The sequence below is a fragment of the Anomalospiza imberbis genome, chromosome 5 (assembly GCF_031753505.1).
Source record: "Anomalospiza imberbis isolate Cuckoo-Finch-1a 21T00152 chromosome 5, ASM3175350v1, whole genome shotgun sequence".
Taxonomy (NCBI): domain Eukaryota; kingdom Metazoa; phylum Chordata; class Aves; order Passeriformes; family Viduidae; genus Anomalospiza; species Anomalospiza imberbis.
The window spans coordinates 69,277,498-69,421,676 of NC_089685.1; the positions used below are offsets into that span (position 1 = coordinate 69,277,498).

The following is a 144,179-nucleotide window of genomic DNA, read 5'->3' on the forward strand; positions in this document are numbered from 1 at the left end:
CCGAGAGCCGAGGGAACATTCGCCCTGCCACCTCGGGAACTTCAGTGCTGCTCCTCACCTCTGCCAGGAAAGAGCCAGGGAGGGGTTGTGCTTCTGCGCCACGGGGAACGACGCAGGGTGAGCGAGGCAGCTCCGTGGGCATGGAATGCCCCCTGTGGAAAGGGTCAGAGGCTTCTGAAGGCTACTTTCATCATCAAGGGAAAAGGAAAGCAGCAGCCGCCACCAGGCTGAGCTCCTGGGGTGGGGTTTACTTGTTGGGGGGTCTTTGGTGCAATTTCGCAGCTGATCTGTGCAGGAGCATTCTTCTTGGAGGGCCAGCGTAGGTTTTGCCCAAGCTAGCAACAGATAAAGCTATTCCTAGACCCGTTGTTCCATCCACAGTTTGTAAAACAGCAGAATGTCTTTGTTCCTAATTGGGATTGAGAACTCACAAATTTGCAGTGTTACTTAAAAAAGCCATGATGACGTGTTGGAAGACTACGGATGCGAGCCAACTCCTGTGTCCCAGAGTCCAGCAGTCACTTTCCAGACATTCATTTTTCTTCTGGCATCAAGTGAGAAATCCTCATAGACTGGCTTTTTGACAGCAGAAAGATCCCCCATCCCTGGGTAACCACAGCTTTCTCCCACTACTATTTTTATTCCCACTGCTGTGGGGGAGCGGAAGACCAGGAGAAAAGAACAGGAAGAACTGTAAGGTTTGAAAGGTACTCAGTGACCTGCTGCCCTCCTGAGCTGCACAAATGAGGCAGCGAGAGCTGTCATTCCTGCCACCTGCGGCACAGCCTGCTGGCCCAGCCTCCAGGCAAGGGGAAATCCGAGGCCTGTCATCCCTCCTGCTGCAGTAATAGGTTTCCTTTCATCACACCACCACAGGAACACCAGGGTTTATCCTTTTATTTTGAAAATGGTTGAGTGGGCAAGATTAAACACTTTGGGATTTCCCCGGCTGGGATTTCCCCCACCATCCTGTGCAAAACTTCTGCTTCTTAAAAAAAAAAAAAAAAAAAAAATTAAAAAAGTCAGCACAGAGGCATTAATATAATTCTCCCCATATTTTACTGAATGCTGCTACACCAGCATCAGATGTTCAGGCTAGTACTGCAGGCTGAGGAAGTGAGCTTCAGCTCAAAAATGAAATCCTAGTTTCTACAACCCAATTTATATCACCTTCATCCCTTCTTGGCTATTTATAGTAACTTCTCTTCACTCAGAATCTGAAGAAACAATGTAGAAGATGCACATGTACTGGGGGGTGTATTGTTGATTTCTTGGCATCAGGTAATTCAGAGTGGCTGAGTGAGTCAGCAAAAAATTGAAGCCAGGCACTTTAACATCCAGATTTATCTCTAGATCACCTCCTCTCAGCTCCTCCAGCAATCATCAACCAAGGAAGTGACATCAGAGGAAAGAAACCATAGCGCCACCAACAAAAAAGAAAAAATAATTAATGACTTTATTTTTTTTTTTTTTTTAGTTCAGTTGGCCATCTGAGGTGCTAAAATCTCAACACCAATGAAGCAAGTGTGCATAGAAACAAACGATAAACCACAACCAAATAGAAGAAAACAGGCTGGAACAGAGTTGGTTTTGTACAGGTAGGGTGTTCGCTTTTCTGTTAACGCTCCATACATGCCAACCGTAAAAGCCTTGAACAATCTGAATATCAGAGTTCACGTTCATACAAAGGGCAGACGCCAAAGCAGCTCCCTTGGCCTGGACTAGACTTGACACACACGCGCGCATGCACCCACAGGTACAGAGTATTTAAATTACTGCAGTGCCATCAGAACATGGCATCCTCCCCTTCGCACCTGATTTCAGTGACATCCTCATCTGCCTGCTAGCCTGCCTGGTTCCTGCCAAGCAGGCACATACAGGCAGGGTAGCAGGCTTGGACAATCCAAAAGCAGGAATTTTTGGAAAGCTTCCCATCTCTGTTACTTTGCAAAGGTCAACAGCCAGCGATCTCTTTCTCTGTGAACTACATACAGGCTGGTTTTTAGTATGCTTTAGAGCTCTCTTGCTTGCAGACAGTGACAACTGAAATTCCCATTGCAGCTTTTCAGTTTGCACACTGGAGATTTTACAATGCAACACCTCTCTCAATCCACTGGTGTGTGGTGTAAACACTTAATGGAAAACTCATTTTAGAAGAATGTTAACTCATTTTAGAAGAATGTAGCTGCTCACAAAAGGGAATTGCTGGCTGCTCTAGATCATGCTGTCTAGACCACTTAGAATACTTCATAACGTTCGGGATTAGGATGTATAAAAATATTAAAACCCACCAGAGTGCACACAAATGTGGTGACTAGCTCTATGCAAGCACCGTGTTCTAACAGAGGCCTAGGCATTGCACAAAACTCAGATTCGTGACCATGGGGGTAGCCCAAGGATCCACTGGTGCCTTTACATACAAACAAATATTTACAGAAAATGCAGAGACAGAGAGAGAAGGACAGACTTTTAAAACTTGCGGTCGCTCTAAAATATGTTCAGCAACGCAGTTTATAACATGCCCTAGTGAGACCAGGGGGTATTGGTTAACTGAAAGAAGGAATATGTCTGAAGGTTGGAGCTGAAATGTCTTGTCACCTCCCCACACATTAGTTCTCCGAAGCTCGGAATTTTACAGCCAGTTGTGACTTTCAATGAGAATATGGTTAAAAGGAACAGAACAGTTTAAAAGAAGAATGGTACTGTGAAAACAGCAGATCAGTTGTTCTGGCAGTCCTCACTCCCCCACCTCCATTTACCTCCTGGGCACTTCCTTCCAGGAGCTGGTGTTCCCCTCCCTTCCCCGCGGGGGCTGAAGGGCTTGCCCCATCCTCAGTGTGCCCATTCTGAAACCAGCACGGCTCAGGTTCCAAGCTCGGCTCTCTTCCCACCTGCTGCCGGGATGAAGCGGCCAGCCCCGGGTCAGGACCATGTCACCTGGGGACAGCCACCCTTGCGTGCCCACGTCTCGGGAGCTGAGGGGTCCCTTGGCTCTCCTCACACGTGATATGGACACACGTCACTGAATGCACATGGCTGAGCGTGCGCTGCGGGCAGCGCGAAGAGCTAGAACATCCTGCTCGGATTCGGATACAAATAAGGAATCTTGTGCTCACAAGAACCTTCTTCAGCTTTAAAAATACAAAATTTGAATTAAAAATATTCAGAGAGTAAAAAAACCCACTATCTGATATGCAAGTCATATTCTTAAAGTGCAACTGAACAGCAAATAACAAGTTGTGCCTTTTAGAACCATTTTGATATAAAAAGGCCTTTTAACGTTCCCTTTTGGGTATTTTTAATCAATTTGTGTGTGCGATGTTAGCTCTTTGTTTTCATTCTTGCTGCTGGAGGCCTTCAGCACAACCCAAAGAGTTTAGGGTTAGAATACGTGGGTTTTCTGTGCAATAAAGTATTACACCCTGAAGTGATCTCACTCTTCAGCATTGCAAAGATCTGGCCAATGTCCCTCAGCATGAAAGGGAAAAGAAACCATCTGGTGTTTCTTCTTCAGGACTTTGTTCTACAGCTCACATTCAATGACCTTTTGTTACAAGTTAGATGTGGTCCATATACTCAGTGCACTATAAAATGGACCGAGGCCAATTCTCCGCACAAGACAATTTACAGTAAACTTTCTATCTTTCTTCCCTCTTCCTGCACTCCGGCTTCCAGTGGCCCCTCAAATGCAGACTGTGTAAACTACCATTGCCAGTTTGACTCAGGCAGCAGGCCCTGCACCAGCAAACGGGAGGGAATTCTGTTCATCAGACATCCTGCTGGTAAAGCCAACACTCTGGGATGCTGGAATGGCAGGTGCCACTTGCTGAACACGCAGAGTTATGAAGTAGCACTGCAGCTGCCTGTCTGCCTGGTTTCACGAGTATCTGGATTTAATTTGTAATGCCTTAGCATAAAACACTAGGTGGATTAAAGGGAGAACACTTTGGGTGGAAAACACGGGTTAACCAGCACTGCTCGGAGTCCCTGTGGACACTCCTACCCATTCTCCCTCAGCCTGGGGCATTCTCCCAAGTCAGAGGTGAATTCAAATCATAGACCCTGGCTTACAGGAGACCCCTCTGAAGGAGGTAGAGAGCCAACAGCAAGAAACCGCACAAACTTCTGTGCCGGGGCAAAAGACTGAAGGATGTTCAGCCCTGTTGGGGTGCCTCGCACCGGCAGTGTCAATTCCAGCTGGAGGAGTCAGTAGGCTGTACAAATGTGCTTGGGAATGGGACACGTTCTCAAAGACATCAGAAAGCAGCCTTGGTACTTCTGTAACAGGAAAAGAACACAGTCAGCATCCCAAGGAGGGAAACCCTCTGGACACATCATGTGAAGGATGGGACACATCCCCAGTGCACGGTGCTGTTTCAGCTCTGCAGGATAGGTTAAGGACACGGTTTGCCCAGGGAGTCTGTCCCACAGGGAGCGGGGCTGAGCTGCTCAGTGCACATCCTGCTCACTGGTTATCGTGTGGCCACGGTCAGGACCCTCCTGGCTGAAAAGCAGCAGATGCACTCACTGAGCCAAAAGGAGCTTCTTCCAACAGATGCAGCAGGAAATGTGCTATTTTTGTTTCCGTGGAAATCCCTTGAACTGTATCAGGACTGTGAGGATCTCCTCTTTCAGTGAGGAAGAGACATATGGGATATTTCTACCTCACAGTTTTGGCTTTCTTGTTATAAAAATGTAAAATTTAAATAAATACAGGTTTGTTAGTCCAAAAGAGTGAATGTGGGATGTGGAAGAAAAGGATGCTAAGAACACAAATAGATTCTTAAACTCCATGAGTGCACAGGATTTTTTCATACAGGAAAACTCCTGGGGCAGGATGCATCCATGGGTACATAAAGGCTGCCCTTGCTGTGAAGCAGGGACCAATCCGCAGTAGTGTCTTTCTCTATCAGAGTTAAAACACTCCCTCCACAATCAAATATGTGTAACAATCAAATTATTATTAAGAACTCTAATAAATAGCCACAGGTAACAACGTCCAGTAATTTTGAAGTGGAAGTTGTAGGATGCAGCAGGCACACACACCCATCACTCGTCCATTTTTTTCCTAAAAGATACAAAAATGAATCTTCTTTCAAGTATTAAAAAAATAAGTTAATTGACATAAAAGGGTCAAAGTGACTGAGGGCCCAGGCAGGTCTTAAGCTTTGTTTCCAATGTGCAAAAACAAAATACAGAGGAAGAAAAAATAAAAACACTGAAAAGTCTTAATGGTGGTTCGGTCACTTAAGGGCTTTTCCCTTTTAGGGGGCCTAATAACCAGGGAATGCTGCCTGGGAACACCCCTGCCCCAGCACACACTTACCACTGTCCCACAGCAGTATTTTCCAGTGTCAAAACAGTCACAATAACAACAGAACAAGGAAGCCCACCAGCCTCTGAGCTGTGGCCATGAAGACTAAGGCCAGCAGTAGCTGCCTCTCCAGTGTGTAGCAAAGCAGACAGGCATCTTTCCTCTCTCTTCTCCTCCCTTTGTTCCTCACAAGAAGATTTAGGAGGCTAAGGTAGTGAAAGGGTCCACTGATGCCCACTTCTCTCCAAAAACCAAGAGGCAGAGAGTTCCATCACGCATAGCAGTATCTTCTCTGTCTTGTATTTCTTCATATCCATGCATAAGGATCAACTGCAGGTTTCTTTGGTGGGGAGGAAGACTAAAGCAAAGAAGGTGTTGCCCTGGGCTTCTGGAGCTCTCCCGGACAGCTGACTCCACTGCTACAGGCTGCTGTGGTTTTTCAGGAAAGGTTGCCATTTCCCTCCCTTTTATTAGAACTGGTGTAGTAAAAATGGGACAGGAATGGACTGCCTTAAATCCAGTGTAGTTAAGGGTACTTCTTCCCTCAACCTCCTTCCCCACACATGGATTATTCCCCCCCTCCCTCCTACCACACACAAAATATGGTCCATCATACAGGACCTCAAGGAGACTCCACAGTCTCAACTCATTTCTTCAACTTGGCTTGCAGACATGTAAAACTTAAGCTTCTGGAACCAACACACTTATCAAAAGGCTTCTGAGTGCTTCAAACCAAATCCCTGCATGCTGTTGGACCCTTCAGAGGTTTCCCCTTCAACATCTTCCTATCCATGTAATTCTGGCAAACTCAGGGTAGGCCAACTGGACAACACAGACCAGCAGAGGTAAATGTGTTAAGCTCAGGACCAGTTCAAGCTAAAACCTTTGGAAAGCATGACTGCCTCCAGGTCCTTGTCTTCTTCTTTTTCTCGAAGCCGTTGCTCCTCAAGGAGAGCCACAAGGGAATCTCTCTGCTCCACTACTTCAAGCATTTCGTTCAGGATCCTCTTCTCCTCCGAGAGCTCCTCATCTGTCTTCAGATGATCTACACAGATAGCAAGAACTATCAGCATACACAAGGCTAGAAATACACACACACACAATCCATGAAATATTCCCTTTTGCTCTCACCTTCTACTGCCATCCTCTCACGGAGTTCCTGCTGCAGTCGACTCTGCCTGTCTTCCAGTTCTAGCTCCCGAGCACTAAAAGGAAAAGAGCAGAAATCCAAGTTCCAGGCGTAATAAAATACTGCATACATTGCTTCATATTCATTCGCAGTTTCTGCTCCCTCTCTAGATATCTGCTGTGCATTTTACCAATCTCGTTTGGAGCAACTCTTCAATAACTTAAGATAAATAACCGTATTTCTAAAAGATTTAATTGCACTTTTAGCATTTCACCTTCTTTGCCTTCAGCTAGGAAGTGCAATGCCGAAAGTGGAGCAAACTAAATATAGAGCAGAGTCAAAGAGCAAATAAATCTGCAATGCCTCTACATATCCCCTGCTACTTCCCACTCTAAAACCCAAGTTACTTATTAACAAATTACTTATTACTTAAGGACATTGTCAGGCTATTGCAAACACCACCTTGGGACTTTTCTGCCACTAAGGCCATCAGCTTCCACATTGCTGAGGTGAGCTGACACACTTCAAAATGAATTTTGGTGAATTTACACAATGGCAACAGAAAAAAACCCCGTTTCATCAACAGGAAAACACCTTTAACATCTGAGCCCACATGAGAGGCACTGAGGTCCCACTATAGGCAGAAAGGAGGGCCACACGGCAAAGTGGCTGAATTAAATGCTTTTGTCTGTGCTTAGAAGACAACCTTACCAAAACCAAAAGGAGTCCCACGTTATTTCTGCATAGCTCAAAAACACTTGCACAAACAGGATGTGTTTTATACAAGAACAGCACAAGAAGTGCTCACAAAATTGTACTTCTTCATGTGCACAAATAATTGGAACTTTCATCCCTTACCACTAGTATTCTTTCTTCTACCACTCCTCTAAATTGTACTTGGGATTCCTATCTCAGCCTAAGAGGCTGCTGACGTCCTGGCCTTACAGGGAAGACAATACTGACAGATCTTCCACTGCTATTCATGACAAAATCCCCATTTTTTCCACATTCACTCACAATATCATCAGTTCAGACTCGTAGCGAACCAAGGCATTCTTCTCCTGCACCAGCTTGAACCACTCCTGCATCAGCTTGGGGTCATCCTTCTTACCCATGCCTGCGAAGAAAGAAACCTGGTAAATGTTCAGGTAACACCCTGCAATCCTTATAAGCCCAAACTGCAAAAACAACAATGGGGCAAAATGTGCAAAGAAAGCCGAGCAAGATGCTGCCAGAGCACTCCCAAGCCGGGTCCGTTCAGTTTGCCTACAGCACTCAGTTGAGTGGAAGTCACCTCCAAAAGGGTTCTCTTCTCTTTGGAGCCTACTTTTTTTTTGTTTCCTGATATTCTTGTGATTACTTGTTTCTTCCTCACTCTTACTGCAGAAAGCCCCAATTTCTATGAGTATTTAACTTTTCCTTTCATTAGAAGAGTTTTATAGATGCTCATGCCAGCTACTTAAACATATGCTCATCAGAAAAGGATTCAATTGCCACTCCATGTGTTTTACCTTTGTTTTCTTCAATTGCATGTCCTCAAGTTTTTCTTTTACTAGCCAAAAGTAACATCTTGTCTCTTCTTTTTTTCAACAGTTAAGTAAATCTTTTCTGACTGCTCCTCCTAGCCACACATATCTATTCATCCTGAAGATCCCCCTGCACAGTGAACACAGAAACTAAGTCTACTGTACTGCATACCAGCACTAGAAAGAAAAGGAACCCCCAGACACATTTGCTAATATGAAAGAAGAATAAAGAAAACTTGGGCCTTGACCACCTAGTACAGAATCTTTATTGTCTTTTTATTTTAGAACAAACTCCTAAACTAACTCAATAGTCCACTGATGAGTCTTGTGTCTGTCAGGAGTCATGTGGAATAAATGCAGAATGCCTTTATTTATGCAAAAGCCTTCTGCTGATATTTAGCAAACACAAGAACTCACCAAGGAGGCTCCTCCTGGCAAGCTCTTGGTCTGGGCCACTTATTCCACACTGAACCACCTGCATCTGAATGCTGTGATTTACATCAGACCCCAGTGGCTATATTCCTGCCCGTGTGGGAGTAGAAGCAGGAGCAAGGCCTCAAGTCAAGCTCACCAGCACTTTTGGATTGCTGCATCCCATCAGCTTGCACTGCAGTGACCTGGGCATCCCAAGGAAACTAACATCCCTGTCTCTGCTCGTTGTTATGGATATGTACTCTCTACATCAAGAACAAAAACTCTCAAGCAGTCCATCTAATGCTAAAATAATCAAGCAGGAAGCTTACTATTCAAACTCTACGACACAGACACATCACAAATACCACATTAATGGCTACTTAATTCAGACCCGTGCCCTGCCTCATCCTCGTCATGTCAGAGAAGCGCTGCCCTTCAGTTACACAAGGGAGAGCCTACAACTCCTAGTAAGCTGCAGCTTGGGCTGCCTTTCACCTGCCTTTGGAAACGTGTCATACCAGCCCCTCGGGGAATACCAGGCTGGGCTGTACCACCCCAAGAGCCCCTGGCTTCGTGGACTTTATACCAGTGTGTTGCTCAGTTCCAAGCATGCCTTTCTGAGCATCTCTGCACAATATGCCCACGTGGCGACAGGAGAGGGAGACTGTACATGCAGATGTCCAGTGCTGCGGCGCCATGAAAACACTGGGAAGTCTCCCCTTCCTTTCCGATGCCAGGATGTATAGAAAACAAATGCCTCTAAGAAAAAGCCAAAAACACAGTGCTACTGACCTATGAAATACGTAAGTATTTTTAAACAGCCAATGAGTAGAGGAAAAATGGGAGGACTGGAAAGGGAGCACTGACAACTGATGTGAGGGAGCACTATGGAAAGCAGGTAAGTGGTTAGCAAAATTACACCATGAACACACATGAAACAACCCCTTCCCCATGCCTTGGCAATGGAAACTCTACAGCAAACTCCATTTGGGATAGTTAAAGAATGCACTCGGCAAGACAGATGAGGGAAAACTAGTCTAACTTAGGGTCTGTTGGTTTTTAAAGTTCACGGATGTTTTTCAAATCAGTCCTTATAAAGACACAGTATTCCTTTAATCCCTATATGCTAATTAAAAGGCTGTATTTAAGGAAACAGATTGTCATCCCCTACCCCACCTTCCAAACACCTTTCAGGACGAATAGAGTAATTGAAGCCACCAAATGAAAATAGAAACTTTTGAGTGTGACACTTCTTGTCCCACAGCTGCTGCCCATTGTCCCTCCCAGTCACTGCACCTTCTCAAAAGGGATACTGTACCTTTAACAGTTTGCCAGAGGCTCAGAGAAGCTGGTTACCAGGTAGCTACGCACAAGGCTGGTTTGGGGACACAGCAAGAAAAGGGCTGGGGGCCTGGTGGTCACTAGCTGACTAGTGCTGCTATGACAACCCAGCTGTGGGCAGGGAGGACACGGGGTGTGTGAGGTTACGTTACCTTCATGGGCACAGCAAGGGCAGAAGGAGAGAGGTCTACGACGTGGTGTCCCGGCATTGGGCTCAACTTCAATAGGACCAAACGAGGAAGAGGAAGAGGCAGGAGAGGAAGAGGAAGTTGGAAGTGGAACGGAAAAGGAGGAAAGGGGTGAAATAAAAGACAAGCAAAGGACAAAAAGCATAAGAGTGAGAAAGAAAGGAAACACAAGAAGAAAAAGAAAAGAAAAAATACAAGAAATGGAGAAGCAGAAACAAGGGATACAGTCTACAGATGAATAATGTCCCTAATAAGCACAGATAACAGGCAAGAGGTAGACTGAGGTACTGGTGAACTCTTACTGAGCTGTACAAATATCAGGCAGGAGGTTATCGTTACTGCACTTTTCCTAATGTACAGTTTTCAGGTGCAAGGTCTTTAACCAAAAGGTTTGTGACCCAGATGTCAGGACGAGTAGAGACATATATTTAACTTCTGCTGATAAATGTCAGATTTCAAGCAGGGTTACAGTGAGACTCGCCTGCATGCATAAGACACCAGCTGTAAGCAGCCACCCTACCTTAAGCTCTATCAGGACCATGCTCTTATCACCGTGGCAGCATCCACTGATGGTAAAAGTGTCCTTTGCAATGGAATAGAATGTCTTCAGGCAGGGAACACCACAGGGAGAATCTGATTACCACGGAACCAGCCTGCCAGTATCTGCTGTGTCAAGCACGGTGAGTACACGTGTACCCCACCGGACTGTTGTGCTTCGGGGGGAAAAGGCTTTTACGTGGATGAAGTGATTCACATCAGGGGCTGTGGGGGCAGTCACCAACTGAGGATTCTGCAGAGTTAAACCGGTAAATTTAAAGCTCTCCCCTGGCGTTCTCATTCCACAAAGCATTTTAAAGCTTGGAAGTCCTGTTAGTATCAGTGACTTACTGAATCTTTATCATCTTTTCCATCAGCCAGTGAAGGACAAGCATTTCTCATCTCTCAAAAAGGTTCAGCTTCTTTAACACCAAGAATTTGCTTTTCAGTGGTACTTAACATTACAGAGATAAAGAGCAGGCAGTAACCAGTATCACTAATAGTTACAGGAGAACATGCACCAGGGAGATGATGAACTCTGAAACGTCAGAGCTACCAGAATGGAACACTTACTGGGCTCAGGGCACAGCTGCATTTATAAAGAGGAGGCATTTCTGTGTTGGGAAGAGGCATAAACTCCACAACAACAGCATGGTAAGAACAACAGTAATTTTGGAGAAGTCAGCAGAGTTTGATGTTTGTGGTTCACAGAAAGCTCTACAAAATTAGAGTACCAGTGAACTGGGAAGGCTTTAGAAGGGACCATCACAGAACTAGACCAGCACATGAATGACACACTGGAGCAAGAGGGAGAGCACACCAGCTTCAAAGCCCGTGACTGAGCAGCACGGCTTTCTCAGAAGAAGAAACCTCCGTACTGGAAGCAGGAAGGGGCAACATCAGGAGAGCTGCCACAGCTGGCCATAGGACAGTTACACATAAAGCGTCGTACCAACAACAGTTGAGAAAGTACCAGAACATTAATTACAGCTGTTCTGAATTTTCCAACTTCTTCATTTAAAATACAAAAATACTAAGGTCTTTTTTCCTACAACTGCCATTTCACAGATCAGGTTACAAAAGCAAAAACAAACAAGAAAAACCCCAAACCACAAAGGTATGGTGTAAAATATGCTTCCACACAAAGCAGAGCATTTAGTGCATGATACTGGTTAAATATTTGTTATTTCCCATCCTATCTTATTCAAAATTACATCTTTAAGCTAAAAGCTTTAATCCTCTAACTTGGTCTAACCACTATTTTGAGGGGGGTCAGGGAAATGGAGATTTAACTGTATGGAAAAATCTACTTCTTTCAGGGCTTCAGATTTCATTCAGAACTGGGTGCTGGGGGGGATTTGATACATTTCAAGCCATGGACACAGAGCCTTGGTGAGGAACTTTCAGTTTTCCATATTTGAGCTGAAAAGAAATACCTAGTACATGAAAATGTCATTCATCTCATTGTGAAATGGCCACACACTGCTAGCTTTCATCGTCAGTAAGCAGGTGGTCTGATACTAGGAGAGGATCCCATCTTTGGTCTCCAGTAAAGAGCCCCAGGGATCACACAGCACCTGATTAATACAGAGCTCACTCCCCACAACTGTACTTTCCTCCCCTGCTCTTGGTTATCTTCCCACTCTTGTCTAAAGAAAATTTGTCCTTGAATCAAGTTACAAAGTCCATGGTATCTACACTAGTCCTGCTACAAGAAAAGTCAACATGTTTTTTCAGTAAGGTAATAAACATAACCTTTGCAATTAAGATCCTTTCCAGCTACTCTAGATGTAAATTACAGTTAATTACGTTGGTGAATACAGGTTATGATCATTGCAATTACTTTGGAAACAATTTCTGTCCAAAGAAGGATGATTAGCAAGGCTTTAGAAAGTCTTCCTTATGTATTGGAGGTTTTTAACAACAAGAACAAAGTGCAACCTGAAAACTTACTTCCCATGGTTCTCTAAAGCTTATTTTGTGGCTTCTTGCTCCAAAAGCCATTAATAATCCTACAGTAAATAGTATTATTATAATAATTATTATTAATACTATTGCATTGTTTAGTGAAGAGAAATCACCACCTCCCAGCCTCATTAAATTATAAATAGGATCATCACCGCAAGACAATTTTTCTGGATGTGGAGCCAGGGCCAGATGGGGAAAACCCCATTTGTTGTGCAAATTAAAAAAAAAAAAGAAAAAACTCCTCAACAAACTTAACCTCCTTTTCTGTTTAAGTCTCCTTCACCACCAAAAATATACTGACACAGGTATTCACCCACAACATGGAAAGAGTTCTGGCAGCAGCAACACCCGCTGAAGCAGTTTGTTTGGAAGGAGCTGAAGGGCAAGACAAGAACCATTTCTGTGACCATTCCCTTCTTAGGTTCCTCCTGTGCTGCCAGCAAGTAAGCTGTGGCTATAGCCTCTGGACAGAAAGCTACCATTTTTTTCACCAGAATGATAAAGCTGCCAACAGGCTATGTTAGTCACGAGTTGCTCCCTTTCAGTGCCACAAGCCAACTCTTCTTTTGTGTAAAGCCTGGTAAAGCAGTCCCAGCTGCTGCAAGCCAGAGCATGGTTTGGAGGCAGGAGCTGCAGTTTATTAGGAAATGGAGTTCCTGAGCACACTGAACAATCTCGAGAGGCAGAAGCTCTGCCTTGCACACCAGACACATCCCATCAATAAAGTGATTGGAATTACTTTGCTTCTGTGTAAAAAAGCCACAAGAATGACCTTGTTTGCCACAGTACTCTTGAGAGATTGCAGACGTAGCTACAGTGGTGGAAACCAAGAGCCAGGTCAAGAATAAATACCATAGCTTCAATGTCTCTTCAAAATAAGGACCAGAAATTGCATAGCCACTATGCTCATTTTCACTGCACATTGTTCTTTGTTACAGAAGCTACATTGGACTCTTGCATTCTTTTCTATTATTTATTTACCTGTTGATTAAAGAGCAATTCTTCAGACTGGTTTTGTCCTTTTCCTCTCTAGCTCAAGAACACTTCTTCACAATCAGAAGCCCAGTGGTCAAAATTATCAATCAGGATGAAGAAAGCACCACACAGAGTTTGGGGTGGCAGACCCCATTATCCCCAAGCTACAGCTCACACTGATCCCCTTCACTATTTGCTCCTGTTTTTTGATGTGAGAGTGTGATGATTTCTGAGAAGTGGTGAGTCATTGCAAGTTAAATTTCCTTGAACAGATATACCACAGACCAAGTGGGATCACATCCTTTGCAAGCTTTGCATCCAAAGACTTTGATTTCTATACTGTTGACTAATGACAGTGGTTTGAAAAACAACACTGGACAGGAAATCCAGCTCTGAGGCCAATCTCAGTTCTGTGGCACTTGCCCTCACAAGTTAAAAGCATGACACTTTGGGAACTTATTCTGCTAACAAACTTCATCCCTTTATTTATCAGGAATACTGAAAGCTCTGATTTTAAATCAGTGCTTAAAATATGGATCAGTCCAAAGGAGATCAGTAAGTCAAATGGCACTGATCATAGTAAATGCCTTCTTTTCCACTCTTAAAAAAATCAGGTTATGATCAGAAACCCAAATACTGAAAAAAAACCCAAAAAACAACATTCTAACTTTACTATTTGGTGAAGTTGTTCAACAGCAGCGTTGTTAAAAACCAGGGATACAGAAAGCCAACTCTTGGAGAACAGCATCCACAGAACTGCAGGTTGAGAGCAAGGATTTTGACAGTTGTCCCACAAGCACGTCACAGTTGATTAAATGTGGGTCAAACTCAATATCCTCTACAGTACAATCACTAGAAGAAACCTGGGGAAAACTCACAGAGAACCAGATTGTCATGCAAACTGAACCACTTTTATTTGTCCAGTAGAAGGGGGTGGGGGAAAGGCAGGGAAGGGAAGGAAAAAAAATGGGGAAAGCAGTGGTTGGAGCAGAACACACACAAATGACTCCAGAGAAGTCTTCTGCTTCTGCTAGACCTGGAGGCACTTCAGAATGCACTCAGAATGAATACAGTCCTGCACTTACCCTGTCTCCCAAGACTGTTGAAAGAATCAGGTAAATGGCAATTGCCTAGCAAGTACTGGTACTTAACAAGTTCTGCTTATCAAGTGCTCTTTCCTGCTCAAAACTTACAGCAAAGAAAACAAGTTACCAATTCACTTCAGCTTCAAAAACGGCTGCAGACTGCAAAAACAATGTTTATCTTACAGCTCCATCCCCCTTTCAGAAGAGCTGTGTTCGCCAATCATAAGAAATAGACTGATCCCACTTGAATATATCAGACTCCAGCCTAGCAGAGTCACAGTAAGCTCAAACGTTTTAAGTAAGTTTTAAAAAAGGTGACGCTGTTTTCGAGTGTGCTTTAAATAGAGTACAAAGATTTAAAAAAAACCCCAAACAATTGTACTTCCCTGACCTGTTTACCTGATGTTCATAAGGCTCTTGTCAGGAAGGGAGAACATGTGTCTGAAATCAACAGTATCAAATGTACCAGCTCTCTTCCCTACATCTTTCTTGCCTCTCTTGGCATACTCCAGCCAAGAAAAAAAGCAGGATGGCAGTGTCTGGCTGTTCATTTAATAATTCCCTGCTGGGTGCAAGGAAAAGGAAGCTGCTCACTTGAAGACAGAAGAAACCATGGAGGTACTTTCCAGAGGCAGGCAAGGAGCTACTGGGTTAGGAGGAATTAAGGCTGGGACTAAGGAAGCAAGGTGACTCACAAAGAACAGACAAAAGAGAGGGGGAAAAAGGGTAAGGGATTAAAGGATAAGGCAGGACCTAAGGAGAAGAAGGCAGGACCTAAAATTTACAGACAAATAATGCTGGGCAGAAGAGGGAGAAGAGCCCAAAAATTTTGGAAGAAGTCCAAAGGCTGGGATTCAGACTGTGGAGACTGTGTCAGTGGGAAGACGAGACCAGGAGTAGCTAGTGGAGAGAAATAGGACGGCTGAAGGGTAGAATGCTAGGATTTCTTTGTCACAAAGGCAGGATTAAAATTAAATGCCTGAGAATAAAAATGGGTAAGGAGCTCTGGATGAAATAAGACAGGATCAGGACAAGGACTGTCTCAAAAGAGGGAACAAAAGGACAAAGAGTATACATCCACCAGACCAATGCATCCTTCCACTGTCTGGCTCAGAATCCATATTTTCAAGTCCCACTATTCCACAGCTGTCAACCAACATCTATAAAATCCACTGATTGTGTCCCATTTCCTCTCCATAAGGACCTACCCAGAAGATGACAACCTAGAGTTGCTACCAATTATTCCATAAGGACATGAGACAGCTCTCTGTGGTGAATCTGAAGGTTATAAATCTGTTGATATTATCAGTACAATATAAAGTCTTCATTTCAGTTGACTTTGCAACCTTTGTAATGCTCTTTTAACCACACCGCGCATACAATATACACACAGGAATAATTACTCAGAATTGAAATGCGACCATCTGTAGCGTGAAATGAAACATCTGCGTTACAGCAACGGTACAAAACATTTCAGAACAGGAAGAGAGGATTATGACATCTGAGCAGAGCAACAGAACTAGTTAAGATAGCAATCTGTAATCCTACACACTGGAAGTTGACCAGGATGTCAGAAGTTACCACTCCCCTTGCAGAAGTTGTTGTGCAATCTGTAACAACTAAATATTACCAGTTTACAGATAACTTTCCAAAGGGCTTTGCAATTTTTGTTAATATTCTACAATTTTGTTAATATTCTATTGAATAGAGCCATGCCCATGCCTCAGAAACATGGGTTATCAATAGAATAATTAACTGTGCAGCATCCAAGCTGTCTGCAGAGCTCAGCAGGACCCCAAGAGATTTTAATGGCTCCATACCCAGATGCAGCATCCTGCACAGACATGTTAATCTTGAAGCTGAGCTCTGTATCTGCCACTTCCTGACAAGTATCACCAGAGCAAAGTATCCCTTCTGGCAAAAGTGTTCTGGCAGCCCCAAAAACTAATATAAAGCAAATTACATGGAGGCAACTAAATAATACTACAAAGCCACATACTCCAGGCTATACTGGCTCGTTGCATTTAAAGGGATACTGCCCAATATAGTTTCTTTAAAATTTGTTTTGAAAACTGTGTTTTGGAGATGAGCAGAAATTTGACAGAGTTTTAAGATGTATCAACCGTTTTTAAAATAACCATGAATATTGCCTCTGACTGTTGGAAGCCCAAGTGACTGAGTCACCATATAAATAAAAGCAGCCTGTTCAAAAATGACCACTCTGAGATGACTGGGCTCAGAGAAACGGAAAAGCAAACACGCAAAGAGATAAACAGTAAATCCATTTCCAATTAAGATTTTCTGCAGCATAATGAATTGTTTTAAGTGACAGTGTCCCTTTAAGTGAAGATTATTTTGCTTTTCTTAAAGCCACTATTAGTGATTTTGATGGGATCGCTGTCTCTAAAGAGGCATTAGGAGCAGAGGCAGGAGGAGGGAGAGGTGTAGTGGAGATAGCATTAAAGAGGGATATGGGTCTGTTAAGTGTGATTCAGCATCAACCCTTTTACAGCTCCTACTCTACGCACGTTATGAGTACGGGCCAGCCCTGGTGGATAAAACCAGGAAGAGGATTTCAGAGTCTCTCTGCAGGAGATAGCCCAGGAAAGAACGCCAGAGAGACTGAACAGTGAATGAAGCACAGGGCTAGCAGAGGACTGTCACATCAAAATTAGCACAGGGGAACTGGGCAACAAGTTAGATCTAAGGAGGAAAGTCTTCCATTCTGACACTTGCACTTGGGTGGATATTCTGGACTCAGGTGGATGCTCTTCAAAAAAAGTCTTTTGTGCCACGAGTGATTCACAACAGACAGGTACAGGTAGATACTATGTGGGACAGTCTCTCTGGAGCAGGAGAAAAAATGCCTGTTAAAAACCTGGGCAAGATTATATTTGAAGGATCAAATACAATGAAATCAGGGAAGACCTCCAGGGATGTGTCTTGGATCAGGCCTAGAGTGTGTGGACCTTTCCCACTGCAGAGCTGGTCTGCAATGCAGCTCCTGAAAAAAACACAGCTTAGATCAAGCAACTTTCTACTCTGAAAGATAAACTAAATGAGACCCTCAGATAACAAGGCAACTGAGCAGAGTTTGCTTTCTATTGGATCTGTTGACAGACAGATGTGTTCGTAAGAACAGATTTTGGGCGGTTAAACTAGCAAAGGAAATTTTAATTTTCAAGATAGGCAAAGGCTAATCAAATATCATTTGCAACCCAAAAGTTAATCACCTATTAAGCGACTCAGGAAGTAACATTAATTAAAGCAAGGGCAGAACCATGGTATAGAGTGATGACCAGATTCTTAAGTGAAAATGAGAACTAAACACTGTAACGTGTGTTTAGCACTAAACGGGGTAATAAAGCAATAGCATAGCAAGAAGCTTAATAGCTCTGTAATGATGCAAACTGGGTTCCAGAAAAAATGACTGGAACAGCAGATTCTTTCCTAACCTTACAGTAAGACAAAACGAGAAAGAAGACATATGTGCCATCTGCAAGTGTTTTCAAAGTCCCTTGAGGGAGCATTTTCGTTTTGTTACATCAACAACACACTCTGGCTTTTTGGGAAGGAAAAAACAAGCCTCAGAAGGGCAAGACGGAGGCAACAGCATGACTAATCCTTGACAGTGCTGTTTGCTCTGCTGTCCTAAAGTCTTAAAATATTTTCCTAAAGAAAACTTCAGTGATAGAGCTGGACTTTTCAAAGGAGAAGCAAAAAACCAGAATGACCTTCCACTGCAAGCAGAGAAGGTGGCTGGAGTGAAAACAGTAAGCAAATTTATAAAAAATCAGGACTGGGAAAAAGAGAAGAGGGAGCCTTACACAAGTTTTGTGGAACATGCCAGGATCTCCTGTTCCTGAGCTGGAAAAGGGGTTCTGCTATCATCAGTCATGTGCAAGGGCTGTTTCTTCTTGTTTGTGAGCCAAGGATGGGAGAAGTAGGTGAAGGGAGGGAGGGGAGAGGTGTCAGCAGGGTTAGTGCCAGCAGGAGGTTCAGCCATACATACCACCCAGATGCAAGTCGATGAGGTCACTGTAATAAGACTCTCCCCAATAGTCTACAACAAGGAATTGGTGAAGACAGAGTTATTGAGTCAGATACCCACCCTAGCCCCATACAATCAAAGCAATATATGAGAAAGACATAGAAACAAAAAAAGGGAAAACAAGAGACAGGCAGCTACACATGTGGGCACACGCACATATATAAATACAAACACTATATGTCTCTCTGTATATATACATATATCTACACACACACACAAATAGATCACAAACATATATATTGGGAAGAGCAAGAGAAAATTTCCAGCAGGCAGGCGAGGACTTCCAAGGGGAAAAAATCAAGAAGTTTACAAGAGACACTTCACCTATTTGTGTTTGCAGCAGTACCTGTCACTGATGTCTCTCCTGTTCTTGCTGAGAAAAGCAGAATTAATCCTGCTGCTTTGGAGCTGAGCAATGTGTCAGAAGGAAACAGTGTAATTTCTTAGGACAGCTGCAGGAAAGGTGTAAGGGTTGATTTCTTGGAGGTGAGTGAGTGGAGGATGGTGTATGGCACACAGGTGGGAGGCACTGAGTGCCAACACGAATGGCAAACACTCAGGCGTGGGAAGATGGGATTGTGTGCTCCTGCTCATGCAGTCTCTGTGCCAGGGAAGAACTGCACAGCAGTTTTCAGGACAGAGACGTGCATTTCCACAGCTGCTAGAGACAGGTGCACCACGAGTCTAGCACTGTGGAACATGTCATTGGAAGGAGACAGATAGAAGTACTGAGAGCAATATTTCTCACTGCATATGATTCATTTGATGTAAAGAGGTGGCTCTTAAACTTGTCAGTATTGATCTGACAGTAGATGTTTTCCAAGCTCTTAAAAATGACTATCAAGGTTTACGCTAGAGGGAATAAAAGAAAGGTTCCGGAAATTTCTGATTTTTAAGTTAATGATTGACAAAAAAAAATTCGTAGAGGAAATCCAAGTCATTAGCATGTCCAAACAGGCGAATGCACTATAATGCGAAGTACTGTTGCATGAGTAATATTGTATTATGTTAATTAACTCAGTCAAGGTGTCCCTTGGGACACCGGAGAAAACTCTCCATTGAGGTCCTGTTTACCACTGTAGTGAAACACCATGATGCAATCAATAGGAAGGGGGCAGGGAGGGAAGGAAAACAAGGGATGAGAGCTCAGACTACCTGTGTGTGACAAACCTCCCCCTGAAACAGAGCTTACACTGCCACTTGAAATAGAGCTTACCCTCCTAATCATTCATTCTCGCTATGAATGCAGCTGTCAAAGGCTGAGATTTTCAAAGGTAATCAGAGAGAAGACTTTAAGGCAATTACGTAATCACAGGTTGTGAAGTTTTCTGGATCAGAAACTAAATGTTAGATTGAGCACTCAGCTTCTGAAAGAATAAAAGACCAACTGTGGCATGCCTGAGGCTGAGCTAATTGAAAAAAAAAAGAAAAGACAAGGAGGTAGCCAAGAAGGCACAATTATTTTGTCAGAATTGAAACTGATGGTGACCTCCAAAATGTTTCTGAGTTTGATTAGTTGAAGAGCAAGTATCACCCTATAAATATTCCACCTCAACAAATAGCAGATAATGTGAGAAATTCCTGGAAAGAATATTGAGCTGCCTATATCTATTGCTAAGATCAAAAGCTGTAATCTCTCAGGAAAACAGCAGGCCATCACTGTGAAAAACTGATTAACAATCTTCTCAGTATAAGTTACTTGCCAATAACATATTAAGGATGATGCAAAATGGATAGAAAGTAGAAACATTTTTCTAAGTAAATAAATTTTTATCTATAGAACTGGTTTTTCTTCTTACCAGTTGAACTGAAAAATATTGTTTTCTAAAAATGGAAAGTGGTCCAGACATGAGAGATTTGAGGAATTAAAGTTAGTGGAAGACCTCTACAAAAGAAAAAATTGCAATTCTTTACAGATAGAAAAGATTGCTAAGAAGCAATATATTAGAAGATGATAAACTACATAGAGAAGTAGTTCAGATGGACTTGTCTTCTTCGATAATAGAAGAAGAAAAGAATCATTGCAAGTTACAGAATTCTGTTTCTTCTGTCTGGATTTTTAAGCAGTAAGAAACTACTATTAACATTACCCAAAACTTCATATTTAAGTGCTGATCAATAAGTGTTTTTTTCTTTCCCTGCATGGAAGGAACCTAAAAATCCCACTCATTACAGAGCCTAATACATTGTCCTAGAACAGTTAATACTGGCTGCTGCCTATGGAAGAGCCATTATTTTGGTGATCTACTGCAATCCTCCTCTATTTATGTGGACAAAGTAAGTGCACAGCAGACACACCTCCCAAGCTTCCCCATTTTTTCTCCTTGTACAACCTTATAAAGAGATTTTTTTTTTTTTAGATGGCAACACCACTTTACACACTGCCTTTCCCTTTTTGAACTTTTGTTTTCATGGTTTCCTTAGGGGAGGGACTGATCAGAGACAAGAGCATGACTCCACACCTTTACACAGCAGTCCTTGCTGAATGTGGTGGTCACTGTTAGGTCACAATGCAGACGACAGAAAAATGATACTTCCCTTTTGAATAATTAGTGGATATTGCAGGCAAAAAATAACTCTATGGAATGTGATACCACAGATCACAAAAAGAAGGAATTCAGTTATTTTTATTGCAAACATGTAAAATGCCTGGAAAAGAAGCAGCTGAGGGGAAACCTTACTGCTCTCTACAACTTCCTGAAAGGAGGTTGTAGCCAGGTGGGGGTGGTCTCTTCTCCCAAGTAACACAACAAGAGGAAATGGCCTCAGGTTGTGCCAGGGGAGGTTTAGATTGGATGTTAGGAAACATTTCTCCATGGAAAGGTTTGTCAAGCCCTGGAACAGGCTGCCCAGGGCAGTGGTGGAGACCCCACCCTGGAGGTATTTAAAGGATGTGCGGATGTGGCGTCTTAGGGACGTGGTTTAATGGTGGGCTTGGCAGTGCTGGGTTAATTGTTGGACTCATGATCTTAGAGGTCTTTTCCAACCTAAATGATTCTATGGCCATGCAAGAGGATCTAGAGAGGTGAAGCAGGGAATTGATTTATAATCTTGTGTTTCAGCCAACAGAGATTAGAACATGCTGTTTTTTCCCACCCCAACAGAATGTGTTTCTGTCCAACCCCCTGAAACAGTTGGAAGAATTTACGATGGTGAAGTCTTTATGTCAGAGGTAAGCTTCTGCAAAAATAACATATAACCTGGTGATAGAAATCTTTTGCAAGAGCAAAGCATACCCTGGGAGACTTCCTGAAGAAAAGAAATCCCTTTTGAAAAGCAGGACAATTCCATAGTTCTTCTAGGAAATTCACAAATACACAAGCTCATCTAAGACTGCTTCCATTTGGGAGAGCTGGGAATGAGAAGCTATTTATCCAGATTCTGCAGTCTCCTATGGAAAACTGTAATTCTTACTCTTGGTCATATTCCGTCCTCTCTGGACGTGTTTTAGGCATTCTATGATTCTTCAGTGAGAAAACTCTATAATGAATAATATTCTCTCAGCTGCTAAGACTTCCCACTTGTGCTGGCATGTCTTACATGAAAGTCATTCAGCAGCTGAATAATCAAGATTATGTGGACTTCCAGATGAAAAGAAGCAAAATGCAAAGAACCATTAGAAACAATGGAGGTGGGTTTAGTAAGTGCAGTAACTGGCCAGAGAACAGAGAGGGGCTACTGAGGAACACACAGAAGGAGGCAGCCCTGCAAAGACAGGCATTTTGCACAAGCCTATTTTTTTGATCCCACAAATGAATAAAGACAGCCTGATCATAAATATTGTTTGAAGTCCTCAAGACTGTTCTTCACACTCGTAGTACCTATTCGCTTTGCTGAGCACTCAGTCCAGCTTCTTTGGCACACCCTTACGGAGCACCAGACACACCTAATTCTGGCTGAGTAGTAACTGGCAGGAAGTCACAAAAGACTTTTTCTCTGGTGCAACCTCACTGCTTAATCAAGCTCCATCTTCAGAGGCATAGATGTGGCTCTTCAAGCAACAAGCAAGCACGTTCCAAACATCTGTTCCACCGTTGCCATTTCTGAACTCTGACCCTTGTGATCAGGTACGTAATCCTGGCCTTGTCAGGTGTACACACACTGCATTTGCCTGTTGGATATTTGACTCCTTGCAAATTGAGGATTTTTTTCCCAAATCATTATACTGCTATCAGCATTATCTGAACCAGGTACTCCTTCACTGATATGCTTGCCAGATCAGATGCCACTCATTTAATTTAATTTCAAGTACACACAACATTTGTTTTAACAGCTTGACATGGATACCTTTCAGTACACATGTGCATTTCTGTTCTGCACAACTTTGTCAGAAGTAGCCAGTGTGCTGGGCTGTGCAGTGAGGAAGATGTTCTGTGATGGTCCCTTGTAAGGACACTACCTTGATAATCCAACACAACAGAGGAAGCACACACCATTCCACAATTATTTCCTTAACACACAAACAGGGTTGTCTTACTGGGACAACTCTGTGTGAATGGCAGCTGCGAAACCCCTGCAATTTTCTAGCTGTAGGATCCAGCAGAAACAGCCATTAGTAGTAGCTGCAGAATTACCTCCTACACCTCAGGCAAAGGTAAATGATCTAAGTCTCTGCCAATAGGGAAGTCCCAGAATTAGAAGAAACACAGGAAAAACAAGGCCTCAAAAAGATAGTAGAAAAGGAGGAAGGGATTCACATTGGGATCGGTCTCTAGGCTATAATGGTTCAATTGCCTCTAAAATCCAAACAGCTACGGAATACTGCACAAGCACTTGATAAGAAAACATGGAAGACCAAACCAAGTTGTGATGGATACCTGCTTCTCCTCGAAGGGCCTTCTCCACAGCAACTCCTCTCTCCTCGAGTTGCCTCTGCTTCTCTTCCACTTGTTCCAACTGCCGCTGGATAATCTGTTCAGAGAAGAATGGAGCAGAACCTCACCAAAGTAGTTCTCCTGCTCTGTCTGCAGCACACATCCAGCACTAAGACACTTCAGTCAGATTTGCCTTTTCAAAAACCAGTATCTGTGTTCAACAACACCTTGCTTCAACAGCAAACATCACAGATTCTGGTGACAATATCCTCCCCGTCCTGTTGTATCTTAACTCTTAAATTTGCAAACACCTTGATATTAACTTATTTGCTACAACTCCTATCACCTTCCTGAACACTGAACTGAAAGGTGATGCTACTCAGTCAGCTGAGCACTTGCCTTGAGTTTTTGACAAACTCCATCACCTGTAGATGCTGTTAGCAGTTTTACTGCAGTCTCTCTGGTAATTAAAGGTTAATTTGATAACACATCACCCACCAGCATAACCTAGCAAAGCAATGATAGGTGCAGCTCCTTCAGGCATCATCTGAGTATCACTGTTCCATTCAGTGCATGATAGTTGCTAGAAAGGTGTTATAGGCATTATTTTTCTCACTGTAAAACTCTCATGATAAGTTTCAGCCATCCTTCACTTCTCTGTGGAATGACATGAAATTTGAAAGAGGGAGCAGGAGCACTCATGTAGAAAGAAGAGGATTCTGTTCTGATACACTCAGAGGAACGTCAGGATCAGGGTGCTTTCACACAGAGTTGCCTGTGTGCCATGACAAGAGGCTTGTGAGACGCTACCTGAGCTCTGTGTAACCTCTTTAGCTCCTCCTGCTTGGCTTGTCTGCGGGCAGCTTTCTGTACTCGCCGCGTCAGCTTGGCGTTCAGCTCCTCTTCTGTGTAGGCCCTCTGAAGGAAGGAAAAACAGCAGCAGATCTTATTTACTTGCTCAGGCATATGGGGCTAGGGATGACCATTTTCTCTTCCAAAAATCTCAGAAGGGAGGTGTTCTGTCTTTGCCATGGCTGTGTCAAAAGTCAAGCTTCTGTAGGCAAAGGTGTTCACAGTGCAGTGAGCAACAATTTCAGGATCAAATCAGGAGTGAAGAAGCATTTAAGCCAGCTGCAAAGCTGTGATTTTATATGACATCCCACCCCTGCCTTCTACTGCTATATTAAACCTCTCCCAAAGATCAAACCAGTTTTTATTCTCAGTAATTTTAGTTTCTCAATAAATTTAGCCAAACGGATTTAGATAAATCAATGAGTACTATGAAGAGGGTTCATCTTGATAGGGGTCCCCTTGATTTCATTTTAAAAGATGGTAAAGGCTTGTCTACATGAACAGTTACAGCAGTGTAAGCTAAGAAATTACTATAGACTAATGTACACTATTGCACCACCAGAAGCCATCCACAAAGGAGAAAATCTGTATTTATAAAAATAGAAGGGTATTTCCTCTTTTTTTCTGTCAGTGAAACTAGTTTAAGAATATGTCTTTTTAACATTACTGAAATTTGGTTCAGGATCTTACCAGATACGCTAGTTGGATATATCGTAATCTAGAAAGGCTTTCTTTTTTCTTTCTCTCAAAGAGATTTAAGAGTGCCAAAAAAACGTGACAACTGCACTAAGTAAACTACAGTGGAGAAAAAGCCTCTTTTCTCATGTATATGTATGTAAGCTTTAAGGGGCTGCTGTAAACATGTGTCTTCCACTTCTGGAAAGCAATCTCCTTCATGGACAGTCAACTTCAAGAAGAGAATGTTATGTCACACCACCCTGAAATTTGCTTGATCTAGTTATTGTGCTGCCACATTGGTCAGCCTACCTCTGTTGATGGTTCTCAGAGAACAGAGTTTAAGGTATGATTACAGCTTAATTAAAAATCCCTCAGGTTGGTCACTGGCAAGCACCACTATTAAAGCTTCTAAAAGTTCACACTTTACTCTTTCTTTTTTGAAAACACAAATCCACGATGGTACTCAAATTAGAAGGTAAGGAGACAGAGCACATGACCTTTCTGTCCCGTGTAACACTGTTGTGACTGCAAAGACAAGACAATAAAAATTTCAGAAAGCAGCAACTTCTGCCTTGATTTTAGCTTGATACAGAATTTCACTAAGATCTGAGCCAACTCAGCAATTTTGAAAGCTGCTGATTGAAGTGTGATGATTCATTTGAACTCACATTCAAAGTATTAAAAAAGAAGAATATGCAAACATATTTAAGTATCTTGAAAACCAATTTGTTCTGAAGCTCACAGATCATCCACATCACTGCACAGCGGTGCACTGATAAACGCACGCATTCCAACCAGACATTTCGGAGCCTAACGCATTTTCGGGAGACATCCTCTGCAAAGAATTTGCTGCCCATGTCTGCTAACATCTCAGGCATGCACAGTCAGTGTTGATGTTAGTGCACATGTGGTCGGAGCTATGGGTTCAATGGGTTAATAATGTACAGGGGGACATGCAATGCAACAATGGCCAACTAGTGGGAAGGGAGACACTACCTTTGACGAGTATGATCTCTTGAATGCCAAGGCGTGTGGTACATAGATCGACTTTAAAGGGGGAATGGTAAAGGGAGAAAAATAAAAAAAAAATGCACAAAATGAAGCAAAATCAGTTCAACATTGAAAACAGATGCACAGTAATAAAACAAAGTGGTTTTTACATGAAACAAAATTGTGCAAATGCTGAACGTGACCCAGACTGAGGGAGCACAATGGAACTTCTGGCCACAAAACCAAGTTTCTAGCACTTTCCTGAAGGCAATTAGCTTTGGCAGCCTCCTTGAAGATACGGTCAACTTGGAAATACATTTTTCTAGAGGAATTATTTGGCCTTTGTCTACCTGTATGACTATGAAATTCTGGCTTAAGATTTGGAATAATGGCTTATTTCTGGAACATATTTTGGCTTGAACTGGCTTGGTCAACCGTGTATTACTCTGTCACACAACTCTCCACTTACATTCCGATTTACAGTCTCTCCTAGGAGTTGTGTTTATTCTAGAGTTTTAAATTATCTCTCTTTCATAGAAATGATAATTGACATTTAACCAACATCATAAATTTTATTCACTGCTTCATGAACTAAGAAACACCAGATGGGCTCAGAGTGGGTTATGTGCCCTGCAGTAATGGAACCTCCTTGTCTAAAAGGAGAGCCTCCAAAGATCTTGAGGAGCTAAAATTGGAGGGTGAAAGGAGCAGAAAAAGTAGGGGGAAATCACTACTTACTGTAGCCAAGGACATTCTATGCTACCCTGTACCCAAAGGTAAGGCAAGTAAAGCACTTAGCTTTATTTGCTAAGAAGGGAGGTAAATTTCCCTTCATGTCATGAAGTCCAGAAGGCATTGTGCCACTCTGGGCAAACAGACAGCATTTTGCACTCTCACATTCAGTTAACTAAAACCAGTCACAAACGAGAAGCCAGAGAACAACGCCAGCATGTTTGCAGGCTCCAGGAAAAAGCAAGCTACCTGTGGTGGTGAACACCTGAGCACAACACCACAACTGTACAGGAACAATGACAAACACACACATGGTGACAATACAGCTACAAACACAACACCCACGGGGCGCTCACGTTAGGAGGTCTTTACGAGATGCTTCTCTTGAAAGACACCACATTAAACAACACTGAATTAATTCACTGCTGATCACAAAGAGCAGGCTAAACAGAGCAGGCTGTCTGGGAAGCAAGCTCACTACATTACCAAAAAAGCAGCACGAACAGGATTTCAGTTTGGAGAAGGGGTTCACATAAAAGTTAAGTAGCAAACAGTAAGTCAGCTCTTACCCATATAAAGTAGCAGGCAGGTTATAACTTAAAAAATACAACTCCCACCCCAAACCAGTACAAACCCAGCTTGGTCAGACTCGAAGTTTGGCTACATTTCTTTTGACAGCAAGGCATTCCAGTGTTTGCGTGTATATTCTACATCCTTGGATAGGATGCAACAAAATGAGGTAAGTCAAGTTTTCAGATCCATAGCCACTAAATAAATACATTCTCAAAACTATTCTTAAGAAAACAGGCAGATGCTGGGTAAATAAATTCTTAATGTAACTTCAGCAACAGCAAATGAGTGAAAACGAGACACTGCCACCAGACCCTTGGCAGAGCTTGTGAGATATTTTCAGTATGAGGATTTCAGGCATCTGCCACTGTCATTTATCATCCCCTCCTGTGCTTAGAGATGTGATCTTTCTTTCTGCAAAAGCCATTTCAAATCTAAGTGGCCCAGCATAGAAAAACTGACCATCAAGGCAGACCAAAAACTCTGTAACTCTTATCTGAACCCCAGGTATTGGGTATCTGTCCACTGCTGGCCCCAGGTACCTCATTCTTCTGCATCTCTTGGATAATGCAGAATTTCTCATGAAACGCCTTGAGGGCATGCAAGGGGGAATGGAAGGGGGAGAAAAAAAAGGGAATAAAATAAAAACAAAATAATCTTCCTCTCAGATGAGATCTAGACCAACTAGGGAAAGAGATTAAAAGAGAGATAAGTAAATATGGAAAATTCCTATTTAGTTCATCAATTTCTTCCACCAGCCTTAAATTCATTCATTAGCTATTCTAGTTCATTCTACTATATATACTTAGAAAGCATTTCATATGACACTTCAATTTGCAGTACTTCCACACCTTTGCCATCTCAGCCAAGGATCAGCTTGGCATCTGAGATTGATTTGTGCACATGGGATGACAGGTTTGACACAGGAGGCACAGGCCACTGTGCCTGTGACATTTCCTTCCCAGAGGCTCTTTTCTTCTTGAGTTTTTTTAACATGTGTACTAGGCACCACCAGGAAAGAACAGTGGGAACACAGTTTTCATTTTGGTGTACCAGAAGAGCCTTAGTGTTCTGTGGGGTCAATAAAATCTCTACGTATTCCTCCAAACCTTGCCAATTCTGTCTAGCAGAGCTTAGAGGCTCTCGGGAATGAAAGCAGGATTCTTCATTACTATGATCAAACAGTTCCTTAAGTTATTCTCTTGTTTTTGCATTAATAGTTACATTCTAAAAATGAATTAAATAATTTAAAAACAACTAGCTTTAAAACCTTGCTTTCACTATACATTTTCCACATATAAATGTGTGCAATTAAACTAAATCAGTATTCTAGATCCTTAGGCCAGTAGGGAGGGTGCACAGCAAGCTCTCTACCCTGGACTTTAGGAGAACAGACTTTGGCTTCTTCATGGATCTGCTTAGTAGAGTGCCATGGGATAAAGCCCTGGAGAGGGGAGGGGCTCAAGAAAGCTGGTTAAAGCTGGTTAAGGATTGCCTCCTCCAACCTCAGCAGCAATGCATCCTAACAAAGAGGAAATCAGGCAAAAATGCTGGAAGGTCTGTGTGGATGAGCAAGGGGCTTCCTGAAACAGGAAGTCTACAGAGGGTAGAAGCAAAGGCAGGTAGCCTGGGAGGAATACAGAGAATTTCTCCTTGCAGCCAGGGATCAGGCTAGGAGAGCTAAGGCCCTGACAGAATTAAATCTGCCCAGGGACATCAATGGCAACAAGGAAAGCTTCTATAGGTACATCAGTGATAAAGGAAGACTAGGGAAAACATGGGCCCTCTCCAGAAGGAAACTGGAAATCTGGTTATCCAGGACATGGAAAAGGCTGAGGTGCTCTAACTTTGCCTTGATTTTCACCAGCAAGTGGCTCCAGCCACAGCATCCCAGTCACAGAAGGGGCTGGGAGAATGAGGAACTGCCCATGTAGGAGAAAGTCACATTTGAGAACATTAAAGGCACCTACAGGTGCACAAGTTCTGAAGGAACTGGCAGAGAAAGGTTCTAAGCCACTATCCATCACATTTGAGAAGCTGTGCCAGTCTGGTGGAGTTCCCACTGACTAGAAAAATGGGGAACAAAATCCTGTTTCTACACAGGGGAAAAAGGAATACCCAGGAGACTTCAGGCCAGTCCATCTCCTTTTAGCGCCCAGTTGTCCTAGGGTGACATTATGATGCTTGTATCCCCAGTCATCTGTCCTGTTTATGCTGGATATTATGTTCTGTGCCTTCAAGACTGGCTCTGAAAAGTGAAGTTTTGTTTTGTTATCAGCCTGCTCACTCCCCCACGGTCTGCCGGACACAGACGGCGCAGTACACAGTGCTGCTTTTGCTCTTGCTCCTGCTTTTGCTCGTTAGTTAGTTTAGCTAGGCAGTTTGGGAAATTCTTCCCAAACCAGGTGTGGGGAGGGGCCATGCAGGTTTGCTTTCTGGGGGGACTCCCAAATTTGCCCTAAACCAGAACACCAGTAAAGTAATGGGACAGTGAGACAATGGATCCTTCTTACAATAACAGTGCAGAGTAGCTTATAATCACGGAAACAAGTGAAACTATCTTATTTTAGATAGGACAGTCAGCCGACTTACAGGAAAACCTGCTCCATGGGAGAAAGAGTAAAAACAACAACATTAATCACCTACGTTTCTGATGGGATTCTCTGAGTCTGTGATCTGACTGGTGTTAGATCCATCTAAAATGCATTTCCCACCTACGTACCTCTCGTTTGGACTTCTGGGAGGAGCGTTCCAGAATATCGTCACTGGAGAGGTCAGAGTCCTCTGAGAAACTCAGGTGTTGACGGAGCTGTAAATCTGTGAGGTTGGGAATAAAAAGGGAAAGTTAGAGAAGTGGTAACAATCCTTTCTGTAAACTCTTCTGAGCTCAGCTGTAGGTTGTTTGAGCACCAAAAATACTCAGTCCTTTTATGTCAGTGTCAGTTGTTTTGCCTGGGAGGGATCAAAGAAACCCTGCTCCACAAAATGACCAGCATGAGTTTGAGTTGTTCTTAGAGAGTATCACTTTCTTCAAATGCTGTTAGAAATAATGATCGTAGTTCACTTTCTGTGCTGTATCCATGCTCTTAGGAGAGATACAGCACTTGGTTTGACAGCAGCTGGCTCTGTTTTGCCTGTTTATACAATGCCAGAGAAAGGTAACATGTTTGCTTTTAACCCCATTTATGGGTAACTTCTTTTCTGTATCCCAACTTGCCACTAAACATTTCTGCCTGCAACTGGTGGGCATGTGAAGATTTACAGGAGGCTACCAACTCCCTCCTTCAGAGATCAGCAGACAGCCACCAGATTACTGAGAACAGGAATAACAGCATCTCTGCAGTCTTCAGCTTCCATGGAGCCAGGTGGAAAGAAAGAAAAGATCGGCCAAAGACAAGATGAAGATCAGATTTAAAGTAGGGATGAAATGTCACAAATTCCAACAAATGATGCTTATTTCTCAAATCTAAGACATAAAAAAGATGTACCTTGTACATACTGACAGTTAAGTTTTTACTTAGGGTTCCATTTTTTTTCCAGTGGATTCTATCAGAATGCAGAAACACAAATCCAGTCCTCAGCACTTACCCTGCTCTGCCCATCTGACACTGGGGAGCAGCAGCATTCAGCACAGGAGCTGAACGACAAAGCAAACCAAAACTACTTTCAAGGACACCTCGGAAAAGTAGGAAAAGCGCACAGTGCAGAGGCACCTATCTGTTATACCTGCAGCTGTAATCAGTGGAGAAGGTTTATGCTTGCCAGAATCCACAGTGGCATTACTTGAGGGAGTACTTGGGCAAGATTTCTCATCAGCCTTTTTCTTCTTGTCTTTCTTATAGCCAGAGAAAACAGACTTCCATAACGACCTAGGCTTTGTTGCTTCCTCTGTCCCACCACTAGATTTGTCAGAAAGTCTGCTATCGTTTTTGGATTTCTTCTCCTTTTTGTTCTTACGAGGAGAGAAGAGGGAACTTCTTTTCTTACTCTTCCCACTGGAGCCTTCTGAAGAGCTGACAGACCCTTCAGGTCCAGCCATGTCAGCAGGAGGAGTGGAGTACTTCTCAGTAGCAGAATTATGTTTTCGTGTGGATCCCTCTGCTAATTTCAAGGCCAAATGCTTTGGAGACTCATAAAACAACTCTTTGGTCTTCAAGGGCATGGAAGATGCCTTTCGTGCCCTTGTGGCCCCAGCAGCAGCAGCAGCAGTCATCTCCGTATCTTTCATCTTACACAAATGCTTAGCCATGGCATCACGTAGTGCTGGGCTCTTGACAGACTTCTCTCTGGCTCTCATTCTTTCTTCAGCAATCTCCTTGGCCTCCACAGAAATGTCAGGGAACACTCTCTTCTTATGGTGAACCCCTCCTTCCATTGAGGGTGGACCACCATTTTCTCTGACCAAGGGCAAAAGATGTGATTTCTCTGGCCTTGGCCTACTGGTAGGAGGTGTAAAGAACTTCTCGTGAAGGCTTGAGTCCTCTGTCCTGTCATCATACGTGTCTTCCACATCATCAGCAAACGGAATTTCATCCACGCTCTCTGCGAACGACTTCCGCACGTCGTCTCTCTTGGCCGGGGGGGACTCCTTGGCAGGAGGGGCCGGCTCCTGGTGTCGGGGAGCAGGAGGCGTTGATGCTGGCGTTGGAGGTGACCTGGCTTCTACCTCATTCTGCCAGAGTGCCTGGTACCTCTTCCTACGCAGCGTGGCCGGCTCCTCGTTCTGAGGAGGAGGTGGGGGCGGGCTCGATGGAGGAGTTAGCATGGTGGAGTCGGAAGTGTTGAAGCTCTGGCTAGCCATAGTTCTCATGTTAGATGAGCTCTCCTGAAGGCCAAGCCCAGAGCTGCTGGATACATCTCCCCGTACTTCACTGGAAATCCTTAGCTCCTTTTCTGATGGAGACTTTGGAGTGAGCAGAGAAATCTGCTCATTTTCTAACTTGGATAGTCCCTGTCTTCTGGGGGAAGGCTGGGGCTTCACAGGATGGATCCTTTCATCCCCTGAAATATTCCTGCTATTGAAAGTCTTCTGAGGAGTTGTCTCCAGAGCAGACACAGTGAAGTTGCTCTCTGAGCGTTTGTTTCTGTCCACGGGGGTGAGCCCTAAGCTCCGTCGGATTTCAGCACTCTTCATCCAGAACTCTTCCACAAGGCTGCTCCGTTTCAGGGCTTCTTCTGCAGTTGTGGGGCTCCCCAGTTTTTCCACCTCACCGTCCTGGCCCCTAAGGGCCAATTTGGCTAAAGGAGTAGATGTTAAGGCTGGGACAGGTTGGAAACATACTGGAGGCTCCACTGGGGATGGAATGGATGTTTCAGCAGAAGGCAAAGGCTGGGAACAAATAGGCATTTGAGCAGATGCTGGGGATGAGGCCAGTGCTGGTGCTCCTGGCTGAGACTCTGCTAGTGATGGGGGTGCAATGGCTTCTGGTGATGCAACCGGCTGGGACAGCACTGGAGATGGTGGCACCAAAGGGCTCTTAACTTTCCTCTCTTTGGGAACTTCATCCTTTGGTCTTTCCTCAAGAACGAAAGGCTCAGGAAAAAAGCGTGGCTCTGGGGATTTTATTGCACGGCACACTTCAGCCAGGGGATCTTCTACATCCTAGAGAAAAATGAAAAAGGGCAATATTAATCTGAGCACATGAAAATACAGTTCCTTTTTTTTTTTCCTTTTAACAGAGCTAAAAATAAGGAAACCATCCAAGTATCACAATAATAATTTAATGTCTTAAAGTATGCCTGCTAAACAATAACTGTCTGATAGAATCACTAGATGGCCATCAAAAAAACAAACTTTATTTTACTAGAAAGTGAATGCTGTCAGCAATTGCTGTCAGCAAACCACACAGCCCACTGTAAAAGTAAACTGGTCTATGCCAAAACTCTCCAAAACAATATTTTAGCAATTCCTTAAAAAAAAACCCAAAAAAACCCAAAACATCTGGAAGGGAAAATTTGAATTGAACATTTTAAGGGTCATGCACTTCCAGCTCTTACACACTGCAGTACATTTGCAAGTTGACTCCGTGGGCTGACAACATGACAGTGCGACACTGACATGCCTCACCTCCTTAAGCTGAACTGTGTTGAGCTCTGGAACAAAGAGGCACTGCTTTGGTTACTACTGTAATTTCCAATTGCAACTGCACAGAATCTGCTTTTGGCACAACAAAGACAGCCAGACCAGGCCAAACAGCAAACCCCTTATTATGGCTCCCTACATTTATCACATATACCTATGTGATAAAGGCTAGATGCTCACGGAAATGAAATATTCTGTATAATTCTGCCTGGGGCTTTGTGATAGGAACTTGTGTGGCTGTGATAGAGCCTCTACACTCTGAAGATAGGAAAAAAAGATAGTATACATTATATTTTAAGTCTAAATGAAGTCAGATTTCAAGATCAACATAAATCTTAGAGACAGGAAAGAAGGAGAGCCCCCTGCTGTCAGTCCTCATTAGTTTATCCAACAAACTGTTTTATTGAACTACAGGTGCTAAGTAGAAAATGTCAAAGACTCCCTTTCTTACCTCTGCTTGGTTTGCTTTGGGACTAGCAGCTGGAGACAGAGGAAGAACACTGTCACTAGAGGGCTGGATAGGGATGGATGGCTTGCATGGATCTAGGGAAAGGAAAAATGTTCCAAAAATACATAAACCATTAACAGTCTACAATTTTTTTAATGTTGCACACAGGAAGAAGCGACAAATTTCTCGGCTTTTTACAAATTTTAGATTGGACATCTGGAACACAACAAAAATTTTTAAATGTCCAAAACGGTACAAGCTTTTTAATAACAACTTCTACAACAAAAAAGCAGTTAGAAAGCTTCTCACATTTTACAAAGCTGTGATTAATGGATTCAGAATATTCTTCTCAAAATGTTCATGCAAGCACAGACCTTGCCACTGAGAGCCGTGAGATGGTTCAAATCCAAGAGACCCTGTTCTCCTAAATCCCATAACTGTATAGACTATCTTAAATGCAATTAACATCGTTCAAGCTCTAAAGAGAAGGTGATTACCTTCTGTCACACTGCAGGAAGCACCTTCTGCTTCTTCTTCATCCTCAGAGACTTTTAGCTCTGCCCCTTGTCCAGCACTCTGACGTAAGCGAAACTCTGCTTCTGCATCAGATGCGATGTCGTCTGATCATGGATGGAAAAAACCAAGAGAACTTGGATACAAGTCCATCAGGACATGGTACTTTCTAGTCACATGGTGCTAACCACTTTCATAACCTGAACACTTAAACGTTCACTCCTTTTTTTTGGTGTGATCATTAGTCATTTAAGCAGTAAATGTAAGCAGTAAATGATTGGACTGTTAGTACAAAGAGTTAAATCAGTAACTGAAGTCCTGCCTTATCAGTTCTCTGGAAAATTTTCCATGTTTTCTGTCATATGCAGTTAATTTTACAATAGCAGGGGAAGCATTCTGACAGTATTATGGACCTTTCACAAACTTACTTCTGTTATTCATTGGGATTAGTATTGAATACAGACACAAGATATGTGGTGAGAGGACGTGAGAAATCCATTACATAATCCAGGACATTGAAGTTCTTCTCTTTCTTTTTGTCCCTCACTCCTGGCTCCCTCTCAGATATTTGAAACAAACTCCCACACCTCTAAAAATAAGACCAGGTTTAAGTACCCTCATGCAAAGTGTTCATTGCCAATACATGGTGTTCACACAACAGGTTTAAAGGCTGCACAGTGGTACCCTACCATCGTCCAGCTCTGCACCCGTGTCTCCCTCTTCACCTGCCTGCCCTTCTGTGTCTGCAGGCTCTGTGCCCAGCTCATCCTCCACATCATCCTCCTCACACGGAGCTAGAATATATTCAAATATTGAGGAAGAAAAAGAAAAGAAAACAAACACTACACAGTGAAGAAGTTCTATATTGAACTGTACCAACAGTTTATACTGGAGAAGTGTATCAGTTACTGTCAAAACAAGAAATCCTGAAATGTGTCACCTGGAGAGACATCTATGGTGAAGTGACACTTCCAGACTCCAGTGAACCAAAGAATGCCTGCCCTTGGGGAGTCTCCAAGGCACTTGCAGTGAAAGCTGCCAGGGCTTTTCTGAGCAATAGGCATCGTGAAAAATTAAACAAGAAGGAGACTGGGAGGACATCAAATCAGAATAAAGGTTACTGTTCTTAAAAGAAGATTTTGGTTTTTTCTTTACCATAACAGAACAGTTACCACCACTTGATAGCATATGTGTATTAGGTCAAAACTGGAACCTCACATTTAATCAGGACTGCTCATCTTGAAATTGAAACTGGCTTTGAGGGTGTGAGTCAAAGACAAGAGTCTGGGTATGGGATTGACCATTATTACACTTGGAAACTGTTTAAATTCATGAAATTGAAACTGGCTTTGAGGGTGTGAGTCAAAGACAAGAGTCTGGGTATGGGATTGACCATTATTACACTTGGAAACTGTTTAAATTCATGAAATTGAAACTGGCTTTGGAGGGTGTGAGTCAAAGACAGAGTCTGGGTATGGGATTGACCATTATAATACTTGGAAACTGTTTAACTCTGTGCAGTCTTAGGTAATAAGGTCTAAGAAAATGAATATGCTGTACAAGTGACTAGTGCACAAATTGACATACTTTAAAGTAATTAAAATTAAATATATAACACTTTTTTCTGTTACAGATCATTAATTGAAACACTTTTAAGTAATTCAAATTACATATTCAAAACTTTTTTTTTTTTTGCATTTACAGACCACAATTTGATTTGCTAGGTCAAAAAAAAAAAGAAGAGATTCTTGAATTTGTAACCCTGAAAACTATGACATCTGATACTACTGCTTTTGACAGCATTTAATTACAGAAGGAGAGACAAGACCGAAGTGGAGTATAAATCTCATTATTAAATGATACTTAAAAAAAAAAAAAACCTGTGCAATGGATGATTTGCTGCCTTTTTTTTTTTTTTTTGGTTGAACATTTCCATTAAACATAATTTAAATACTAAAAAAAAGTGAGTACTTCCAGTTTCTGATTCTTTTTATATACTAGTGACGATGTGGCTCTTGGAACTATTTACATCATTGCATTGCTAATTAAGACAATCCTGAAAACAAATGAACTCTCCCTAAAACTGAGGTCTTGCAGCCTCTCCTTTAATAGGGGTTTTTGCTTATTTCAAAAGACAGCCTTCAGCAGGTGGTTTGTCTTCTTCCTTCAGCCTGAGAATTTCCTTTTTTCCATGCTCTGCAGTGAACATGGATTAGTTTATTTTCTGTCAGCTACTGTGAAAAGGCAATTCCATGCCTTCATGTATGATAATATACTGTCCTATTCCTTTACATCAGAGGATTATCAAATCCAGACCCTTACCGATGTCAAGCACAGGAAAATCATGTGGCAAAGGCTGGAGTGCCCACAGGAGCATTTATAAACCTACTGAACAAAATCAAACCACGTCCCAATCTGATCATTGCTTAGGTATGCAATAGCTCATGTTATTTTGGAAATGATAATGTCATGGAATGGCTTTATGGTAACAGCAAATGTGAGTAATCTTAATCAAAATTTGCAAAAAACATAACTAATGTTAAGAATATCTGAATCCACTATTTATGTGTGGGTCTTCAGATTCAGAAACAAGGAATGGATGTGACACACACAGATTGCGTTGGAGAGAGAGGAGAAAATCAGGTTTTAAATAGGCTGGTACAAAAAACTCAATGGAAGATTACAGATGCATCGATAAGTAACAACTTGGTGCAAGGGTGGATCCCATTCTGAGGGACACGGGAAGCTTGCAGGTGGCTGGTTATGTGATACACATACTGTGCATATACATATATGCAGTTAGGATGAGGAGCAAGAGGCCAGAAGCTGTCACACAATGACTCAGAAGTTACACACTACGGCAGCCAGAAACTGGGATCAGCACTTGGTTCATATTAGCTGGCAGCTGTGAGCAGCCTGCATCGTGTGCAGACACCTTGTAAACACTGCTGACTTGCCAAAGCAGCAGCAGAAGCAAAGTTTTAAAGGCAAGCTGGCTATTCTGACGTGCCAAAGCAACTCAGCTGTAGATCAACTACCTAGCACAGACTGCTCCACTAATTTAGACACCTTCACAGCTTTACACAATGTACTCCCTCAATGTCATCCCAGAATCTCCAGGCTCATCGGTTTGTAATAGAGCTTAGAGGACCACACAAAAAAAAAAAAAAAAATCAGCTGAGCTCTGTCATCCTTCAGCATTCCTGAATAATGTGAACACCAAGTCAAAAGAGATACAACAACCACCACTATTCCTGAAGATCTTAGCTTCAACCTATTCTTCTTTCCTGTTTTCCTCACCACATCACTACGGTTTGCAGTTGCTACAGAGAAGTGCGATTGCTTTAAGCACTCTCCGTCACTTAACCTTTCAACTGCAAGAAAGCCCCGTGTTCTTTTAGTCTAAGGGTTGGGGGAAGAAAACCCGGTCCCATCTCCAGTTTACAAAGCAACTCGAAGCGCTCAGCTGGATCCCTCGTGCTTTTCTGCAGCCAGGCTAAGCTGTCCTGGCCTGCCTGCAGAGGGTTACGATGGGTGTGGAGCTCATGCGAGAAGGGGCTGGCTGAGCAAGGCGCACATGCACGCTCCCGTCCCCCCTCCACGTCCACTCATGCAGTAGCGACAGGGCCGTAAGTTCCAGGGTTAAAGGACCAGCTCAGCTGCTGAAGGCACGGAGAAGAGAGGGGCAGGGTTATTGTGCATTGGAATACATAGAACATCACCAAACTACCTCCAGGGACCGTCTCCAGCCACGCCTGTACCGCCTCATGGCGTACGGAGGGAAGGTCGGATGCTGAATTTAAAAAAATAAATTGTAAGAAGTCAAAATTAGACCAGCAGTCAGCGTCTAAAACAGAAGAGTGACAGAGGGAATTTTTTCAGTGGCAAATACAGGAATAAAACCTATGAAATGTCAATCACCCAATTCCAGGCTTGAGAATCAAATTGAGATAACGCACAAATGTCAGGGGTCTAATCTTCCTTTGGGATCTGAAATGTTAGAGGAAGTATGTGTGGCACAGTGAGAACACCGCATCTGACCAGCAGGCTGCTGCTACCATGCTCCCCTTGGAACTCCGCAGAGGAGGGAAACTGAGAGAAGGAAGAGCTGAGCAATGAGAGAGGGGTCCCACGTGTCCCAGAACCTGCGCTGCCCAGCGGATGAAGAAGAGCTCCCAAAGCAGAATGAGAGGGACTTCTGGGAGCTGTGACACTGTCCCAGGCTGTCACATCACACCTTATCACTGCTGCTGCCAACGGGCTCTCCAAACACCTCGGATCACGGAATACAGCTCCTCAGCCAGGAACAATCTGTCTCCTGAACTCAGGTTGAAAACGTACAGCATGTCCACAAGCACACGCTGGCAACAGCCTTTGAAATACCCAAACTGCTGATAACACCTGCACACACCTCTGCCATATGACAGAGCAATAGAAACAGCTAATGATACATCAAGATAGTCCTTGGTTGGCCCAGTTTCAGGGGACAGAAAGGAAATACTGACTCCCTTCCCAAAGGAATTTGGAAAGAGCACAGAATCAGTTTTGGAAAGATCACCTGTGGCTGGCAACTGTAATAGTAGCCCACAGAAAAGTAAAGATTATAAAACACAAATTAAAATAAAAATCTGGAAACGAGAGTGACACAGACCCCCAAGCAGAAGCACAAGTAACCTTAATTGTTGTAAATTTAAGAAACATTATTAACATTTTTTACTTAGTGCTTTTTAAACATTAGTCAACCACTCTAGGAATACTGAAAGTTACAGAGAGTTGGACACAGCCTATTTCTGTGGCTGCAGTGGGAACAAAATACCCATCTCTTATTTGTAGGGAGCTGGTTTCACACCAGAAATCTACATTCTACAAACTGCAAATATAAGTATTCTACAAACTACAAATATAAGTATAGCCAAACTGATCTGGAATTGTGTATCAAGCTAGACCAGGATTAAAAAAGCCACTATATCAAACATCTAAAACCGTAAGGAAAAGACAATTATCTGGAATAGAAAAGAATCAAGTATCATGAGGTAAAGCTGCATATTTTTAACCTAATTTTATTTTTTCTGCGAAAGACACCCATCCTCACAGCAGAAACACTCCCTCTACAATTGTGTCACCGTGGCTGCAGACTGAGAGAAGACCACTGCTCATCAGCTGCATGGTGAGCTTTGATTTAAGCCTGCAGATAAAGCACTTATGACATACTTACCTTAAGGCACACTGTAACATAGCCTAGAACAAGGTCAGCAGGGACTGCTGGAAGGTGCTCACATGAGATCTAGACTATCAGCATTTTCCCCCTCCAAAGTTTTCCTCTGAGTAACTGACAACTTGCACATTAGAGGTAGATATACTGCCAAATCTTAAACACGGGGAGTCAAACCCGCCACTGTTGAGATTTGCAAGCCCTTTGACTCCCATCATTCCCTGCTTATACCAGATGCAGTTACATATTTGGAAAAGAAGCAGCAGAGAAACACCCTCGATACAGAAGCTGACCCTGTTCAATCTTTGCTCTAGCAGCTACACAACACAGCCCCTCAGCTTTCCCTAAAAAGTGTAGTTTTCCCTGCCACAAAAAGCACAAGACTACTACTACTGGCATCCCTAGTCAGTTACAGGGGGCTGATTGCCAGCACTACCAAATCGTGTGTGGTGAGGAAAAATGCTATGGAGTCAAAGCAGGCAGACAAATAGGTCAGAAGTCACACTGTCACAGAGCGGAGAAAGCAGCAGTTTTAAACAGACACTGACCTGAAAAGCAAAATGTCTAACCAAGTGTAATTTCAGTGCAATTTGAAAGCAGTTCCTTTCAATCACTGCTGCCCCTGCTGAAGTCACTGGTCTCGAAGGGCGCAGAAGCAACAGAGTTAAACAGCTGCAACTGGGATCCAAGAACTGATGGTGTGGGGCTTGGGGGAGATTACCTCTGGAGGTGGAGGACTTTGAGGCTGAGACCATTTTTTCCTCCTCCTCTTTCTCACGGATGTGTGTCCAGTGCACATCTGCCAGGATCTCCAGAGGATCAACCGGATTTACAATCTGCTGCAGCCTAAGGTTTCCAGCTAGCAGGAGGAGGGCATGGCATAACAGGTTGTAGGCAGGGTGTATGAAGGGCAGGGAGGAAAAGATGGGAGAACAGTGGAAAGGAAAGGTAGTACATCATAGGAAAGGAAATAAGAAAAGAAAATATTATTGGCTAAGGTCAGTTTGCAAGACAGACAGAAAAAGCTCAGCACTGTGTGCGCACACGTCCACCAATACAGCGCTCCTCACGCCTCCCATCCAAGCTGAGTAACGCCATTCCAAGGGCAGAGGGATGCCATTAAAACACCATCAGACATCATGTCTACTGCAAGAAGCTTTGCTGAAATGTAAAGTTCTCTGGGCGTCCGACACCATGTGGTATGTAAACACCAATTTAGCAGAAATTCCCAGCTCCTTCAGCCTATTCGTTATGATTATTGCCAAAGATGTCTTGCTGTTGAAGGTGAGGAATAATCTCCACCTGATTGATGCACCAAGACAAAAGTTTTTGCATTTCCTACTACTGGGCTAGGCAGTTCTTTCTAGTCTGGGTACACACATTGTGAATTAAATAATATGACTGATCTGAGAGTTTCACGTGTGTATGTGCATATGCACACATGGCACATTCTAATTTTAGCATCTAAAACCACTTTGTTTACTCTTGGCTCTTTTGTACTGACTTGTTCAAAGGGAGAATTTTTTTTCTGAAGGATAACAGCATTTTGATTGTGACTTAACAGCTCTCCAGAAGGGAATTCCTGTCACACAAATTACTTTGTTTAAGAGAAATTACATTACTCCTCAATTACCTGCCAACACAAAGCTCAGCTACTTATGGAATGTCAAAGAGAACAATGGGCACCTTAAGCAATTGATGAGCTTGTTTGACTTCTGTAGAACACCTGCCCTAGGAGCACTTACTCTGAGGTATTAAATTTATAGACCCTGTCTCTACTGCCGTCTGCTCTGGTTCTGTAACTCAGGCTTCATTCATTCATAATAATATAACTGGTTCTGCAGGGGACAGGTGTTCGCCTGTACACTGCAGGAGTGGTCCCCAAAAGCAAATGTCTCAGCCTGAAAGGAAAATGCCCACTTACTTTATAAAGTAGGAAGTCAATTTTCACAACAACTGGATTACCACTGAGTAGGGCAAAGCACTATTGCAGCAGTTTAGAACCTCAAAAGCGGTTAGATTTTCATATGGTGCTCTAATGTTTGAAGGAAACAAGACACATTAGCAGCATTTAGAGCTTGCATTCATTATTTCCTGCTGTCTCATTTTAACAAGTTCCTCTCTCCCAGCCATGTTTTTCCCAGACATGACAAAGCGTTTGGGATTTCCGTTTCAGGAATGACTATGTGTGAGATTTGGCATTAAAACTGCAGAAGAAACAGGCAGAAGGAACTGCAGGAAGGACAGAATCAGCAGACGGTCATTAAAGGGAAACGGGCTCAGAGGCACAATCTCAAGTGCCGAGCAGGATTCACAATGCAGCCAAGGATTCCCCAGCTTTACGTCTCTGTTGCCTCACCAGAGTGTTTTTGTATCAATTACACAACCACATGGGCTACCAGAGGTGCTGGCCATCCTGCAGGGACAGGAACCTGGGCTGTTCTCACTCCGTCCCAAAGCACTCGCATGCAGCCCCCAGGATGAGTAGAGTTAGCGTCTGCACCGCCACACAAAGTTTTGTGTTAAAAGGTTTAGGTTTGCCAGCAGAGGCTGAGAAGTACAGAGTCACCCAGCAAGGCTTGGAAAGAGCAGGTCCCACATGATCTGCATGTTTTAAAGTGGATTGCTCTGGGATTTAGACCACTGTAACCTACACACCTTTAGTTTTTCCACAGAGGCCTGAGCCTGTCCTGTCCCTCTCACCTTTTCCAGTAAATAATGAGCAGCACAGCCAGACATGAAGGGCTGCTGCTTGGCCTAGAGGCAAACCTAACACTTCTTTAACGTCCAAGTGCTTGAGAATTTTAAACAACACCTGGCACAGCCTTTCCTCAAGGCTGTCTGCTAAGCTTTGCAGGAAGCTGAACATTAATTGCACTTAGATTTGGAATGGCAGCTTTCCTCCATTTCCACTGTAGCAGCAGCACTTTATAAGCTGTGGGCAGGTTCAGTGTTTTCACTTTATTGGCTCAATGTTTTCACTTTATTGGAGTAAGGAGCCACCTGCAAACCAAGTCTCAAGAGTCAGGTCTGAAGCACCTGGCAACTGCAGCAGGGGGAACTTCTTCAGGTATGCCCTTCAGCCACCTTAATAATACTTCTCATTCTTATCACAGAAAAGTTAGATGGCAAAAAAGTTATAACACTTCTTCCATTTCTTTTTTTTGTCTCTTGGAAAAAAAAAAAAGAAAGTTGGAAGTTAAGCTACTGTTATTACAACCATAAGCTGTAAAATATGCAGTTTGACAACTGCATATGCCCCCTTACATGCAGGAAGGCACTTGGATTTTCCTCTTATATATTCTGGCTCTAATGAACCACACTGAAGGAATAAGGGGTTAACAAGCTATTGGGACCATGTGTTACAAAAATAACAACTATCAAAAATAAACTGCAGGAGAATGCATCATGGAAAATGACACAACCAGTTAGATTTGAATGTCTGATTAATTTTATGACCATTATGTAACTATTTGAAGAATCTTGAGGGATTGCTGTAGCTTGATTAGTTTCCTTCCAGACTCTCCCCACAGACAGACACACACACAGAGGACAACAAAAAAAGCAACTTTGCTGACCCAAGCAGTCTAAAGGCAGTACTTCTGATGTGTCCCATGTGTCTGAGATAATGCATAGGTGCAAGTAGTCTGCATGTATAGAACAAATCTTATACTCCTTATTATCTGGAAGTCACTGATCATGCAAATTACAGCAGCAAATTGTCCAGGTTTTCTAGAAATCCTGAGGTACTTGGCAGCTTTATCACCTTCCTAAAACCGGTGGCAGTGACAGATCTGATTTATGGCACTTGAACCAGGAGATGAACAACGGCTACTGAATCAGTTTTGAGAGAGCTGGTAGCACAATGAAATAAAACACAGAAACTCTGCATGTGGGACCTGCTCTTTAATAGCTTCCCCTGGAAGTGGAGACAGTGTACGGGTACCTTTAGGTGTACCCGAGTCCTCTTCATCTGAGAGACGTTGAAGCCAGAGGCCTTGCTGCAGCTCTCTCTCCCAAGGGTTATACTCCCCCTCTACAGCAGAGGGAAGCACACATCCACATTTAACACCAGCCACGCGTGTACACACACAAGCCATGGAGAGAGGGAAAGAGAGAAAGAGAGAGGACAGGATCAGAGACAGAGAGAGAGACTGCCTGGAAATGCTGCAGCTCCCCGTACTCCTGCTGTATTCCAAGTGCCTGGCAGGAAAACTGCTTGAGTGAAACAACATCCGTCCAGGAACACCACTGCTCAGCAGACTGAACACACAACGTGCATGTTACCATACTCATAAAGAAGTCTTCATTTCCACACACTTTGCTCATGGACATTCAGCTCCTAGGTTGAGGAAGCAGCCAAGGAGCCTGCTGAGCTCATCAACGACACTGCCACTAAGGCTCAAACACTGGGGCTCTGCTGGCAGTAGGCAGCCAAAGACCTTTACGAAAAAGCTCTTTGGAGTCTACAAGTCTCCTCAAAAAGGAAATGTGAGTATAAAGACGAAGACAAGAGCAGTGAGAAATTTGGCATGGTGGTGAAACACTGGAAACATGTCTATTCTGAGCACAAACTCTGCATTTTGATGACTGAGACAAACACAGGGGAAGGAGTCTTTCCCTAAGGTTTTCCACAGAAATCTTTCAAAGCTAAACTGGGAACTACCTGAACTCCCTTATTTCTCAAGGCCATCTTTTAACTTGGGAGAGCTACAAGCACCTTCTTGTGAAATGCCCTGCTGACAGTGGCAGGGCACTACCCCTTAGTGAGGCACTCTCAAACTGAAAACACTGCAACCACAATGCTTCCAGTTCCTGCTGTCAGAGAACAAAAGGTACATTCCAATCTAATTCCAAATAATTATAAAAACCAACCATAAGCCAATACAGCAGCACAAGGCTGTGAACTGACATGCTGGCAAGGTGTATGGGAAGCATATTGTGTGAGTACTAGTACTCTCTACTTTGTCCTGTGGGCAAAGTCCTTCCGTATCCAGAATGAACCACCTCGAGCTTTCCTTGACAGTAACTCACTCAAAAATCAGAGCAACAAGGAAGTGAAAGAAGAAGTAAAGTTTTCCAAGGCAAATCTTTCCTATTCTGCATGGCAAATGCCCAACTCATTTTTCCCGGCTGGCTGGCAGAAAGAAAGGACAAACCAAGCTAACCTTCACTTGACTCCTCATCTTCTTCCTCTTCGTATTCCTCCTCGTCATCATCATATTTGTACTCAATCTCATGATTTTGCTCAGCCTCAATTTCTTCTTCACTCTTTCCCTTCAGGAGGGCGTGGATACGCACGGCCTCTTTCCATGGCACACCACCCAAGTCTGAAGGGGGCTGCTGTTCATCATCTTCCTCTTCATCTTCCTCCTCCATCTCAGATTCTGAACTACTGTAAGGTTTTAGAAAAAAAAAATTATGTTGCTAATAATAAATAATAACATTAAAGATTACGAAGACAATGTTTCTTGATCAGTCTTAGATCACTAACAAGTCATTTCAACACACATGAGCCTAAAACATAACACTGATTTTCAGCTTTCAACATTTCATAGGCTTTTTAGAGACAGCATCATCTGCAGGCTGCAGTATGGTCCTTGCCCTGCTACTTTTAAAGAAGGAGAGGCAGCAGAGAAGTGCCTGTGAAGCCAAGTCCAAATATTTGTGTAGCATTTATTGTTACAGTTCAAGACAACTGAATACAACAGAAACTATTTTCTTCATATCACATTGCTCTTGATAAATTGGTGCAGGAGTCCTTCACAGTATCAGAATGCAGAAGGCCATGGCTTTTGATACAGCAGCTACTGCTAAGATACCTAAGATGATTTTGGCACTTGCTGCTGTGAACCAGAGAAGTCTTTGGGAGTAGAAAGAATACAAAACACACCAGGCAAAGGATACAGCATGTGAACTAAGGAGAGATGGAAGAAAAAAAAACGCAAAATTCCTCACTTTTCTGCATCACAGACAGAAATATGAATCCAATTGAGTACACAGTGTACATGGTGGCAAGAAATTGTAGGAAGCAGTGCAAAGCTAATTACAGTAATGAGACTATTATTCCCACAGCAAAGTCTAAACCATGCAAGGCAATAAATCATCAGTGCCTTTTAGAAGTCATCTCTGTTTAATTCTAACAGTTCCTCAGCATATGCAGCAGGGGCAGGAAATGTAACCATTCATTCAGTGACATTTAATATAGCTCACTCTTACATGCCAGACTACCTGGAGGGACTGAGGAGAAAGATGGTTGCATTTGTCACTGGAAAATGAATGAGGACTACAACATACTCACGGATCCTCTCTGCAGGGTCAAAAGATGCTCCAGCCTTGTCTTACTTTAATAGACCATTGTTATAACTGAATCACATTTATTAGAGCAACTGTTGGGTGCTTCCCCTAATAACCTTAAAAGGCCCAATTCATGTGACTGAAGGAGAAAACTGTTTGAGAATAATTAAAGTTTGGTGAATAATCTGAGAACAGTATTTCTGCTGCCTCCTTGTGTCCATTACCACTGGCTAACAGCCTTCGGCAGAACCCATCCCACACAGACAATGAAAGGGAAAACCAACAAGTTGAAAGCAATGAAGTTTACACTTCATGCAGGTCTTTAAAATACAACTTGTACAGCTGCACTATCTTATTTACATAATTATATTCATCTACTAGTCTGAGAGCCTATTTTTGATAGCAAACCTAATAAGGAAAACCCTTGGTTCATGCTCTGATTGTCACACACATAGTCCATATGTATGGCTCTTAAATTCTTCTCACTGGTCTGCATAGAAATAACATTATTTTGCTCAAATTACAAGCCACTTTTTCACAGCATAAACTCAACAGTTATTTTTAACATGCTGCCTGATTTTTTACGTGTGAAATACTGAATACAAACACTGTTGGCAAACCATGGGCTTGGTGCATGGAGAGGAGAGCATACTCCAAAGGCTTTACGCAGATATTGCCACAGAGATAAAAAGTGATGGTCCCCTTCTCCCTGATTTACTTTCCCACTGTTTGGTATGGAAATAAACCTGACAGGTGCTGCATGCTGGGGGCTTGGTGTGCTGTCAATAAGGTTTACTGCTGCTCAAATTGTTGCCACGGGTGCTGAACGAGATGAGCTGCTGCTCTTCCACCTGCCGGCTTATCGCATGGAGGAGTGACGACACAAATTCTTCACCACACAGCTCACTTTACCTTCTTTGGCTTTTATTTATCACTTGGCTTTTGTTTGACCTTTGAATACTGAGAAATGAGAAGCTGAAAGACAGCAGCGAGAGATGGCCTGGTATAGTGAGCATTCCTTTCAGCATGGAAACCCTGTGTCATAGGAATTAATTCAACAGCTGAAATTTTATTTTTCTATAAAGCAGAAATCAAAGACCAAGATAGGTTGCTCTATAGAATTTGCATAAGCAGTTGAGTATCTCATTAGAAAAAGATGTGTGTACAGATTTAGTGCTGAGGAGAGGAACTGAAACCTAAACTGTGGCAATGAATCTCTTCTCTTGCCTTGCCATACAATCCTATACAGCTTAAGCTGTCCTACGACACTCCTTTGAAAGGCCACAGGACATGACAACAAAACTGCAGATGGCACACTGGGGGTTCCTGCAACTCAAAGGCAATGAATAAAGCATATAAAAGGTTTCCCACACCTCAGACTACTATGTAGTCTGGGTTTAGTTGCTCAATGGATATTTTTTCTTATTGAAACTTAAATAAGATTAACTCTCTTTTGAAAAAAATATACTTTGAATGCTCTTTCCCATAAACTTTCTCTGCAGTGTGTGTGTGATGGGAAGCTGTGCAAAATGTGAGGTCTCTGCCTAATTTCTATCTGCCACCTAAATGAACCCTGAAGCCCAACCCATCCTTTGTAAGACATGGAGGGAACAAAGAGTTCCCCATCTCCTCCGCCTGCTCCTAACCCTGCAGTGCTGCACCAAGACAGTGAAGATGATTAAATCAGGGCCTTGGTTGGCTTGTTGCAGGAGTCAAAACTATTTCTTTTGGTGCTGGAAAAGTAGTCAGACTTCTCCCTTTTTTTTTTGGCAGTCTTTCTGTCTTTGCAGTCTATCCATGAAGTGGATACAGTGGATACAGCTGGACAGAGGATACCCAATAGCTACACCCCCTAAAAAATTCTTCCTCTGCTCTCTCTGATATTTGGCCCACACAGCCTTGTCCACTTTCTGAGTAAACTGCTTGCCATATTTGGATTTGGAATATAAATTATTCCAGGTCAAACTGACAGGGAATTTGATGTATTTCCTCCTTTCTCCTTATGACAGAATGTGATTTGCCCACACTGCTTCTCACATGGAAAATTATACAGTGCAATCTATTACAGACAGAAATACTCATACTGATAACAAGTTATAGGGATGAATATAAGACAAAAGGAACTAAATGTAACACCCTACGAGACAAAAATCAAATTTGCTAATCTAATAGTGTACCCAATCTCCAGAATCTCACAAAACACTTCTTGGAAACGACCATAAGCTTCATGCCAAAATGCCAAAACTTCACTTTTTTTTTAAATAATTCTTGGCCTTTGTAAGTTTTCTGCCATTTACTGAGCAGGCCTATTGTGTCCTGATTTATTGAAATCAAGACAATAAGTAACAACAGTCAATAGCTCCACACTTTTGTTTTAGAGGTAGAAACACAAAGGAGTAACAACTCCTGAGATCATCAATGCCTATATTGTCATAGCTGATATAATTCCTGAACCTGAGCAGGTAACTAAAGGAAGGACGAGTTAGGAAAATATAGTTTGCATCTCCATAAATAGGCCAAGATTATTCAAACTCTCATACAGACCTATATCTGCAGGTAATTCATACATAGAATATGATTGTAGGATTTCAGTTTCAGGAAACAACAGCATTTTCTGAGTTTGTTTCAAAACTACTGGACAGACTCAGAGATGAAAAGGTAAGGGCTGCTATTTCTACAAAGACAAGTAGTATTAAGAGACCAAGACTCTGCAAAAGTGTGTGCCTGACTGTAATATTAATGAGCATTCTTCCTCAAGGATTTCCTCTCAATGACTCTTGCAAAAATTGTTTCCACCAGCTCTACCTGCATGGATGTGGATCCTGGTGTGCTTGCACAGAATTTTGCGTATAAAGAGAAATTCATGAAGGTACAACACATTAATATACCTTCATTATATTATCACAAAGGTACAACACATTTTTCAACAGTCACAGCTATTGCTTCCCAATACTACCTCTCAGGCATTGCATCAGCATTCAGTCAGGATTACACGTGTGTTAATCTTGAAACCAAACACGGTTTTGAATTGTAATGCAAAGCATAGAGAAAAGAAGGTAACTTTGGAACCCCCTTCCATTTGAATGCACGTTCTGTTTGCTCAAAAGACTCACCTTTCATACAACTGAAAAATTAAATTTAAAGATCCCTTCCAATTTAGAACTCAGTCTCATGGTATTACAGTGCTATAGGTGTCTTCTGATAGTAGTGAGCTATTTAGAACAGAAACTACAAGATTTAAATGTCTGTGTGTTTCAAAAACTTTAGAAAGGGCAACGTGCTAAACGGTTAAAGAAAAAGGAAAGGCAGGCAAAGCCAGCTGGGATGGGTGTAGTAAAAGCTGCTGGGCAATGTGTGCTGACCTGCTGGGCACGTCCTCTTCTGTCCCTTTGTCCAGCACGCTGCTGAGGTTGTGCTCTGCCAGCGTCTCCTCGGGGACCTCCTCCAGCTCCTCCTCGCGCTGCAGGGACAGCCGGTAGTTCTCCAGCTCGATGCGCTCCGGAGTGCCCCGCAGCCGCTTGGCCAGGCTGGGCTCCTCCAGCCCGTTCACGCTGGAACCTGGGGACAAGCCAGGCAATAAACAACAAACGCAACAGTCAGAGATTCACATTTGTAAGAGAACTGAGCAACTGGGAGAAAAGGGGCGCGAGGCAGAGGGAGGTAAATAAAGCGAGAGAATACCTTACGTCATTATCCTGTTCGCCACTACTGGGAGGCCAGACTGCAAAAGGGAATCTTAGTGGTTTTGGCTAATAGATGCTAAAAAGAATGTTAAATGTCCTAGCTGAGAAAGGAAATAGGGCCATTTTAGCTGCAAAACTAGAGATGCAATGAAGTCTATGTGGGGAAGGCCTGGGCACAGGCTGCATGCTGGATGTATTATCTGAGACAACGAAGAAATGCTATGGGGCAACCCTGCTGTGTGTTAAAACTGGCACCAGCCAAGGGAAATCTACAGAGTTAAGGAGCAAGACAATATTGCCACTACTTAAAGATGAGGGAAGGAAGGAAAAATGCCAAATTTTAAAACTTTTAATAGACTTGAATTGATTTACTTTTCAATCAGAATTTGTAATGAAATTAGTAACAGGGACAAATCTCAGAAAGACATTTGCAAGCAAAAATCCCAGAAATCCCCAGAAACTGCAAGGATATGTGAACCAGACAGTTGTAGAAAAGTATTGAGAAGCTTCATTCACGGTAGCACTGAATGAATTTTATTCTATCCTGCTTTCACCCACTTATTTTTTAAACTGTAATATTTGAGCTTGAATGCCATGTCACCATTGACCCATTACCCATATTTCCATGCTTTTGTTTTGCTTTGCTAAAGAAGCCACACCTTCTTCTCACTGAAGACAAGCTCTTCGGTGTACTGATCATCCCCTAGGTCTCTGCACCTGTCCCAGTTTGGATTATTCTTTCCAGAACCTGGGTGTTTGAAAGTGAACGTGGCTTTCCAGATGAGGCCTTTTCAGTGTAACACACAACCCTGCCACAAATCTCTCATCTGATACATGCTGAGAACACACCTGCCTATTTATATGTCACATAATACTGGTGGCTTTTATGATGTTCAGATCTCCCTCTTTCTTTGCTTTCAACTGATAAGCACTTTGTTGGTAGCCAAAATTCTCAACATCTTCTTAGTGCATGACCTGGTACTTTCCACTATTACACTGCTGAGTTTAATCTTACAGTTGGCAACATTTTGCAGTTCTTAGTGAATGATGTGCCTGTGCCTGTCCTCCTCTGCATTGATGAGGGTTTGAAATGTTGCCGCAGCTCTGAATTTCATTTGCAGATTTTTTCCTTTTTTCCCTTTTTTTTCTTTTTTGGCTGGTAACCTTAATGACAGTATTACAAAGATCAGACCCCAGATCACTTTTTGGAACACTCCAGAGTCTGTAGGTGACATCCAACCCCGTTGTTTCCTCCTTTAACAAAACCTCTCATCTCTAATCTAGGCCAACTTTTTAGCTACTCACACTTCATGTACTACTCCCCCATTTTATCCAGTTCCAATAATTATTTCCATGTGTCAGCATTCCTGTGCTTTACTCAAGTCCAGACTGTTCAAATGCATTACAATTTCCCTCATGGAGGTATCAGTTGTCAATAAAAGCTGTCAAGCCAGTCCAGCACAGTCCCTGGTGAACCCATGCCACATTTTATAGCACTTACCTGCATGAGGTCAAAGGACTTCCCTTGCAGAACTAGCAGGTTTTAGTTATTCCTTAAAAGGTTTTACACCTACTGTTTAACTGGTATGTACTTGTTCAGATCACTTTTTAAAGTTTTTTATTTGTTTTATCTTAGTTTTTTATCTGCAGGACATACTTCTGTTACCCAGTGGTCCATAGTATTTCCTGAACGAGACAGTCAAAGTACATCAGGACAGCTTGATTTCATCACAAATTGTTACCACAAAGCTCACTATTCCAATTTACACTTCCACTCTTCTGAGACAAAGACTGTTTGCTTCATTGTATTAGTCTTCATTTCCCAATCCTGCTGCACACTGACTCTTTTGCTCCCATGTCTACAGATTTACTATACATAAAACTGCATTTTATGTCAGCTCCATCTTCACTATGAACACACTTCTGTTCTCTCTTACCTTGCTTTTATTTACATGCTTACAAAATAGAGCTCTTTGTTTTGCTCTCCTTTGCAAAGTCTAACCCAGCATGAGCTTTGGCAACGCTTACTTTATCCTCACACATTTTAACCTCCAAGACAGTTTTTGTTTCCTTTCTTCATCCTTTGTAGTTTCTCACTTTATTCCTAACAGTTTGTTTTTTGTTTGTTTTTTTTTTTTTTTTTCAGGACAATTACTCAGTACCACCTTCATATTTCACACAAAATTACACAGGTCTTTACATAACTACTGGCATCTATTTCCAATCCCCCGCCTCAGAGATAAAATCTCGAAGACAACTGCCAGAAGTGTTTTTCTCTCTTCCTTAGTATGATTTAACCCTTCCATGATGTGGGCAAGTGGCTGCCATGCCTTTAGCTGGAACTCCAGAGCTTCTTCATGGTATAAACAAATAAGCTTGGTCAGGTGGCAACACTGCCTTGCATTTCCAGGGATACTGTGGATACCATTTCCTGCTGCTAAGCCTTCTGCTGTGCTTTGGTTTGCAAAGTTTAGTGGAACTGAACTGCCTTTTTCACTGGGATTCACTCTTTTTCATCCTCTCTCTTGATGGTGATACCAACTTGGCCAAATCTATTTTTGCAATCCATGTAACGTTACCCAACCCCGAGTTCACAGTAACAGGGGAACTGACCTCGAATTTTGCTCTGCCACTTCAGCTGACAGTAGAAAGAATAGGACCCTGGGTAACACAGGAACACCAAGGTCAGGGAAAACAAGTAAGGAATATATTAAAATAATGATTCAAAAAAAAAAAAGGTTTTGTACTATTCAGAACTTTTTATGCACATGGAGTCATCAGTGAGGCTCAGCTAATTTAACAGGAATGTCTTTCCACCAGCTGTTTTTAACTTACTCTCTTCTGATGCAAACCCTGACATAGCTGCAAAGTTCACAAAAAAAAGAATTCTGAAAATCAAAGAACTTTTGTCTATCTGATATTATTTCACTCCTTTTGTTTTCTAACCATCTTAGGGGCTTTTTGTCAGCCCCTTTTTTTTCAAAGAAAAAAAAAAAACCAAAACAACCAAACCCAAACAACCAAACAATTGCCATATAATTAAATTTAATGGAGTAGAGTTCTTTTAAGAAAGCTGTTTCAATACTCCAATATCTAATGTGGGGAGAAAGACTGGCAGCAACCACTGCTAGGGAGAGAAGGACTGAAAATCAAGCTGATATCTGTTTAAGTGCATTTCATTAACATATATGGTCCTTCAGGTAAGTTTTTCAAAACACAAAGCATCACTGCCCTTCTCATCACAAAGACCCAGTGTAACTGGGACACAGAGAATCTAACAAATCCTGTCACAGCACAAACTGGGAGTGACTCGATGCAACTGGGTCAAAAAATCTTAAAAGATGGAAAATCAACCTGAACTTTTATGCAAAAAGATGTGGTCAAGCCAAGATGTCCTGTGAGCTTGACAAGCACTCCATGCCTCAAAATCTTAAAGCAGAAAGGGCATTCCCAGCACTTTCTCTTATTAATTTATATATCCACATACTTGAGATGCAAAAGTGGTCACATCTCTCCACTCTGCCAAGAAAACAGCTCGGCATCAGAGAACATGATACAGAAACTCCACTGACTACCAGTTAAAGCATGGAATTTCTAGGAATTTGCACTACACAAACTATTTTGTTAACTTCATGTACTAGTTTTGTTTCTAAAAGATGTCTGTTTCTAAAAAGATGCCATGCATTTAGCCAGCCTGGCTGTCTTCAAAGCCACTGTTCAACTTGTTACCAAATATGAAACAAGAGAAATACTACTGATAGCCATGCACCATGAGGCCATCAACTATCAGAAGGAAAAGCACTGCACAAATTTATACCAGGGATGAAAGCAAGTGTGAGATACAGGCATCACTGAAGTGTTCAGATGATGGACAATTTCCCCATTTCATACTCTAAAGTTTACAACAACTAATTTGACGCTACAATTAAAAAACCCATAAAAATACTACAATGAAAAATATAAATAAGACCAAGGAATTCTGCAGCATGCTGCCTACTCTCATTTCTCCCTCATATATATAAGGTGCTAAATGCATGGGCAAAGTCTATTCCAATGTAGGTCTTGCACTGGAAAGTTCCTCTGGAGGGGAAAACTGCCTCTCTCCAATTAATACACTGTATTTCCCCAGACTGTTTAGCAGCTTGCTGGCAGGAGGCAGCTGCAGAGTGCACTCAGCCAGTGCCTGACCTTCTACTTGGTCCCTGGGCCCACAGAGACAAAAGTCAGCAACCATTCACAAGGGAGAAAAAAGGCTGCCATGGCTGCATTAGCCAGGAAGAAAAGCAGTGTTACTACCCAGAGAGGGGAACAACCTCAAAGCCAAGTGTACCTTCTTGAGCAATCAACTGATCAGCTAAAAATCCACAAACAACATCCAAAATAGGACAGATTTGCAAATCCGACTCTTTACTTTGGAAGAGGCAGTGGGCCGTGAACATTTCATAGATCATCTGAAGCGAGCTGTTTTTCTTAACAGGACAGGCTGCTTAGCTGGTGCATGAAAGCTGCCAGAGCCCTGAATTTATCTCAGCTTTGACAGAGCTTGCCTCCTGAAATGATAAGTGTCTGATCAGAGATAACATTCCTAAGAGAACCTCTCCTTGCCTGCATGAGTGTGTGCTATTCCAGCAACTCTGGCAATTCCTGGAAGGCTTGAGAAGCTCCTCTTGAGAGAGGATCCTATCTCAATTCACCTCCAGTATTACTTTGCTCTGTAAAATCTACATGCTATTCCTACAGGCTCGATGAAATCCTGCCAAGGTTACTCCTTGACACAACACTTCCATGCTTAAGATGCAGGAGAGAACTGGGAATCTGAGAACAATGAATTCTTCCCAAAGGGAAAATACCTGTCTATTTTACTCGAAGCTGTTTGTCAATTATCATGCAGTACCTCTAGACTTGCTTTTCTTAGCTTGCTATCTCAATATCTGACTAAGGTGCATGTCATCTCTTGTCCAGTATTTTGCAGAGACTTAGCTGTGGCCTTGGGGAATTATGGAAATTCAAATAAAGGAGTCTACTTTGAAACACATGCAAAAGAGGGAAGGAATTAATACACTCTCAGGAAAATCTTCATTATGGATTTCCCAAAGCTTGTGGTTTCGTGGTAATGTAAAACACTGTACCTGTTTGTTTCCACTTGTCTTTTCCAAACACTTCAATTACTTCTACCTCCACACAATTGTTTGAGAACTGTGTCAGATAAAACAAACCCTACAGAAACAGCAGTAGATTGCCTATGACCAAGCACTGAAAATGAAGATTGGAACTTTGCCAGGGGAGTTTAAAAGTGATGGGGTGAGCTCTGAGTTTGAAATGCTGCAAGTCCTCATATTCCATTGCAATTCACTTCTAAGAAATACCTTTTGGAGTAAGGTTTCTGAGGTGTGCTATCAATTCAGCAAACATTATCACTGAGGTATAAAGAAGGCAGCAAATGAGATCCAGCAGTATTCTTAGCTTCTCATTTTTCATCTGTGTTCATGTCACATTAATTTCAGGATTTTTCCTAGAAGTTTCACCCTCACCCACTTCAGTTCCACTAACTGCCTGTTTGTATTCCAACTCCACTTCTCATCCAAGGGCCTCAAAAGGCTTCACAAGTACTAGCCCACTAAAACAACCCTATTTTGGAAGTAGGTAAGTACTGTAGAGGCACTGCACAAGTCCAGACACAGAGATTAAATACCAGCAAGGCAATCAAAACAGTCTGGTGGCAGTGCCAAAAACAGGATCCAGAATGCACAATGCCAAGCACTTCACTCTCAACTTCAAGTCAAGAAAAACCACTTTGATGTAAGGAAGTGCCCAGCACTGTGTGCACAATAAGAAAGGAAATCTTGGTATCGAGGCTCACTGTTAGATGCTGCACACATTCAAACAGTCAGACATTCCATTTAAATAAGTGCAACTGATTTCTTCTGAAATCCTTTCTTTAATCCTCTCAAAAATTATTATCTAGACACTGCTAACAATTTCTGTACTGCACAGCAACAGATACATAAACCATGTCCATGGCAATTCTGAGCTGACTGCAGAATGGTGTCGAATGGAATGGATTTTTTAAGGGTTAGTAAGAAGTTCAAAGTTTTAAATCTGGATTCATCTGCCCTTTTACATTTATCTTCTCTTTTAGGAAATCTCTCCAGGAAACCCCTGGCAAGAGCCCAACAGACCTGCTGCATTCCTGTCAGTGCTTGTTTGCACAGCCTCACATCACGAGCTGCAGAACTACACAGTTCCTGGTAGGAGGCCCTGAATTTGGATAAGCACATCCTCAGAGACAAAACGGGCAATGCAACACTTCCTCAAATAGACACAAGAACAAATTTCTTTGAATCTCAATACTTCATAGTATCCTGGTTTGGGCTGGGATAGAGTTAATTTTCTTCCTAGGAGCTGGTACCACGGTGTGTTTTGGGTCTGGTGTGATGTAGCACTGGTGACACGCTGGTGTTTTGGCTGTTGCTAAGCAGTGCTTATCCCCAGTCAAGGACTTTGCAGCATCTCACGCTCTGGCAGCGAGCAGGTGCACAAAAGGCTGGGAGGGAATGTGGCCAGGACAGCTGACCCCAAATGGCCAAAGGGATATTCCATCCCCAGAACATCATGGCCAGAACATAAACTGGGGGGAGATGGCCAGGAGGACTGATAGCTGCTCAGGGATTAGCTGGGAGTCAGTCAGTGGGTGGTGAGCAAACTGCATTGTGCATCAGCTGTTCTTTGGGGTTATTCCTCCCATTCCTTCCTTTTCGTTACCATTATTGTTGTTGTTATTATTATATTATTTAACTTTGTTTCGATTATCAAACTGTTCTTATCTCAACCCAGGAGTTTTACTCTCTGCTTCTGCTCCCCACAGCTGTGTGGTAATCACAAGCAGTCATCAAATGTGAATGTGACTTTGATACAATGCCTCGACTTTCTCTCTGACTAGGTAGGGTGTTCCCAAGTCCTCAGGAAGTCTGAATTACGCAGCTGTACTATGAAGCCATTACCTCTTGAGTTTTCTGATGTTTCCCATTTGATCCATAACACATTCTGCTAAATACAAAAGGCCTGAACTCAAAGAGGACAGTTGGATAAGAAAAACAAAGTCTACTCATAAGCAAGATATCCAGTATCCATGCACAGCATTCCAAATGTGCTCACACCTGAAGACAGCCCTCCTGAAATTGTTCTGTAGTGCACATGTACCAATCCTAACAGTAAATAGTAACTAAGCTAATAAATAAAAAAAAGCTAAATAATCCTGACATAGTAACCAAGCTTTCTAGAAGATGTGCTCTACTGAGTCAAAGCTCTTGGGAACTGTAAATGCAAACTGGCTTATGCTGGACCTGATCAATAAAACTGTCCTTAAATTGATAAGCAACCAACATTCTCAAGACCTCTGCTACCATGTCAGGCTCCATCCTCACACCATCAGACTAGAAATTCTCCCCGGCAAACTGGGGATCTAAACAGAGAAATGGGGAGATTAAGCTGTACAGACAGCTGTACAGATGGGTTTTTTTAATCAAAAAACCATCTGGTGCAGAAGTACCCAGCAGAGTTATCAAAGAACCACTTCTACTGCTGGCCAAGACATTTACAGCATTAATTCAGCAGCACATGAAACAAAAATCAGTGAGATGTTGATATCTACTGGTCCCCTAAGCAATGAAGAGCAGAAAGCCCCCCCCAAAGCATTATAATGTGCACAGGAGCAGGTGACAGCTAAAATACTCAAGGATTCTGAAACAGACACCCCAGAAACAAACATGTGAAGGTGTAAGTCCTCCTCCACACATCCCACAATGTCCCACTAGATTTAAGTTCTCCATTCTCAGATACTGTCCATAAATGTGGAAGCTCATTCTCTTCATAACAGTGAAAATTAATGAATGAAATTGAAAACTCACACCCTAGTCTTATGAATGTTGCAATGTTTTGCCCCACTCCCCCCATTATTTTTGTTAAAACAGACTTCTGGAATTCCCAAAACAGACACTGACAAAGCAGTTGCTTGCTGCATCAGTAGAGCTGAGTTTAGAAACAGCTGGCAATTGCATCGATCTGACCTTTCTCTGGTTTTAGTGGAAGCAACCAGAAGTGAATGTAATTAGCCAGTTTAAGATCAAGGTCATCTGTAATTTATACTTATGTCTTGGAAACAAATAAGTTCATGTAACTCACACTGTGAGTTATGTTTGAGGAATAGTGCTCCCCATATGCAGATGCAAGAAGTAGCAGCATTATGTAATGAAGGTCAGGAGCTCAGTATGTGGTTTAACAATACAGAAAAGTTGCCTTCCTTACAGAAGAGCTATAGAATCATCCAGGAGTGTGGCTATTTTTGACTCCTGGCCAGTGGCCAGTGTTGTCACTGGTGGGTGGAGAAGAGAATCAGGGGAAAGGAGGTATTAGGTCACCTAATGCAAGCTCCAGGGAACACTGTTAAGCTCAATATTCCTTATTACATCTCTTCTGGCAAGAAAATCTTTATGTTTGTACAGAATTCACTTTTACTGCTGCCCAAATGGGTTTCCAGTACTAGAGATACAATATAAGTTATGCAGGGATTGTAAGCCTGTTAATCACTCAGGAGCATTGATCAGTCAGTAACCTATTACCAATCATTCTCCATTTTGCTGGTATCATCTAGGATGTCACAGCTCTCCCTGGTATTTAGATCAACTCTGTCATCTGTTGTCTGGCCTCATTTCCATTTTCTGAAAGAAGCTGAGTGTGGGAAGGCTGAAGAGGATAAAATAACATTACTTTGTAGGCATAATTTTTGTTCTGGAAGCTGTTCAAGGTACGGTACCTCGAAGAACCACCTGGGTTCTTGATGAGGCACATCCTGATGAGGCACATCCAGGGACTGGCAGGGAGAAAAAAGGAAAAGAAAAGGCTACACTAGATTTTAGAATCACCATGACCTTGGTTAATGAGGTTTCCCACTTTTTGAGTGAAGCAGTCTCTTTATTTATGTTAGGTAATTTACAAATTAATATGTTACACTGATTGTCCAGTTATGATCCAAACAGTGACCCCTTTTATGTTGTTACAAAGAAAGCCTCTGCTATCTTATCCACTACATAACACTTGGTATAATTTATTCATTGTGGCATCGACCTCTTGCTACTCGTCTGTAGCACAATCTGCAATCTCTCATTTCACTGTGAGGGATCAGACAGGTGATCCCCAACATGCTAATCACACCAAGCCAAACCAAGGCTATTTCCACCTAAAAGCAGGAGTGGAATCTTCACTGGCAAATGCTCCAGGCACACGGCTCAAATCACAGAAGGCAAAGCCAGGGACCAGGAGGATGAAGTGCCTGATGCAGGAGAAGGTTTGGAGAAGGACCCAAGAAGCTCAACATGACCTGTCAACACGCACTCACACCCCAAAAAGCCAAACATGTCCTGAGCTGCATCCAAAGCACTGTGGGCAGCAGGGCAAAAGAGGGGATTCTACCCCTCTGCTCTGGTGAGACCCCACCCGAGTGCTGCCTCCAGCCCTGGGGGCCCCAATGTAAGAAGGAGGTGGATCTGTTGGAGCAAGCCCAGAGGATGCCACCAAGATGATTAGAGGGATGAAACATTTCTCCTACGAGGAAAGGCTGAGAGAGCTGAGGTTGTTCAGCCTGGAGAAGTCGCTGTGGAGGCCTCAGTCAGCAGCCAAAGGGCTGAGGGTGGACGTTTTACAAGGGCATGGAGCAGTAAGACAGTGGAGAATGGCTTTAAACTGAAAGAGGGTAGGTTTAGATTGGATATCAGGAAGAAATTCTTTACTGTGAGGGTGGTGAGACCCTGGCATAGGTTGCGCAAAGATGTGGATGTCCCATCCCTGGAGGTGTTCAAGGTCAGGCTGGACAGGTCTCTGAGCCACTGGGTCTAGTGGAAAGTGTCTCTGTCAAGGGCAAGGGGTTTAAACAGAATGATCTTTATGGTGCCTTCCAACCCAAACCCTCCTATGATTCATTCTATGAATCTTTCAGGACAGATTTTGATTATTTTTTACAGAAACTGGTACTTCTAGATCCACATGGGACAATGGACAATATTTTGATCTCGTTAAGGAACCACCCATCAGAAATCTGAAATTTTATCAAGCATAATAAAAGTGTGGAATGTAATGTTTTCAGGCTCCTGTTCAATTTGTGATCAGATTCAAAACATCACCTGTGAACAGCTATCTTCCTTCTCTTTACTGAGCTAATAACCACTATATCTCGTCTGAGGCAATGCCCTAGAGACTTCCATAATGACTGGATCTCTCAATACATTTAGATACTAAGCATGGCTCTACCTAAATTTCTACCATTTGTGTCAAGATTATCAGGTGCTGCAAATGGAACAGGCTGAAATCTTAGGCTGGCAGTTACAGGAAAATATAGTGGGGAATACTTGTCACAAGTAAGAGATCCACATACTCCAAAAAGTTTCAACATCTGCTCCCTCATTCTGTTTCATACTTTTCTATTATCTACACTTATGCCACATATTCTTGTGTAAATATTACAAAGCAATTGAATATTTCAAGCAATCCAGAGTTTCACACCTTAGTGGAAATTTTTCCTAAAACTAGGAAAATTCTTGTAATTACATATGTAGATAGTTATATTAAAAATCTGGCACAGTTCCAGGAAGCAAGCTTCCAAAAGACTTATTACTGATTAAAAATAGTTTGCACATCAGTTCTGATGTGTTTTCACATCAGCCTGGAAGTATTCAAAACATCTCTTGGGTAAAAAATTCCTATTTTTAAACACTTCTACCCTCAAGCCATCAGATAAACGTCTGTAACAGAAGAAAGCAGGATTATGAAATTTTCCTAAAAAAGCAAACACAGCCTTCTGGGATGACAGCAAACATGAGAAATGTCAGACTAAACATACATTTTTGAGGGAAGATGTAAGCAATTAAACAGGGCACAGAAGTGCCATCTCATCCTTAAAGAGCATCTGCCCAGTTCTGTTCAGAAAGCCCAAGCTAAACTCGACATTGTAAGGATCGGCTCAGCTAATTCACCTTCCTTCACAAATACACATCCAAAAAGCACGAGAATAGCTTTGCAGTTGACTCTGGATTATCTGCTGCTTCCCTTGAGATTATTACTATTTGTTTTGGTTTTGTGACTTTTTGTTTTGTTATTGTTGGTTTCGGTGCCGTTTTGTTTTGGGGTTTTTTGTTTGGTTCTATTTGGTTGTTTTTTTAAATTTGGTTTTCTCCCCTTATTTCTTGCATTTTAAGATACATCACCAACTCCATATCTTAATAAATTAAACTGCTGATCATAAGCAGGTGATAAAACTATAACTCCCTTGTTTTAATTTGTATTAATTATTATTCACTCATTACTTCAGAAGTACCTTCTTACACTTTTTCACCCGTTACAGAAGTCATGACACTAGAGAAGAACCACAGGCACAGAAACAAAGTGTGAGGCATCTGTGTAGACTTTAAGGAGAATTGAGGTGAGGGTTGTCTCTCCTACCACTGCCACATTTGGTTACTCCAAATTTTAGCTGAAAACATGGCTTCCTGTATTGGTACAGCAAGGAAGTCTGATTTCTACTCTGACGGGGGCAATCTCTAGAATGCACCTCCTTTCATCCTTTTATTTTTTTCCCTAATTCATGAAGCAAACATTTGATTTCTGGAGAGCATAGATGCAGCTGCAGAGTTAACAGCTGTCCTGATACAGAACAGTGCAGGCTGTTGGAGTGGTACATCAAAATGACATTTCTAGTTCATGCACCAGCATATGAAGTTTTACACTGAATGCTCATGGCTCCTCCTCAGAAATGAAGGCCCATCTTAACCTCAAAACTGGCACTCCTTAACACAGTAATGAAAAACTACAGGCAATTTCAAAGGCATAAAGCAATTGCCTCCCTCCAAAGAAGGAAATTTTACATAGACCAGAACTGGTTTGTGGTTGTAGTTCTGTGACCTGTTCTGTGGCCATTTAAATGTAATCTACTCTGGCCAAGTATCATTCACAATTGAATTTTCAAAAATCATCTGCTGTAACAAGCTCTTAGCTGCAGATGGTGGAGTAGGAAGCAGGAGAAGCATGTGAGGAAAAAATACAGAACAAGTCCCTAATGTAGACTAACCCACTGTATTTTTGAGACCAGGAAAGTGCAGCTCAGAACTATGATCCAGGTCTGTTTGTCGTGGTGAGAACACACAGAATAGGCTCTTAAGGGTCTTGAGGAAGGCAGGTCACCTCCTTGTGGAAAAGACAACAGTCCAGCTAAAACACGAGACGCAGCACTTGGCTACAAAGCTTAGCATTCACTCATTTTCTGTCTTTTCATCACACCAAAACATCCCACCACCACAGCAGATCTACACCAAGCAGAGGAACCAAAGCCTGTCACGACCCTTACCTGTCACACTACTGGTCCCTGTTCTCCCATGGGTGTGACTGCCTTGTTCACAGAGCATCACAAAGACTTCTGGCCTGCAGCAAGCCACACTAAACAACCTCCTAAAGACACCAAACTCTGTGAAGCCACAATGCTGAGAGCACATCTACCCAAAGTCAGCTTTGCCAAGGCAGAAGAACATCTAGCAAGGAGGTGCTCAGCAGGTCACGCTGTCTGTGCAATGTGTGCCCTGCACCCCGAGCAAACCGCAACGTAATAGCACAATTTAGAAAAAAACACCACAATAAAGAAAGAGCCTGAAAAGCAGAAATTGGCAGTGATAGATGGCACAGGCCACAGAGCTCCCCAAATGGCTGTCGTATTTGAGCTTGCTAGATCTATTCATTCCACTGTCCCCCAATTCTGTATCCCCTTGCAGCATCCCTCACCTGGAACCAGTGGAGGGACAAAGGGGAGGACAAAGAAAAACTCAGAAACCTGAAGTTTGTTTGGAATTTATTCCCTTGAACATTTCACACAGATGAACAAAAAATATCTCAATTTCACAGCAACAGGGAAACCACGTGTTACATAATTCAGAAACACACACCCAAAACAAAAACAGGTTAAAAACAACAGCATAAATCAAAGTCTTCAAAGGGGCTATACAGCGGAGACATGAAGCCTTTCTGAGCACTAAATCATCTCACTTGAACATTCTCTGTCCCTGAACTTATTTTATGCACAGTCCCCTCCTTTTCTCTGAGGGAAGCAACCTCAAAATAGTTTTACTCAGATTCCACTTTTCAAAAAACCAGACATTTTAATTCAGCAATTAAAAAAAAATCCAACTCTTTCACACGAACGTAATACTATTTTTCTAAGACACAAAAACATTCAACGAAGCTCTTAAAGTGCCCAGAAAAATTCATATCACCCTCCAGAATATACACATACAAACAACAAATATTCCAGTGGCACAAGTCTACAGGTCTGAAAGCTAGAGAGAGAGGAGGAGTTGGGAGTCCAGTAACTCCAAGAAAAAAGTGTTCTTAGCAGGATCCAGCCATGAGTACAAACTCAGCACACTGTTGTTTTGTATATATCCTTCTCAGTCCTCAAAATGGTTTTCAGGATTTTTCAGTGAAACTCCATCAGATCAGCAGCATCTCCTACTCTTAAGAACAAATAACCTTCCCACCACATCTTTTCCTTTCCAAATTTTCTGGGCTTCAAATTGCCAATCCTTTAGCATTTTCCTTTCCTTTATGCCAAAGCCACCCAAATCCTGATAAGAACACTGAAAAGGAACACGATGGACTGGGAACAGTCAAGCACTTATCCTAACAGATTCCTGGCTTGTTATTGAGAGATGATTCACTGGGCACTGAACCCTGCTTCTAATCAGGCAACCTCTACACTCTCCTCAGCTTCCAAAAATACAGGGTCTGCTTCTTAAGTTTGTACTGAACATTGTAAATGCTCCAGAGAGAAGTCAGTCTTCCATCAGATCTCTCTGCAGTTGTATGATACCCCAAAAAAGGGTTCAGAATCATGTGCCATGTCCTGCTAAGCACACCACCATGGCTCCTCCAAAAAGAACAGACAATAATCAAGGCACACTAGCAGAGGAAATAGATTTCATCCCAATTTGGTGGTGCATCCTGAAATATTAATGTTTTCCTTTTTTTTTTTTTTTTTTTTGGTCAGGGAAAAGAGTGGGATATATTTGTAAACCTTCAGTGGTTTAAAATGAAGGCACCTCAAACAGAATGTCACGTCACAGATTTTGTTTGTTCTTAATTTAATGTTTAAACTAGACCAAATTAAAACAAAAACAAAACCCAAAGGTGAATAGTAATGAAAAGAAGTGACCAAGTAGAGAATTTCATCGAGATGTTTGTTTGCACAGCAAACAGTATTGCTTTAAGCAATAAATCATTTTCACAAGTAAGGCATGTTCAATGTATGCAGAACAGTGAAGAGGCAATGCTTCTGAACAAATGTTCATGAACAAGAAGCTTACTCCTAAACAGAAATATATATTTGTATGTTTTCAGACACGAAATTGAATTGTGTGTAAATAATATCGGATGCATTCAAAAATACTTATACTTGTACAGACACTTAAGATCCTTTTCCAAACGTGGTTCAGAAGATTTACTTTAAAGGACATGCCATTTAGAGGAAACAGCCACTCTTTCCTAGCTCTCCAGGTCAGCAAATGACCTTCCTCGTGTATATTGCTTGCTATATACAACAGTACTTGTTTAAGGGTTTACTGTGCAGGGCTTTGCTCTGAATATTTCTCCCTGAAAACCATTAAGGCACATCCATGGGAGGATTTTAATTTTTCAGACTGCATACCTCTATCATATACACTATGTATTTATGTGATATTAAAGCACAAGTCCTAGTACCTCTAATTTCTATTGCATTTTTCAGTTTTTTATACTATTGCTTACGTTTGATTTCTTAATTTTTCACAAGTCACGTAACTAAAGCAAAAGATCTCATGAGGTGCCTTTTATTGCTGTACAAGTATGAGTTTCCCTAGGCAGTCTTTCCTTTATGAATTTCCTATTGTTGATAGGGACAGAAATGCATTGTGAAAACATGAGCCTGAAATGGGAACTATTTTACAGCAAAACATTGCTGGCTAACATCACCCCAAGGAGCATATCATAAAGCTGATAGGGGTAAAGACTGTTCCAAGTCCATCTGTCAAGAAAGAGCTGAAAATTCAGAAACATTCTTACAGACCTTTAGAACAAACAGAAGAACAGCATTTGCATTAAAAGCACATTAAAACCATATAAAGTACTGCAAATTATATTAAAAAAAAATTCCAAGACACAGCAGTTACAGATTATCAAAGGGAGAGACAGTTGAAAAGCAAAAGTTTTTTGTCCAGTTGTTTTTTTTTTTTTTCTTGGCAACAGCAGCATTTTGGCACAAAGGCAAGTGCAGAAGATAGAGAAAAACAGGCAGACAAGGTACAGAGAAAGTTACAGAATCTACCACAAGCATGCCACAGTTCAGCGGGACCAAAAGCACAGTAAGAGCTGTCCCCAACTTCCCTTTGCCAGAGAGAATGGCAGGCACTGCTCAAAAGCTTGTTGCCACTTCCCACACCGAAGGCTTCCAGAAGCCAGTCTGGCCATAACCTCCCCTGTGAGCAGCAGGGCAGAAGCCACGCAGGCTCCCTGCAAACCCCTCACAAAGAGGGTGACTCCAGCTGACTGCTGAACAAACCTCAGCCTGCTGATCACAGACTGTGCCCTGCAAGCACCGCTGGACACGGGACAGACGGAACTCGCTACATGCCAGCCAGCACCGTGGCCACCAGGCAGGGAATGACATCTTTAGCAAGGTTAATCCGTGCCAAACAGGTTAGTGAAACACAAGGAAGGGCTTGTTGTGACCAACCTCACCTCATCTGTCTAAACCTGCTGAAGGCTATTCTGTGGTTGAATATATTTTAAGCATTAAGCTGGCTAAAAAAAGGTTTGGGGATATAGCAAAGGGGGCAGTGAACGTAGGGAGAAAACCCATGCAATTTACATCCATTTGGGGTTTCATGGCAACTACTAAAAAGCAGGTCTTGCATGAGTCACCATAAAGCTCCCTGAAAAAAGCACTTTCGGCAACTAAGGGCTGAATTTAAGTCTCAGGTCTAATATTTTTAAATGGCTGCCTTTTTATATATTCCACAATGGATGTTACTGTCATAACATCCATTTGCCTTCTAATCTATATTTGTATCTCCAGCAAATATCAAACCTGAGCACGTTACACGCTTTTCTGCTTTTACTTAATCCTTTTAGAGGCAACTAACACTCTACACCAAGACCTACCTCATTACTGAGCATTAGTTCAGACCTCAGGGCCTGAAATCACTATTGCCAAATTCCATTTGGTGGTCTTGCCTCAAAGGAAGTAAAGCACTTTCAGATGTATGACCTGTACTAGGTGAGTGACCAGATGGATGAAGTGGAGGCTAGGAAACAGACCTCTGCCTCTGTCTTCATCTCAGACAGGTTTTTGCTCGAGGTATTTGTCTAGGCTACAGTGAAAGCTTGCAAGAAGCAATATACACAAATAGTTTAAATTCAGGACTCATACTGAGATGTAATCTTACAGACTCCTTTTGATTATCCAGAAATAATATCCTGTTCTTCCACTGTATAGGTAAGCTTGGTAGTTCAAAAAGGTTTGTTTTTTCAAACCATAAGTAACTGTAAAACCCACCACAGGTTTCCTGACCCAGCTACCCAGCAAGGAGGGGAGCTGAAGGCAGGTACCTACAGGACATGACTGTTACTCTAACAGAGAACTGACCTGCCTTTAATGCCACTGTGGCTTATTTTTAAAGTACATTGCATTTTGCTTCCTCCTGCTTCTTAACCATTGCTAAGTCAGTCAGCAGCTCCAAGAGTTATTTAAATCATAATGCACAAAGAGAACAAAACTCAGCCACTACTGGTATTTCTTTAGCTCAACAGAGGCACTGCTCACCTCTTCTACCACTGAATGGACTTCTGCCATGCACACACGAGAATGCTCCACAATACCTGGCCTGAAAGGTGACCCAGCTAAGCTGAGCACGTCCTAATGCACTTAGGGCACTGCAAGGGGCAAAGCTTTAAAAGGTCCAGAAGCTCTGAACATTATGCTACAGTTATATGCTGCTCTAAAAAGCAGAAAGCAAACGGAAGGAGCCCTAGATTTCAGGTTTTGTCATTAGACAAAATGGTGTCTGTTCCATTTTACTTCTCTGGAAGTATTACAGTGCTGCTACAGGATTGTGCCCCCACTACAGAAGGAGACATCTGATTTATACCTGATTTTTGTCTGATTTATAGAATTTTATCACAAACTATGCCCTATTGTTTGCGCTGCTTAGTGATCATTTAGGTGCTACTTGCTGAATGTTCCTCTGTAAAAGCAATTAAATTTGATTTGTTGGAAGGACTAAACCAAAGGAGAATTTCTGCCAGCAGTTGCTGTGATAAACTAATTGATAAATGTAATTCAAATCTCCTCCTCCCAACTATCATCATCTACAGCTTTGCTCCACAAAACACCTTATGCTCACATCAGTTGCCCTGTGCATCAATAAATATTTTTTCTATTCATCTTTAAGAATATGCTCCAAGCTACAAAAAAAAAAAAAAATTCACTTTCAGAGAAAGCAGTTTTAAATCTATCCAGTTATGCAAAAAATGCTGTAGTTCACACATCCGTCCATAGCATTTTGCAAATATCATTCTTCCCTACCCTTTTCTCACTTTTTTCATATGGAAATTGCACACACACAAAAGAAGAAATCTTGAAAGTAACTACACTCCAAAAATCAACACACTAAGGATAAATTTCTGTCAGATTGCATTCAGTTACAATCTTAGAAACACTTGTATAATAATATAAAGTCAAGGAACACCTTGACAGGATTTTTATCTGCTCCTGTGTTGTTAAGGTCTTCTCAACTGGCACTATGAAAACATTCTTTTCTCTAAGTATTGCTCTAAGTATGTTCCCTCTCTAAAAGCAGCTGATTTAGCTTATTCATAGTCTTCTGGAACAAGTACTAGAAATTAATATTTCTTCCTTTTTCTGACATCACAAAATGAGCACTTGGGGGCTGGGCAAACGAGCATTTGTAGCACAGACACTTCTCTCATGTTAGAAGAAATTAGAATTCCAAGTTAAAAGGGAAAACTATGTCACAGTAAGACACACGCATTCACCACCCCATTTCCAAAGCCATGGCCAGGAGCAGCACAGATGCTGGCAGAGGGAAGAGCACCGTGACCTGCCAGCACCACGAAATTCAAGGGGCTTCAGGAATCCAATCCCATTAGCTGTCAGACACCCAGAATTCCAAAGGAGACACAATCCAAAGGGAATGGGATCTTTCCCATTCAAGTACCAGATTAATAAAGAGAAGCTTGGGAGAACGAGAAACCACACCCAGAATTCAGGAAAACACAGAAATCCAGTTTGTGAGCTATTCCAGTGCTTCATAAAAACTTTTAATTTCACTGACATTGAGCTGCATACATTACAGGGCTCTTTATCTGGGCTGACTCAGAGGAGACCCTCAACTGGGCATCTGTGTTTTCCTGGCATTCTTTCAAATAATGTCCTTGAAGGAACTGAGAACATCTAGGCCCCAAAGCCACAGTGCAAAATAATATATTGAGATTTCCGCGTAGCACACAAAATTCACATGGCACCGCAAAAACCAAACAAGTTACACAGCTCCAAGTTGGGTGACATTAATTCTCACTGGTCAGCAGGCTGCCCACAGAATTCCCCTAGGATCTGCCCGAGAACTTCTGACTGGACATAGAGAAAGGGAACCCCAAATGCCAGCAGCTGACACATGAAAAAGGAGTCCAGAGGGTTCTGGGCTACGTGGTGCCCAATGGAGGAGACTGTGCTGTGCAGGCGCTGGCTCACCACCCTAACTCTGCCCACGAGGCCGAGCGAGTACTGCACCACCCTGCTAAAGAAGGAAGCGGAGCTACCTGGAGCCCTCTCTGCTGAGGCGGGGATGCTGTTGGCCCGTCCGCTCCCTTCGCTGGCCATGGCGTCCTGCAGAGGTCCTTTGGTGTCCTGGAAGAACGCGGGGGAAGTTAAATTCATGTTAAAATTGGAATTGCTGTGAGTGCTGAACATGCCGAGCGAGGAACTGAGTTACCCCGCAGCCATCAGGTAAGGCAAGCTCTGAAAACAAGCATGCTCCTTCTCAATTTAAGGCTTTATTAAAGCTCTGAAAAACAAACTGGATAGCCAGCTGTAAGATCCTTGAAGTCTGCTCCTCGGGGAAATGAAATAGGGACCATTTTTAGTCTTTTTGGCAGGAAATATGGCGCATATCGGGATGGATCCGTTATCCTTTCAAAAAGGAATACAGCTCCAGCTTGTACCAATAAAACCTGAGAATCGGGCAGAAGGACGGGCACCACTGCTTGCACAAAGGAAAATATCATTCAAGGAACAAGGGCAGTTTGCAGCATGCAAGCTTAACAGAACTTAAGAAACCAGCATGTAGCTTGGTCAGAGTATGTGAAAATACTGAAAAGGGGCTTGAGGAGAAAAATTAGGTGCCTTGGATTATAACAACAAAAGCTGAGGGACTTTTCTGTATTACAGAGTGTCTCTTCATCCAATATTTATAGCACAAATACTTCTGTTATGATAGTGCAGGAAAGGGGATATTTTGTCTTTTCATGCAGGTTCCTGTTAACACACAGCAGACCTTCAGAAATGAAGGCATGTGATCTTCATAGCTTATGCAAGTGGGGTAGAACTTTATGTTTCAAAGGAAATGCAAACAATTTGTTTCACCTTAAATAAAACCATGGAGAAACAAATAAAAACCAAAACTGGTAACATTATTCATTTAGTCTCAGCATACACAGAGAAATTATTTCAGCTGACAAGAAAAACAAATCAAAATTCTGTTTTGAATGGGATAGCACATTATTTTGTAATAAGTAACATGAAAAGAGTAGTAGTACTAAGCAGAAGAATTACTTTTAAATAAGATTTTGTTGGACTGTAAGCTTTCATGATAGATAAAGCAACTAAATGCATTCTGAATTTTTCTACTCTCTGAAAAAAACCCAAACCATCACACACACACTTTCTCAATGTTAAGAATCAAAATCTATTAACACGGCACGTTAGATGAAAATAATGAGTTACCTTTCCTGACAGAGGACCCACTGCTGGCCTCTTCCTCTGAGCATAACCAGAGACTCGGTAACAGTAGTGAGGTTTACAGTAGAATTTACCTGCAGATAAAACACAAATGATGGTCAGCAACAGCAACACAGGAATTTAGCACAATATAAATGTCCACCTCACTGCAACTTCTTTTCTGCTGCCACTCCCGTGGCTCTTTCTAATTTCTTCACTATATGCAGAGGCAAACACTGGCTGAAGTTTCAGCTCCAGCCCTGCTCTCTCCCCTTGTAACTAGGCTCTTTTCCATTGGGTGCCTGACAGTCATTTAGTTTAAAATCCTATCAAACACCAAAGCAAAGCTGTGAGGCTTGTGCGGCATCACATGCTAACAATGCGGCAGTGTGTGAGGAACAAAGAAATCATCACATGAAAAGCTGGCAGAAGCACTTTTGGAAAAAGCAAGAATGAATACAACCAGCAGAGGAGAGTGGGAGAGGACAGTGTTAACTCCCAAAGAACCATCTCTCAAAATGCACAGTGGCTACTTGTAAAAAGGACAATGACTCATTTTCACAAATAAGACCTTTTGTGATCCAGCTGGTTTTACTAACACCCCAGAAGTCTAGAGAGGTTTTTCAGTGGTATCTGAGCACCGTCAGGAAGACAAAGCAGCATTAGCGATACCATCATGCAAACACTACTGGTACTAATAAAAGCAGCAAACTGATGCCTCATAATTATCTTCCACTGTACCTTTGTCAGTGTATCCTGTGTGGCATATGCAGCCCATAGCACTCTCCACTGCTCTCCCATTCCTAGAGCTTTGCCAATGCATTCCCAACACATATTCTGATCTCTGCCTCTTCCTCTAGTTTCTCTGTGCTGGTATTTGCAAAATGCTTTACGATGGAAAAGTGACAAACATCTTTCTAGAAATCTTTACTTCAGTAAGTATTTCTTAATATTTACTCATACCAAAACCTGCTTTTTGAGATTGTCTGAAATAAACAACAACTGAAAAGCTCTTACATAAAAATTCTCAGAGTTTGAAGCCTAAAACCAGACACTGACTGCAGAAGGCTGCAGAATGCTTGTCAGCCCAAACAGCTAGATGAACAGCAACAATGTGTGCATAGCTTTGTTTTTTTTTTTTCTCTCAAAGAACTCATAATGAAATACAAGCAACATTTTCACAACGATTATATTAGGTAGGATACCACAGATTTCTGTTTAGCCACATCTGCTTCATATACACACACAACTGTTAGGCATGTAATATTTCAGAATGAATGCTATACGCCTGCTGAAACGCCAAGCTTTTTGTTTGCTTCACTGAGAATTGCACACACAAGCCTGCTTGCAGAAGGAATCACTAAAAATCTGGTGGCAAAAACTGTTTCAGCCCATAAGGCTGACAGAGGAGCTCAGTCTGTTACTGCTTAACAGACAGTCAAATATTCAGTTTTCTTGTGAGTGCTCAAAAAATGCTTTTCCCCAACTCTGATTTCTGACAAAGATGTTACTTTACTATGTTGATTTCAAAATTACCTCTGGGCCCTTTAAACTTGCATGCCAAGTCTGCTGAACTTCCAGACAAGCAATAAAGGGGTTTCTATTCCTTACTGGGAGTCTGGTTTGATGATTCTAAGTTTCCTCAACTCTTCACAACCCAGCAAGTCCTTTACTTAAAGTCATTATATAATGCATTATGAATACACAATTTTAGGTTTTTTTTCCCCTTAAACCAGATAGTGTTTCCACAGCCATTTTTCTACCCAGTATATATTGAAAGATTCTTCTTCAATACACAGGATGGATAACAATCAATTTCAATCTGCAGTATAATATCTTGGAGTGTCATCCTGTGACATCAGTTTAAAATTTTTACTTCATCTTCGCCTCAATCAGTGGGAAAAATACCAGTACTAACACTTTTTTCTTGGTTATTCTGTCTTCTACACCATTATGTCTGAAATAGAATCCTTTGTACTTGTCACTAGTTTTACACCATTTTGCACTTATTTTCCTACGGAGATTGGATTAAAGATAGGCAGCTGTGTAAGAAAATAAATGCATACCTGCTGATGTGAATCAACATTTACCTGAAATACCTTCTCACACATAGTTACCCTTACAAGGAGATCACTTTTCACAAGTGATGGATGATCTTAAATTACTACTTTCAATATGCACGCTTTGTTGATAAACTGAGTTTCACCTGCTGCCATATTGTCTGGTTTCTCAGACTTGTAGGGTATATCTGAAGCTTCCCTTCATTCTTAGCATGTTAGATTATTTTAATTGAGACATCAGCAAGTTTTGTAATCATATTCTTTTCTCCTTAGTCTATCAGATATAGAAAATGAGTCATTACTGAATCTTCAGTAACTACTGCAACAACACTCTCTAACACTGACTTACCTCTACTCAGCTTTAATGTTCCATGTTTTCTATATAAACAGAACTTAGCTTCTAATGACCTATTATCACAGCCCCTGATGATGAAGTTCCTATTTTATTACAACTAAAATAAACATACTGAGTTGGACAGTCATGGTACCTTCAAGAAGAACAAGCTGACAGCATTTCTCTCCAACTTGTTATTTTCTCTTAAGTGGTATTAAACACTCAGGAGTTTTATTTAAATACTGACAGATGAGGACAGTAAAAGGTCTAACCCTCAAACTCAGCCTGTAAAGCTTTTTAAAGCCTCCAGTTATTATTTGTTTACCCTGCCTTCCAGCAGCTGTTAACGATGCCCTAAGTTTTAGCTTTCATATTTTCCAGACTCTGTACTGCCTTAGTGTGTGACTCTGAACTTCACATAAAGCGTTAGCAAGTTCTCTTCACAGTTTAGTCAGACAAAACAATCCTTTTCCAGCCTGGGAACCAAGGACACCGCTGCAGCTTTGGGTCCAAAAGTGTGAACAACGGTGAGGAGAGCAATCTGGGAGGATGGGACTTCATAACCTGAAGCTGCAATTGGACAATTAACCCCAATATGGAAATGGACCAAAACTTATAAAAGTGTGGAAACTCGTGACCCAGGCTCCATCTTGGGTGGAGCCACGGCCGGGCTCTTGTACTGCCCAAGGTGTAACCTTTGAAGGCCTTTTAATAAATCCCTCCTTTATTCCTTTAACTCTGTCTAGCCTCTGCTCCAGGCATCGCTATGATGTTATATTAATTCCTATGAGTTTGGCTGCTCTGCTGCCACCATGACCTGGCCATAGGAAATCCATGAAGCTCCAACAGCTTGAGAGATGGTGTCTGGGGAATGGAAGTTACCCTCTTCCCTAACTCACCAAGTAATTTTTAAGCGACAAAAAAGCTTCCAGGACAGTGAGGAGCCTCGCGAGGAGAGGGCCATTTCCCTTACCGTCCTCGATGTCGTAGGCGTAGGAGGACAGGCGCAGGGTGGTGGCGCAGTACTCGCACTTGAAGCAGCTGCGGTGGAAGAACTTGCCCTCAGCACTGAGCCTCTCCATCACGTAGACCCGCTTGCGGCAGAAGTAGCACACGTCGCTGCCTCCCAGGTTCTGGGGGAACTCCTTCTTGAGCGAGCCCTGGACACAAACAGGGATGGCTGAATTTGTGTGTGCCCAGCCTCACCGAGATCACGCACCGAGGTCATGTTTTCTCTTCATTTATGTGGATACGGGAGCACCTGGATGCTGCTGCAGTTCTCGGACACAACTCACGGTTTTAACCAGGACACCAAAAACTAACCTTGCTGTCCAGGAAAAAGGGTCCTAGGAAGCCATGCCTACATATATCAGGAGTAAAACAAGTTCTAGGTAGATGAGTGGACACCAGTACTATTAATGATGACCCTGAAATCAGTGACTTAAGGAGGCATATGAAGAAAGGCAAAACCATTAGAACACCCTCGAACAGCAGTTCTTAGACCTACATTACCAAAACCAGTGTCTCCTCCAGAAAGCAGCAGTGCAGAAGTGTTATGAACAGTTTCCGTAATTCATTATGCCCAGTCGTTGGACCCTTGGCATTAGATTAAAATATTTGGCAAAGGAAATGAGGACAAGACTGAGGGTGGATGGAGAAAGGGAAACAAAAACCTCTCACAAAGCTATGACAGATTCCATCAGTGGTGTAACAACTGGACACTCACAAAACTTGAGATCTACACGACATCTAAGCACAAACACACGTCATCTCCGGCACTTCGTCTTACCAGTTCCTTCTTGTCTAGAAGGGTTTTGGGTTGCTCTTTCCTTTGAAGCTGATTGGCTATCTGCTCAGCCAATGAGCTCACTCCGCCTGTGTACATCTTTATGTACTTCTACCAGATGGGTTGAATAAAACAAGAGTGATGTGAGAAAAGAAAAAAAAAGAAACAAATTAAAAAAAAATAACTAGAATGATGAGAGGTTAGGTGGTGAAAAGGTGCAGAGAGGTCAAACCATGCCAAGACAGTGGACAACATAAAGTGACAAGTAGTAATAGCAAAGCCAGTGTCATCAGAAATACCAGTGCAGTCCAGGATCACCTGTAGGAACCGACAGGAAGCCTTGCATTTTGCATTTTTTAAGTGTTCCTGAAACACTATAATGATGAAGGGAGCAGATCTTGTGTTCATCTGTGGGGTATTTTGTCCCTGGAAACTTCAGTATAGACACTTCTAAAAGATGAGGCTAAATAGAGGTTAGATTTTAGGTTCCAGGTAAAACTGACATCAGAAACAAAGATCTTTTAGAAGGCATGTTACCAAGTCTAATGCAACACGCTGATTTACAACACTATATTTGTATACTTTGCACCTGGAAAGAATTAATTTACAGAGCATTCACAGAGCAGGGAAAAGTCCTTAACTAAAGAACTCCCAGTGAGTCAAAAGTATTAATTTTTCCAGTGTTAAAAATACACAGAGGCTTATATGGAAAAACATGGAAGAGCCTTCATACAATGCATTAAAGCCACACCTGCATACATCTGGAACATATATTTGTTCAACCCTGAACACAGTTTTATGACTTGGCTTTTCTCCACCATGGGCACAGACTGACTCCGTAACTCTGGGTATCTAAAAACCCTCCAGCATTTTCAGCAGTCTAGGCAAGCTGGTTGTTACCTTAGGTGGTATGAAATGAGTGTCTGCAAGCCAAATTCAATCACTGCAGGAGTGGAGAAAGTGTTTTTCACAGGAAACACGACTGGCAATAATTATATGGTTAAGAAAACGAGGTGGTTACATCCATGTTAGCTCAATCACACTGCAAACGCCATGGATTTGACTCGGAGCAGCAAAGAGCACGCCAAGCAACTTCCCTTTTCCAGACTAAGCACCATTACGCATGTTTCTAGCTGGATTCTTAGCTAATACAGGATCAGAGAGCCACTCAGCTTCTAGCAAGTGTGAAATGCCAAGGATAACAAAAGGAAAAGTTGTATCTTAAAACCCCTTTCACATTTAGCAAAACTTGCTTGAAGCACAGCAGTTATTTCCCTCAACTAATAACTAATTTAATATGTGTCGTTATTAGCCCTTTAGGAATGTTTAAAACCTTCACAAGTTCAGACATGAGAACAGCAGGAAGCATCACAGAAACTGAAATTCATCACAGAATGGGTACTACTTTGGGGAAAAAGATTATGAAAATGGAGTGCTCAGCCAGAGATGATTGCTGCTGTTACTAGTCCTAATTCCTTAAGCTGTCACTGCAGTAATGAGGGGAGGGTTTATTTCTACCCAGAAAGAATTTATACCTGCTTACAGATTCCATTCCAAGAAGTAGAACACTTGCAATATTTCTACATGCAAGAAATAACATATGATTCATCTTTGAGTCCCCCAGGTTCCATGTGTTTCCAAGTTCCACATACATATGTGCAGAGTTGCTTTTCAATGACGTATCTTGTCAAACATTACATTTAAAATGGTGCTCACGTCTAAATTTTCTTCATCATTGATTTTTAACTGGCAATCATAATAATTTGGCCAAGAGTTTTCTGTTTCCTCTGAACGATCAGAGCTTCTGAGGCTTTTTGAGTTTTCTTAGAAGAGAGAGCAAGCATTTCCAGGGGGAGAACTTCCTTTTAGCTGAGTCAGGTTTCCCCTGACCAAGTTTTGATTTGAAACCTTCAACTGCAGATCCTTCAGGATCTTTAAATTCCTACCAGCACGTAAGAAGTTCCATGCTAAAAAAATTAGTATGATAATATTAACTCACAGTACCTTGGACTATTTGGTGTGAGAAATTTACTTGCTGAATTTTTAATTTGGGGCTGATTTGTTTTGCTTTTTGCCTACATATCACGTCTGGCCTAATTAAGGGTATTGAGTGAAGCATTTTATCTTTCTTTCCATGGTCTTCAAGACATACAATGTTCTACAACATTTTCAAAAGGAGGCAAAGAACTTGCTCCAGCTTAGGTGAAATCAAGTTCCTGCTGTTTGCATAGGACAACTGTAACTAGTTCAAATTCTCAGTGATTTTTCAAAAAGCCAAAGCACTTTTTATTTCACACTGTCCATTAACCACAAATGCACAAACACATTCTGTTGTTTAGCCCAGAACTTCAACAAAAGCAACAAGCAAAACCAGAAAGCTTCACTGCAAAGCCAGAAAGACTATCAGTGCTCAAACCCCCTGGTTTGAGTGTGAGGTGCACCACAAACTTCTCACGGACACGGCATGTTAAAAACATTTAGTTCCAAACTGCTTTATGGCTGGCAACACCCGAGCTGTGCCAGGCACAGGCTGCCTCTGGCTTCTCCTCTGCGCACGGAGAAGCACAGAGGCTCTGCAGGTGAAGCAGCGCCAGCCTGGCTGTGTCCCGTGGGTGTCCTTGGCAAGCAAAGGCAGCTGAGTGCACCTGGAGCGCTCAGGTGAGGGCTACCTGTCGGAGGGAGTCGGAGGAGGGTGAGGAAGGGCGGTTGGAAGAGCGGAGGCTAAGGGAGAGCTCCCACTGGTCAACAAAGAATCGGCGAGACGGCTCCGTCTCAGGCTAAAACATAAAATAAACATCAACACAATCATACGGGTTCTCTTCTAAGAGAAAAGAGAAAATAAATTAAAAAAAGAACCAACCCAGCCCAGGCCTTTCTGGCTACCATCAAGAACAATTTTTTAAGGACTCTTACAGGAAAACTTTGAGAAAAATAGCCAGTGTATCTTTACTTTCTCCCTAGCGAGGCAGAGTAGTTATTCTAAATTTGCTCTTTATTAGGTTTTACATTATTTGGGACCATTTGGAAGCAGTTACCTACTTTCACAGATGTCCAACCTCTTGTAACCCAACCAACTAAGCCACTGGCAAAGACCCCAAATCAATTTCCTCTGCTCCTTCTGTATCTCCCATTGTTCTCCATTACTGGCCCAAGGCACTAAGATCATCTTTCAGGCCATGTGAGACCTCTTCTACATTTTAACTATATAAACCAAAAGTCTGCTCTCCTGGGGGACAGAAGAGAAAGAAGTTCGTTTGTATGTATTTCCAGTAATTAACAGCAAATTTCCAACCTAAAATTTACTGCAAAGAGATTAGAAACACTGAACAAAAGAAGAATGTATCAATACAAAATAATCTGATCGATTATCAAAGAATAAATCACAGACTGGGAACATGCATCCTTCTGAAACTGATTCCTCACAGGAGAACCCAAAATTTGGTCTTCTAATATGTCCTTGTCATTATCTCTACAGATGATTATGCCCATCTCCCAGTAAATACTTCATATTAATAGGAAAAAAGTTGGAAGTATCAGACAAACAGCACTGGAAGAAACTGTGCATGCCTAAAAATTATAGTCTGGAAAGAAAAAAAAAAAAAAAGCACATTACAAATAACTGGCTTTCTTTGAAAAATAAATTATGGTTTTAGTTATTAAAAGGAAAACTAAATGTCATGTAACTGCATGACCTATGAAAATAGCTACTTCTAGCCACTTGGAATAGGCTAACCTCAAGATTAAATTTACTGAGCAAAATGCAAAAGAGCTTGGCTTTCACAATTTCCCCAATTTATGTAAATATAATTGTTCATGCAAGAATTTTCTGTACATCAACATTAATCAAGTTTCTCCTCTGAAAATGTCCTTACTTTGCTAAGCCTTCTCTCTCAGTATTTTTCTTGTTTTCTTCCCTTAAATCCCACATCATAATCCATCATTGCTTGCAGTGTTCCAACATCTGTTTCCTTTTTCCTCTCTGCCCTACCCACTTTATGCTTTCCTCTACTTTCTGTTCTCAGTTTCTCCTCCTTTTCAATTCTGCACGATACAGAAATTAGACAATTTCAAAAATAATTTCTATCTTTGCATCTCCAAGTTCAGAAGGAGCTTAAAAATTGCCAGAGAGCACTACAAAAGTTAGGAGCAAAGTATGTTGGTCTAGATCTTCATTTCTGTGTCATCATTTTAACTGAATAAGGAAATGCACGAGCATTGTGGACCTTGCATGAGATATTAAGTCATGGCACCCATTAACAAAGAGGTGTCATTATGTTTAAAATAGTCTTTTTATTCAGGCCTTCATAGCTAAAATTTCAAATCTAGCCAAAGGTTTGCTGTTCCTTCTTGGAGAACAGCTTCTGGGATTTCAGCCATCAGAAAAAGATGGCATCCCAAAAAAACCCAGCAATGTGAAGTGACCTAGATGTCAGAAAATTCTTTTTAGTAGGGCTTGCAAAAGTTATGCCCACCAGCGGAAGTTCTGGGACTGTTTATGCTCCAGCTCAAGAAGACAGCTTGATTTGGGATGGTTAACTCCAAACAGTTAAGTTATGAAAAAAAGCACTTCTGTAGATGGTGCTTTCCAAAAAAGCACTCTGCAGTTTGCCAAGCACTGCTGAAGATAACTGAAAACAGAGAGCAACCAAAGAAACCACAGTTCAAACTGGCATGCTCCCATAACCCAAAGACAACAGACTGGAGAGAAAATTAGGCACAAAAATGAAACAAAACAGAAGTGTACACCGGAATCAAAGACAATCTGCACAAACTGCCAGCTCTACCATTAGAAACAACTGCACAGGAAGGATGGACACAAGAGGAGTACTACAGAGCCAGGAATTAAGCTTGGAAAATGTGAATATTCTTGCTTCCAGAAGCAAGTAAAATTTGCGACTGACTGCTAAATGACCGCTGTGAGACGACTTGATCCAGAGCCCAGCTGGTTTTCAGCATTTATTCTGAAGTTTAGTGGCTGCTTTTTACTTCATTGTTTATATTCTGTTTTGAGGAACAGAAAGAGTCACTCGCCAAACAAGGAGACAGCTAAGAAATGGCAAGTCAAATAAAGACGCTATAAATAAAGACAAAAATAGTCTTGACGGTTGCTTTAACCACGTGACTGTAGAGCAGCGGTCCATCATATTTTGGTGATTTTTTTTTCTCTCTCTGCCCCGAGATTTCACCTGTACCCATTATCCCACACTGCTCCAGGACACCAGATAGGCAGGGCTGTAGTCACCTGATGCCTCAGTGCACGTCTGGACTCCAGGAGGGCAGCCAGCTGACATGCCCTTTGCTCAACACTCATGGGCACTTGGTCATGAGAAAATAAACGAGGAGATCTCTGCGAGACGACGAAGGAGGCAGGATGTAAACACACCAGCACAAAAAGGAACAGACACCAAATGCCAGCCAAAAGGTATGACATCCACATGCACAACATTAACAAAAGCTCTCATGTGAAAACTGGGGATTTTTTTCCCCCAGTATGTCCTTTTCTAATGAAGTGCTACATTTTGACCCTCAGGGGCAAGAAAAAAGTGGTTAAATTAATTTTTATTCACAACTCTTGCTAGGACTGCTGCAGCCAAAATCAAACAAGCACACAGCCTTTCTCTCTGGCATTACCATCAAAAAAAATTTTAAGATGTGGCTTTATCATGCACAAAGGGCCTTATTTGTCAGTTTATTGCCCCATAGTTCTGCATTCTCAAAGATTTCCTTTAAACATCTCAACCTGTACCTATCTGTTTCTTAGATTTTGAGTACAGAAACACGTTTTAGGGTAATGTATTTCGGTTCTCAAAAAGAATTAATTAATTTCTTAAAGATGGTGGTATATGCAAAGTAAATACTCTACATGCCAAAGAGGGCATGTTTAATGAGCCTGTCTAAATAAAGCAAAGAACAGCAAAATCAAACACTCACAGAAGCTGCCAGTTTTACTTATGCAACTTCACTGTCCTACTTGTTCTTATTGCACTACCATGACAATACACCCCAGGCACAATACTTGACACCTCTGCTATTCTGGTCTTTCATATCAGCGTTCCTAAACTGCTGTGTGGTGCACTCAGTGACATGAAAAAAGACCTGGCAGGTGGCCTACTGTATAAGGACTGTCACTGCAGGATCACACAGCCATCAGCTAATTTGTTTGTGGACTACAAAAGTAAATGGACAGGAACCACAAACACGTGCATCAAGAAATCTGAGGCTCGATCTGTCAAGAATGCCAGGGTTCTCCTCTGTATTACTAATTGTCCTCTCATGCAGAACAGAAAATTGGGTTCACACCCAGTTTACAGGAAACACTTTTCCCATTCAGATGCATTAATAATACTCTCTACTTTCAAGCTGCTTTCTGTTCCACCTACTCCTTCCTACTGGATCATTGTCACTAAAACTGGGGCCTGTTATGAAGCTGTGGGCTTCTGTGTCACTGCAGACACGTGTATTCATTTTCTACTGCCTGTCAGAAAACATTCAGCCCACAAGAGACTTTTGTTAGAACACATTCTGGAAGTTGCAACAGTTTTATTGCTGGCTCCCATTTATGACTTAATTCATTCAAAGCCTGTACTGGAATGTCAATTAATTTGTCAATATGAATTCAAATCAACCTGTCCTTTTGAGTGCCTATCTTTTATTTTCCCATGCTTCTGTGTAATACTGAGCCATTCAGACAGACTGTTGAATATTTCATTGTTAAGAAGGCTTCAAAGTCTCTATGCTAAATAATGCCTCATCATTTTTCCTTTTACTTTGGCCTGTAGGAGGCAAGATGGAATGCCAGTTGTTTAACCATCCAGAAAGCAAGCGGTGAACACAATGCAACCATGTTCGCATCAATTAGCACAACACATAACTCTTCTTGCTCTGCTAAAGCCACAGCATACTTCACTAAAGAGGTGTAGGAGACAAAGAAGAACGGGAAGAGCTCAAGTGCTTGACCTAGGGCGAAATAAAAGCATATAGCAAACTGCTGATGGAGGCTTGTTATGCATTTATGTGGGTGTCACACAGGAAGGATCGCTCCTGACTGACTCTCAGCAGCTCCAGCGTGTTAACAGCAGCATTAGGATAAATGTGCTTCACCACCCCCTGTGTTTGACCTCTGTATTGCACACATCCACCACAGCTTTGTGTCATCAGCACCCATGCCATTTGTTCATGCTTTTTTACCCTTTCCTGTCTGGGCCTCTGTTCCCTGGGATAGCCAGCACCAGGTTCCCTGAATCTCTGCAGGCAACAAATAATGAGCTTAAAAACAATCACAGACCAACTTCCTAATCAGAACACACTTTATCTGATTTTTCTTATGATGCAGGCATAAAAGAAGCCACAACCAGAGCAGAAGTTTATTAAGAATACAAGTTGGCTCCTGTAGAAAATATTTTTTTAAAGTATATATTCATATTAGGGCTATAAACAAAAACATAGTATCACACTGTAATCAAATTAGTGCAATAAAGATGGTAAGGCACTCAGTATAACTTATACTGTGATATTAGTTCAGAGGAAGGCGATGGAGAGTTTAAAAGAAGGGGCAGAATAAATGCAGTAGAAAAAGTAGAATTAAAGGTTTTAAAAGACATTAGTGTAACATGGATACAGATCCCTCTGACTTGCTATGAGGCCTGGGCCAAGGCAATTTCAGGGAAAAAAAAATCATTCATAAGGAAAAATAATGCCTGTAAAAGCAGATTACTCTGACTGAGTCTAACATCAGTTCTGTAAGACAGAAGGTAAAAATTCCTGAGTTAAAAGAAGGAAGACTTCTATAAAACACAACATAGAAAATGGTCAAAATACACTTGGCAGTAGCTGGCTTTCATGACTGAACTAGGCAACCAAAAACACACAGGACAAACAAACACCTGGAGAGGTGACAGAAGGAAAATATAGAGCTACAAGATCCTTAGTGGGTGAAAACAAATTTCTCTACATGGAAAATGAATCCCACACTATAGATTAGAAGGCAAAATTCAGCATTTAACTGCCTTAGTTTCTCCATATGTAAGGTTGGGGAAAACCTTTCTTTTTTCATAAAATGTATCCAACAAAATTTTCAAAGGATTTTGACACGAGGATGGCAGCTAGCTATCACATCATCTGATAACATTACACTGCAGTTTAAATGCAGGTTTTGCTCATGAAAAGGGCTTTCCTCACCCATTCCACCTAGATGTCCTCTCCTGTATCCCTCTTGAAAAGGCTGCTGTTCACAGCGTGGCAGAAAACCAACCCCCTGTTTTGTAAGGACAGTTTCAAATGGGATCCGTAGGCAGAGCTGATCTGTCTTGCAGATGCAGATACCACAGAGGCAGCAAAGAATGTGTGTCCTGGAGGCTGCCAATAATTAGCGCAGATAAAACTGCAACACGTAATTAAAATTCAAGAAATCACAGCAATAAGGCAAGTCAAACTTTCTGCCAAAGAATAAAAACTTGTCTTACTCTACTAAAAGGTAATGCTCCTTTACAGTTTATAGGCTCAAGAGCTCAGCAAAGACAGCTCAGCTTCACCTCTGGGGAAATTAATTTGTACAATCCTCACAGGATGTCATGACAGCTCCATGGGACTGTAACTGCCTTTTCAGGACCTCTAGTTCAGGACTGATCCAGAAGTGGATTTGACAGCAGGAAAAGGAAACAAATAATTTTAAAGGATACAACTCAAAGAAGCACAATGACAATATACAAAAGGACAGAAATATTAGAAGGATTTCAGGTAATATATAACTAGGACAACAAATACATGTACACAAACATCTGGATGCACATTTATACAGTGTGCTCTCACTGCAGAACAGCTCTCACTGCTCCAGGTTTAAGTCAGACTGAGACAAGAGCCTGGTGTGGGAGAAACAGAAGGACCACAGTGGACATGTGAAGGCCACTACAACACTCAAAAACCACTTCAGATAAGCAATCCTAAAAAAGTTTCATGGATACAAGAGCAACTTTTCAGTCACACCTATTTAAATGGCGAATGGAGATGGAAAAAAGTTTAATTTTCTTTCCCTGCATTACTCCAAACATTTAATTTCTACTTTGCTGCATCTCAAAATTGAGAAAGGGTACTGCGATAAAAAATCTGCCTACAGCAAAATCTCAGTCTCCAGTGGAGAGTCTTCATGCTTCCAGTGAGTTAATGCTGCTCTATCTTCCTAACCTAAGAGGTTGAGAAACCCCCATCAGCACCTGAGAGAAAGAAAACTGGAAATGTATTTGTAAATAAGCTATTTGGTAACTGAGCTAGTCGCTTGTACAAGCAGCAATGAAGTGAAAGGGACAGAGCATGCAGAGGGAATCACCTGCTGCCTGGGATACGATGGAGAGGAAGATGGAGTGGAAGAAGAGAGCATGATCACTTTTTTGGGGCAGGTCCGAGAACGTTCCTTATGCCTCATCTTTTTTTAAAACAGAAAAAGAAAAAAAAAATCATAATAATGGTAGAAAAGAGGTGACATTACCAGTGGTTTGGTGAGACCGGCCAGAATGCATGAACTGAGACCATGATCTAAGTTCACACATCTCTCAAATTAGCTAAAGCCACAGTGTACCTGAAGCTGAGAGACCCAAGTTTTTACCCAGAGCCACACAATCACATTTGACACTCAGTGGACACAGATTTGTAGCAATTAACAATTTAACCAACAGCTTTTGAGTCAATCAGTTAAAGGCAAAACTTGGAACTCTCCATAGCACAACTGGACTGCTCTCTTTGCTTCATGAAAAATTACTTATTGCTGTGCCTTAAAATGCTTAAAAATATCCATCCTGTCGACCTAATTACTCTTGCTTGCAGCTCATTACTAATACAATTCACGTCTCAGTGTTCTGCTCCCAGCTTCAGATCCTTCCTCTCTAAATTACAGACATTACACCATTTTTGCAAGTTAAAATGTACTACATTCTATTAGAACAGAAATCCAGCTGCTTTGTAGAGAAAATGGAGCTGTATTTAATAGTCTGCTCATTACACAATGCACATACATGTCCTCAGTATAACACACCAGAAAACATGCCCTTCTAGTGCTGCACTCCTTGTTATGTAGAGTCTTTTCTCCACCATTTCTTGTTTATTAATGAGCCTTCTGCCTGGTTTTTCCTTTCGAGTTCTCACCAGAGCATATCTGGAAATGGCTGCACTGGGAAAAAACAAAATGCTGTGTACCCAAAGCCACTGTTAGATAAGTCTCTACAAAACTGCACGTGGTATAGAGATATTACAGATGTTTATTACTGCCTTTGCAGATGAGCTGGCACTAACATCTGTTTGGGTGCTCTCTTCCTTTTCAACAAAACAGATAAATAATACACTCCTCTATCCCTAACAGATGCTAAAAGCAGCTTAAACTGAAGCATATGACTTTGCACTGCAGTGGATGAGGAACATTTATATGTTCAAAAGGCTTAGCTTTGAAGTCACTAATTTCTAACTGAAAGCATGGCAACATTCTCAACCACAGAGCTGCTCATGGATTTTCATCTGTCCATGGCCAAGTTTACATTTCAGATGTCAAAATTTTCACAAACTTGCTTATTTTTCCACGGCAAATCTCAGAATATAATATTGGATGGATGCATGAAGAAGGTGCTCCATCAGTCCTCCAGTGGAATGCATTTCTGAGCTTGCAAAGAAAACGATGACCATAGGAAAGCAGAAAATAATCAACACATTTAAATAAAAAATTAAAGGTAAAAAAGAAGTATTTGCAGAAGTCATTGGTGTTTTAAGTTCTCTCCTGTTGAGGTTTCAGCTCTGGCTGTCTGTGGCCATCTCAGTCATCACTTATCTTCAAAAAGCACAGTTCCAACAAAATCACTGCAAAGTCTGCACTACTGCCCTTTGTCACACTTGAGGGAATGGTCTCAAAAGAATAAGCAGCAGATGTCCAGAGGCAGAAAAGATGTGCACCAGAACACGTGGGATCTCCATCTTTATAAGTATCTTTGTACACATCAAACATGATTTAAGCTTATGTATAACATACAAAAGCTGTTGCTGACAGGAGACCTATGGAACAATAGAAGACTGCTGAAGGCTACGAGCTGAAGGTCTGGAAATCCAGGGCAAAATTCAATTTCAAAGGCTCGTCTCCATGCCCAGTCAGATCTTCTTCTGGACAGACCATATGGCTTTATGATCCTGGATGAGATGCTCTTTCCCAAAAGCAGCTAAAATGGCTCAGAAAGCACAGAGTACACGATGGAAGATGTTCTTATACAAGCAGGCATTCATTTGAGGAGATTAACCACCACACCATGAAACACAATCCAGCCTTTTTAGGTGATATTACCATCATATAAAAGAAATTACATTTCCACTGTGCACATTCACTTCATAATATCTTTGTGCATCATTAGATGTTGCTGTGGTGCTCATAAGAACACAAAACCAATTTTGACAACACAGGTCAACATCCTCAAAGTGCAACTCAATAAATTCACCTTTATAATCCAATTCACAAGGGATGCAGACCACACAGAATGCTGTGAGAAGGAGATTGGTGAGGTTTTTAACCCCTTTGCTCTTTGGAAGGTATTGCCTTTCAAAGAGAGACACCATTAAAGGTCTTGTGATGACAGTAAAAACTGCTTCAGAACAGATTCTGCCAGGATTTCACTCTTTTTAGGAATTCTCACTTAGCAAGCCACCTCTACAACACTCAGAGGTATCTTGCCTTACAAGCTCAAGGAAACTGCTCACCTAATAGCTTAATTCAAGGGTAAAGCAAGAGTCTTACCAGAATTAAACTGGTAAGCAACTACAGCTAAGGATCTCCATCTGACAGACACCAGCAGGCAACACCCCAAAGCAGATGCCAATTTCCCACCAGAACTGTGGGTCCAACCCAAACCACTTCCTTTGCAATTCTCTTCCCTTGCAACCACTCTTATGCTTTTGCAATATACTTTCCTCTTCCATGCAGCTTCCAGAAGACAGGAAGAACCAAACCTGTCAATCATATAACTGCCCTTCTCCCAAAGAGAGGATCTCAGCTTCATTTTGCTGGCTAGTAAGAACACTAGGCAACCTGTGGTTTCTCTCAGTAACACCCCCCCCCCCCGCCCTTTGTCACCTTAGGAGCTGCTTTGCTCCTCTTCAAAGCACTCTCCACTAGAAGGCAATTGCTATGTGATAGATTCAGTCAGCAGAAGCTTCTGCTCATGAACTTCAATCCCTGTGCCAAAAGAGAAACCTTTCCAAAAGCTTCATGAACAGCTCTTTCTAGCAAACATGTATCATCCCTAAAGAGCTTGTCGAAGGAACAAGGTTCCTGCACGTGCAGTGATAAAGTTCTGGAATTGGCTGCCTGGGGAGGTGGTGGAGTCACCATCCCTGGATGTGTTTAAAGAAAGACTGGATGTGGCACTCAGTGCCATGGTCCAGTTGAGGTGTTAAGGGATGGACTGGACTCGATCTTGAAGGTCTCTTCCAACCTGGCCATTCTGTGATTCAGTGACAGGTCCTGGTATTCAGCAGCACTCCTCTGTTGACAGTCTGTCACTCAGGGATGAGCTATAAACCCAGAGTGACCAAAGTCACCACAGAAGGCCAGTCCAGCACCATCAAAAGGTGCAGCCTCACAGCTATCAAGTTCTGCCTGCCAAAGCAACCAGAACCAGAAATCTCAGCAGCCAGCCGAAGTACTGCTCCAGCAACAACGTCCTGCAGGAGGGGTTTTCTGTCCAGGCTTGGCAAAGCTGGCTGCTGGGCTCAGTGGTCTCAGCTGGTCTCTGTCCAGTCAAGAATAAATGGCTCAGTGCATGTCCATGGCTTCTGAATAAAGGTAATCCATATTCTTCCCTTCCCCAGGCACACAGTAAGGACCCTTTGGAACAGGGACCCTATCAGTGGGGTTTTGATCCTTCTGTGTCCTGCAGATTTTGCATCCTTGAGACCCAGTTATATACTTCTTCATTACAAAAGCACTGCAAATCCTGCAAGACATCTGGACCCAGGAATCAATCATCTTCTGTTGACGCAGTAGAGCCAGTCAAGGAAAGATCATCTCCATGTGCGATATTGAGAGGGAAATCATCCACACAAGGCAATCACTGCCAATGCCGAAAAAATAATTTAAATCCTCTGAAAGTAAAACTGTTGCAGAAAGACTTTTCAAAGATATGCTCTACACTGCTTCCTATACAGAGATCAAGGAAGAGCAGAAGGATTTTTTTCTTCCTTTTTTAAAATTTCTTTTAAGTTGTGTAGTGCAGGTATAAACAAGAACAAAAAACCCAAAAAACTGCTCTCTGGTGAGGAGAAAAATCCTCAATAAAAACAGGAAATAAAACTTTGTCCTTTTTTTCTATCAATGACAAAAGAATGACAGTAAGAACTTTTGTGTTTCACTATAAAGACTTAATTATAAAGCCTTCATAAACTTTCAGTAACAGGTTCAAATAGAAATCTCAAGGGTGCAGGAATATGGCATTTTCCAAGTGCTAAAACAGAGAGAGACAGCCAGTACAATCCAGTTTTCCTTTTTCTAGGAGGTAATATATGCAGTGCTCATCAATTCACTTAATATTGTACAGCTTTTCTGCTTCAGGTTTTTTTTTTAATAAGTATTCTTGAGAAACAAAATTTGCCTTAATCATGAATGATGTGAATCCATCTCAAAATGTTCATTAGCCTATAAAGAAGATTTTGATGAGACAAAAGGAAGAACAAACACTGAGTCAGGAAACCAAAGGATATTGACAACAATTCCCTTAGGCTCAGGTCTTCTTTCTTGAAGAGAAATCTTCTCAATCAGGACACCAGTCATGACATGCAGCATTAATTGTGCTGAATGCCTCAGACACGAAGATCAACACGAATCCATACTCATCAAGAACAGTGAATTTCCAAAGCAGTGTCATGGTCTTCCTCTTGACTCCAAAGTATGCTCTGATTAAACTACAGCCAGAGAGAAGTAGATGTTTCTCCAAATTATGGCTGTCAGCAACATACCTCTGAGCACTCTCAGAAACACGAGGAGGCCATTTGCACAGGGAAACAGTGGAAGCAGATGAAGCCAGTGAGGTACGTATCCTTAAATGCCTGAAAAGATCATTTACCAGAAGCCTTAGTTTTCTTTCATTCTTTGATACCTGCTGATTTCTCTGCTGTCAGTCTCTATTCTGTGGAAGAAAACCTAAAATGTACTGAATTCACAGTAACACAGGAGTCTGCAAAGCAACAAGTGTGAGAAGCTGGCAAGGAAAGCTGCATTAAAGAAAGGGAAGCCACAGGAAAGTCTCCTGCAACTACAGAACACCTAAGATTTCACACAGGAATAGCAAGCCTGATAACCAATTTTACTATTTATATCAAGGAAGAGCTTTAATATCATAGATGATAAGACATCTTTACCTCATGAGTCTCCATAATTGCTTACATGTTTCCTTTATTTCTAACAGAAGAATCTAGAAATCCTATGGCAAAAATTTCTGCTGCAACATCCATGAAAGTCTTGGTAAGTTGAAACTAGCATAAGAAGGCTGGGAAAATTTGATTAAATATTTTTGAAACATTAAACCATTCATCATCACCAAAGGGAGATGCTGACTTTATTCACTGGAAGTTATTTAAAATAACAGACTCAGACAAGGTGCTGGAAAAGGCCTGGCTTAAAAACACAGCAGTGATAGCTGGTGTTGGGTGAGGAAATGCACTGTAGTCAGAATGAGTTTCTTTACCTGTTTCCACTGGGGTATGGGAGCAAGCCGGCCCTGCTCTCGTCTGCTGGATGGCTGGCTGTGGACACGCTCTTGGTAAGGCAGGACAGGCTGCTGCATGCAGGTTGTAGGGAAGGTGGGACCAAGGAGGAAAGATAAAATAGTGAAGGAAACTCAAAGAAAGCCATAGGAATGGAATACAGAATAGTACAGACAAACATTTAAGAAAAAAAAAAAAATAGGGTAGGGGGGAATTCATTTAGCAAGTAGAATATAAAATGGAAAAAAAAAAACAACCAAGAATGGGAAACTTCACATATTTTTGGACCTTTCCTTTCATTTCATTGTTTCTTCAAATCATTGGCTGAGTACGCCAGCCAATGTGCAGCAGCTGAAGAAACATTTTATTGTGTGGATAGACATGGCCATTCTGATTACGTTACACTACTAATGCTGATATGTAGTGTGGCAGAGACAAACTTGAGCTGGCTTTCTAGCAGCCAGGTCAGGTCCCAGCCACGATGTGGCCATGGCACAGAGCTTGGCACAAGCTGTGGAGATGGACTCATGCAGCAGAGCAAGGACTCTGGCACTTAAACCACACTGAGCCTCATCCTGCTGACACTGCGCTGCCAGCAGCAGCTTGAAGTGACTCAATCTACCTTCAAAGACAACTCCCCTGCAGTTGCAGTAGTTCAGATACCATCCTGGAGAACAAACGAGCCTCACTTGGAATGACACAAACACCCTGATTGCCAAGAAACTCCCAGGCATTTATCTGCTGCACATACACACACGTACAAAGCTTAATCACAGTTCACAAGAACTGACAGATGTAACCTGATATGAAAATGTTCAAATCAGAAATCAAATGGTTGTTCTTAAACAGCATAAGCTGGAAAGCTTTTAAAGAGCAATAGTAGTTATAAAATGAAGTAAATTGCTTGTCTTCTCCACCTAGTAATTGTAAATTTTAAGCTTTGGGTAAACTTCACTCTTCTTTCGGAGAACCTTTGAAGCAGAAAAGCAACACTAGCATCCAGTCTTGAGGAATGCATGCTATCATTCATGGTTTTCCCCTACAGTTCCAAAACAAAGGGGTTTATTATCCATCTCCTACCTGTCTTCGTAAGTTTGAGGACGACACTGGTGCATTCTCTTCAAACTTGGCCAGCAGCTGGGTTGCCATGGACTTGACTTTGTTCTGATTCCCAATGGCAGCATCAATTCTCCTCTCTGTCAGGGCACTCACCAGTGTGGGCCTTTCTTCTCTGTAGCTTCGTGGGAGGTCCTCCTAACAATCAGTGACATCAAAATTTAACAAGATACAACCAGATCACCTTTTCCTTTCTAACCTTTTCCTGTGAAAAGTCTCTTACGCTACAGATAACAAATCTCCTAGCCTCACTTGAAAGCTCAGATTTTAATTTCCTTTGGCAAGTCATCAAATGCTCTGTTAAACTTTACTGATCTTTTCAATCTTATTTGATACCTACCAGAAAGACCTCAGCTGAAACACCCCTGTGAAGCCCTTGACATAAACCAAAGGCTCATCTTCAAACAACAAACCCAAAGCACTGAGTTTTAAATCACCTGTACCCATTTGGCTACAAACGCTGCATTTGAAAGACTGCCTTATGGGCATACTGGAAATGAATGCTTTTTGCACAAACCAAGGTTAAAGTTTAAATATGCATCAAGCTTCTGTCAATACTGCACGAGTTTACTGAGAAGTTTTGAGTGCTGATGTCCTCATCAAACCATGCTAATTTGCAATAAAAACAGAACATCAGGGAACTGCAACATTTCATTTGTTATGTAGTATTCTTTCATAATCATTAGTAAAATATTTGCACTAAAGATACCATGAAAGTGTAACCTCTGAGGAAGAATTAAATTTTATCTAAAAAGTCCTATATAATCCCTGCCTGGATATTAAAAAATGAAAGAAGTGAAGTGGGGGAAAAGGTACCTACCATTTATTTTGCTCCCTGACACATCTCACTGTAATACTTACGTCCTCAGATTGGCTGGTTTTTCTCCTCTTTCCTGCACCATCCAGTTCCTTTTCTTTTTTGTCCTGAAAACAGAAGGAGTAGGGGAAAGAAAACAAAAATAACTCTCATACCTCTCTGGGCTGAGATAAGTGTCATCAGTGCTCTTAACCAGTTTAGCTGCAAAGCTTATTTAATTCCCTGTGCTCAGTCTGCATTTGTTTATGAAAAGAGTTTTTTTCTAGATGCTCCTTAGGGGATTGTTACCTTCAATTGGACAATTCTTCAACGCTTTCAAATCATCGAAAACTGAACAACTAGCTATGTTCCAAGAGAAAATATATGCCCAAATACTACCACAAGGTTAAGTTTTTAAGACTGAAATACACCACTGAGGGTACATCCTACTGATGTACTTTTGCAGGCATAAATGTCATGTATTGTCCCATACCAAGAGCTGGTGAACACATGGTCTCCTGCAAAGTGGCCACGCTAACAAACACTGACATCTGCATTTTTAGTACCATGCTTGGACAGCAGCCTGCCCGACCCAAGGGCTCCCAGGGCTGTGCCTGGTTACCTTGGGAGTGCGCTTCCGAGAGATGCTTTGTCCCAGTTTGCTGAGGAAGGAGATGGGAGACTTGGTACTGGCAATCAGGGCAGCCTTTTCTTCTGCATTCAGCTCCAGGCTATCTGTTAGTGACAACAGGCAGAACAAGGGAATGCCATGAAGTTTTTTTCTGTGGCGCTGTTGTTAAATACACAACTGAAGGACTCACTGATTCTTTCTCACGTAGCAGACTTTTTCTTAAATTCTCTGTACAAAATGACTAATGTCTAGAATTAATGCCTTTCTCAGCTATTCTGCTTTTTCATTTTGCCCAAAGCAGTTCTTTCAGGATTTATAACCACCCATAACAGATGCTGTGCTTATTTACTTTTACATTTAAAGAGCATGATTTAAAGAACAAGAACATCAGTATTCTTAAAAACAGTCCAGAGTTTTAGAAATAATACATGATACATACTATATATTTAAAAGGCTATTAAAGCCAATTTTTTCCTCACACCAGAGAGATACATGTGAATTAAGATCATCAGCAATAAAGAGCTGTAACGACATTATCAATATTTAAAGGCTGGCCATTTTGATCTGGGTTAGGTAATTACACATTTCAGTTCTGATCAAAGATGTTTTGCTTCTCAGTGACCTGAAGTTAGTCTCACCATTCACAGATGATAAATAGGTATAAAACTCAGCTAGTGTTTTGAAACCACCTGTTCAACACCCACTGGCAAAGCACCTAACATTTGCTAAGACAAACAATAGTAAGAAAGCAGAAAACGTATCTAGCAGTAGTGAAGTGAGTTTAGAACTTTTGAGGACATTATTGTATATTAACCCCTTATTTTGCTCCTGCTGCTGCTAACGTGGTCTTTATCAGCACCAGTAACAAGTCAGCATTTTGTATTGTAAAGCTATAGTGAGTAACTACTCCATGTGCTCGTGCAGAAGCAGCATGACAGCAACTGAAACACACACATTCACCCTGGAGCAGTCTTTCAATCCCACAGAAGTGCCCCAAACTGCTTACCACTAGAGGGGATGGTGTCTTTGAACATCTCATAGAACTGTGTGAGGTACATCACCATCGACAGCTTATCTGGCTCTCCAACAGATGCCATTTCCTTTCCAGTCATAATGGGACATATCCCAAACTCTTTCTCAGCGATGTCAAAGGCCAGTTGGTTATTCTTCTCCACATCATGCTCATCCAAGGAATCAAAGTCTCTGCAAAGGGTAAAAAGAGGCCTTGCACTGAATCAAGTAGAAACCAGTCTTCTGAAAGAACTCAGATATCAATCTTTTTTTTTTTTCCACTTGAAATGTTAATTTTATTTGCCACCAACCTGACAAAGTTGATGCTACTTAACTACAGCGAACTTTGGCTCAAATATATTATTTTAAAATGTTTCCTCTTCCTAAACACCTAGACTTATCTTCTTAAAAAGCATTATCCTCTGAAATACATCTCCACTTCCTCCTTTACTGGAAGACTGTATGTTTTCCTCTACATAAAATCTTCCGTGTGCTTGGAACTGAATTAAATCTTGACTTTTTGTCCCCTTTTCTCTTGACTGCGCCATATTTTTGTCCTGCTGGCTTTTTCCAAAACTTGCGTAACTATATAAAAAGCTATAGCTTGTAGAGAGTTACATGAACCACTTCAAAAGCTGTTTGAACTCTCCACAAGCTATAAAGCTATTAAACAGTGTAGCTCAGGTTAACTCAAGTACACCAATACAGAAGTAATTCAATGCATATGGATTGGAATAACTCCACAATTTTTCAGTATGTTTTATAGTGGATTATGTCTTCAAGTACAGCTCTAGAATCCACTTTTTCTGATGTCCCTTTGGGAAGCTGGAGACATTTCAGATTGAAGTGCCAGAGTCTTTGCTATCATCACTTTTTCCAGCCAGTGTTTTCCCATGCTAGAATCTGGGCACTGTTTTACCCAACACATCACTTTGGAGGACACCTCTGCTATTCACCCAACCACCAAGTCAGTGTGCGAAGAGTAACCACCTCTTTATTTAGGCTGTAGGTCACTACTTCTACAAAGAGCAGCCTGAAAGTCTTTAGAAAGAGCTGCTTTGTTAAACAGGAAATGTATAAAGGACCGTGCAGAGACTTGTTCACAAGAGATTTAACTGAAGCTATGAACTGTTCCTTACTCACTGCACACATAAAATCTGTCAGTCAATAATGCTTTCCAGTCAGTACCATTTTGAAGCTTAATTCTGCCAAATCATCCAGAAGGGAAAACGACAACACATTTATTTTCAAATTCATCAAGCTATCATGACCTTCCACTCTGGTAGCGAATCACTGGATGTTGGTTTCTATGAAGTTTAATTGAATTTATTTCAATCTTTTTCTTCGTAAGTCACAAATGCACTGCCTCCAGCTCCATATTATTAGTTCCAAATACCACTAATTTCCTGCTCTTCCCAGTTATTTGAAGCAGCCAGTTACTCACATTAAGTCTGGACGGTATCTGTGGATAATGGCACACAAAGCTAAGCCACTTTTCCATGACATCGTGAGATCTGTCACATTAACACCAGCATATCCATCAGTCTGCCTCTGGCACCAGCTGAGCAATTTACTAGAGCGAGCTACAGACTCTGTAAAAAAATAGCACGTTTCAAAATAGAAATGCACAACAACTCAAATTCTAACTACAACACAAACCCCATGAATCAACAAGCAAAACCTTAATATAAAATCAAGCTCCTTCTACAATGGGTAACAGAGCACAGGATTTTTTTTTCTTTTAAAATACTATCAATATCTATTTTAAATCCAAGAAAGTATTTCTAATTTGCTGAAAAGTAATTATCTAAGTTGTAACTTGCCAGACTTTTCACCCTAGCTATTGTAAAAGAGCCCCAGGAAATAGAAAAGAGTTGCAAAGGCTTGCTAAATATGATCAAAAGGACATACAGTAGCAGCACTCTCTAAAGCTCAGATATACTATTTCTAGTGGAAGAACTACAAATGCACGGCTGTAACTTCTTCTTCTCCCTTTAAAACTTTCCTTTAAAAGCACTGGCCTATTCTGACCTTGTTTTACCAGAAGATCTGATGAGATTACAGCCTAAAGGGACATGGCTGCAGACTACACAGCTATTCAGCAGTGAAAGGGAGGCTTAGCAGCAAAGAGCCACTCTGGGAATCCCAAAACACTATCTGGGCATCCAAGACAAGGCTGCAAAAGGAGAAGTCTGACATACCCCTCAGGGTAGAGACAAGGAGACAGCTACTGAAGTGCTTATCACAAGGCATCTAGCTCTCAGAATAATGCAAGCAAAGTGAGGTCTCATTTAGTTGACAGATGAGAGGAAGAAAAGGAAAGCAGGAACATGCAAGACTGCACAAGCAATACCTTCTGATACATTTGTAAGAGTTCTGAGTCTACTGTTAGAGTGAACTCAGTCCAGGCCTCTACACTTTAAGCAAGGGCACTCCTAGAGATAAAGGAGGTGAAAAGAACTGCCTATACAAACAAATATGCTTAGAAAATTAATAGCATTATAAAGCAAGGGAAATGAAGCAAACAAAAATAAATTCCCATGCTAATGGAAACTTGAAAAATTGTAAGCTCAGACTGCTGACAAAAAATTACTGGGCACATTTTCTAAATGAAGAGAATGGTTAAATAATATCCTACAGCCCTGCTGCCCTCTAGTTCCTGCACTAATGCAGCTCCAGAATACCAAAAGGAATAGGACAGCAGCCAGGCCTACCATTTCGAGTCAGCTTTGGTGTCCTGGAGTTCACAAAGTTCTCTATCTCCAGGTGAATGTCTTTCAAGTCTCCTGTATTATACAGGTGGCGTACCTAAAATGACACACAACAACATTTAAGATGATCAACACATGCCATGCACCCCAGATACACACAGAAAGAACCAGAAGACAATAAGGAGACACCTCAAGGTACAAAAGGAAAGATAAGTACATGTAGGTTGCAAAAATCCTACCCCAAGAACCTCACAGCAGCAAGGATGAGCTCATCAGTGCTGAACAGTCCAGCTGACTGCTGCTGCTCAGTGGAAACCAAATTGCAATGACAGACTGCTAGACTGGATTATTACAAAGAAAATGCACGTGCACACACTGAAGACACAAATTTATAGGTTTCCTGTATCATTGTATCACAGTTAAAATTATCAAAATCAAACATTCCTAAAAAGGAATCAGTTCAACTACGAAAGCTGACTTTTCACTGATGCAACCTCCTTTCACTGCTTCCACGTTACACACACATATCACTCTCTGCTCCCAAAACACTGGCATAGCTTCACCTGAGGAAAGACACTGCCGATTGCAAGCACTCAGCAGCACCATCTGCGACTCACCTGCTGTGGCCGCAAGAAGTTGACGTTGATATTGGGGTATCGGGTGGCTGGATCAATGCTGTAATGGCTGAAGTTTTTACTCACGTTCTCTGGGGTGGTCTGAGGCAGCAGCCTATAAATGCTTTCCCTTGGGAAAATAACACCAAAAAAAAAAAAAAAAAAAAAGTTTGGGGTTCTGTTTTGGTTCATCTGTTTTGTTTAGGCTTTGTGGTGGTTTGGGGTTTTTGGTTTGTTTTGGCTGGTTTAAGGTTTTGTTCTTTTTTTTTTTTTTTTTTTTTTTTTTTTTTTTTTTTTTTTTTTAAGAGATGCATCACTACTACTAGGGCTAAGTAAACTCTGGAGAGATAAACATTCAAATCAGACATCTAACCACTTCAAACACTGCATAGCTAAGAGTCAGCATAACCATATTAAAATCTGCACTTGTTAATACAACTTCAGAATTCCAAAGGAGGGAAGAGAGCAATACACCAAGCGAAACTGAAGGGGCTGCCTGGTACAAGAAAGACACTGAGGAAGGGCTTAGGTAGAGGGGCCACCAAGGGGACTGGAGCCTTTGCCCTGCGAGGAGAGGCCAAGAGAACCAAGTTGGTTCAGTATGTGGAAGAGAAAGCCCAGGGAAGATCTTACTGCTGTCTGAAGTGGCTAATGGAAAGGCGATGAAGTCCGGCTTCAATAGCAACATTATTTTCCTCACTGTTTTTTTTTAAATTCAAACAAATGGAATCTTAAGTATGAATTGTGCCATTGTGCAATTTTAGAAATTATACAATTGTTCCTGATGGTCAGAAGATGCAGTTGCTGAAGTTTAAAATAGGACCTACAAACTGCTGTTTTTACTTACTCCATCTTCTAATTACTTGAGTTCTGATCTCCAAGAGAGCCCCTTGAGTCACCAAAACCACACTCAGGCAAAGCTGATTAACATGTCAAGAACTCAATACTTCAAAAGAGACAAGATGCTGTCTGGTTTACAGGAAACAAAGTGACCAAGGACAACATGAAAAATAGCAGGTCACAGCTTCCTTACACGGAAATAATAAAAAGCATTCACAAGATAATAGGAGACAGCAAGAACTTTTGTATCTGGTACTTTAAAGGCACCTACATCTTCATCTGGTTTGCCACTGAAGGGCTGGTGACAGTTAGTCAGGCTCACTTTGTCCACGCAATGTCAATAAGCATCTAAAAAAAAAGATTCCTCATCTAATCTTTTAAAACTAGGACCAGGAATAGCAACATTTCTTACTCTTCCATATACTTCAGTTTATCGACTCCTTTGAATTTTTTTTTCTTTAACTGAATTATACCTTCATGCATTCTCCAAAAACAGTGAGAGTCTGCATCTCCCATTCCATCTATATATTTGTACCAAAAGAAACTGTAATGAATGATGAGATGTTGGAGGATTGGATTAGAACTGTAAATATATTCACTTTCTCCATTACCTCTCTGCAAGGACTTCCAAAGGACTAGCTCCGAGCGACCAACTTCGTACCATCCAAGCAGAGTCCATTGCAGCCAAAAATCCCCTGGCTATTCCAGTTCCCATCGGCCAAAACGGCTGGTATTATAGGTTACCAAAAAAAAAAAAAGCAGAGAAAGGAAAAGCATCACTTAGGGAAAATCTTAAACAAGTATCAAGCACATATGCAGGCAGTAATCTGCTGGGAAATTATAACTCAGTAATTAGCTTCAAGCTCCACTCCCACTGGGCTAGAGGAAACCAGATGTACAGTGAACAGCTCACAAGCTCTCCCAAAGCCAATACCCCTCTATTTCCAACAGTAATTCATAGCCTGGGGTGCCTTAACAGCTTCTCTTCAAGTCAGTACTTTTTTAACCAACTACAAAATGCTAACTACTAGCAGGCCTACAGTAGGTTCTGTAGAGAGTCAACAAGAAGCAGATGGAACAGACAGAACTTCAGAAAAAGCTCTGCACACATTTTCTTAAGCGCGACCATTACCATGCTAAAAATTCTGTTTTCCCAACACTCCCACCCTTCCTTCAAACCTCCCACTTGATTCTATAACAAACAGCAGCTTTCCTCAGAAAGCCTCTCTGCCAGGCAGCACGTTATCTCAGTGCTGGGTGCAAAGGTTTGTGCTCATTCAGAGCTTCCACCCGAGCAGCTGAACACGAACCTCCAGGAGGCTGTCCCCGACCAGCGCCACGAGGAGCTGGTGGCCGTTCTGCTCGCGCACCAGGGCCGCGTTCTCGGACGCGTACATGCACGTGAAGTCAAACATGGCCACGTCGGGCTGGCCGTAGTGGTTGATGGCAAAGTCCAGCGACGGCAGCTGCTGGTTAGTGGAGAAATCTGCTGCTTCCCTGGCGTAGTTCAGCAAAGCCTCCTGGTCCACGTTCTCCCGGGACAGCAAGACCTCTGTGTCAGCGTGGTCCTGCCAAAACCAGCAAAGTTAAAGTGCCATGGTCAAACCCACAAGTTTATCTTAAGATCGGTGTATATGGAAGTTGGCATTAAAATTCTGACAAATCCACTCATATAAATTTGCCTGCTGATTTCTTTCATTCCTATCTGCGTTAATGCTTCCAGGAGGAAATCTATAGATCTTTTATTGCGAACAGTAATCAGTCCTGCTTGCTTTTCTGACTGTGAAAGGGCTAAGAAACTTCTGAGCATTTTTCATTCCCATAAAATGAGGGAAGATCAACTAAGCTATTAAATGTTCCTTCAGCATATTTTATCTTAGCATAAACAAAACTCCCAAATCTACAAAAGGAGACAGATATGAAAAAGACAGGGTTTGTAACACTTGTCTGATGGTTTAAAATACTTCAGAAGGGCATTAACTGCCTTTTAGAACAATTACATTCATGTTCTAAAATAACGACTGTAGAAAAACATTATGTGATGGAGGAATAGCACATTTTCCTACTTTCAGCTTACCAAAAGTAAATCGTCACCACAATTTTAGCTTACAGAGAATACAGGAGAAGTTAATACGCACATGCCGTATCACTCCTTTATCCAGTAAGCTCTGCTTTTTGGCAGTCATGACAAAGTAGTGTGTATCATCTTTGTAGTAGACAATGTTCTCCAAGTCAATGCCTTGTGACAGAACAAAAGACATAGTAGTGAAGGAACAAGTTAGGAGTTATGTACAACAAAAGTTCTACCAGAAGAAAGTAAATTGAAACTGCATGGTTAGAAAACGAGAGAATGCCAAGCAACTTTCTACCATGTTCTGGGTGACTTGAAAATCTGAACTGTCAACAAAACCACAGCACATTTCACCTGCATACAGCTACCTCTTTTAAAAAATCTATTTATCATAACACTAAGGTTTGCATTCAGATGTGGAGTGCAAAAAGAAGAACTCTGGATTCATGACTTCTGCCCATTTGGCGTTCTGATCTCCCGAAAACCATAAGTTCTCCACTTCTGAATCAAAATGACACATCTGCTTTGTACACCAGAACAGCTGAAAAATAGGGAAGTCATATTTCAGAGGCAGCACTGTCCGACTGCCTTGCACAAGATGCTTGTTTCTTGATTAAACACACAAATCTGAGCTGCAAAATTGTAATTATAAAGACAAACAGTTTATATTTCACTGGAAATCTGTCGAGTGCTGGCAAACCTGTGGCATCTCGGAGATCCTGGAAGAACTTCTGGTTGAAGATGAAGGCCACACCGCTGATCTCTTCTACTTTGGCTTCAGCTGTGGTGTTGCGATTGATGAAGTTTGCTGTGATGGCAATTGCAAGTTTACCACGGAATTCCTTTCGGCGAAACCCTACAGGAAGGATAAAGTTGCAATGCTGAAAAGCAAACACACCTTCAGAGAAGGCTCAGTATGCCACAGACAGGTGCACTCACAAAGTAAAGGGAGAGAAGGGAATTGATGAGTTACAAACTCCTTCACAGCGGAAAGAACAACTGCTTCATCAGAAAAGTGCTATTTAGGGACAAAGCCCCCACCACCCCATCTCTCATCTCTGTTCCTAAAGCTGCAATTTCCATTAAAAACAAGGGATTCTCTGCTACACAGAATAATACTCAACACCTCAGTTCCTACACCCAAAGGTAGGAATGACAACACTACTCAACTAAAGAAAAAATGTAGGAAAAATTATCCAGATCAAAACCCCTTATGTCTGTTAGTTTAAAGAAAACAAAGACTACACACGTCTCTGCTATAAATGCATTTTTACATGGACTTTTAATCTCCCTATCACTTGTCAAGTGTCTTTCCAGATGTTCATTGGCGTGTTAAAGGCCACTGTTGCTCTAACAAATTTAAGAGTAAGTTCTGTTTGGAGGTGAATTATGAACCATTACCTTCTAAGGTGTTTCTCCTGCCATCCCCTCCAATGATTACTTCAAACTCATACTCAGACACTGGATGGGTTTTGGGATGGACCAATGCACGCCAACCTATTCCTGTAGATAAACTCCAAGTTAATGACAATATAAATGGCAATAATAATAGAAAAAAAATAGATAAAAGCAGTTCTTACTATCAATAAATCCTTCAACACATGATCAGTCAAGAAACCCTGCAGTACAGCTACATTGATGACAGGGTTATTCCTGAACTGTGCAGCAATTCCACGTGAATCAGAGGCAGACACAGCTCTGCTAAAACTCCCCTAATTCCTTTAAGGGCCCCTACAAACTTCTCTACTTCCTATACAATTAATAAAAGGCCAAAAAAACAAGTAAGCTACATCTCCTGTGGTGATTGGAGAACAGGTGTCACAGCAATACCAAGAGCATAACAAGGATCATTCACCAATATAAATATGCCCAGTGAATACAAAGAAAGGAGTTGTTTCAAAATGTTATGTAATAGGCTTAAGTATTTTAGGAGCAATTACAATTTACCATGTCTTGGTCTATTTCTGTGTAGTCCTTCTGGTGACTTTGTTTCATACAGTAACTAATTTGGATTTGTCACTAGAAAAAACAAATCCTACTAAAAATGCAAGCAAAAATGGATTAATAACTATTATTAATGGAGCACAAGGAAAGGACTTAATGTCATAAGCAGAGTTAAGGGGTGCATCCTGTGTATGCTACCACAACTTCCCCATTCTCCACTGCCCATTTCAGTGCTACTTGCTTTCGTTCTCCTGGTCCTCCGGAGGGTAAACGAGCCCCTGAAATTCCACATTGACATGGATCTCTATTCCCAAGATCAAGGCAACCTTCAAAAGGATCAGCTGGAGCTGACGGATACCTAAAAAAAAAGAAAAAAAAAGAAAATAAGCAGATTATAAAGAAATAAAAGAAAAAGAAAAGAGCACAAGTGGCCATGTGTGTCCGTGTGACAAGACTGATACCCTGACTTAAAGGCCAGATGCCACTTTCTTCTTCCCCACGGTGTTCCCAGCACTTCATCCAGGCACCACTGGTGTGTGATATCACAGCATGCCAAGAAAATTCTACACAGCTGAAACCCCAATCCTTTTCAAAGTATAAAAAGTAATTTTTTGGTGTTTCAGTCCCCTAATCAGGAACAAGGGTAACAACCAGGACATGAGCTGTAGGAGAGGGAGGGAAGACAGCACAGGCAGGACTGCACTTGTCACAGATGGCAAAGAGCCACTGGATCAGCCTGGCTGTAATACTGACCTGCACCTCCATCCCACACCTCTGCGTTAGTGAGGGCATACAAAGCTCCTCACCACCTCGTTTCTCTTCAGGCAACTTTGGCAATGAGAATGAAAATTACAGTTTGCAAACTCAATTAATTTGAAGGAAAACACCTTACTGTCATATTTCGCATACCGAAATGAAAAAAAATCCTTCACCTAAACATTAAATTTTAGCTGTGCTGATACACAAAAAAAAGACAAAATGCACAAAGACTGGAAGAATAAAAATGAAAAGAAATTAGAAGGAAAAAGCAATCTGCAAGGCTGAAGTTACGAAGAAATCTTCCAGTTTTACCATTTGTTGCCAAATTAAAAAAAAAAAAAAAAAAAAAAGAGAACACAGACTGGTGGACAACACCTGGCTGTGTCACGTACAGTCAATTTTGGGGAAGAAAAAAGAAAAGAAAAAGAACTCCTGCTCCACCAAAGCATTCAGCTTTCAAAGAGGATTTATTTAACAGAATATAAAAACCATCACGATTATTTTCAATTTTAACACATAAACATCTATTTCATCAAAACGTATCTTCATCACTCTTCTGAAAATTAACAAAGGCAAAACTATTTCTCCTTTCTCCAGACTGAAATTCACAAGAATGTTCAAAAGTATGCACTAATTTTTCTTTACATGCTGCTCAAGAGAAACAGAATAATGTGGCAGCTGCAGGAATGTATCAGCAAAAAACAGAAAAATGATTCATTAAAAAAAAAAAAAGAAAAGAAAAAAGCGAGCTTTAAGTGTACTTTTCAGTGAGGGAAGAAGCTATGCCTTAGGAATTGTCTAAGAGATGACAGATAAACACCTCATGTTTTCATCTCATGACTAGCCCAGAATGCATAATGCAAAAGTAATGCTGAGTTGTACCATAAAACCTTGAGAGCAGGGAGTGGTGTAGGCTGAATTTTCACTCTCACCTTCTTCCCCCCAGGAAGAAGCAGTGCTGCTGTGTCCAGCCCTGGCTGTACTTACTGATATGGTCTATGGATCCCGCACAGAATTTGCCGTAGAACTTTTTGGCGCCGAGGCCCCTCAAGTCGTGGATGGTGAAGGGCCACAGGTGCAGCACGTTATTGCGGGAGAAGGCATCCCTCTTCTCTATGACCACCACCTTGGCTCCCAGGAACGACAGGTCGATGGCTGTGCGAAGGCCACAGGGTCCAGCCCCAATTATCAGACACTGCAAAAACAACCAGCACTGAGTAACTGGACAGTCCTTGGAGGAAACGGGTACTTCTGCAGCAGCTTCCGAGCGTCCCACGGCTCTTCGGAAGAAGTGCTCTTTGTCTGAAACACAAGCTGAAATTTCAACTTGCCGAGTTCTGCCACTGATAAGCAGAAACCACGACCTGAAAATGAAGTCTATTGCAGAGCAGTGAAAAGACTCAGGAAGCAGGCAAGTAAAGCTGTGTGCTTGCAACCCTTGCTCTAAGAAGAGCTGCCAAGTCGTACTCTCCAAGCTACATAAGTACCTGGAGAACAGCAATACTTCTGAAGGCTTCTCCCTCCCACAATCCATTTTTTTTTCTTAAAAAAAAAAAAAACAAAAAAAAAAACCCAAAACAACAAAACCAAAACAACCCCCAAAAAACAAAAACAAAACCAGTGACAAGTTTTCCTCTCATCTTCCAAACCCTGAGCTGGCCTTTCTTAAGCGTATCTTCAGTAGCATTGCAACAGCTACAGCAGACAAACACAGGACACTAATGTATTTATAAACACCATCATTTAGAGTAACAGAATAACACAGAGTAGCCAAGTCGGAGCACAGTAATTTATGCCTTTGGTGGTGCTTTTTTGCTTCTACTACCTACAGCAAAGGAGGCTTCAGGGAAATAAACACCATGTAAACAAAGACTTTGTGTGACCAGACAAATCTTTTCTCCAACCCAACCTTTGTCACATGAAAGGCCTTTCACCTTCTCTTATCTTTTTCCACTCTACTCACAAACACCATCAGATGCTAATAAACAACTTGAGAATGTAAAATACGTGCGTGTCTAGTGTTGAAGTACCTTCTGAGAACAGAATGATGCAGCAAAATACTTTCAGATTAAAAAACCCAAGATAGTCAGGAGACACTTCTTAGCCACAGAAACCGAGGTCCACAGAGAAAGTGTTGGTATGTGCAGTCACATAAATACAGTACACAGTCCATTTCTTCATCATTATTGTACTTTGATTTCTACCAAGTAAACCAGAGACGCGGAATAAAGACCTTGTTACAGAGGTGGCTGCTGCTGCTGCTGCTGCCGTGTGATTCTTTTCCAGATCCTTATGGCTGCACAAGAAAGCTCTTTGAGAAATTCTTAATTATGCCAACACTTAACTACCAGCCAATGTTCTGATAAACAACCAATTCCAAAAAGCAAAACCTTGTGTTCAGTGGTCAACCCCATCTGACGATTTTTACAGGCTGTCACATTCTAACCACTTACTCACTGGGGTATAAACTCTGCAAGCACCGTGAAACTGCAAACGTCAAGCCTGAATGATGGAAAACCAGTTACAGCAGTGATGACATAGCTACTGACATGCAAATTCCACATAGGAATACTGAATGAGATAAGAAGTCACATAAATCTGAGGGCAGAGATCCAAGTCTAGAGGAAAGGGAAGGGAATAACACCTCTGCTTCTTTAGTGGCTTCGGGAACCTGAAAGCATCTGGGACAAAAGGCACACCCAACCTCTGAGCTAATAAATACCTAAATAAAACTCTATATTGAACAGGTGCTTATCTTGTAATTTGATGTAAGGGATCCTCAGTTAGGATCTACTATATTCTTCCAATTTTAATATTGCTTTCTTTGTAGGTAAGTGTAATTCCCAAACGCCACCTTGTATTTCTCTTTTTAAACTTTTCAGAAAATCAGCTCAGCATATCATTCAGTAATAATTTTGCTTGGCTGACAACTACAATCTTCAAAGAGCCTGTATTTCAATAAGCAACAAGAACACAGCAAAGGAATTGTACTAAAATCAGACCATTCAAACTCAGGTTTCATGAAATTATAAGCCTGCAACTTTGTCACAGGTACTTAAAAGTTTTTTTTTCCTCTCTATCCTTCCTCCCTGCTCTCATAGTAGGATGTGATTAAAAGCACTTAGATTATGATTAAGATTCTAGATATTCTGAATGTATAATACTCAGACAAGTAATTTATGGTCAAAGTTGCATTTTTTGAATTCCATTGCAAAAACATTAAATTATGTCGTTATAAAACATAAGTTCTAAGCACAATTAAAACCAGAAAAGATTCTTTTCCACCTCTAATGCTTCTTCCAGGGTCAGATGTCTCATAAAAACCCACCTTCTGGTAACTCTCAGACAGCAGTAACTCCATGACATGCCAAGTACAGCCAAATAAAGGCAGCTACTGCTATTCCTTGTTCCCTTTCCCCTAAGTGACTCCAAGCAATTGCAGCAACTCCCTGCACTGAAGCTGTCTCACCTCTCAAAAACACTTCTTGCTCAAGATCTTTCAGACAGATTATATCAAGTTTCCAGTAACAATGCCATGGTAATGGAACATCAAATGCAAACTGAAATGCTGTATTCTCTGTATAACCAATGGAGAGAAAGCACCATTTGTAACTATTTAGATTTGAACAACCCATCACGTCCAAGACGCTTTCATGAACTCTGATTATCTGAATTCTGGTTAGCCTGGATGCTGGCCATGTGCACAAACTGCCCAGCTCCAGGCACAGCACCTCATCCCTGAACAATTTTTAAATGGGCAATTAAGAGCTATCCTGCAAAGTATGAAAACTTCAGAACTGGTTTATGTTCAAGTGTACAGAAGCCAGGCTTCCTAAAGAAATGACTGACTTCTGTTCTGACATGGATAAAACCCTAATCATTATTTTAAATTCTATCATCTACACATGCCCACTTAAATTTCTGTACCTTTTAATCAACAGTTTGCAAATTACATTAAACATGAGGCATATAAAGCCAAGTGAGTTAGGAAACATCAAATCACACATGACTCAGTTTTCAAAAGGCCTGTGCTTTAAACAGTTATGATTACCTCTTAGGAGTAAAGTAAATTTAAACATTTAATGGCAGACACTACTTGGATAGCAAACAATAAATTATTAGAAACATATATGAAAAGATAAGAGGAATACATGGTGAAATTTGGTTTAAAAAATATGTCCACTGCAGTCATTGCTGGCGATTCCCATCACCGTGGTCCTGCAGACCAACACCAGTAAGTTCTGAGGTTCTTCTCTCATCATTCAATGAGGGACAGTCCCACATGACCTCATGAGCCTCTCTGTTTATCTCACCACCACCCCACCACATGCTGCTTCTACAACAACTCTCTTGACCCCAGTCCTCCAATTCCGTTCTCATTCTCTTTAACTTGACTTTGGTGTATGAAATAGCTTAAGCTTTTGAAGGATACAAAATCCCTAGCAACCTCTTCAGTCAAACATCGCTCCCAGGATGCTTTACTCCTTTTATCCACTTTATAACTGTACTTGAAGAGAGGTTTTAAAGACACTTGGTTACATGTATTTACTCAAAGCACACCCTTTTCTGATGACTTTTGAGCCTCAGTGCTCCTCTGGGTCTCCAGTTATTCTTTCAGAGCACCACCTGAAGGACTCTCATTCCTCTCACTGGCAGCTTCCCAGGGGGTTTCAACCATGATCTCGTGTGATCTTCCTCTATTAACTGTCTTTGCATCACCTCATCAGAGACACTGGTTTAATCAGCTTTGTCAGGTCACAAAACCTCCAGCTCGAGAGCTGGCTACTTTTTGGCCAAGCAAAAATCTCTACCTTTCTGACATTTTCTTGTGGCTGCCTAATTGTTAATTCAAGCCCAATACAACCAAATGGAGCTCTAATGTCCTTCTAAAGTCAGATCACCACTTCCCGTTGATATAAATGTCACACTCGATCTTCTGAATGCCTTCCATAGCTGGACGTCACCCTCCACTCACATCTGGTTTTCTGTATGCTCTCACAATAAAGCACTACCCACTTATCTGCCCATTAAATCCCTTCTTTAATGTTTCGTCTCTACTATTGAACCAACCTTTTCCACAGTGTTAACAAATACTGTCAGAGCCTAGATGCAAAAATCACTCTTACAGTCTATTACTCAAATAAGTTAAAAACCTCTACATCCTGCTCCTTCCATCTGTTAGTCATAAAAACATAAACCACCTATCTTCACTTCACCGACTTAAAACACCTTATATCAGTTCAACCCATTATGTTTCATTCAAAGAGCAATTCCTGAATCTAATGAATGCCCAGGGCGACCAATTATGCAGAAAATTTAGAATTTTTCTCCATGATGCTCGTAGCACTTGGAAAATTTATTCATAAATCTTACATAAAACCTATTACATTTACTTTCTGGTACATCCTTCCTTTCTTCTCTTATGTTGCCTGAAAAATGTAAACTTTAACAGTGGCTGGATTTTTGGGTTGTTGAAGCTACTGCCCACTGCGATGACCAACAGTGCCCAATTGTTTGATTTTCAGTTTATCAAGTGTTACTACAGTAATTCATTATAAATGCCTCCATCATCATGAAAATGGCCACTGGAAAGTGAAACAAGATAAACAATTAAGAAAATAATATAACTTTCTAATATCCAGCTGGGGGAAAATATAAGTCCACAGATCTGAAATTACATTCTCTAAACAAGATCTAAACAATTCCATACTGAGGAATTAGTCATTAATTCTTCCAATTAAATACTTCCTTCTCTCAAAAGGTGACTATTCAAGAGAAAAAGCAGCATTTATTGTCTTTGATGAAGGAGGACAGAATCATGTTATAGTTTTATCCTATTCTTCCCTATTTGTCTATTTTGAAAAAAAAAAGGGCTTGATTATTTACAAAACCAACCTATTCTATTCACATTTCAATAAATGATATAAAGAACTGCTTTCAAACTGCACTGTCCAAGAGCACCAGCATATAAATGCCAACTCACAATAATTCAGGTTAAAAAAAAAGGCAAAATGCTCTGTGTGTGTGTGTGTGTAAAAGCAGGAATTCCTGCAGTAAATACCACACATACCAATCTTTTAAAAAGAATTGGTATGAGTTTCCACAGCATTGTTTTTCCTTTGAACCTAGAATAAAATTGATCACTTTCTAAATAATGGGAAACAGTCTGTTTTGCCAAATTGGCAGAAAAGTTCAGTTTTCTTGAGAGAGTCATGAGAATTTTCAAATTACAAATGGAAATTTCCAAACATGCATACTTTGTGTGCTAGACCCCAACAGCACACATTCCTATCACTGTCAAAATGCAAAAAGGAGTCAACCAAGATTAAAGGTTTACCAATTAAGATTTTCCAAGCCATTTATCTATAGGACCAATGCCACAGAAACTTACAATGTAAGAAGCTGGCCGCTCCTCGTGAATATAATACAAACATTCAGGTGGGCAGTCACATCTGGTGGTGACAAAAGGAATTTCTGATTGCTGATCAAATGCTAAAATTGTGAGAACATTCCTGAAACGTCCCTGGGCTTACACTGACACCAGGCAATATTTTTCTACATCCACACCTTTTTACTGTGGATTCCAGAGGGATTGGGTAATAGCTGCCTGGACCATGGTTGTCAGAGTCCAGGCCATCCCTCTGGCTGCCCTGGCTGTCTCCAGACCCTGGCAGGGGGCTCGGAGACCTCGGCACGAAGTCAAAAACACCTGTGGCTTCCATTTTAGCCTGTGGAAAAAGCTGCCCACTTTGTCTGAGGAATTACAAGCCACAGGGGTTTGAGTAGTGTGGTAGTTGAATTAACACAGGCTGAAAAAGTAGAATTTTGGGGCTTTTTTAGAATGGGGTTCAGGGGACAAGATGGAGGGATTCGGGCGTGTCCTGACCTTCTTCTTGTCCTCCACGTTTTGCTGTGATGGTGACACTTTTCTATTGGTTTAAGGTAGAGACACCCTGTCTAACATAATGATAGATATTGGCACATTACTGTAAACAGAGTATACATAATTTTGAGTACAAAATGTAAACCCCACCCGAGGCGGCACACAGAATGCCATGGCCGACCTGCGGGACAGAGCTCAGCAGGTCAGAGAAAGAATGTTACAGATAAGGAAAAATAAACAACCTTGAGAAGCTGATCCTACGCATTCCAACTCCTTCCTTGGCTGCATGGGCTGGGAGAACAAGGACTTTTACAATCTTGGGGTCATTCCGACACACAGACCCCGAGACATGGTGACTGAACCTCTTACCTTCGTGTTGGCGCATGCTTTCCCCTTCTTGTAGTCCTTATGGCTGCCTCTTTTATCCAGTTTGGCCCACAGGGCTTTGGCTTTCCAGTAATTGAGCTTGGACTTGAGTTTGTGATAGAAGGAACGATAGTCCTTGGGCTTTAGTTCTAGGTAGTCACAGAGCTCCTGGAAAGCCTTGAGAGTCCCCTTGCAGGTGGACGCCTGGACAAATCTGTCGAAGAGAACATGAGCCTGGTTCACCTTCTCGTTTTTACTTTCCTCCATGCTTCACACGTGGCAGCTGCCCAGGGGGGCAGCTGTGCTCTTCCAGTCTGCCAGATTTCCCGATGTTGTTCTGCTGAGTCACTTTCACCTCTGCCTTACAAGCATTATTAACCTATAAAACAAAAAGAAGAAAGAGTAACTGAACTTGCTCTTTTCGTTCCAAAATTTTGTCTATGCTTGCTGAACTGAGAGCCCAGATTCCCAGTCAGTCCTCAGCTGACTGATATCCCAAGGATTTCTACCCAAGCTGACTGAAGAGGAGGCTTCCAGAGTTCACCAAGCCTCACTGCAGACAGCAGCACATCTCACATCACTGTTAAATCACAAAATATTTTAACCTGAGCCAGTGCCTTGGAAGTTTCATCAAAACTCATTCTGCATGAAGAGCAGAGAAGTTACAAGTAAACAGGCAGATGTTACACGATGTCTGCAAGAGGGCAGAGGTTGTAAAACAGAACAGGCAGACCTACTGTGTCGCAGTTCCTGTGTAACACCACAGCAATGGTTATGGGCTGGTGTTAAACACGCTATTGCCACAAAACACTTCCAGAGTCGGTGCTCCATCAGTAAAATAAGCTTTTGTGCCTTCATTCTAAAAAGACACATGTCTTTGACCACGAAAAATAAGAGATAGATAAGAGAGGATGGCATAGCAGAAGCTGATAGAGTCCTTACCAAGACTGTTTTTTGCACAGTGATGCTTGCTGTGATCTTAAAAATTAGTTAAACCTGCTAATAGCAATCCATTTCTTAGAAAAATAAGTCAAGGCTGAAAAAAAGGAAGTCTGCATTGCATAAAGCAGTATAAACATTTCCTTTCCTAAAGCCTATACATATAATTCTGTCCATAAATGAGCAGCGTAAGAGTGAAACGTGGCTGGTGCACGATCCTTCTAAGATTCCCATACTGATCCCACTATTCTGTGGTTCTTAACTTCTTTTGATACACAGGGCCATACAAAATTTTAGGTGGTAGCTGGGGTCTACTTTAATCTGCTGGGGCAGATCTGCTATCATGAGCTCTGCTGCTCGTTTCTGGGATCCCTCAGAAGCAGGCTGGAGATCTACAGAATTGTTTGGATCACAATTAGAGATTTTGTTTAAAGCATAGGTATTTGCCCTTCCCCTCTCTCTCTTTTATATAGAATAAACATTTTTCTTTCTTTTAGATGTAACACTAAGTACATACTCTAAATTACCCTGCTTGCTGAGAAAGAATAGTTCTGTTTGCCTTCAGATATGAAGGCAGCATGGAAACAAATGCACAAACTGTGGAAGTGAAAGCACTTCTGAGGTGCTTTTTTTGCCTTTTTTTTTTTTTTTTTTTTTTTTTTTGCAGAGGGTATTAAGGCAAAAAGGGAAATATGTGGACTTGGATAAAACTTTTTAGATTTTCACCAGCTCTTTTCCTGCTTCCAGCAGACAGGAAGCCAAGCCAAACATTACAGCCCTTCCCCTCCCATATGACAGCCCTCCAGTAGTTTATTTGGGCACTCCTGCATTTCAGCCTAACATGGTATTTATTGTTTATGTTTAGAAACAGCAAAGGAGACCTGGAAACCTTTACATACAGCCACAAACTGGTAGTTTTTAAGAACAGAAATTTTAACAGCGAAAGTACAGAAGTCAAAGTACAACAGGGGGTTATAGTGCAGAATGCAATTCTAACTTTATTAGGACAACCACCTTAGAGGACTCAGTACCCATGAAGCTGTTTTTCTAACTGGCTGATAGCGATGCCCATGTCCATATCAGTACTGCTCACTAAGCAAATTGGAATTGCTTTCCTTATTTTCCATCTTAACTTCACTGTTGTGAAGCTGGAAACATGCTCCAGGCTTGCACCTCAGGGAAACCACTGCACTGCTACAGAGGTTAAAGTCACAGAACCCTAAAATGGTTTGGTTTGGAAAGGAGACCTTAAAGGTCTCAAAGTTCCAACACCCCTGCCATAGGCAGGGACACTGTTGTGTTGCACCAAGACAGGACACCTCCCACTAGGCCAGGCTGCTCAAAGCTCCATCTAATTTAGTCTTGAGCACTCCCAGGGATGGGGCATCCACAGCTTCTCTAGGCAACCTGTGCTAGTGTCTCAGTGCCCTCACAGCAAAGAATTTCTTCTCAATATCCAATCTAAACCTGCCCTATAACAGTTTGAAGCCATTCTCCCTTATCCTATTATTCATGTCCTTGTTAAAAATCCCTCTCCATCTCTCTTCTGGCCCAACCAGGTACTGAAGGCCTGTGTCTCCTCTTTTGTTCTCAAGAAGAATATTATAATGCACTCCAACAAAACACCTCTAATGCTGAAAGAGTAATTTCAGTGTCTCTGTGTCATACAAACACAATAAAATACCTACAGTCTAAAAGTCATATGCCTCATTAATCAGCACAGCATTCCAAGTTGAATACTCTTATGTTCCCCCTGCTTCTTGCACCCCCACTCTACCACCCAAACAATCACTTTACACCAGTGCTTTGGATGAGTGAGACTTCTTCAGAAAAAGCAATACAAGTTACGTGACCTAAATGAAGTGGTCTGTTAGTCCACATTCCACTACTGATAGACCCAGATGTAAGGACAGCACAGGGACCATTTCTTACTCTTGCTTCTCCCACAGTTTTTCACCAAGGAAGTGAACCACAATGGTTTTGCAGTGCTCTAAGACCCCAAAGTCAAAGCCCAACCTTTTTTTAACACATTATATCACAGTACAAGCTGGCTTGTACTGGGCAATTTGGGTATAAATAAGAAACCCAGCTGGCCCTGGGTTGAAAGAAAAGCCAGCCCCTGGGTTGCAAGAAAGGCTCCTCAACCAATTCTGTTGCTTCCTAAGCTGGAGACATCTCACGGGTCTGGGAGCTGGGTGGAGTCAAGGAAGAGACCAATGACTGGGTTTGTCAAATCCCTTTTATAAGCAGGGCTTCATACAATAAACTTACTCTTTTGCCTCACGGACACGGGGGTGTGTGTTGTCCCTGGCTCCAACCACCGACCCCACAAAACATGTGGATGTTAAAGATAATATCCTTTCACTCTAGGAACTTACTGCTGTGTGTCCAAGGTTTGCCGAGCCAGCAGCCAAACCTGCAGAAAGCAGGTCATTTGAGCCAGCACATTCCAAGGGGGACCTCAGCATGGCAGCTCTGCCCAAATCCCATTTCACACAGCCTGGGAAATCAGTTATGCCCATGGGTGAAACACTGAGGCTTCAGTCACCACATTAGGTCACTCCCTAGAACTCCGCATTCCTGATGTAAACACCCTGAGCCCTTGGAACCCAAGAACAACACGTCAGAGAACATGGAAATTACAGGAGGAAAGCAAGGGCAGGCAAGAATTATTTGCTACGTTTCCAGGGTACTTGTGTGCCTTGCTGGCTGTTCTGCAAGTCTGCAGTATCCTGCATGTTTTGTCTCGAGGCAGCCGATTGCTGACTCAGATGCTCTGTGAATTCCTTGGCTTCAGAGCTGGGTGAGACACACAAAGCCCATGGAAAAACGCATGCAAGAACAGTGTTCACGTTGCTATTTACAATAATGGCAGGAGGTTGTCACTGACTCATGGCTCCAAGTACCCTCAGGATCTCCAGTACTCGCCCAGGACAAAAGAAACCAATGGAAAACATAGAGATGCAGGCAGTGAATAATTCCAGGTGGTGGCTCCTTCCCACAGCCACCACAGATGCAGGAATATGAATATTTTACCAAATGCACACACGAGAAAGAAAGCCCAGTGCCCTACTTCTGCCAAAGACAAGAGATAAGAGGAGATTTTGCAAATTCTACACATAATGAATTCGGTTGTACAAATTGAAGTCCTGCAGCAAGTGTTGCAAATGCAGGGCTTATGTATTTCAGGCAAATAAATCCCCATTATACGAGTCACCACCCCCTCTACACTTCCATCCTAATTTTGTTCAAAGTGCTCATTCAAGCAATGACTTGAGACAGGGGAAAAAAATATTACAGTAATGTATTTTTCAGCTTTTTTTCCCCCCATCAGAAATTATTGAGTTAATTCCATCTATATTCACAGCCTGTTCTCTTTACCCTAAATCAGGAGTGAATAAAACATGTGTCAAAGTAACTGCCCAGCTGCACTTCCGAGTGCTGAGTTTCTCTGAGCACCATGTAAGTGCTTTCTTACATTTGCATTATTTCACAGCCAGTTATTTCACAAACCTCTGAGAAGTCAGGCATCGAGAAGAAGTGGTAATACCATATGGAATTCGAAAGCAAACTGGTCCATGATCATAAAACTACTCTCCAGCAACATTCCCTATGCCCTTGCCTCCCTTTCATGGCTCCTTCTGTAGATTGTGCCCAAACAAGGCTCAGTAATGTACCCTGCAAAGTCCAAGATTATTGCAGTACCCAGGCAGCCAGGACACACTTGCAACTTGGCTAGCAAAAGCCTAAGCACAGATTAGAGCTTATGCTACAGACAGTGAGGACACCTATTTTTGTCTCTCTCCTCCACCCAGCACCCAGTTTTCTTCTAGGAAACCAATTACCTTTGAGACTCTTACTCCTCGTTGAATCTGGATGAAATTGTTCAAAAGTTATTAAGGATGAACTGAAAAGCAGATGAACAAATGGCTCAATCCCGTAAGCCTCCCTTCTTTAGGAAGCCAACCACAGAAAAATCTTTATTCCAACAAATGAAAAAGCTCTGTTTTAATTTCTAAGATTTACATTATTTTACTTTCAGCTAAAACTGAAAAAAATTATTTTCCACAATATGTTCATGACTTTCTAAGTGATCACGGGTATCAAAAAGTGCAGCTTTAGGGCAGTGGTAAGACTGTGGAACAGATGGCAAAAGGAGGACAATTTTGACAAGAAAAGCTAAAGCCAAAACTGGCAACTATGTTAGCTCCATATTATGCAGACCAAGAAGGGGAAAGCAGGAGGACAAAGGCGTGGTTGCCATTGTTTGCAGCTTCCCATTTACACCCGATGGAAAAGGGGCAGGTCAGCACTGTCCACAGCAGCTTTTAAAAATGGGATTTACATCTGTTCCCGTTCATAACATTCAAGACTCAAGCAAATAAACTGTCAAAAAATTGTGTTTTAATACACCTATGAAACTTGATCTGGTGTCTTCTGCCTACCACATGGGAGACAGTCTTTTGGGTGTCCATCACTTTCCTGTCTACTCTCTCTTCCAAGCTAGGCCAAAAGTGGGAGAAAGAGAAACCAAAACCAAACCAAAACCAAACTTGACTGCAAATACAAGAACCTCTTCTTAGCACAAACAGTTCATAGAATGCTCGTGTCAAGAAAAACTCAATCCAGTACTGACTTGAGAAGAAATGCTAATTATACACAAGAACGTGGAAACACAAATACAGAAGCAGTCACAGAAAATATTTTGGTTCCCAAATTCACGTTACGGTACAGAAGGAAAAATGTGTACATTGCTTATTACTAGCCATTTCTCCAGTGCCACAACACAACTACTGAAAGCATTTCACCTACAAAATACAACCTTTTCTCTATGAGAACCCAAAAAACATACATTGCTGCTGCTGTCATACACAACTCTTTGATCACAGTACTCCCTACACTGAATGAACACTAACAAAGAAAGAGACCAAGAAATAGATCCATGCTTTTCTTTGGAAGAAAAAAAAAAAAAGGAAATTATACCAAGGAAGAGGAAGCTTTCCCTCAGAGGGTGATAAGGGAATAACAGTAGGACACCTGGATAGGTGTCATTCTCACAGCACGATGTAACAGAACAACAGCTGAATTCCCTTATCTGGAGCGCTTTGAAGCTGTTCCTGATGTTACATTTCAACATAGAAAGGCATCCTAAAGTTGGTTCCCACCCAGTTTTACAAGCTGGATTTCCTCAGAGCTCTGCAAACACTATCTAATAACCCTTGGAAAGTGCCTATTTAAAAAAACAAAACAAAAAAAAGACTCCTAAAATTACCAGAATGACATTTTCATAAAACTTCATTTCTATGACTTCAAATGGGGATAAAACAAATTGGTTGCCTTAGCACAGCAAGATATATCAGGTTTTGACACCATAGAGGACATGGACCCATTCATTTTTCCAAGTTAAAATGCGGTGTATGCCACAAGAAACAGCAGAAACACCAGCTTTGAGAAAAGCTTTACTGAACATTAGAGAACAAGAACACTGCTCTGCCCCAAGTAGAAATGCTGAGCAGAACAAAGAGTGGAGGCTACAAACACACTTTAACAGCTTCTGCAGCCCAGTGAGCCAAGTCCTCTGAGATCTCCAGATTCTGCTGGTGCACTAATCACTCCAAACCATTTCATGGTACAGAGAGAAAACAAATAGAGCCTGTATTTGTATTTTTTTTTTAACTCATTAAAGAAATTCTCTAATGAAACTCACATGAACACATTTGCAAAAATTGATGTAAGTGAAAGCTTACATAAGTGAAAGTGAAATGCCAGAACCTAACACCAAACAAAGACTGCATTGATCACAGAAGTGATCGCAAAGGAGAAAAGATAATCAACAGGAACAAAGAGACAGAACTATAGGAGCTGCAACTGACAAGAGGATAGAAACTACCAATCTTTATTGAGCACGTAAAATGGCTCAGAGATCCACAGGATGAAAAGGTCTCCTGCTTTCTCTTTACCTGCACTTGCCTCCACTTGATGTGCTTCAGTTCTCCCTCTCATTATCTAATTAGCCAGGGAAGGGAACAAAGCCGGTGAAGGGGCTGAGGCACAAGTCCTGTGAGGAGCACTTGATGGAGCTGGGGTTGTTTAGCCCGGACAAGAGGAAGCTCAGGAGTGACCTTATCCCTCTCTACAACCTCCTGAAAGGAGGGTGTAGCCATGTGGAGGTCAACCTCTTCTCCCAGGGAAGAAGTGAGAGGAGAGGAGAGGAAGACAGTCTTAAGCTGTGCCAGGGGAGGTTCGGACTGGACATCAGGAGGAATTTCTTCAAAGAAAGGGTGGTCAGGCACTGGAACAGCCTTCCTAGGGTGATGGTGGAGTCACTGTCCCTAGAGGTGTTTAGGGAAAGGCTGGAGGTGGCACTGAGTGCCATGGCCTGGTTGACACGGTGGTGTTGGGTCGTAGGTTGGACTTGGTGATCTCCGAGTCTTTTCCAACTTAATTGATTCTGTAATTCTCCCTTATATAGCTCAAAGATTATTTATCACCTAGAGATCCAAAGGAGGCTGAATATACCAAAGCCCCCTTAATTTGCATCAGTCATAAGAGAAATATTTAGCACCTCAGAAGCAAGCTCAAAGACTGGCCATTTGTGCCAGCGTTTATTTTAATCACAGCAGATAGATGCCTAGACTTTCAAGTCCAGGGCTCACCCCTTCGTGGTTTGGCAAATCCAGACTCTCACAAAACATTCCAGTTTACAGACAGTAAAAAATGAACATGGGAAAGCAAGTCTTATTTGTACTGCTTCCAACTCTCAGCTGTAATGGGTGTGGAAAAGAGGCAGGCACTTCCTGAAAGGAAGTGGTGGATGACAAGGGAGCTAGAAAACAGGATTAGAAGATTCCTAATGTCACCATTTTTACACAGTCAGCTAGGTATGGCATCACAAATCCCCTGCACTGAGCAGTTCAAAGAGATTACAAATTATTTAGTGGGTGTATAGCCATTTTCTGTGGAAGAAAACTGATTACAGAAAGCAGAGGAAGTTTAAAATCTTGGACTCTTCTTCCCTACATCTTGCAAGACTCTTTTGGGATTCAAGAAATCTAAGTAAATAGACATTTGAATAAAAGAGCTGTAAAGACTTCTCCAACCCACAAACCACCATTTAGAGACTCCTAAACTTTAAAAGAAAAAAAAAAACCAAACCAAATCCCAAGCTTTATTCTAGGACAAGTTCAGGAAGGGTTGGGATCTTGCTATAACCCATGGGTGCAACCTTAGCCTGTATAATTACCACATAAAAGATGCATACAGAATCAAAAAGAAAAAACCACCTTAAAAAAAACAGACCTTAAACCCAGACCTCCCGAACTGCCACCTCCTTTCTCTTAACAAAAAAAGTCCAACCAGGAACAGCATCTCAAGACTCACCTGCAGATGAGGTCACTGGTGATTTGTCACTCTGCATCCCAGCTATTCCATGCTCCAATCTGCCCCTGTCTCCAGCCCATGTATGGTCAATAAGACCTAAGCTCCCCCAGGGCAGGCTGACACCCTCAAACTTTCACTGCTGCCAAAGGAAACCCCACAGCTTGTTTATAACCACTCATGGGTGTTCCCTGCTCCTGTAACTCAAACCACTATCCCAGCCTTCCTTTCTCCTTCCCAGTTATGCACAAAAATATGAGCTCTGCGGTCTGTCTACACACCTAAAATCAGAAATGGCAACGACAACAAACTCAATCCAGGTGAGATCAGGCTGTTTCTGAACACCCCACAGGCTTCACAGCCATGTACTCTCCTCCCACATCAGTCACTAGATTAGACCATAATATACAATTAAGCAATTTCATTTTGTTTTGCAGAGGTGGAGAATTACACACCTCAGCAAGAGCACTACTGACTGAGCAGAGTGCGAACAGGGCACCAAGCAGGATTTGAAACAAACCAGGAGACTGCTTTCCATCATGGCTTATCTTTTTGGTCAGATTCACTATGGAGTTACTCCTCATTTTTACAGTAAAACTTATTTATTAGACTCTAAAGGCGTGGGGCTTCTAGATAACAGGAGAGATACTGAACATGTTCAATGGACACGATGCTAAATCCCAATCTGTCACAGGAAGAAGACACACCCACACATTCATCCTATAACTATTTTCATCAATTAGATCATTTGGTTGAGATCTATTCCACACAAGCCACAAACCTCCTCTGTAACCTCTCCTAGGCTGCATTCCTGTAGGCATGACTTTAATTTCAGAGGGAAAAAAGTCTTTATCCCATCCATTCCTCAAAATACTCTTACTTTGCTTACATTTTGGAGATCTTGACAGTTTGTTAAACTTAGTTTAGTATTAACCCTTGATAATTTTACTCACGTAAATCTTTCCTCTTTCCAAGATAGAAATACCAACCCCTTGCACTCTGGCATGTCCCACAATCCTCAGTAAGGATAATAATTTTAAAAAGCAAAGCAAAATCCAACCCTTAGTGACTAACAAACTGTGAGACCATCAAATGGCAACTGATGAAATCTAGCAACTTCATGAAAGTTACACAATCTGCTGTGTCTAATGCTTCCCCGTCGTTCATTTTCCTCATAGGTACAAGGAAAGCTTTTCCCAGGAGACAGGAATGTATTGTAAACAAATAACCAGTTCAACATTTTGGCTCCATCTTGACAAACAGACAGAATAAAGAGTTTGCATTTTCTCATGCTACAAAATATACCAGAATCTTGAAAAGTAATCCAAACTGTAGGCAGAGAATGGCAAAACCAAACCCGCAGCATCGAACTTTCCGTTCAGCTCCGGATATCAGACAATACCAATTGCATATACTGTATGTGGGTTATAAATAGTAACCAGGCAGCACCTTCCCCACTTGGCTGGACATTTGACTCTCAGTAAACACTGAGCAGTTTCAATTGCCCAGATAGCAATTTCCCTGCAGCCCTGGAACCCGCAGCATGCCTCTCTCAGCAAAGCCCATGCCAAGCTCAGTGCCTGGAGCGAACGAAAATCTGTTAGGAAATCAGTTAGAGGAAGGAGGTGGAGGTGGTTCTGTGAGTTACTCTCCTCTCCCTGAGGCTCTGGCAAGCAGCTCCTGGAAGAAGCTGGCAGTCATCACTTCCAGAGGCAGACATTACCAATCTCCTCAAATACAGCTGCACTGGTGGGGACATGAAAAGACTTGGTACGAATTAGTCAGACATTAAATCCAACCTAAGTGTAAAGGTACCATCAGCAGAGTTTATTCTTAGTAGTGAGGACACATCTCTCTTTGCCTTTTATCCTCAAGGACTGTTCTATCTAGCCTTTTTAATGCCATCATCCTTCAGATAAAGGCCATTCCTCTGCAAGGATATCTGGGGGTCTGAGGCAGATAGCTGGAAGGTTTGCTGAGGATATCTGGCAGAGAAAGCAGCCCTACGAGGGGGCATGGGCATTCCCTTTGCTTAATGCAGGTCTGAGAGCCCTCACCCAGGGAGCCACGAGCACTTTTTGTGCAACACATCTGTGTGCACTTCATTAACAGGCAAACCCACCATGCTCACAGACTGCATTGCGAAGCAACGACTGCCCTGCATGGTTTGACAGCACTGAGGCACTGCTTTGCTCCTGTGCTGCCCACAGGCCAGGATCTGTCCTGTGAGCAGATCAGTATTTCCACTGGCAGATGATTCAGTTCTGGACCTTGGACTCAAACTGTGTAATTTCCATAATCTCTTATTCCATAACATCCTGTATGTGAGCACTAGCCAGACTGACCCTTTTCCAAAAGGCTTTTAATGCAGTAAGAAGGAGCACAAGAGACTGCAGGTCACTTGTGACTTTCTCAGTGACAATACCAACAGGCTGCTGCTGGTGTTATCTGAAAAATACTGAAATTGAGAAGTATTTTCTTCAACTTCATTCAACTCCTGCTTTCAGGCTCAGGGAGCCAGAATAGACCAGTAGCAGAAGACAGCTCTGTAAACTGGGAATGACCAAGAGTGGTGGCAGCACCACAGCATGACAGCAGCTGCTTTCCTGGAAATCCATACGGTGCTCCTGGAGAGCATTAACTGCACAGAACAACCTGGGGTCTTTAAGACCTGAAAACTACCCTCTCTCTAGCTGTTCACTGACAGTAAACAATTTAATATCTATATATTTACTATTAGTTTATGCTAATAGAAACAAATACTGCTATTAAGAAAGCTTAGTTTTCTCCAGTTTGAGGACTGAGAAATGTAAAGGGTTTGTTTCTTGTTACACTGGGAGCTATCAGTAAAATCCATGTCTACTCTCCACTCCCCTGTCATTTCCCATATATACACCCCAGAAATTATCATGAATTTTTTTCCATGGACTTGAAAGATCTGGCTAACTGTAGAGAAAAATTTCTTATTTCCTGAGGCAAACCAGAAAACCCTTCAGTATTTGGTTCTTGAAATACTTGGGAGTGACCACAAGTAATAAGCAATGTTTGCTTTTAACCTTTCATTTCTGCAACACTCCTATTTGTTTTCTAGGATAGAACAGACTATTCCAGTTGGAAGAGCCCTACAGTGACCATCTGCTCTGGCTGAACAAAAGCTGAAGTGTGTTGTTAAGGGCACTGCCATCATGAAAGTTCATTTCCCCTCCCTGGCTGACACAAGTGGCTGGGCACACACATATTGTGGTAAATTCTGCATTATGTTCTGTAACTATAGGGAATAACAGGGAAACGCTCATTTGAAGAGCAAAAAGCAGACAAAAGGATCTAATGCCGATAAAAATGGGCAATTTCCTACCCTTATCACACTGTGCCCAGTGAGATTATTAATGCTTTATGTCTCATCCCTGTTACCAACTCAGACATTTCTTCCTGATCCAGTTGTTTCTATGATCAACAGCTTTCTTTTAATTTCCAGGCCAAGTTTATACCTCTCTGTTCCTGTGATGATGCTGACCTATGCATTAGCTTTCCCTCCCTTCCCACATGTATTTATAGACAATGCCACATCCTCCCTCGGCCTTCATTATGCTAAGGTCAAATCAAGCTCTCTCGGACTAAGATAGGCTTTCTTTTCTGCCCATTCTGGGATTGCTTTAGCCTCTTCCACCTCTACAATCCACAACTAGCAGACATTTTAATGTACTCACTGATCACAGGAATCACTCTTCCTCCTTTCTTGGTTATTTCCAAGTGAAAGGCCATCAGATTGTCTCACACTATTGAATTTAATTTCATGTGTATCCTGTAAGTTCAAGTTCTTTCTAGAGAATACCAATGTAAAGGCAGAGTTGGTCTCACAGGCAGAGAAATACAGCCCCGATCCTTTAAGAGCAGGAACAGGAATCCTTCCTCCCAAAACTAGTTTCTTCCCCTTCTAAACACAATTTGGTCTTTTTGTGAAAGAAACAAATATGGTATTTGGATGCAGCAGTCTTTTCAGATGCAATATCAATGCCATGGGCCAGGAGACTGGTGGAGCCTCATGTGGAAAATTCCCACAGGCTGTGGTCAGCACCTGTGATCAGCCCTTCTAGTCTCCTCTACTTCCTGACCTACTTAAACCAGTATTTTAAAAATGGGGTAGAACACCTCCAGGAGTGGCAGAAAAATGTGTTGGCTTTTGTCCTGCAACTCAGTATTTGAAATCAGGGAAGTGGGGTTCTAGAGCACTCTCCAACAAGAAAAGCCCAAGGCAATTACTCAGATTATTAAGAGAATACAGTTTTCCGAGACTGAAAAGAAAAAGACCACATGCTAGGATTTGCCTCTAAATAGTCCAGGGCTTTGGTATTACTGTATGGATGTAGTCATGACAATAGAAGCACAGCTGATGTGCCAAGCCAGCATCACATGCTCCTTTACCATGACTGCAAACATACAGGCAAAGCAAAACAACTTCATTGAAAGTTCATTGAAGACTGTGCAAAAGTATCAGGTTCAAGGCCTTTATCTGCACGAAGTGGAATTTCTGTGAAAGCAGCTGATGCTGTAGCCATTTCTGTAACCCTCTGTCCTCTGACACGAGCTGTGTGGGGTGGGAAGAAGTGTGAGGGAGGTGACCCTGTCATTTGAAACTCCATTTCCTTGACAGGATGGATGGAATTTTGCTTCTTCCTCTGTTTTAAAGAATTACAGCCTTGAAAGCTGAAGGTGGCAAGAGACTTCCAGAATTTTGCCTGTGTGCATAGACCTGCCAGAAACAGTGTTGATATAAGTGTTGTTTGGAAAGGCTGTTCGTACAATCTCAAGAAAACTGTGCTTTTGGAAGAACAGCTTAGTAAAAGCTGCTGGTACGCTCCTGTGTGTTGTTTACTTTGGAAAATGAAATTTGAATGGTGTTTTCCCTCAATGGCAAAGCTATGCTATGCAAATAAATACTTCAGGCAATTTATGCCACGTCTGTGTCCTCACAGCTAATAACAGAATGTAAGATGACGACAAGCCATGCAGGTATAATCACTTCACCAAATTACATAAGAGAATTTAAGAGATAAGTACTGTTCTAAGTGCTCCAAGCATATGTTATATGTTACCCAGGAGTCCATTATCGCAAAAGAAAAATTATTTTGCGTCTTTGAATTGCTTTTAGAAATATCTAAAATACCAAGAGTGTGGTTGATTCGGCATTGCTCTGATCTGATCTTGAAGTAGCTTGGTTTTCCTTTTTCCACATATGCTATGGAACAGTAACTTCACTTTCATTAATCCCCTGGCTAACTCCTTAGATCTGACAGTAATACAGCCATTAAGCAGATCAGCAGGGCCTCAAGTTTAACTGAAAGATCAGTATTTAGACACGTCTGACTTCAGTCCAAGGCTGCTGGCACATTTATAAACAGCCATAGACTGAGATGCAGTAGTATCTTAGAGAAAGAGAACAAAGCAGCAAGTTTACAGTACCCAGCTGTAATGAAATGTGACACTCTGCCCTTAACAGGCATAATATAGCATTGTTCACTGGACACAAGAGGTGCTCCTTGCTGTAGCTTGGACTCCTACCTGGTCCAGTGCTTCCATGTGCCCCTATGCCCATCACACTTGCTGGTTTTGGAGAAAACAGCCTGCCAGGCTATTGCATGGAGGGTCTAGAGTTCATCTCACTGGAGCCTGTGGGGAGTAACCCCGAGGTTATTCAACATTGTGGTGTCTCAGTAACTCACAGGACACCCTGGAGAAAACATCTGTGGTACCCACACACCCTGTCCATGGACTCACCCAGCACTTACTGACTCTGTGTGTCCCAATCTAAGCATTAGACTCCACATTCCCCCACTCCAGAGGACAAGGCAGCTCACTTCTAGCACAGAGCTATTTATGAGTTATACCACGTGCCACATGAACATGAGCTTATGTAAGCAAATTCAGAGCAAGGTAACATCTAATGAAAATGGCCAACAAAAAACAGGTATCTCGCTATTAAAGGCTACTTTCCCTGGAAGAATTTAAAGCCACCTAGGGAGAAAAGCTGACAACACTGCAAAGCAACCTGCAGCAAGGCAGGTGTGGATGCAAAACACCTGCAAACAAACTCAATCCGTTACTAAAGTTGAGTTTGTCTTTCACTTAGAACTGACCATCGCGCACAATCCGTGCCCACGGATTTCAATCGTACCTCAGGTCAGCCTGACAAGCGTTGGGTGTGATGTCCACAGACACACAAGTGACCACCTGAAGTGAACAAGAGCAGCTTCCACTCTCTGTAACTGGAATGACCAGGCTGGGTGGCTCATTCTCTCTGCAGTCTTTTCTACAGACAGAGTGGAGCACAGAGAAGCTTCCAGCACACTCCCCTCCTGGCTTCCTTAACTGAACACAAGTAGTTACATCCCATACATGGAATAAAAGCCCTGTGCATGCAGAGAAAAACTAGGCTGTCCCAACTAGGCTACACTCAACAACTGGAGTCAGTACTAAGGTGACCCAGACAGGATTAAGCTGGAGGCCTGCCACACCATTAGCTTTCATCAGATCAGTATTTGGCTGCAGAATAAGATCATTTCTGGGGGAAAGCCATCCATGTTTCCTTTTCTCTTCTTGGTTAAGAAACTTGATCTGGCTGTTGATTAGGGAACTATACCGATCCATATTGTTTAAAACTCTTGCTTGAGGAGTAGGTCAAACTCAGAAATTATGAGTCACGGAACCACAGAATAATTAAGGTTGGAAAAGACCTCTGGAGATTGCCTAGGTTGATCCCACTGCTCAAAGCAGAGTCAGCTAAAACAGGTTTTTCAGGACTGTGCCCAGTCAGGCTTTGAGTATCTCCAAGGATGGAGTCACAAGGGATGCTTTAAGCCTAACATAGTATCTCTTGCAACAGACAGACCTGCATATTTAACCTCCAGGCAGATTAATTTTTATTGTAACCAATACAAGAGAGGATAGATACTCAAGTCCCAGCACACATCACCCTAAAAGGTAAAGTCAAGGGTGCCAAAAACAGCAAGTCACTTTTTCCCCTATATTCATGAAACTCATACGGTGCTCAGGTTTCCTCCTTACCCTGAAACAAACTCAATTGTTTATTCCCAGGCCTAATGGAACATTAAACAAAAGAAAGCTTAACCCATGAAGACAACACATGAAGCCTCTCTGGCAGATAGCATTGGAGCTCGGAATCTAATTTTACATTCTACTCCCTAAACAAAGGCAACACCTAGTGCAAGGGTTTAACTAAACTGCCTCTTCTCTCCTTGAAAGCAGTTCTTACTGGACAAGTTCAGTAACATCTGAATTTGCAGTAAACAAGTACTGCCAGAATCAAAAATAACATTTAAGAGAACCTCAAGAAATGACTGAATGTCATGTTGGTCCAGATGCTGACCCAGAACACGTGATTTTCTTACAAGCTGCAAGATGGAAGAGGTACCTAATGACATCAAAACGATATTCACACCTAAAAACAAAAAAATAAGGATCAAAAAAATCCATGCTATATTTTCCAAAGGCAGAGTGCAATTCCTGGCAATGGGGCAACAAGGAATAGCTATGCAGCTGGCAACTGAACCACAAGGTTTTAAATAGATAGTTCAAAGCCAAAGATTACTCTCTTATCCTGCGCTGGGGGTGTTACAAGACTGTGAGGAAAGATAATGACATACAGAGAAGAATCAAAAATGTATCACTTTAATTTTAAATTACCTACTTCTGCCATTACAAAAGTACTTTTTGGATGACATACAATATGTCAATAGGATTTAAAACAGTAGTTGTTTGTAGAATCTAAAGACCTCTGATTCAGTTATGGTGTAATCAAGGGGCTTTAGCTCTTGCAGGGTTGCCATTTTAATTTGACATATAAAGAACACGCTCAGTAAAATAAAGTTCACCTCAGGGATGAGAAGCTGTTCCTAGTCTCAGGTCATGGTGGCTACTCAGAAGTACTGGGGTAAAAAAGTGATTTTGCTAGGAAAGAAAAGGTCGCTCATGGGGGAAAGACAGGTTAAGAAACCAGCAGAGCAGGTTGACCCTACAAAGAACAGATTTTTTAAAAGCCTTGTTTAGTGGGAATCTACTACACACATGCATGTGGGACTGGAGAACCTCCAGCAGGTCAGCCCTCTTACACCCAGGGTCCTTCTTTCCTCATCCCCTAATAGGAGGGTCTGGCAACAGGATTTGAGAAGATTACCAGGTCAAAGCTGGAAGTGCCTTCCTGCCAGCAGTCTAAAAGTGAAGTTAATCACCTCAGCACTTCTAAAGGGGCAAGGCCCAGGAAAGATTGAGTGAGACTGCTTTCAGCAACTGGCCTGAAACCAATCACGAGCCACATAAATACCAAGTCTGATCCTGTGGGCAAACGAGTCCTGAGCCATGGTTACTTGAGGTAACATGCTGGGTGATACAGAACACACTTCTTTACACTGTTCCACACAGAACATTTCAGCAAGTCTCACTGGAACACTGAAGTTCTCCAGCCAAAGGTCTATACTACAAAGAACTTTTGTTAAAAGAAAATAAGCAATAATTTGTGTGTGCTTATTTAGAAAACAACTACCTCGACTCAAATCCTCTGGCAAACAGGGAAAGTGGCAGTAAGTCTTTTCCAGGGAAAAAAAACTTCAGTCTAGACTTAGAAAAGGCTTAGTCTAGACATGGATACCACAAGTACTGAAAATGTGAAAACTTTTCTGGTGTCCTCAGTGCACAGGACAGGGACTGTCTCCCTCTGCCTCCCTTCTCCCAGCAGGCAGCCCAGGTAGGGGTCCAAGGCTAAATTCAGCTACCACATTACCACACCCTGTCATGGCGTAGACTTGCTCGAAAACTTAGGAATTTATGCTGAAACTTGGAAGAAAATATCCCAGCCAACAACTTTCAGCCAGAACTTGAATGGAGTCTTTAGCCTAAAGAGGTCAGCTAGTGACTGCAGAAGTATTCACTCAGTTTCTTCTGCATTTCATAGGTACATACTCATCCTTCCCTTCGAATAAAAAGGAAAGCCAGAGATTCTATTTTTAAAACAAGCTTGTTTTCATTTAAAGAGAGAAATATGCACATATGCAGTTTCTATATCAAGTATTCCAGATTTTAAAGGAAGTTTTTTCTTTGGTGACCTGGCTCCTCAAGTAGTAAATCAAAAGCATATCCCAAGGAGACATATTAGGGTTCTGCAAATTACTGCTATAATCTTTCAAATTAAAATCTTCAAAGTCCATTTCAAATACAAACCCCTGATTATGGCTTTAATATTTTGGAAGGAATAGAAGTGCCTAATTTTAAAACCTGCTACCTTACCATTGTCAAGTTTATATAAATTAATTATTTCAATGGATCCTTGAGCTTTCCAGTTCACGACTTAAAGAAAGAAAAAGGACTGTAGGTTTCTTTAGACTTAAAAGACCAAAAATTCGTTTTTAAATGAAATTAATTTTAAATTTAAAACACTAAGAAATTATTCCATACCTTGATATCCCTAGTAATACTTTATAGATCATTATTATATGAAATTTTGAGATAAGGCAACCAAAACTTGTTGAATTCTTTTAAGGTTTGAATCTGCCACAAACAATGATCAGGAAAAGCCACAGTTGGTGGTTTTCTTTTTTTCCCCCCTTTGTTTTTAGATCCTTCAGTGGAAAGGAAACCCTTCTAGAAAGAAGGGCTATTCCCTGCAGTACCACCTCTCCATTCCAAATTTCAAAGAACAGTGCAGGGAATAATTTCTAGCACAGGGAGAGAGAAATCTACTTCCAAAAGTTTAAGGACACTCTTCTCAGACTATTTCAGTCACCAATAACTGCACTGGAATGGCACTGGAGATTCCAAAGGGAAAGCTGTTATCCATCACCAGCAAGTCGGCTACACTCAACTCTGTAAATATAGCTCAGAAGAATCAAGTGTTAGACTTTTCCTACATTTACAGTACTGCAAGAACAGAACAAGGAATACAGTCTAATTAGCTTTTTTTTGGTCTTGATGTTTCCAATCTGAATTTCAAAATGTATTCCTGTCACTGAAATGTACATTTCTTAAAACTGAGAACTTTTAAATGCAATCTCAGTCAAAAATGACCAAGAGAAAATTCAGTATCTATGTCCAAAGAAGAAGTTGTAACAGACCATTTCCACCTTGAGAAAGGCCAAAGACAACAAGCTTGCTCATCAAAACCAGTTCCTGAATTTTACAACTTTCTCTTCCAGTCCTGTGGTTTCACTGGGTTTATTAAATCATATTAGCTGGTATTATTAAGTACTTGATGATAATGCAGAAAGGAACAGCGCTTCTGTGGTCAGAAATGCAGCCACACAACCTTCCTGTTAATGCATAATTGGAGGCTGTAACAGCAGATGCAACCAGGATCTCCATACATATGGATCCTGCTTTGCTTAAATCTATTTATCTAGGACATCTATCTCATGCTACCACTGAAAGGTGTTTCTTTCCCTTTCCCCTGGTTTTGGAAATGCTTGGAAAGTTGTATTTTTCAACTGAAGACCATGCTGGAAACTCCCCTGCCTAACCAAACACGAGCAGCTTCTTTAGTCAGGTCAGAGATTTGACCTGACTCCCCACACAGCACAACTATCACAAGAGAAATGGAAGAGGAAAACAAACACAAGATTTGTGGTGAGATGAGATCCATCCCTTAGGCAATTGTGGGATCTTCAGCTGTTTCATGCAAATCATGAAGATACCTTAGGGCAGAGGTTGTAAGAAATACAAAAATCTCAGTTTTCAAAGTCAGTGAAAGTTGAAAAAAAAAAATTAAAAATCAGCAAGGTCTTGACAGAAGAAAAGATTTATGACAGTATTTAAAAAAAAAAATGCAGTTTCAATTACCTCAGTATGACATGCCTGGGAAAACAAGTTCCTTTTTTATGTTTGACTTCTTTTTAAGTTGCATTACCACTAAGTTTAACTAGAAATTGCATAAGCAAAGCCAAGAAGCCAGCCTGCTTAACAGCCAAAGAAAGAATAAAATTTTTTTTGTCTGGATCTATCCATTAAATCTTCTGCATGCTTTAAGGACACACCTCTTAAAAAATGCAGACATATTTCATCTTGCTTACCCCTTTAAGAAAGGCTCCAATTGCTCTTTTAACATCCCCATATTTAACTTCAGTTTTAAAAACTTAGAGATTTATCACTGCCTTTCTCTTGCACTCATAGTAGCTGCACACTAAACAGAATTTTGCTCCAGGATCTTAATTGTACTTTTTAGGGCTACAGCTAACTAGCTTTCAAAAAACTCTGGAGAAACACCAGTTAGAGCAGTCCAAAGGGTTGCCATCAGAAACTGTGACAAAGCATACGGAAAAGCTCATACCCACATCAGGGCTGTTGTGGAACAGAGTCCAACTCAATGTTTGCTCTATTATCAACTTGGCACACTCAAGGGAAATTGTGGAAGTCTGTTATTCAAGTAATTTAAAATTAGACTACTTTAAAAAATAACAGGAGGAATAAGCCTTAGCTGTCTAGATTATGTTTCCTATAATTTTGCAGGAAAATTATACAAATATCCACAGATTTATTTTTGTGCAAGGGTAATAAGCTTGCGGGATGTAAATTACCATAAAGTCTGATGCTTAAGGACAGAACATTTGAAGTGCAATATTCTTCCCACTCTCCATGAGTGTCCTCAGAGCTACTGGTTGGGTGTCTGACAAATATATTTGTCCCACTGAGTTCACAGGTCAGCACCTGAGACTTCTCAAGTGTCCCGAGACATTCCCCCTCAAGGCCTCTTCCACACAGCTACAGAACAAGACAAAAGACAATCCCAATGCTCTTTCTTCTGGAATTCTGTCAGAGGGAACATGCAATATCTGTGCCAACTGATTGGCATGTTTCCTTGCACAGATTTCAGATGGAGAGGCAGAGATAAGCACAGGAAAAAAAAAAAGGCAAGTACACAAACAAGATATAATTACAGCCCGTCTGTAATGGCAAACAATACATTGGGTGTATTGTAATTTGGGAAAGATCAACCTTTAGGCTCTGACACCTGCTCTATTTTTGGTGTGATTATGTAAGAATTCAGAGCAACACTTCACAAGCTTTCATACCTTATTTACACTAGAACGTTTGTTTCTCTCAATGAAAGAAAAAATTGTAAGCTACCAATGTGGCTCTGAATCAAAAATATGGTCAAAAACCTAATTTCCATAAATTACTTTAATTCATCTTGAAAACCTATCTGACTTACCATCTTCAGCTAGCAAGCTGCACAAAGAGCAGTGCTCCAGAGCATGCCTACTATCCTGAACTATGCTTTGTTCAGGAGAATAGGAACCAGCTGTGAAGTTCTGTCTTTCATGGGGTGAAATTGTACCACAAAGCAGCTAAAGATATCACAATTATTACACGTTTGCAATACAGAAGTTCATTAGGCCTTGCCTAAGCAGGCAGAAAGCAACCACAGCTTAAACAACTACCATTTCTACAATGGCTTTTCATCTTTCTTTCCAGAGCCAAAATACCTAATTCTCCAGAATCTCTAAAAGGTTATGACTCAACTAGACAACCCAGGTTAGACCTTACTTTTTGAAATAAGCAGGGATTTTCATGTGGCATCATTAAATCTGAGTTATACAAGTAACAAGTGCTCCCAAAGGTCCAGAAGGGAGACCTTTGAGAGGAAGAAGTTTAGTTGGAAACAACCCTACAGCCACAAAAGCACATACTGTCCTCACTATAAAATCTATTTACTCTTCAAAGCAGCAAGATGAAAGATTACTGAAAAATTGCTGGACAAGATAAAGCAACAATTAATCTCAATTAGTGCCATTCAGTTTGTGCTCAGTTTCAAGTCTTTAATCTCCACCTTTTTTAATGCTCACTTTTTTGCCAGCTCGCCAACATTTTAAAGGAGAGCTACTACAGGCTCCATAAAACCTTCATTATGAGGAGGTTTATTTGATTGCAACACAAAATCAGTCTACTTCCAAATAATTCCCAAATCCTCAGCTGAGGCTGCTGTCACTTACGTGGTGCAGCAAAGGAAGCTGCTCCCGCATTTTTGCTGCCTTACTTCAGCGTTCCTGTAGAACAAGAGCACATATCCTGCTGGCTGAACTGCCTTTCCATTCTGCACTCCAGGGAAATCGATGCATTTCAATTATGCACACTTACATCATCACCTCCCATCCAGCAGGACAGACAGAGTTCAGCTCATCCATTAAACTCCGCTCTCCTTGGCAGCCAGGCAAAGAGGTGCAGGTGGAAAGCAGGAATCCCATCTGTGTTTTGAAGGGCAAGGGTAAATCAGGTACAACAGTGGGCAACTGGAATAGCAGTGAGGCACGAGACTGAGCTGAAATTCTTAGAGCAATACAGACACTTCAGCAAAAACTGAATACTCTCACTTCTGTGTCCCCATCACACGTACCCAGGGTAGCGGGCAGACAGAACCCTGGTGATGTGGCAGCTGGTTTCTCTTCTCTCCCTAAAGCAGATGATTTCATGTCAGAGTATACATTGATTTCAGTCAAAGAAAATATCCAGAAATGTCAAACTCTTTTTAAAAGCATTTCTGACCACAATGTGGCAAGATGGGGCTAAAAAGGGAGAAGACAAAAAAGCACTTTCATTTGAGAGCTATTTTAAGTTCACATCTCCAGGCAGAGCAGCTTTTAGCATTGCTGTGCTCAGTAAGAAGCTTCAGGGTCAGTTACTTTGATTTGTTGTTTCTTCCCTAAGGAATAACTAGGTTTGCATGAATAGTAGCATTGAGCTTGGCTTAGACCATGCATGTGGGGGGAGGTGGAAAAAGACATGAGAGGGCTGGAAAAGACAACAAGAAAATTGCAGTGCAAAAACTGTTTACAAATGCTGCACCGCACTAAGACAATTTCCTCAGCTGCTCAGGCAAACCAATACTTTAAATCCCAAGCAAAGGCTATAGAGGTGGAAAAAAGCCTGGTACCATCTCATCCTTCACACCAAGGGTAGGTGGAAGGGCAAGGATGTTCCATGTAAAGCTTTCAAGAGGACAACAGAGGATTTATTTAGTTTTGCCCAGGAATTAAGCACTTGGCTGTGGACTCCAGTCAGACTCAATTTCACCATAATGGCACAGCAAATCTCTAATGAACAATATACACAAGTAAGAGCTAGACAGGACTCTGAAAAAGCCACTACAACCAAAAAGTGGTCATTTCCTACACAAAAAAGGTGACAGAGACAAAAGGAACTGAAGGACTGCCTATTCTGACCATGAAAGCACAGATTTGCTGGGGCCTGGCCTACACAGCAATGTTACCATCATGGGTTTCTATTTTTATCTGGACAGTGAAAATGTAGATGATGTAGTTAGAAGTCTCTCACCACTTTACTGACTAGTTTTTTTATTTGAAGTTCATCAAGGAATGGATAAACAATCCACTTATCAGCTGCACAAGCCCCAGTGCTCAATGCCTGTTACTCCCTGTATAACAACCTCATTTCTTTAGATTATTTATCATTGACACCTGTTTCTTTCTTTGACTCCAAGTTTATTTGCAAGCACCCTTTATGGTTGTTTTTCAGAAACCCATGCCCTAAAAGCCTGACAGATTGCCAGCTCACTTCATTAAAAAATCTCCTGTGGCAACAGCTTTCTTCCTGTGCTGACCAAGGCTGTGTTTGAAGATGACCCCAAACTGAAGCGCTTCACATGTCGACTATCGGCTTTGCCAAGTCAGCATGTAACCCCTGAATACGGGGAATTCTTGCCATGGAACTTCTTTAACTGTGGCATCTTTTATTCCCCTAGAAAAGCAGAAGAGCTAGTAAATATGCTTTTACAGTCATCTTTAAGCCACTAGAAATTACTCTTTTTCATCTTGACACGCCTTTCCTCCTCTTGAAAATTCAGAATTTTCTATTACTCCAGCACATTTCACAATACATTCTTTAATCCCGTTGCTGATTGGCAACTTCACTTAAGATTTTATCTTCACCCTCTTGGGATTACTTATATGGTCAAACTCTGCTCTTCAAATAGCTTGTAAAGTGAGGATTGAACAATAAGGGGCGGGAGAAATTAATTTAGCATCAGACAGAACAATTCTGGCTCCTAGAGCTGGGCAAGCCTTGGAAAAGACAAGACTTCTTGCCATCATACTGCAGATCACCTGCAGATCAAATAGTAACAAAAACCCCCCACAAAACAACAAAAAACCCCCCAACAACTAAAAAGACCACAAAAAAAAACCCAAGCACTTTCAGATCCAGTTAACCACCCTGAAATGCAAAGGAACAGGCAACACCACAGAGCTGATAGCCTCCACCCTCGCTACAGCAAAAGCCTGCCAACCAGCTATTTATCAAGAATCCACAGCCACATGAGCTGGAAAACATTCCTCTCTTCAGACTCTTGACAACTGTCCCAGCTCAGGTTAATACCAAAACCCCAGTTTGGTACATGCAAAACCTGTGACAGGCTTCACTACACTGGGAATGTGACTAAAAAGGTGCTGCTTCAACACCTTGTCAGCTTAATACTTCTGTTAGGTCTAATATTAGATTATTCTAAGTCCATTAGGGGTAACTGCTTTCATTAGCCTTTAAACAGTTTTCCCATGGCAGTGTCTCTGAATTCTCTCTCACAGTCTTCAAGCACTGGGGCAAACTGTTTTCTGAGGATGGCACAGGGGGAAATACTAAGGACAACTACTAAAAACAAAACCACAGCCCCAAAATACAAAAGGTTCTGCCAGCATAATGCTGAAGAGCGCATTAGTGTCAGAGAGTGTGCACTCTGCTCTCTCCTGGCTCAGGTTTTTGCCACAATACCTGGTCACATGCTGAGCTCTGCAAAGGCTCTACACGGGAAAGCCTATTGTAAAATGCAGGCAAACCCAGGGGGAAGAAACGATGATGTCCAACATCAGTTCAGAAGGCTGGATGATTTCTTTATTATAACTATGCTGTAATACATTAGTATACTATTTAAAGGAAGATACTAAAACTACATACCTACTTCATCATATCTAACTACTAACAACTCGTGACCCTGTTCTCCAGAGTCCAGCCACAGGTGGATTGGATTGGCCATCAGGCTCAAACAATCCTCACCAGAATCCAATCAAGCAATCACCCCAGGTAAACAATTCTCCAAGCACATTCCACATGGGAAAAACAAGGAGCAGAAATAGAAATTGTTTTCTCTTTCTTTCTCTCTGTGCACCTCTATGAAAAATCCTGAGAGAGAGAGAAATGTGCTTGCCACAAAAGCCAGTCCCTTCCTTGGGAGTACCAAGCTCAACAGGACCTGCATCCACAACAGGGCTCCCAGAGGGTGCCACAAAAGCTTCCTCTCCTGTTGATGCACCTCAGAGATGATTAGCCTTGGGTGTTATTAAGAGGGGAAGCTGCAATGACCTTCATTCTGCTCTATTAAAGCCCTTAGGATGAATCATGTTGCACCAGCACCTTTTTAACCATTCTGGTTAAAAAGAGGTTTCTCCAAGCACTGTTCACACATGGACCTGCTCCCTCCAAAGCTGCTGTGCTACAAACCTGGAGTTCCTCCTCTCCACAGCTGACGTGCTCCCAACCTTGACAGAACAAAACAAAATGAGGGAAACGCACAAACCTTTCAAGTCTAATTTCTGAAGCCATTTAAACACTGTGAACAAAACTGTTTGATCAGCAACAAGAAGACAGGAATGGCTCAGTCCTGAAAAGACTCTGAAGGGGGAAAGAGAACACAGCACAAAAATTTGTTTCACTACTGCTGCTCAAGGACCTGAAGATAACTAACACCTGTGTATATCTCAATTTGTGGTACCTTACATGCCCTCTTGACCAATTCTTGACCCAGAAAAAAATGCCCTAAAGGAACAGAGAGGAAACTACATGAATATTTATGCTCTTAAGGAACAATAATATGTGTATCGAAATATGTAATATATAAACAGTTTACTAAGGGTCAGATTTTGAGTGTTCCATTGTCCAGCCAATTTTTTTTGTTTATAAACTATTACATGAAACAATCTTTTAAAAAACCCTGTCAGTCTCCTGCGAAAACAAGCGAAGTATTAGTCCTTGAAATCTCACACAAGCAGTTATTATTTTTAGACTAAAGGATACTAAGTGAAGGTTATGAGGCGAGCAATGTAATTTGCAAATAAGCTCTCTGAAGCAGGAAACATCTGAATTTGGGCCTGTGGCTGTTCAAAACAAGTCATCTAGCACTGCTAGCCAAAGGCACATTTTACACACACACAGTTTCCAGAAACAAAACACAACTGACCCTCTTGAGCACCTGTGATAGACACCAAGCCTCCAAAATATAAGACAATGACAGAAAACAGACCCCCCCCCTCCTACCCAATTTGAAGTTCAGAATTACTTGAACGCTTTGAACAGAGAAAGGGAAAAGAGGCTGCATCCAAAGTAAGAGGGAGCAAAAGGAGGGATGGCTTCTTTTCCACAGCACACAGGCACAGCCACGCTTCCAATTCATGTACTGCAAACACTGAGACTCACATGAGCTCAAACACAGCCCTCAGCACAGAGCAGAGGGGCAGGAGGAATAAAATGGCAACAATGGACATTCCTATTCCTCTTCCATCAAACAGACCACCAGGTGACCAGTGCTCTGCTTCCCATCACTACCAGTGCAGGGTAGGAGCAGTCAGAGGATGTAAGGTTGATGAGTGGCCCTGCTGTATTATGGACAATTTGAGATTCAAGGAATAAATATTGCTCTTTCCCAGCCTTCAAATTAGATTTCAGCGGAGGAAAAGAGACTGGCCTGCATACTCCACATTTTTGCACCAGTAAGGAAGAACAGGTTAGTACAAGAGCCTTTGGAAAATATCCTGTCAGAAGCTTCCCTGTACAGGTCATATTTCTGGGCTTGTTCTCTTATCCTTGACAAAAGCTATTCAACATAGCTATGTTCATTTCACCAAAACAACTTTTGGGGAGTGTGGGGAAACCTATGAATATCAGAAGTACTTTTTATGGGTAGGTGGATTTCCACCATCAGCACCCTCCCATGTATATTTATTTTGCAGATTATGAGACATGAGCCTTTGGGTACTTCATATTCAAAAGCAGTTATTTTTTTTATTTCAAGTTCCAGCCTTTTTTACTATTGTTACTGTTCCCCACATATACTCCTTACCCTGACTACTTAGAGGACTAAACACCAAATGCAGCAGCATTTCAAGACTCAAGATCTTGCCAGATCAGAATTCTTCATGCTTTATCACACACTGTGTCTCTCACATAAGCTTTCATGCATGTTACAACTAGCTGCGTTACTTTTTTAAACAATTGTTATTTAAGAAAAAAACATATTTGGTGGTATGTCTTGAGAAAGGCATAACATCTGCAGCTGTTGAGACAAACCCAACTTCTTCTAGAGCTCAGGTCAGTACATGGGCACCACAAAACTCCTGAAAGGAGGAATTAAGCTGAAAGGCAACAGCTCTACCATATGACTTTAAGACACAGCTTCAGTCTCTTCCCGTCAATCATGAGTATTCACATTTACGGCTCAGCATTTTCTTCAGAGTGGTATCTCAACATCAGACAAGTTCTAGATTAAATACATTAGAACTGGAACCAAACTTTTAAATCTTATGTATACTCTCCAACAACCAGAAGAATAACTGATTTTAGCCTATTACTCTGCATTCTTGAACAGTCTGAAACCATGACCAAATTTCTGAACCACAAAGTTAACACACTTGGCTAGAAAAGATTTTGATTTTTTTAATCAATTTATTCAACAAGAGAGTTGTCATGACTTACGAGTCTTTGTACCAGTTGTGGCTACCAACCTCTGCAAGATGGAAGAAAATGTTAAAGTAATGCTGCTTGAAAAATCATAGAATCATAGCATGGTTTGGGTTGGAAGGGACCCTAAACATCTCCTAGTTCCAACTCCCTATCATAGGCAGGGACACCTTCCACTAGACCATGTTGCTCCAAATCCCATCCAATCTGGCCTTAAACACTTCCAGGGATGGGGCATCCAGCTTCTCTGGACAACCCCTACCAGAGCCTCACCACCCTCACAGTAAAGGTGTTTTTCTTACAACCTAATTACACAGGAGAGGAAAATATCTACTCTCACTCCTCTACATCAGCCTGAGCCCAACTCCAGCTGGGAAGGAGAGAGCACCAGTGACCAGCAGACTTATCCAGGTCTATCTTTTCTGGTGATGTTATAAATAGCCTTCTTTGAACAGCACAGATTCCCTGCCCAGCTCTTCCTGGGGGCTGGAACTAGATGATCTTTAAGCTTGCTTCCAACTCAAAACCATTCTGTGATTTTATGAATTCCCAAACATTTCCCTCAATTAAGAAGCACCACAAGCATTCTGAAAGCACTCAGTGAACTCAGAGTTGCTCTCCTACACAAAAACCTCACTATGCCCTGAACTTCAGAAAGTCCTTATGGAAATACTCCTGAATCCAGAAGACTTTACAGTAAGCACTAAACAAACATATGACTTGGGGTGCTTTTAAGAGGCTACTTCACTTGATAAAGTGATAGAAATATCAGTGATAACCTAGAAGGATGAAGGCCCAGCTTATCTTAACAGCACAAGTGGCCGTATAATCTTCCCCATACTCCTACTGCTTTAAGACAAGAGGAGTTGAGGAAGGCAGTCATTCCAACTGTCCCTGAACTTAAGCACAGAAAGATAATCTCCCTTCAGGGCTACAAACCAGCTACTTACAGTCTTCAAAGAACTCTTAGCTAAAGAGCTAACCAGAGGAGTAACGTGACCAGAAGCTACCTGGCCAATGGATAGATAAGGGATTTGCAAATTTGCTTCATTTTGTACTGAATTGCTTTGGTAGTTTTAGAGCAGGAAGGTTATAGAATTCATAGCTAGCAGGCCAATGCCAGGGGACACTTCAACTTGCATCCTATAAATCTCCATCAAGATATTTGTACAACCGTGGATTAACTGGCTCTTAGACAAGAAAATACCTTCACTTAACAGTTAGTGAATAGACTCTGCCAAAAGACTGCCAATATTTGTGTTATGCACCTGCTAAATCTATTGTGAAGTCTGATCAACAGGGACCAACCTCAGAGGGAACCATCTCTAGGTTTACTGTGTAAGTGAACAGAAGCCAAGGCTTAGTCTCTGAGCAAAGCTCTAAGAGTTTAGTCCTAACTCTCACACAAATAAAACTGTTCTTCCAAGGGAACTTTCAGTGCAGAGGTCTCTGTGTCTGTGTCTATCCCACATCATCTTTCCTTTGAAAAGCCAACAACTTATTCCAAATAATGAAGAGTTATCAATAAAATATTTTGCTTCACACAAAGCCACAGCAAGTGAGGGTTAATGAAGCAAAGTCCAAGCCTTTGACCTGTGAAAGAATATTATCTTAAGATTCAAATGGGGACCACTAGCACCAGTGCTGGAAAAATTAAGGGAGACAGAATATCAGCAAAGAAACAGGAGTTTCAGAGGCAGGAGTTAAAAGCAAGATCTTAAGTCCCTCTCTCTATTGGCAACCCTGGAACCCCTGTCATCAGGTTTATTTTCCAATAAACTGATGTGTCCAGAGTCACAGGTTTTCAAGGATTCAAGCTTCTCATCATATGGTTGAATTTAACTTCAAGCTTATTCTTGGATCTACCAATTTATTCCTTGAAAATGATAAATCATGAACAAAAAGAAAAAACAACCAAACACCAAACCTTTTATTTACCAAACGACCCTAATCACATTGGCAGAGCTACTAAATGACATAACAGATGGCTGCATGACACAAAGGCATCCAAATTTGAAAAGCTGGTACCTTGGTTTTATGGCACTTTACTCCTTAGCACTTCTATAATAACTACAGCTTTTTAGTCAGTTCTTCAAAAATGCACATCTCACCTCTAACCATTTGTTTTGAGATAGGCCCTGTAGAGGTCTATTAGATGAGCTCTTTTCAGAAGACCTTGTAATATCTGCACATCTAAATCCCACTGAACCTTACAACTGTTTGAATCTGTTTTCCTCAAGCCCTCCAGGAAGCCCTACCAGAAGCATGCCATGCCACAAAAAGCCAGCTGTTCCTGCTGAGACCGTTCCTAAATTCTAGAAAGGCTTCCTCAGAGACTGGGAGCATACCTAGGAGTACAGAGCATTACATCCTCACATTTTAGGATGACACCAATATCTTGATCAGTGTAAGGACAGCTTCCACTCATACAGGTATCTACACTGCCAGAAACAGTCACACTAAAATAGCAAAGTCATAAGCAAGGGCACTTGCCACAAATCCCAAACTAAAGAATGTCCTCAGCCAAGTTCTGCTGCGTGCCCTCCCCATCTGCCTCAGCCCATGCCATCAACCTTCCTTCCTCATTCCTACAGATGCCAGTGCAGACCTTCAAACCAGAAGTATAAATTCACTTCACAGTTAAAAGCCACCCTCCTCAAGGGGAGGATACACATGCACAAACACATTCTGTGCGCACACAGCTCTCCCCAGCCAGTCTGCAGCACTTCAACACAGGGACACAAAGATCTGGCTCTTGGACAGCACTATCAGTCCTGTAACAAAGTCCAGGGCAAGCTGACAGCAGCTGGTGATAGAGCCAAGCCCTCTCCTAGAAACACCGAGTCCGTGGTTATCTGCCTCGCACAGCGCTTTGCGCTCCTCCAAACATGGAGCTCTCCTGACAGGAGAGGAAAAAGGCAAGAGCAAGAGGCAAAGTGGCTGGTTTGGTTTATGGGCTGTGGCCCAGAAAAGCAGATAGCCCTGGCACATGAGCTAACAGCACAAACATTGGAGCATTCCTCAGGGACAGAATGGGAAAAGGTTTGTTACTTGTACAGTCAGTGAGATGCCCCAATTCTACACCTCACTGCAAGCTACAAAAAAGGAGTTGTGCCCTTCCCATTTAGAGGGAATTAAGTACCCAGTAGTTTTCTTTAGGATTTCCTTATTCCATCCTACCACATTCAAAGCTATGTTTTATTTCATGCTTCAGAGTTGTCTTCCATTTGTAGCAAACAAGTTTTATTTGGACAGGATTTATGTGCACATTGTTGTTGAAAGCAATACCTAAAACGAGTTTTTAAAGAAGAGACTAGAATAGGGCACCTGTGTCAGAACTGGGCTAGTGTCAACAGGCCTGCCCTCAGCCAAAGAGTGCAGTAACCCCATCAAGCCAAATGTGACTATTTGGTGCCTCTGCTTCTGTTTTTTTTTAGGAGAAAAACAGCACTGCAATAAATTTAGTTTGTGAGATGAAGAGCTCTCCTCAGCTGTCAAGTCTGAGGAGGCAGAAGTGTTCCTACAAAGCAGACTGCAGGCAAGCCCTAATACCTATTACACTTGGTCAAATACAGTGTCTTCTCTTGTTCTAGTAAAGTTTATAAATGTCTTTTCAGCACAAGAGAAAACCAGCCATGCAAACAGAAAATCTGAACATGACACACTGTCAAGCTGACAAAGATAACACTGAAATTCCCCTCGCTCTGTTAGCATAGCACACACTTGAGTAAAAACCTGTAAGCAGTAAAGCATTTTCAAGGAAACAACAGTCAAGGTAAGGGCATTTCTTCCATCTGCCAAAATGAATCTCCACTGCTTAACCATAACACAAATGATGAGCATAAACTTGGAGAAGAGCAAAGAAATTAGAGCTCAAACTGTAACTGTTGCTGCAGATACACAAACAGATGAAAAACAACTAAAAAAATCTATTATTGCAAACTGCAAGCACTGCTCTAGACTGTGTAACAATAGGAGGAAATGGAAATCTTGCCTTTTTCAGTCAAAATATACAAAATACAAATACACCATGATCACTAACCATCTTTCAAGGAGCTGCCCTTCTACAGAAAAGCAGAGAAAGTTTTCACCTTTGACAAAACCTCCAAAGCCCGAGCTGCTGCAGTAAGAACTAAGCAGAACCCTTTCCTCTCACAGTTCAGATCCAAACCTCTGCTTCCCACCATCAGAAAACTGGCACCTACTGGAAAAGCACAAAGTAAATGATTCACTTTCCCCCTGATAACCACGCAGCAGATTGTTGCTACAACAGACCAGAAGAGAATTGGGAAAACGTGGTTTTACTTGTCCTTAGCCAGAGACCTGGAATGCATATGAGGGCTGAAGACACAGCTGAATCCTTGAATAAATATCTCCTAGGCCTTCAGTCAGGACTTGCAGTTCCAGCTTAGATGTGTGAGCTCTGCTCTAACCACCAAGGAGGGGATTTCTGTCTTTAGGAGAGAGGTTACAACAGCACAGGTTAATATCAGCCAGGACACACAATCTCTTTATTATTTTCACTACTGCTGTTTACCAACAAAAGCCCAAGCTGTGCCTTCATATCCAGCAAATCAGCCATTCAAAAAATCCTGCCTGGAATCAATGAATGTACCTCAGATGAAGCTGTGAAAGGACTAGCCAGGTCAGGGAAAGGAGCAAGTAATTTGCTCATTTAAGTGTTTTAAAAAGTCAGAACTGAGCCAAAAAAAGCAACCATACACACTTTCTTCAGCTGGCAAACCACACACTCTCACATTGTGCTCTTAAGTAAAAGAAAGTAGTCCAGGGGTTGTTTCAATTTCTTTTCAAGCTGCATCACCAGTGATACTGATCTAGGGAACCATTCACTGATTACTCTTCTACAAAATCAAAAGTGAGGCCTTCTACATATCATATACAGCAGAACCTCCCACTCACCTAGAACTGTTAAATACAGTTGTAAAATTTGGACTCCTTCAAAAGTCCAATAAAAATATAAGTCAGGTTTACTACAGTGAATAATCCAGCCTAAGAAGACAGAAGCAACATGAGGCTGCTGGGCTCACTTCCCTTCTCAGGGCAGTAGTACTAGCTTAATTTTTTTCTTTTCAGTGTTATTTCATCCTTATTAGCATGCCAAGCAGGAGCAGGAAGAATTCCACAAGTTCCCATACATTAGCCCTGGCAAACTGAGCTGCCTCTTTTCCATCAGTTAACTTGAAACACACAAAGAAAGGTCTCTGAGATGCTACCTGACAACTTGTGAAATTAGTTTCCATAAATTAATTTACAAGCAAATAACTCAGCGTGACCAGGAAATTAAACAAACAAAGGCACACAGGAACAAGCAGGGAAGAAGTGATCTGCAGTCAGACTGGCCAATATTAAAAAAAGCACACCCGAGGGCATTGTGATTTCCAGGGAGGAAATCCACCCACATCAGAACTAGATGGAGCACATACTCTCATGCCAAGAAGCAGAATGTAACATATTCCAATATGAACAACTGCTTCACTCACTGCATATTGATCCTGGGCTATTTATTCACCAGTTTCACTGGGTGAAACAGCTCGTGCATTGATTTTCCCTGCCTCCATTTTTTTTTCACCTGTTGTGGCAGGACACCTTGAGAAAGCACCACAGGTATGACTGGTGCCAGAACCAGGATTATAACAAAAAAAAAGTTATGCTGTGTAGTTCAGTGCAGCTCCCAGGAGTGGCCAAGTTATATAAAGTTCAGGATCTGATTAGTCATATAGTCTAAATATTTCTTAAAAAAAGGAGTAGTTGGGATGTTTGCAGTGAAGAACCCACATTTAGTCCATACTCAAGATCTGCGCTCAGTACATTGACAAAGCCACTAAACAGCCATAAATTCTGTTTATTTCATGGTTTTCTGAAAAGGAACACTTAATGTTACAAAATTACAAAACAGGCTGGTTAATTAACTTCAGACTGCCTTGAGGAACAGAAGGCTTGAACAATAGAAGCTTCCAGACAAAAATGATAAAATACACACTGAAACAACAGTTTAGAAAAAGGTCCTGTGAATGCCAAAAGCAAAACAGACTGCCTCCACTAGGTCAGTCCTCTGAAAAGGTCAAACACCTTTTAAAAACAAGAGTACAAAGAAAGAGACAACAACGGAGCAGAATATTGTACTCTTATTTCCAAGTTATCTAGACTGCAGTAAAATAGAGTGTGTGTTCCCTCCTATGAATCAAGACTCTTTCAACATTTAAATCAGAATGATAATTCCACAAACAAACATTTCAGAATCAAATACGGAGACTCTTGCTATAAAATGATTTTGTTACAGGAACAGAAGTAGTTCATGGGGGGCCATCAGGTGTGACAGATACTTCAGAAACACTACAGGTGTCAAGGAAAGGCTTCAGGAACACTGTAGGTAGACAAATAAAACACACTATCCACTTCAGAAACAAACATTCTTGTGACTAACCCCCAGATTTAAGCAGGTCAGATTTTAGAACGTATCTGTAAATCACCAATCTCTTAAAAACAAGCAAGCACAGAAGGAAGAGGCACCTTTGTCACAGAAGGGGCTCAATGCACACATCCCTAAAAATAACTCCCAGCATGCAGTCCAATGAAACTGCCAACTTCAGCCCCAGCCTCCCAAATTTTAATTTTCATAGTACATTAAAAAGGGTTTCAGGCTCACTCAAACAACATTCACTTTCCCACAAGCAGCATTACCAGGTTTGCCTACTTGGGGAAGAGAACAGTGGTCACAAAACAGTGGTTCCCATTCAAAAAGTCACCAGACACACAAATATTTTCAGCAAGGGACAGTTATGCTTTAAAACAAAAAACCCCAAACCCTAGGTTTCATGACTCTCTTGGGAAGGGATGAGAGGGTAGAAATTTTTATTTTGTCTTTTAATACTGTTTTTCAAGAGGGCATTTGGACCCACTGTATGTGCCCAGTGGCTCAGTTACAAGCTATCACAATTTTCCCAGGCCTGCATCTATTCACACCCACACTGGTATCTTGCAAGTCCTTACCCATATACATCTGTAAAAACAGATGTAGGACTTCATTAATAGGTGTATAAATATTCATTAGTAGCTATTCATGCCCACAAACACATCTATCAAGAGGCAAGATAGCAAAAGGATCCCTGTTCCTGAGATCAGTGTATTAAGAGCCCTAGATTCCTATCCCAGCTGTGTCTACACTCATGAAGGTCAACTCCAGAACAATAATGCTGCATTTCATTTATCCCCCTTCAGAAACTGAGGGGACAAAGCCTATTACCCATTTGGTAAAAGGACAGGGATACCGAGAGATGAAAGAATTTCAGTGTAATGTTAGATCAATAGTATTTTCAGTGCTTGAAAAGGTAATGCTGCTTTCCTAGATAAGGACAGACTGCAGACAGGAACCCTGTCACGCTGCAAATGCCTAATCTCACCTAGAGAGCAAAGTACAGGAGACAGGCAGAACAGCAACCATCAATGTCACCAATGTCACACTCCTGAGTGGCACAGAGTGTGGACAGTATGGAGCCCACCCCGTTCCTGTGCAGGTGGAACAGGAACGAAAGCTGGGTCCTTCCTTTCCAGTTCTGCTGCCTCTCAATTTCTCTTTAGGCTTTGGAAAGCTGAGTAACTTTCAGACCCGTCAGGGTTAGAACCTCTAATTATTCCCCAGAACTTGTTTAAAGACTGCACTGGCTCCACCTGCTTTACACTCCTCCTTCACAAATCAGGCAGGACATCTTATTTCAAGTTTCTCTGCAGAGACACAAGAAACTCCATTCCTGAGGGTGGCTGCTCCTCTTGGAGCAGTGAGACAGGTCACTCCCCATCATTCTCTGAGTACAGCTGGGATTTAAGTCAATTCCATTCCAATGCTTCACAAAAGTCCTGGCATAGTCTGCCTCTCCTTTTTACATTAAATCAGCATCCCAAGACTTCACTACAGTAAAAGGTTCCCTTCTGAAACAGTGCCAAGCCCTTTGAAGGAAGCATGAAAGAGGTACATGGCAAGATTTCAGCCTAACACAAACAGGTACTTAAATATCCACCTGAAAACTAACTCCACAAAAAAAAACCAAAAACAAACAAAAAACCCCACATAATCCCCCCCCCCAAAAAAAAAAAAAAAAAAAAAAACCAAAAAAAAAACCCAACAAAAACAAACCAAAAAAACCCCACAGCATTTTAGGTACCAACATTTCACCAGGCTGCTCCTAATCACCAATCAACAGAAAAATGCAGTCATGTGTTCAGTTATTAAAGCTTTGATTTTGTAACATATTCAGTTGTAATTAAGAATGAGCAAGTAGCATATATTTTGCTAGGAAAACTACTATGAGGTCATGTACAGGGAGAGGCAAATTTTGTTATAAAAACAGCTGGTACAAGCAGAAGTGACAATGTTCACAGGTGCCCAAGCACACCTGAAGCAGTTGGCAGAGCTAAGAGGAAAAGCAGACAGCAGCTAACAGAAAATTACATTAAGTTGTTCCTTTAGGTTCTCAGCTGCAGCCCTGGACACACAGAACAGTCAGAATACCAGCCTAGGAACCAAAATCCTGCATGGGAAAGGAATAATGGCTCAACAGAAATGGTGATTTTATGGCACCTGATCCAACCACTGCATATATTTCTCTTCTTTATTAATTTGCATTTCTCACCTCTTTCTTTCATAAAAGCTTGTAATACTTCTCTTGAACATTCCTCCCTCTTCTCCACAGGCACTGTGTCCTCCCAAATCCAACATCATTAAGCAATAACTTTTCCCTGTCATTCACCACAAAATCCTCCTCCCTGACTAGCAATGCCACCGTGGCAGTTATGGATCCCACAGTAAACCCGCCCTGTTTCACATCTTTTATTCCAACAAGGCTATTTTTAAACCCAGATCAGATTTCTGATAAGACTCTGTGCACTGTCAGACAGCTGTGCTGTGGGACAAGAACAGGCAAAGAAGATACAGAACCCCAGGATTTGAAAACCAAGCAAATGGAGGGCAGAGGCACTGCCCAAGAC

At 41.7% G+C, this 144,179-nt stretch overlaps 1 protein-coding gene and 1 long non-coding RNA gene across 4 annotated transcripts; one reads left to right on the forward strand and one right to left on the reverse strand.

Moving 5' to 3' along the window:
- Nucleotides 1-1,434: 1,434 nt before the first annotated feature.
- Nucleotides 1,435-108,501, reverse strand: MICAL3 (microtubule associated monooxygenase, calponin and LIM domain containing 3). 3 transcript variants are annotated; one of them, XM_068191846.1, is made up of 42 exons: nucleotides 108,126-108,501; nucleotides 101,861-102,068; nucleotides 100,356-100,472; nucleotides 99,572-99,673; nucleotides 98,871-99,026; nucleotides 98,238-98,338; nucleotides 97,410-97,667; nucleotides 96,711-96,826; nucleotides 95,263-95,389; nucleotides 94,649-94,742; nucleotides 93,379-93,526; nucleotides 91,930-92,126; nucleotides 90,915-91,027; nucleotides 90,358-90,420; nucleotides 89,461-89,634; nucleotides 88,362-88,454; nucleotides 82,982-83,077; nucleotides 80,848-80,904; nucleotides 78,902-79,006; nucleotides 76,329-76,436; nucleotides 73,663-73,770; nucleotides 72,847-73,033; nucleotides 69,486-69,574; nucleotides 68,303-68,390; nucleotides 49,079-49,274; nucleotides 44,588-44,814; nucleotides 43,366-43,455; nucleotides 40,141-40,278; nucleotides 37,938-38,000; nucleotides 34,897-35,001; nucleotides 34,192-34,314; nucleotides 33,698-33,789; nucleotides 30,891-32,766; nucleotides 29,887-29,981; nucleotides 25,869-25,919; nucleotides 24,153-24,260; nucleotides 23,346-23,439; nucleotides 18,490-18,540; nucleotides 9,877-9,942; nucleotides 7,461-7,560; nucleotides 6,446-6,519; nucleotides 1,435-6,359 (listed from the first exon to the last, which is right to left on the reverse strand). In XM_068191846.1, exons 1-42 carry the CDS (start codon nucleotides 108,387-108,389, stop codon nucleotides 6,175-6,177), a joined length of 6,903 nt encoding a protein of 2,300 aa, XP_068047947.1. In that variant the 5' UTR covers nucleotides 108,390-108,501; the 3' UTR covers nucleotides 1,435-6,174. The 3 variants fall into 3 exon arrangements, with proteins under 3 accessions (XP_068047947.1, XP_068047948.1, XP_068047949.1); XM_068191847.1 differs by lacking the exon at nucleotides 18,490-18,540; XM_068191848.1 differs by lacking the exons at nucleotides 18,490-18,540; nucleotides 73,663-73,770; nucleotides 76,329-76,436; ... (1 more) ...; nucleotides 80,848-80,904; nucleotides 82,982-83,077.
- Nucleotides 35,357-35,800, forward strand: LOC137474853 (uncharacterized). The gene is made up of 2 exons (XR_010999530.1): nucleotides 35,357-35,489; nucleotides 35,675-35,800. It is a non-coding gene; the product is annotated as an uncharacterized lncRNA (long non-coding RNA).
- Nucleotides 108,502-144,179: the final 35,678 nt, after the last annotated feature.

Bases quoted from the DNA above. Each gene is read 5' to 3' on its own strand.
- MICAL3 (XM_068191846.1), bottom strand. From the start codon at position 108,389: ATGGAGGAAAGTAAAAACGAGAAGGTGAACCAGGCTCATGTTCTCTTC. The intron at 93,527-94,648 runs GTAGGCCTGGCT...ATTTTTTTACAG, and splicing joins ACCAAAGCTGACTCGAAATG to AGTCTGTAGCTCGCTCTAGT. The intron at 9,943-18,489 runs GTATGTATGGCT...GTCCTATTGAAG, and splicing joins CATCGACTTGCATCTGGGTG to TTGAGCCCAATGCCGGGACA.